At 36.9% G+C, this 118226-nt stretch overlaps 11 protein-coding genes, 1 non-coding gene and 3 pseudogenes across 25 annotated transcripts; 5 read left to right on the top strand and 10 right to left on the bottom strand.

Moving 5' to 3' along the window:
* Nucleotides 1-2307: 2307 nt before the first annotated feature.
* Nucleotides 2308-10046, top strand: LOC104712028 (endoribonuclease Dicer homolog 3). Of its 7 annotated transcripts, none has more exons than XM_010428819.3 (24): nt 2308-2651; nt 2777-2951; nt 3112-3225; nt 3681-3815; nt 3916-3985; nt 4113-4150; nt 4229-4360; nt 4463-4615; nt 4715-4844; nt 4931-5018; nt 5100-5292; nt 5384-5544; nt 5628-5950; nt 6142-6413; nt 6509-7020; nt 7100-7194; nt 7302-7531; nt 7623-7832; nt 7919-8386; nt 8464-8736; nt 8836-9162; nt 9238-9370; nt 9471-9582; nt 9675-10046. In XM_010428819.3, the coding sequence occupies exons 1-24, from the start codon at nt 2500-2502 to the stop codon at nt 9883-9885; spliced, it is 4707 nt and encodes a 1568-aa protein (XP_010427121.2). In that variant the 5' UTR covers nt 2308-2499; the 3' UTR covers nt 9886-10046. The 7 variants fall into 7 exon arrangements, with proteins under 7 accessions (XP_010427121.2, XP_019084869.2, XP_019084871.2 ...); XM_019229324.2 differs by having other exon boundaries at nt 2327-2651; nt 2780-2951; XM_019229326.2 differs by having other exon boundaries at nt 2331-2679.
* On the bottom strand, nt 9886-12506 carry LOC104712029 (uncharacterized). Its single transcript, XM_010428820.2, has 10 exons — nt 12226-12506; nt 11987-12078; nt 11767-11869; nt 11489-11688; nt 11261-11392; nt 11057-11164; nt 10851-10973; nt 10557-10762; nt 10303-10456; nt 9886-10220 (listed from the first exon to the last, which is right to left on the bottom strand). Exons 1-10 carry the CDS (start codon nt 12425-12427, stop codon nt 10011-10013), a joined length of 1530 nt encoding a protein of 509 aa, XP_010427122.1. The 5' UTR covers nt 12428-12506; the 3' UTR covers nt 9886-10010.
* Nucleotides 12507-25408: 12902 nt separating this feature from the next.
* LOC147938160 (uncharacterized) lies at nt 25409-39054 on the bottom strand (annotated as a pseudogene).
* A 1021-nt stretch (nt 39055-40075) lies between these two features.
* LOC147938159 (putative cysteine protease RDL3 pseudogene) lies at nt 40076-40847 on the bottom strand (annotated as a pseudogene).
* On the bottom strand, nt 40198-41920 carry LOC104712027 (putative cysteine protease RDL3). 2 transcript variants are annotated; one of them, XM_087467513.1, is made up of 4 exons: nt 41301-41920; nt 40972-41210; nt 40710-40847; nt 40198-40598 (listed from the first exon to the last, which is right to left on the bottom strand). In XM_087467513.1, exons 1-2 carry the CDS (start codon nt 41743-41745, stop codon nt 41146-41148), a joined length of 510 nt encoding a protein of 169 aa, XP_087323639.1. In that variant the 5' UTR covers nt 41746-41920; the 3' UTR covers nt 40198-40598; nt 40710-40847; nt 40972-41145. The 2 variants fall into 2 exon arrangements, with proteins under 2 accessions (XP_087323639.1, XP_087323638.1); XM_087467512.1 differs by having other exon boundaries at nt 40720-40847.
* Nucleotides 41921-52265: 10345 nt separating this feature from the next.
* LOC147938158 (uncharacterized) lies at nt 52266-57010 on the top strand. The gene is made up of 5 exons (XM_087465505.1): nt 52266-52811; nt 52917-53358; nt 53539-54042; nt 55345-55606; nt 55654-57010. The coding sequence occupies exons 1-5, from the start codon at nt 52266-52268 to the stop codon at nt 57008-57010; spliced, it is 3111 nt and encodes a 1036-aa protein (XP_087321631.1).
* A 2854-nt stretch (nt 57011-59864) lies between these two features.
* Nucleotides 59865-62466, top strand: LOC104712026 (cysteine-rich receptor-like protein kinase 10). 2 transcript variants are annotated; one of them, XM_010428818.2, is made up of 5 exons: nt 59865-60932; nt 61025-61333; nt 61455-61692; nt 61770-61920; nt 62002-62466. In XM_010428818.2, exons 1-5 carry the CDS (start codon nt 59996-59998, stop codon nt 62308-62310), a joined length of 1944 nt encoding a protein of 647 aa, XP_010427120.1. In that variant the 5' UTR covers nt 59865-59995; the 3' UTR covers nt 62311-62466. The 2 variants fall into 2 exon arrangements, 1 of the variants encoding a protein (XP_010427120.1); XR_015567038.1 differs by having other exon boundaries at nt 59912-60932; nt 61807-61920.
* Nucleotides 62467-64066: 1600 nt separating this feature from the next.
* On the bottom strand, nt 64067-66875 carry LOC104712025 (cysteine-rich receptor-like protein kinase 14). Of its 6 annotated transcripts, none has more exons than XR_015566836.1 (7): nt 65968-66875; nt 65752-65897; nt 65545-65648; nt 65250-65460; nt 64897-65134; nt 64657-64810; nt 64067-64544 (listed from the first exon to the last, which is right to left on the bottom strand). XR_015566836.1 is itself a non-coding variant. In XM_010428817.3 (7 exons), the coding sequence occupies exons 1-7, from the start codon at nt 66797-66799 to the stop codon at nt 64227-64229; spliced, it is 1992 nt and encodes a 663-aa protein (XP_010427119.2). In that variant the 5' UTR covers nt 66800-66875; the 3' UTR covers nt 64067-64226. The 6 variants fall into 6 exon arrangements, 2 of the variants coding, with proteins under 2 accessions (XP_010427119.2, XP_087323171.1); XR_015566837.1 differs by having other exon boundaries at nt 64897-64966; nt 65968-66860; XM_010428817.3 differs by having other exon boundaries at nt 65752-65886.
* Nucleotides 66876-73950: 7075 nt separating this feature from the next.
* On the top strand, nt 73951-74694 carry LOC147938157 (uncharacterized). The gene has a single exon (XM_087465504.1). The coding sequence runs from the start codon at nt 73951-73953 to the stop codon at nt 74692-74694; it is 744 nt and encodes a 247-aa protein (XP_087321630.1).
* A 6977-nt stretch (nt 74695-81671) lies between these two features.
* Nucleotides 81672-83332, bottom strand: LOC104712024 (putative cysteine protease RDL3). The gene is made up of 4 exons (XM_010428816.3): nt 82786-83332; nt 82469-82707; nt 82230-82367; nt 81672-82091 (listed from the first exon to the last, which is right to left on the bottom strand). The coding sequence occupies exons 1-4, from the start codon at nt 83246-83248 to the stop codon at nt 81780-81782; spliced, it is 1152 nt and encodes a 383-aa protein (XP_010427118.2). The 5' UTR covers nt 83249-83332; the 3' UTR covers nt 81672-81779.
* Nucleotides 83333-90477: 7145 nt separating this feature from the next.
* On the bottom strand, nt 90478-91438 carry LOC104712022 (putative inactive ATP-dependent zinc metalloprotease FTSHI 2, chloroplastic). The gene is made up of 4 exons (XM_087465502.1): nt 91376-91438; nt 90993-91094; nt 90746-90910; nt 90478-90617 (listed from the first exon to the last, which is right to left on the bottom strand). Exons 1-4 carry the CDS (start codon nt 91436-91438, stop codon nt 90558-90560), a joined length of 390 nt encoding a protein of 129 aa, XP_087321628.1. The 3' UTR covers nt 90478-90557.
* A 743-nt stretch (nt 91439-92181) lies between these two features.
* Nucleotides 92182-93184, bottom strand: LOC109126518 (small ribosomal subunit protein uS14z/uS14y/uS14x). Its single transcript, XM_019230149.2, has 3 exons — nt 93013-93184; nt 92515-92614; nt 92182-92413 (listed from the first exon to the last, which is right to left on the bottom strand). Exons 1-3 carry the CDS (start codon nt 93072-93074, stop codon nt 92405-92407), a joined length of 171 nt encoding a protein of 56 aa, XP_019085694.1. The 5' UTR covers nt 93075-93184; the 3' UTR covers nt 92182-92404.
* A 349-nt stretch (nt 93185-93533) lies between these two features.
* LOC104712020 (ASI1-immunoprecipitated protein 3-like) lies at nt 93534-96481 on the bottom strand. Its single transcript, XM_010428814.3, has 6 exons — nt 96305-96481; nt 95773-95989; nt 95566-95628; nt 94739-95464; nt 93999-94085; nt 93534-93804 (listed from the first exon to the last, which is right to left on the bottom strand). The coding sequence occupies exons 2-6, from the start codon at nt 95950-95952 to the stop codon at nt 93781-93783; spliced, it is 1080 nt and encodes a 359-aa protein (XP_010427116.1). The 5' UTR covers nt 95953-95989; nt 96305-96481; the 3' UTR covers nt 93534-93780.
* Nucleotides 96482-111988: 15507 nt separating this feature from the next.
* On the bottom strand, nt 111989-116047 carry LOC147938155 (uncharacterized; annotated as a pseudogene).
* Nucleotides 114410-114516, top strand: LOC147938156 (small nucleolar RNA R71). Its single transcript, XR_015567471.1, has one exon. It is a non-coding gene; the product is annotated as a small nucleolar RNA R71 (small nucleolar RNA).
* Nucleotides 116048-118226: the final 2179 nt, after the last annotated feature.

Below are 118226 nucleotides of genomic sequence, written 5' to 3'. Positions count from 1 at the left end.
GACGGTTTGATTTCAACTAATCTAAAATCAAAATCAAACTAAACCAGATTCGTAGCAAAAAAGGCAAAAGAATCTGGTTTAGTTTGATTTTGATTTTATAACAAGTTCACTCTTCCACAGTTTAGCTCTCTCATCCTTTGGTGTGTCAATTATTAAATTCCATAGACCACAAAAGTGAAGTTACTTGTATTATACACAATCGCTAGCAACCGCTATGCGTTTGCGGGAGGTATCGGGAGAACCGATCAACACGTAAAGGTTATAAAACACAACAATATATATAGGGATATATAGGAGAATTCAGCCAAAAAAAACCCAAACTTTACAGAATTTGCCAAAAAAAACATAAATTTCTTATCTAGCCAAATAAACACTCAACTTTTGTTGACTTTCAAATATATTAACAAACTTTTCATTGACTTCCCAAATCAACACACCATTTATTAAGTTAACAGAAAACTTAAACGTCATTAGCAATGCCGTTTACTGCTGGGGTTAAATCATAAGACGTTTTTAAATTCTTAATTTAAAAGTTGAGTGTTTATTTGGCAAGATAAGAATTCATGTTTTTTTTGGCAAATTCTGTAAAGTTTGGGTTTTTTTTGGCTGAATTCTCGATAGATATATATATATCAATTTAGGCCCTGATTGGTGTAAGACTTTTAAGACTTTAAAAAAAATAAAAGCCTTGAAAGCCATTTATTTGCCAATCATACTTTTTTGACTTTAATTTTTTTTTAAAGCTTTGTAAGTCACTTATTTTTTTCCTTCCTTGTTTTCTCATAATTTTCAAAGCGTCAAAACTAGGCTTTAAAATTAAAAAAAAATATAAAATTTTATTCTTTTCTCCCCCATTATATTTAAAAGTTCTCCAAAAGTTTATATATAAATTTTACATAAATTATTTTTACACATTAATTATTCTTATTTTTTTCTCCTTTTTTTAAGATCAATTTTAATAATAATTATTTTTATTTTCATTATCATTTTAATAATAAAAGTAACAGCTTCAGTTTTAAAAATAGGGGCATTCTCAAAAATACCCCTTTTTCCATATCTCTTTTTAAAAATACCCCTTCATGTTGACCATTTTTAAAACTACCCCTCTTTATATACAAAATGACCAAATTACCCTTTTTGAGTGACAGCAAGAATGTACAGTCATCAAAATCGAAAATATTTTCCCGCCAAAAAAATTTCCCGCCAAAATCGAAAATTTTTCCCGAAAAAAATATTTTTTCCCGCCAAAAAAAAAAATTTTCTCGCCAAAATCGAAAAATTTTCCCGCCAAAAATATTGAAATTTATACCTTTTAAAAACCTTGTAAATGCTTTTAAAAAACTTTTAAAAGCGTTTACAAGGTTTTTAAAAGGTTTTTAAACACATTGTAAACGCTTTTAAAAACCTTGTAAATGCTTTTAAAAAGCTTGTAAATGCTTTAAAAGGTTTTTAAACACCTTGTAAACGCTTTTAAAAACTTTTTAAAAGCATTTAAAAGGTGTTTAAAAACCTTTTAAAAATCCTTTTAAAAACCATTTGAAAACCTTTTAAAAACCTTTTAAAAACCTTTTAAAACCTTTTAAAAACCTTTTAAAAATCTTGTAAAAGCGTTTACAAGTTGTTTAAAAAACCTTTTAAAACTCTTTAAAAAATCTTGTAAAAGCCTTTACAAGGTGTTTATAAGGCTTTTATAAGGTAGAAACCTTATAAAACCTTTTAAAAACCTTGTAATTTTTTTTTGGCAGGAAAAATTTTGGCGGGAAAATTTTTTTTTTCGAAATTTTTTATCAAAAGTTTTTTGACAAAAAAATTTTTGGCGGGAAAATTTTTTTGAAAAATTTTTGGCGGGAAAATATGTCGGAAATTTTTTGGCGGGAAAATTTTGTTTTTCTTTTTATTGAATAAAATAATTTTCATCTAAGGGTAAAATGGTCATTAAAAATTAAAAGAGGGCATAAATAAAAATGACCAGAAAAGAGGGTATTTTTGAAAAGGGGTATATCAAAAGGGGCATTTTTAACAAATTCTCTTAAAAATATTTGTTACCAATCAAATTTTAACAATTAAAGTTTCTACAGTCAAATCATCTACAACCAAATTCTCTACAGCGTAAATTTTAAAGTTAAAGTTTTTACAGCCATAAGTAACTGCCGTTACCGATCAGGACCCTAATATCTAAAACTATAAAATCTGTGACAAGAAAATAAAATGGGTCAGGTCCACTGGGCTTTTATTGAGGCGTCTAAATATTTGAAGGAAGAGAAAATCCAAAAATAAAGAATCGGAAAAGGTAAGAATAAAAAAAATAGTTTGACTTAAATTTATTAAATACAGAAACTAATCTCACATTCGAAACTACTATTTTCATAAGTACCAAAACCCAGTGGCACAGGTTCAGAGAAAGAAGAAAGAATCACTTTTTAAAAGCCGAAGCTGATTCAACCCCAAAATTCGAAATTCCTCTCTACCCATTAGTCTTTAAAGTGTGTTCCTTTTTCTATGTTCGTCATGCATTCCTCGTTGGAGCCGGAGATAATGGAGGAAGAAGATTCACAACAAGGAGGCGGTGGAGGAAGCAATTCGCTCAAGAGAAAATTCTCTGAAATCGATGGAGATCAGAATCATGCTCCTATGATGATTGACTCTAATGGGTAGAAGAATCTTCATCTTCCTCTCTTTGTAACTTACTTGATTTTCTTCTTTCAACAAGGCTTTTAGGACAATTCACTTAAAGTTTACTCTTTTTGTTCCTTCTTGTGTTTTGTTTTGTTTGCAGTAGTTATGAGTTGAAGGTGTATGAGGTTGCAATGAACAGGAATGTAATTGCTGTTCTGGGGTCTGGAACTAATAAGTCAGAGATCACTAAGATGCTTATCAAAGCCATGGGTTCTTCTGATACATCCAAAAGATTGATAATTTTCTTGGCCCCTACTGTAAATCTTGTCAAACAGGCAAGTCCTCCTTTTCATTTTAGATGCTTCATTGATGTATGCAAAAGAAAAAGAAAAAAATGTTTCTTTTGGATTTGACCAATTTTAGTCAATGATATTGGTGAATGAATGGCATTGGGAGCTCATTCTTTTCATGTATTATTGTTGTGTATGGTTTTAGCAATGCTGTGAGATTAGAACACATGTGAGTTTGAAGGTTGAAGAGTACTTTGGAGCTAAAGGAGTTGATAAATGGACTTCCCAACGCTGGGAAGAGGAAGTTAGCAAGCACGATGTAAGTTTGTGTTTCTGTTTGGATCTATTTTGCTAGTAATACGCCAACTAGTAGTTTTGATGAAATATGTCACAATTTCATTGTGTGGTTAGTTCAAATTTGGCAGAATGTTGCAATCCACTTTGACCTGCTCATCGTTGTCTCTGATAATGAAAAAATCACAGGCCATGCTAATATTTCGAGTCATTGATATGGTCTTTTAGGTTGATTCTTTGTTTGTTTACTTAAAGCTCATTCCAATTTGTTAATACATTTTGCTACCTAGAGTTCTGGGGTTGGTTCTTCTTCCATTGTTGACTCTTTCACCATCATTTTGTTTTAACTTGTTTGCTCGTTCCTTTGAGATAGATCTGTGACTATATTGACCGCACAGCAATCACATACTTATTTTCTGTTGCCAAACCCAAGTGATCTGTCTATTATCTGCAATGACAATCATGTTTTTTCTGGTTCAGGTTCTGGTTATGACTCCTCAGATATTATTGGATGCCCTTAGAAGTGCATTCCTGAAACTAGAGATGGTATGTCTTATAATAATAGATGAATGCCACCGCACCACTGGCAATCATCCCTATGCCAAGTTAATGAAGGTGTGTGTTTTCTCAGTAGTGATTAAGCTCTATTAGTTTTTCATAAACAGAGTTTCCATAATTTTGCCAACAAACTAGATTCTTTCTTGTTTTCATGAAGGAATTCTATCACGAATCCACTAACAAACCGAAGATGTTTGGATTGACTGCGTCAGACGTCGTTAGAAAAGGTATGTCAAAACCAAAGATTTCTGTAACTAGTTTTAATGTTTCAACCTCATCTAAGTAAAATAAACTCATACTGCAAGAGTTTTGTTAGCCGTCTCTAAAATGTTTACTCTCTCTCTAACTATGCAGATCAGGTATCAGAACTTGAGAGACTGATGGAATCAAAGGTACCTTGTTTTTGCGTAACAAGGAAATAGATAGAGTTTTTCAAATTAATGTTATGAAACATTTTACTTTAAATTCAGATTTTTAATCCTGAAGAGCGGAATGGGGTGGAAAAGTTTGCTACAGCAGTAAAAGAAGGTCCAATATTTTATGACCCACCACCATTCTATAGTTTGGAATTGAAAGAAAAGTTGGAAAGTTCACACCACAAGGTATATATACTATATGCTCGCTGAATATGAGCCAGAACATGACTCTTCCCTATTATGTTTCAGAGTGCTTAAAAAAGATTCTGCTTTTTTCTTTTCCTACAGTTTGATGCTTCTCTTAGAAGGCTTCAAGAGTTGGAAGAGGGCAGTTTTCTCAACATGGAGAACAAGTTTGAGACATATCAAAAGCGATTGTCCATCGACTACAGAGAGATCTTGCATTGCCTTGACAATCTTGGCCTGATTTGCGCGCACTTGGTATTTTTCTAACACATTACTACCAGTTGGTTTCCTTTGGCTAGTACTACCTGCTGTGCTGATTAAAATTTGTTCTTCAACGTCTTGCTTTCGGGATAGGCGGCTGAAGTCTGCTTGGAGAAACTCTCAGATACGAAAGAGGAAAGTGAAACTTATAAAGAATGCTCATTGGTGTGGAAGGAATTTCTTGAGGATATTTTATCCTCGATTGGGGTGTATTTGCAGCAAGGTACTGTATTCTAAGCTCTATATTGGATTAAGGAGTCCACTTCTATTCACCAATTTGATATTTTTTCACTGTGCCTCGTTTGTTAGATTTGCAGCAAAACCATCTGTCAGCAGTAAATTCCGGACATGTATCTCCAAAGTTAAAAGAACTCTTCCATCTAGTGGATTTATTCAGGTAATTTTAATTGTTTTTTTCCAACTCCCAAAACTGCAACAAAAATCTTCATATGTTCTGATGATTTCAAGTTGCTGGCAGAGGGGAAAAATCTCTATATGTTCTTATTTTTGTTGAGAGAATTATAACTGCCGAAGTGATCGAAAGATTCGTGAAGAAAGAAGCCTCTTTAGCTTACTTTAATATTTTGTATTTAATCGGAAACAACTCCTCCACCGATGCATCGGCACAGAAATCACAAATTAAAATCCCTGATCCATTTCATGTTGACAAGGTTAGCATAATCTTCATTACAGTCAGACGTTTAACAGTTTGAAAAATTTGATTTTATTCTGTCTTCTCTGAAAGCTTTTTAATGAGTGCAGGTGAATCTTATATTTATCACTGATGTGGTTGAAGAGGGAACACAGGTTCCAAATTGCTCATGCATGGTTTGTTTTGACCTGCCCAAATCAGAGTGTAGTTACTCGCATTTTCAAAAACATGCCAAACAGAGTAATTCTAAGTCTATCATGTTTCTTGAAAGGTAGGAGGGAATCTCGTTTAATACAAAATGTTTAATCCAGTGCGCTCCTTTGTAGTTCAATTCTGAAATACTAATTATTGTAGGGGGAACCCGAAACAAAGAGACCATCTGGATGACCTTATGCGAAGAGAAGTCCTAATTCAAGATCCAGAAGCTCGAAACTTAAAATCGTGTCCACCTCCAGCGACAAGTGGCCATGGCATGCAAGAGACTAAAGCCATGGTTATTCCAGATTCTAACATAACTGTATCTGAGGAAGCAGCTGCCGTACAAACTGTGATTGATCCTCCTAGCAGAAATGAGCAGTTAGCATGTAAGCAGTTACGTTTGGATAAAAATCTTTTGCAATGCAGTGCCAAAGTGAAGGTTGCCTCTTCTAAAAGTAAATCATCTTCATCATCTGCAGGTATGTTTCATCATTTCCTTAATTCCTCAATAAGTTGGTGTCGGTGATTTTGGTCTTAATTCCTTCATCAGCCGCTGTTGATTCACACACACATACACATCAGACATATGTATATCATATGTCTATGTCTAAGGTCATGGAGCTTGTCTTAATTTGTTTATATATGTATACATCTTTTTTTCTCTTGACAGGTTCGAAAAAACGTAAGGAGTTGCACGGGACAACCTGTGCAAACGAATTGTCAGGGACCTGGGGGGAAAATATTGATGGCGCCATCTTTCAGGCTTATAAGTTTGGCTTCTCTTGTAATATTTCTGGCGAATCATACTCGAGTTTCTCTCTTTTGCTTGAGTCAACCCTCGCTGAAGATGTTGGTAAAGTTGAGATGGACCTTTACTTGGTCAGGAAGCTTGTGAAGGCTTCCGTCTCACCTTGTGGCCAGATACGTTTGACTCAAGAGGAGGTACCCAACGTTGATCCGTAGGATTTATACAGTTTCTTGTTTCATGGTTTGAACAATTGAACTTAATATCTTCTTCTTTGTGGTTTTGGATGCAGATGGTTAAAGCAAAGTGTTTTCAGCAGTTTTTCTTTAATGGCATGTTTGGAAATTTATTTGTTGGATCTAAGTCATCGGGAACAAAGAGAGAATTTTTACTTCAAACTGACACAAGTTCTCTTTGGCACCCTTCCTTTATGTTTCTACTGCTACCAGTTGAAACAAAGGATCTAGCTTCGACTGCAACAATTGATTGGTCAGCTATCAACTCCTGTGCCTCGATAGTTGAGTTCTTGAAGAAAAATTCTCTTCGCGTTAGTGATGGGAACCAGTGCAGCACCTTATCCAGTCAGGAAGTCTTACTCGGCGATAAAACGGAAGAAACGAATCTGATTCATTTTGCCAACGCTTCGTCTGATAAAGATAGTCTCGAAGAACTTGTTGTCATTGCGATTCATACTGGAAGGATATACTCTATAGTTGAAGCAGTAAGGGATTCTTCTGCTATGAGCCCGTTTGAGGGCGACGTCTCATCAGAATATGCTACTTATGCAGAATATTTTAATAAGAAGTAAGTGATATTCTAGCTATGGATGTTCTTTCAATCTACTTATGATAGCTCTCTAGTTAATGTTACTCCCTTGAATCAGGTATGGGATTGTTTTGACGCACCCAAACCAGCCGTTGATAAAGTTGAAGCAGAGTCACCATGCACACAACCTTTTAGTCGACTTCAATGAAGAGAGTAAGTTGATTCTTGAGAATTCCTCGAACACATGGATACGTTGTGTATGTTCTCAGGATATTGTAGTGTACGAGGTCTAAGATGTTTTTTCCAATGTAAATGGACAGTGGTTGTGAAGACAGAACCAAAAGCTGGCAATGTTAGAAAAAAAAAACCAAATATTTATGCGCATTTGCCTCCAGAGCTATTGGTCAGAATTGATGTACCACGTGCTGTGCTAAAATCAATCTACTTGCTGCCCTCAGTGATGCACCGCCTAGAGTCTCTGATGTTGGCCAGTCAGCTTAGGGAAGAGATTGATTGTAGCATCGATAACTTCAGTATATCAAGTACTTCGGTATAGTTTTTGACTCTATCTGTTATTTAGAGATGAAAGTAGAAGATATCTTGATTGTCATTTACCTCTTGCATTGGTTTAATAAATTCAGATTCTTGAAGCACTAACAACACTTACATGCCCCGAACCGTTTTCCATGGAACGGTTGGAACTGCTTGGGGATTCAGTCTTGAAGTATGTTGTGAGCTGTTATCTATTCCTTAAGTATCCTGACAAAGACGAGGGACAACTATCACGGCAGAGGCAATCGATTATATCTAACTCGAATCTTCATCGCGTAGCAACTAATCGCAAACTACAGGTATCTTCTAATATTTTGTAAGTAAATGTCTTATATCAGTCAGAACACTAATGAAGTACCTTTTATATTGGGATTGGTTTTGATAGGGATACATAAGAAACGGCGCTTTTGAACCGCGTCGCTGGACTGCACCTGGTCAGTCATCTCTTTTTCCAGTTCCTTGCAAGTGTGGGGTTGAAACTAGAGAAGTACCATTGGACCCAAAATTCTTCACAGAAAACATGACTATCAAAATAGGGAAGTCTTGCGACAGGGGTCATAGATGGACAGTTTCGAAATCTGTATCAGATTGCGCTGAGGCCTTGATTGGTGCCTATTATGTAAGCGGTGGATTGCCTGCTGCTCTCCATATGATGAAATGGCTTGGTGTTGACGTTAATTTTGACCCGAACCTAGTCGTTGAAGCGATCAATAGAGTTTCTCTACGGTGTTACATCCCTAAAGACAATGAGCTCACAGAGTTGGAGACAAAGATCCAACATGGGTTCTCTGCAAAGTTCCTTTTGAAAGAGGCTATCACTCACTCCTCTGTTCATGAATCCTATTCATACGAGGTATGATGACTTCATCATTTTTAACACCTTGCGTTATTTGGCTAATCTCATGGCTGTTTAATTTGTTCCTCAAACAGAGATTGGAGTTTCTTGGCGATTCTGTACTGGATTTTCTAATCACCCGTCACCTTTTTAACACCTACGAACAAACTGGGCCTGGAGAGATGACCGATCTTCGTTCGGCATGTGTGAATAATGAAAATTTTGCGCAAGTTGCAGTCAAAAATAATCTGCACACCCACCTTCAACGTTGTGCTACGGTTCTTGAGACTCAAATAAACGAGTATCTGATGTCTTTTACAAAGCCAGATGAGACTGGTAGATCAATCCCTTCAATACAGGGCCCTAAGGTAAAAACATAGTTGCATGACTATTTAAAGTTCCTGCCTGAGAGTTTTTAGATTACAAAGAGAACAAATAGGTTGACATGTTTGTCTGCTTTGGTTTAGGCTCTTGGAGACTTGGTGGAGAGTATCGCTGGAGCGTTGCTGATCGATACAAGGCTAGATCTTGATCAAGTGTGGAAAGTATTTGAGCCGTTGCTTTCTCCACTTGTAACTCCAGATAAACTTCAGCTTCCTCCATACCGGGAGCTCAATGAGCTATGCGACTCTCTTGGGTATTTCTTCCGAGTGAAATGTTCTAATGATGGTGTCAAGGCACAAGCTACGATCCAGTTGCAGCTGGACGATGTTCTTCTAACTGGAGATGGATCTGAACAGACAAATAAACTGGCTTTGGGTAAAGCAGCTTCACATCTGCTTACGCAACTTGAGGTATATGTTCTGATGTTTCCACTTGCGTGTGTATTTAATGGTTTAATTTGCTGAAACTTTTTTTTGGTTCTTCAGAAGAGAAACATTTCACGTAAAATTTCGATCGGGGATAATCAAAGTTCCATGGATGTCAATCTTGCTTGCAATCATAGTGGCCGAGAAACTCCTGTTCCAGATTCTAGCGAAATCCAGAGTATAGTGATTCCAGGTGAGAGTTGCATACACTGTTTTCTACCTTAACAGATTCTTCTTTTTCGTCTTCAGTTTCTTCATTTCTTGATTTAATGAGTTTTTTTTTTTTTTTTCAGTTATTGGACCTATAAACATGAAGAAAGGGGGGCCTCGTGGAACTCTACATGAGTTCTGCAAGAAGCATCTCTGGCCAATGCCTACGTTCGACACCTCCGAAGAGAAATCACGGTGAATTCATCATCACTTGTCTCTTATTTTGGTTCGGTGTTTTCCTGAGTATTGACCAATCTTAAACTGATAACTTTCTTGTGTCTGCACAGAACTCCGTTTGAATTCACAGATGGAGATGAGAAGCGAACTAGTTTCAGCAGTTTCATATCGACCATAACATTAAGGATTCCCAATCGTGAGGCTGTGATGTACGCCGGAGAAGCTAGGCCCGACAAGAAGAGTTCCTTCGACTCTGCAGTCGTGGAACTGCTCTATGAGCTCGAGCGCCGCAAGATACTCACCATACAAAAAGTAAACTGATTTTGACTGTTAACAAGTTACTACTGATTCACATTTAGTAAAAAGCGTACTCATCAGGAAATGTCTAGTGTGTCGACTAGTTCCGGATTGTTCTGTATGTAAACCTCTAATGTATCTGTTAATTGTTATGCCTTAATGATAAGCTCGTAGATGTTACTACAGTTGAAGCTACTAACACGTTTAAGCATCTCGAAACCTTTTCGGGATCCGAGAAACTCTATACGTTTGAAAACAGTCTTGCCATCTTTCATCACCGAGTTTGCTGGTCGGAGCTTTTCACTGTGCCTCGAGTTAGTGTGAATTGCCGCTTTGATTTCCTCCTCAGACATGTTTTCCTGCGACAGTACATAAAATCACTAACTACTTTGAAAAATGGTTTCGACAACGCGATCCTGACATATATGAGGACATTTCTACCTGATAGAACGCATAGATGTTTTGGAGAATCTGCTGACATGTAAAACCGGTTTCACTGAAGTACGACCTGGAACAAGGTCCCATCTCACCATACCAATCAATTGGAAGAAGTAACGTAATAAAATGGTTTTTGTATACCAATTCCGTTCTCTCACTGTCATGACATAACAACAAAAACAACATAAGCTTTAATATACCAAAAAGGGTAGCTTGCATACCAAGTTAAATACAGAGATGAAGAATAACATGGGAACCTTTCTGTAAGAAGTCTCATAGACCGAGTAAATGTATCATTGGTTTTCGCATCAAAGAAGGCAGATAAAGACTTTCTTTCGTTATCTTCGTTGTTGCTGAAACTATCTATGATAACACTAGCTGTTGAGGTTGGTTCAGATATTGTCCAGCAAATAGAATCTAAAAGGCTGCTCAGATTTAGCGGTTGGATCAGCGTCTTTCCCATCTGTTTGAAGAACAAAGAAGATAGAGTACGGTTTAGCGATAGCTCGGTTTTCGAAGATGAAATATATGGAAAGAGAATGCAATAATGCCTTTGCGTGGCGATTTGTGACAGCCTTTTTGGCGGATTCCACAATTTTCTGCCTTTCTTTGTGTGTTGTAGTCCTGTTTGTTAACATAGAGTCATCTTCAAGAACACATTCCGTGTGGGATTCCTGTAAGAACGCAACAACGTAAGATTAAAGGACTAGAGACTTCACGGATACTTGTCCAACAGATAATTAGAAGATATACATACCTTCCCCAATTTCTCGAACATTGTCCTAAGATCTTTTGCCAAATCAGCTGACATCCGAACTAGAGTGTGCATTGGTTTCTCTTCCAAACTCTTCTGAAGCCAGAGAGGCTGAAACAGGCGACCATTTTATATAAGAAAACAAATGATAATATGCCATTAATAATGTCTAACAAGATGGAAAACGAGTTCTCTCAATTAGCTTACTGTAACAAGGTTGCTCGAGTGACCAAGATATCTCAGAGCAGAACCAGCTTCACATACAACATGACTTGCATTACATCCAATGAACCATTGATTCATAAGCTTAGCACCTCTTTCAAGAGTTACCTGTGAAACCTGCAAGACTTGGAATGGAGCCGTTGATCATCCACAGACATTGCTACTTGCTACCATCCTTTAAGTCTCATAGGGTGTTGAGAAGTGAGGACTAACCCGGGATCTTGCTTCCTCCGAAATATCGGGATCGATGAAAACAGAACAGCCTGAGAAATCCAAGTCCTTGCTTCCCGTGAAGTCGGTTCCTTGAATGCTTCTATGTACTTTTCCTACTGCGTATACGGATTTTGATCCATCCGCTTTCACCTTAGTCTCTCCTTGATTTTTGACCGCGTAAAAAGACTCACTCAACTTAACTGCAGCCAGATCACAACTAGTATGGTAAACCTTATGATAAAGAATCAACAAACTCGGTTATATATTGACATACTCACCGTTTCTACGGACACTGTCCACAAACCACCCAAGAGTAACAATATGCAAACTCTCTCTTCTCCCATGTTTCAAGGCATGCTCAAACTTGCGACCGTCATAGCTGTAAACTCCTTTTTTTAATGTTAAGGAACTAACACAAAACTACATAAATGTTCATGTTTATATAAAGCTCAAATGATTACTCAAGTTTCTAAAGTAAACATAAAGTCAAAAGGATATCTGAACAACCAAATGTGTACACAGAGAATTCAAAAGAGAACTGTATTCACCACCAAGTCTCTCTGTAGCTTCCTTCACCTGTTTCCTTGCCTCTACATACAACAATTGATACTCAATTCATAAAACTAGCTCAGATTTCACAGATTGGTTTTGGAAATTGGATTCAAAATTTCGGTTCTAGGTAGTAAAAAGTTGAATTACCAAGTATTAATTTATAGAGGTTTTACTATAGCTAGTACCTTTAGAGAGACCAGTTACGCAGATGATTAGACCAGAGAAAGGTCCATCGAATTGAACCGGTGGTTGGGACCGGGATGTGGAAGTGGTGGTCGGAGAAAAAGGCTCCGATATGCGGCTGTCAGGTAGTGAGGGCGTTAACTCCACGCGCAGCTTCGAACACCTCTTGGTATCGATCACTTGTGCTCTTCTTCGGACTTCCATTTTTGTTAGATTTTCTTGAGTAGAAATAATTTGCAGAATCAAAGAAACAAGTTTGAGACGTGGACTTCAAGGAAGAAGAAGAAACTAATAAAAGAATTGTTATAAAATAAGAAACTTAAAGATTATGAGTATCTGTAGAATATAGTAGAGGAGAGCATGATCGGTTCATGTTAGGAAAGTAATCTTTCGTCATTACAATCCAACGACTTCGTTGATATTTTTTATATTTTTTTTTATTGGTATGAACTGATATCTTATATAATACTAGATAAGGATCCGCCCGATATGCGGGTTTTAAATAAAATTAAATTTAACAAAAATATATTAAAATTTGTTGTACATTTTTTATAAGTTTTATTTTTGCTATAATATACTGATTTATATCCATTTACAAATATTTTATTATGTTACCATTGAAAGTGTATTTTTTACTCCTAAATATATTGTATGTTACAAATATATTCTTTACCACGACCTAGAAAATGTATGTATGAACACATTAAGCCAACTATATATGTCTTTTTACTTTCACTTTTACGTAGTTTTTTTAACTACTAAAACTATTGGCTCAAAAAACATTTCGAATAAACATATATTACATAGTATACTAATCAATGATTTATCATCACAATAGTGTATGACCAACTATGGAGAGAACCTTGCGTCCAACCTCCTCCACCATGGAGAGAACTTTGACTCCACCTTCCTCCCTTGAGAAGATAACCTTGCGTCCAACCTCCTCCACCTTTCTTCCTTGGGGAGATAACCTTGCGTCCAACCTCCTCCACCATAGAAAGAACCTCGGCTCTGCCCTCCTCATGTGTGGAGAGAACATGTTCACGTCTTTTAGCTATCTCAAAATGGCTTGCTATGACAACCAATGACACTAAAGACCTTTTTCTAGCGTCACAAAATCTTTTGATAGTAACTAATGTTAAATTTTTTATTGTATTCGTGGAAGTGTCTTTGACACACCATGATGTAGCATTTGTATTTGGCACGCCCTAACTGCCACCTTGCTTAGTGAGCCCCATGTCCACTCCCATTCCACGGGCCCACCTTCCTCAATGGGTCCCACGTCTACTCCTGGCCCACCCATATCCGACGACCGTTTTGTTATGTCCGGAAGACTTTAAATACTTGTTTACCGATCCTACAAATCACCATATGATATTTCCCTGTGTTTTGTCCTCACTCGCACAGTTCTGACAATAACTTCCCGAAAGGTCATCCATCATGAAACGACTCCAGCTCAAGCACGCTTAACTTTGGAGTTCTCTCAGGACCCTTAATCGAAAAGATAAGTGCGCACTTTGGTAACATAGGTGGCCAAATCAATTCTTTTAATTATATCCGCAAACCATGGTGTCACAGTCTCTAAACTCCTATGGATCTATCAACAACAATTTATGTTTTTCCAATCTATCTATCTATGTTTGTTGTAAGCTTGTGTTCGCTTAGCCTATTTTATCTAACCATTAGGTTGATTAACTTCTACTCCGTATCTCCCTTTGGGATTGAATGAATGGTAACAATTATGTTTGCTAAAAAGGGTCTATGACCAACCAATCAAAGAAATTAGAAGAAAATTAATTTGACATAAATAAAAAATAATAGAAAATTATAAGCACGATAATATATGAATCCCAAATAATTCAAAAGTGAGAAGATAAATTAAATAAAGAATCTTAAAATACTAAATTAAAATTTAAAATACATTATTAGAAAAAGAAGACGCATAAATTAAATAAAAAATCTAAAAATACTACATTAAATTTTAAAATACTGTATTAGAAAAAGAAGACACATATATTAATCTTTTTTTTCGGGTCAACATAATAATCTTACCTATTCCAAACTGAAAAAGGAGAAAGTAGGAAAAAATTTTGGTTTTAAAAAAGAAGACAAATTCACTTTTCCATTAAAAAAGTTTTGCCAATATAACAAAGTTGAAAGCAATATTTTTGAATAAATTATTTTGTTTAGATGAAAAGTATGAGACGGTCAATGTTTATATAGAAGTGAGTATTTACAAAATTTAGAATTAATAATTAACTGTATATTTTCCTTAATCCCATTTCTATTCTCTGTAGAATTAATAACTTAAAACTTAAAATAAGTAAATTATGTTATAGTTTCGAATTTTATGAAATATATGTATATATAGATATTATCTTTATTTTCGAAAATTATTTTTTGTAATTTTTTTGATAATTATCTTTTTACATTATTAATATTGTTGAAAACAAAAAATTTTGTTTTTTGTTGTAATCTCAAATTCCTCCTATTAATTCTTAACTTTTAGACATGTCAAAATCTCAGATTGATATAAACTTGACACATGTCAAAATCTTGTTAATGGCTAACTTTGAAAACCCAACTTTATATATATATATATATATAATAAGATGAGAAGGTTTTTTCTAACTTTGCCTGCCAATGCAACACATGGCGTTCTATATTTGTGACATATGTTTTTTTCACTAATCTTAAAGTAAACTTCTTTTTATATACTTCATTTTATTTATATCTTATATGGCATATAGTTTTCTTTTAAAATAAAAGTTTCACATTGTTACAAAAATATATTTCTTCCAACTTTTAGATTAAACTTATCATATACTTCTTAATGAAAGCCTATACCATATAACCTAAAATAAAACTAATGATCAAAATAATTAAAACAAAAACAAGTTATTATACTTTTCAAATAAAAATTGAAGCCAAATTAATTTATAAATATAAAATACGTTCTAATATATTTAGAAAACCACATTGTATTCAATAATCAAATATATGGTATTAAAGACAAAAATCAAATAAAATTACATGTAATTACCCTCATAACTACACTTCTAATTTATTTTAACTTACATCTAAATGTTTTTTTAGTTAACTATATGATTTTTTAGTTAATGTAATTTATATTTAATATTCTATAAGTTACAGTTTGATTGTCTTTAAAACATATGTACTAAAAGAAAATAAAAATAACATAATTGCTTAATCACCCCATGAAATAATAGAAAACTATAGTTTAAAAAAATAATTTTATGGTAATCATACTATTTTTAAAAAAATATTAGAAAATAGAGATAATATATCGAATCTAAAAAACATTAAATTTGACACAATTTTTTTTTCATGAATTTTATTCAAAAGTTATTGCAAGATATATTATAGGATGTTTCACAAAATTTTATGACATGAGCCATATTTTAATATGCATTATTCCAAAAAGTTATATTAAGGGTGATTACAAGATTAGAGAGTAAATACTGGAGCATATGATAAATCGTGAATACACTTATTAATTATTCAAAATAATCATTGGTGATTTTTCTGCTAACTTTTAAAATACATTAAATTTGACACATTTTTATTTTCATGAATTTTATCCAAAATTTAATGCGAGATATAGTATAAGATATTTCAAAAACATTTATGACATGAACCATATTTTAATATGCATTATTGCAAAAAAAAACAAAATTATGAAGGATGATTACAAGATTTGAGAGTAAATACTGGAGCATAGGATAAATCGTGAATACACTTATTAATTGTTCAAAATGATCATTGGTGATTCTTCTGTTACCTTGTAAAACATATTCTCTAGATTCATAATCTCATTAGTATAGTACAAAATTCAGGTTTTAAAAAATTTAGTTTAATGATTGGATGAATTTGAGCCGGTCTGATTTTTTCTCACATATATTCTTTTAAAATCATCAAAATCTGATGGAAAAGTCAACATATATATATATATATATATATATATATATATATATATATTTAAGTTCAAATATAGTTAATTAAAAAAATATTTAGATGTAAGTTAAAATAAATTAGAAATGTAGTTATGTCAGAAAAAAAATTGGAATGTATCTATTGTTGATATCAATTTTTCTGATTTTGTCTACCCTTCCATCTACACCAATTGACATGTTGGAGAGTTCATTTTTTTATAGTTAAAAGAACATAATGAGTAAGAATATAAGACAAGGACCGAGAAATAACCCATCATCATAGAAGTATAACACATTTTAAGCATTCATATAGAGTTTCTCATTCACAAGAAATTTGTTAGGAGGCTAATTGAAGAAAATCAAACCGTAGCAACATATTGTGGAGTCAAAATCAAATATTAAGATTGAGTTAAAAAATATATAAAGTTGTAAAACCACTCACAAAGAGATAAAAAATTATCAGTTATTTTTCTTTACGATTAAGACTAAAACATAATTTTTATTTATTTACTTTCATAGTTACTGAGTTTTGATAATAATTTTCTGGTTATAGGGATCTAGCGAATCATCAGATAACTATTCGGTATAATAATTTCTGAGTTTCGATTCGGTATAGCAGATCACGTTCGTTTGCGCCTTTCGGGTCTCCTTTCGAAGTAAAGGCCTTCGCATTCCTAATCCGTCTCTTTCCACATATACAAACTGAGAGTTCAGTCTCATATAGCATGAGGGGACATGGCTTGGTAATCGATTCAAATTGGACATAGATAATCTTTCAATTTCACATCCATATATTAAAGCTTTGGAAAAGATGTAGGGAAGATAAGATTCTTCTAGAAATATTTGTAAACTATTTTAATTACTCAATTTTCGTTTTGAATGTCTGATATATGACATTCAAAACGAAAATTGAGACTTATAATTAAAGCACAGTTTGAATATTTGAGCATTTTAACCCATGTGTGCTAAGACAATCTCCAATATATATTTTATTTTTTACTCTAAAATAGAGCATAGTTTTTTTTCAATATATCAATCTATTTTATACTCTAAAATAGATAGTATAAAAAAGTAATGTTGCATATAGAGTGATCCTACCATTTAGTCTATTTTAGAGTAAGATATAGAGTATGGTTAGAGCAAATGTTACTTTATAAAAGAGTATTGACTTTAAAATAGAGAGAAGTTGGAAATCCTCTAAGAACCTAACAATTTATCACATAATAACAAAACTTTGAGAGATTTAATTACTTTAATCAAAAATATTTCAAAAATATTTTTGTAAATATAAGATATATCATAATTAATAAAAATAAAATTAAATATATCTCGCGCATCGCACGAGCCTATTTCTAGTTTTTTATATTACCATAATAAATATATTCCTATATTTCAAAATATGAAAATATAGAAACTTGAAAATACAATTTTGAAGAAAATAATTAAATTATTGTAAAAAAAATAAAGTAGAGAGAAATCATATCTTATTATATAAAGCTTGGTTCTCAAAGTTAGTAACTCACCAGATCGTGACACGTGTTAGTTTTAACGATCAGAGATCAAAATTAAAACTCACCAGATCGTGACACGTGTTAGTTTTAACAATTAAATATCCAAATTAGTAACTCATCAGATCGTGACACGTGTCAATTTTAATAATCAGAAATCACATAGTATCAAAGTTAGTAACTCATCCAATCGTAACACGTGTCAATTTTAACGATCAGAAATCACAAATTTCAAGTTTGGTAAAACGATGCATAAAATAATTGTTATCTTATTATATTAAAAACAACTTTGTTAATCCTAAAAGGAAAAGGATTGTAAATACAGTCCTCTATATAAACAAATAGATGATGACATATTTTTCACCAAACAAAATAATTTCGACTAGCTTTGTTTTTCTTGGTAAAATTTTGTTCTTTATTTTTCATTAACCTTTTGTTTGATACATCATTGTTCTTAAACAAGTCTCAAAGGCAATTTGTTTGTTGTCTAATCAAAACAACTATATAAAAAGATTCTTATATATTACCACGTGTTTTTGTCATCGTTTCTTTGAATATTGTTTTGTTTATCACTTTCATAAGCATACTATGCAATCTTTGACTTTGAAGTGTTAACAAAGTTTCTTATGCATAACAACTAAGGTTTTTGGGATTAACAAATTTCTCACGGTGTTATTATTTCTATTAATTTTCAGGACAAGTAGCATAAAAAAAATGAATACACAAATGTAAGATAACAACAGATTATCTAATACTTGATCAACTAAACAGAAAGTGTTCTTATCATCGAACGATAGTACGTCTTACAAGAAAGTGGGAAGCAAGAAATTTTTTAAAAAACAATAAGCTCATTGAAATAAATTTTCTCATAAATAGAAAAGGGATTAAGGAAAATATACAAAAATTTATTAATTCTAAAAAACATAAATACTCACTTCTATATAAACATAGATTGTTTCATATTATTCATCTAACAAAATAATTTATTCAAAAATATTGCTTTCAACTTTGTTCTATTGGTCAAACTTTTTTAATGGGAAGACAAATTTTTCTTATGTTTTAAAACCAAAATATACTCCTACTTTCTACCTTTTCAGTTTGGAATAGGTAAGATTAGTATGTTGACCAAAAAAAAAATGGAGGATTAATTTATGCATCTTCTTTTTCTAATAATGTATTTTAAATTTATTGTAGTAGTTTTAGAATATTTTATTTAATTATCTTTGAATTATTTGAGATTCATATATTACTATGCTTATAATTTTCTATTATTTCATTAATTATGTCAAATTAATTTTCTTCTAATTTTTCAACCTTGATTGGTTGGTCATAGACTTTTTTTTTTGGACAAATATAATTGTTACCATTCGTTTAATCTCAAAAGGAGAGGTCATCAACCTAATGGTTGGATAAAATAGGCTAATCAAACACAAACCTACATAGATAGATTGAAAAAACATAAATCGTTGTTGATAGATCCATAGGAGCTTGGAGACAGAAGCTACATCATTGTGTGTCAAATAAAATTCCATGAATACATTGGAAAGTTTAACATTAGTTACTATCAAAAGATTTTGTGACATTGGAAAAGGATCTTTAGTTTCATTGGTTGCTGGAGTAAGCTACTTTGAGATAGCTAAAAGACGTGAATATGTTCTCTCCACACAGAAGGAGGGCAGAGCCGAGGTTCTCTCTATGGTGGAGGAAGTTGGACGCAAGGTTATCTCCCAAAAGAGGAAGGTGGGAGAGGTTGGACGCAAGGTTATCTCCCCAAGGGAGGAAGGCGGAGCGAAGGGTCTCTCCATGGTGAAGGAAGTTAGACGCAAGGTTCTCCCCATAAGGGAGGAGGGTAGAACCAAAGTTCTTTCCATAAATGTATTGTGATGTAATTTATTTTTTATTCAAAATCTTTTTTGAGCCAACAATTTTAGTGATTAAAGAAACTATGTAAAATTGAATGTAAAGATACATATAATAGTTGACTTAATTTGTTCATATAGACATTTTCTAGGTGGTGGAAAATAATATATTTGTAACATACAGTATACCTAGATGTAAAAATATATTTTTAATGGTAACATACACAAAAGATTTTTATATGGATATAAATCAGTGTATTATAGCAAAAAAAAATTATAAATAATGTATAATAAATTTTATTAAAGTTAATTTTATTTACAAAACTTTAAACCCGCACATCGGGCGGATCCTTATCTAGTATATATATATATATATATATATTTGTTAAAAGCAAAACTGAATATTTTGGATGATATTGTTACCTCTAGTGATAATAAAATTTTAAAATAAAGATATGATTTATTTTAATTCGAAAATAAATTATATTGACATGCATCATGCATACTCTAATCCGGTTACTCGGATTAACAATAATGTCAATATCGATCATGTCGCACTCGCACCTCTGTGTTTGGCCGCTTCTGTTTTTGAACTGTGATAACGTCAAGTCTATCGAACAAGATTAGTGTTGGCAACGACTGTTCAAATTGACTTTTCTTCTTTGATAGTGATCATTCGCTATAAATTTGTTCACTTATATTAGAAAATAATATATATTCTTAATAAAATTATGCTATAGGGAAAACAAGAAAAAACTTGAATGCAAAAATGAGATTACGTACTTATTGTCTTATAATTGTGAATTATCTAGCTAGCTATACAACAACAAAAAGACGTTTAAAGCTAGAAACAAGAGTTAATTAAAAAGGTAATATATATATAAAAAATAATAGTAAAAAGAGGTTTTAATGTTCAAATTAAAAGAAACAAGGCACTATTTATAGAATTCAAATAGCCTATCTCCTACCTCATCAATCATCATTAATGTTTTCCTGAACCTCCATAAGATCGATTTTTTTTTTTGTTGAGAAACTGTTTGTGGATGCAAAATATTACACCTATCAAGAATTTCAAAATAATGTTTCCGCGCTGGTTGTCTTTCAGTTTCGATAATTTTCAAAATAATAATTGTGACTGTGGATGCAAAATATTACTCATCTTATTTTATTCTTAGTGTTTTGTTTTCTTTATATCAAAGGTTATTTGCCATGAGTGCAAGACACATTCTAGGTGTGGGACTTTGAATCTACAACTTTTACTTCATACTTCATACAAATGGTGTGCTGATTTGACAAACTTCGCTGGAAAGAGAAAAAACATGATATATTGATTTATTGATGTACACAGATTTGCATTGCACCTAACAAATTAAAGCACAAGAGATCAATATCTAAAGAATAGTGAACTACTTTGTGTATGCAAACAAAAAGAATAAAAACAAAGTTTTATATAACTTTATCTTTATGATTTACTCATGTACGCAAACAAAAAGAATAAAAATAAATTTTTATATTTTTATATAAATTTATGATTTAAGTTCTATTAACTTTATCTTTAATAGAATTGTTACTTTGTGTCATGTGTAACTATTTTTTTTCAGCCTAAAGTAAACATAATGAATCTACCTTTGTGCTACCCACTAAAAAAATTAGGGGCTCACTTGATCCGATTATATGTAAAAATTTGTTTTAGTTCATGTAAATGATTGAAGCACTAATAACATATATTGTAATTAGTTAGGTGATGACACCTTTTTCCCCAAGTTTGATTATTCCAATTGACAAAGATAATACTTTTGCTTTTAGTTATTTATATATTCGTTTCTCGAATTTCCGGAAAATCACAATATTTTTTGGTGGTTAGTAATACTTTTTAAATTATAAATTAAAAACAATATTCGTCTCAAACCTCTTGCTTGAACTAAGCTCTCATTTTAGCTCTAATGAGATTGTTTTTGACGAGAACAGCTAGGTTCTGTAGAACTCAACTCAACATTTCTTGTCTTTAACGCTTTTAACTCTGCAAAACTTAGCCAGTCCTCTTAAAGAGTTTTTTGCGGTATAATATGAATATCCACCAAATCGTGTGGTTACATCATCAGATGAAGGAGATTATATTGTGTTTACAGTACACGGATTTCCAAAGTAGAAATATAGACATTTTCAAACTTCCAAAGATTTGGTGCATTTCCAACTCTCCTTAACGGTTTGAAAATACATATCTTTTCAATCACTACAAGAAAACAGGCATTTTGCGACTGCATTTATAGTCGATTAGTAGTCGCTTTTTCAGAAATTACGACTACGTTACGACTAATCACTGTTGTCGTAAAACGTTAGTCGGTAAGAAATTCAGTCATAATGTAGTCGGTAAATAGCGACTACTTTACAACTAATCCACGTAGTCGTAAACGTAGTCGTAATGCAGTCGTAAATTTTTACGACTATTTTGTGACTAAGTTACGATTAAGAAAACTGTGAACAGTCGTTGTGTACAGATAGTCGTAAAGTAGTCAGTAAACATTTACGACTATTTGCTGACAGTTTAACGATTAATGCGATGTGAAGGAGATTAGTTTGAGAATAGTTGTGATACAGTCGTTAAATAGTGACTACATGGCTACTACGAGACGACTATTTGACGACTGTGTTGCGACTATGTAAAGATAGATTTAATGACTATTTGAAGATTATAGGGATTAAAAACCAGAATCTTTTCTTTTTTGTTTTGTTTATAACTCGAATTTATAATCAAAGAAAGCCTTAAAATTTGCATTTTTAATTACCAAAAGTTAACCATAATTGTAATTAGTACACCACATAAGCAATAACAAAAAGAGAGAACCATATTTTTGTCACAACCAAAAGAGAGAACTAACACTATGATTCTCTTAAGTGACAAGGAACAACACATCATCCCAAATTGTCAACTTCATTAGAGTAAGAAATAGAGAGAGATAAGTAGCCTAAGAATTAACCTAAGGAGGAAATGCTCTTTATGTAGGAGGGTCGATGGATGCATCACTTGATTCAGACTCATGGAACTCAAGAAAGACCGGATCAAGTTTCTGCATGAACTTTTCCAAGCGATCAATCTTCTTCTGTTGCTCAGCCACAACTTTGGAATGTTCTGCTTCACAAGCAGCAAACTCAGCATCACGTTTTGTCGCATAAGCAACTTGTTCTTCAATGATCCTTTGAGCTTCCTTCATTTGCTCTTGCAATGCTACAAACGATGATGACTGTCCTTGTTGATGATAGCTGTTGCCATTGAGAAGACCCTGAAGATGATCCTTGAGGCTACCAAGCCCAAAAATATTACCTCGTGAATCCTTCTCGGTGGACTGAGAAAAGAAAAGGTGAAACTGTAAATACCTCATATGAAAGTTAAAGACTCTTTAAATATATATTGTGAGAAATGTAACTTTACCTGAAGAAAGATGGCAGTATAATCTTCTCCTGTGAGCTCCTGAACTCGTGAAGGATCTGACTCAATCTCAGATAGCTTAGCTTGTAAGTTTTTCTCATAAGTTGTAAAGATCTTCTCGACCTTGCGATCCACATACCTACCATCTGGCTTTGTATGAGTCTCTTTGAAAACCTCACCGAGACTCACTGGTCTCCCAAGTTTTTCTTGCTGGAATGTTACAAAAACAAAGAAAAGGGTTAAGACATAAGTTTAAGTTGCAAAGGTGTAAGAAAAAAACAAAGTTACTCACCAAGCCTTGTTTGACTTGTTGATAAGATGTTGGCCCAGATAAGTGCATGTGAGGACCGAGACCATTACGGTCTGACATGCGAGCTTTGGAATAGATTCGACTCCTTTCTTGTGCTTCTTCAGTCTCCACTGAGCAACCATTATTTTCCACAGGTCACCCTCGATCCATTTAGGTTGCACTCGACTAATCCTAACGTCGCTAACCATGTTTTTCATCCGTCGTTGGCATATCTCATAGAAATACGCTTGCACTGTTCCTGTTATTAAAGGATCCCAAGTGTGTGTTTTCTATGAAAAAAGGAAAATAGAATTACGTTAGTGAACAACAACTTAATCAAAACATATCTATGAATGAAACCTCAGAACATAAAACTATACCGCAAACTCAAGGAAGTATTTTTCTTGTCTATCCGGAGGCACACATGACCAATTGTAGTATGGACCATCAAATTTGTTTGTAAAAACTCTAGTAATCTTCCGAACCAGTGCTGATCTTGCATCACGAGTAAACCTCACATAACAAAAGAATCAAGTCAGTTCTTTGACAGACATGAAACACTGAAACACGGTTGACAGAAACTAAAACACGGTTGTAAGTCTAACTAATTTACAAACTAGAACACGGTTGTTTCAGAATTTGTTTCACAACTAACTAGAACACGGTTAGTTAAAATCGTTTACTACACACTGAAACAGACATTAAACACATTCAGTCGTTTACTACAATCTGAAGCCAACCAATAACAGACATGAAACACTGAAACACGGTTGACAGAAACTAGAACACGGTTGTAAGTCTAACTAATTTACAAACTAGAACACGGTTGTTTCAGAATTTGTTTCTCAACTAACTAGAACACGGTTAGTTAAAATCGTTTACTACACACTGAAACAGACATTAAACACATTCAGTCGTTTACTACAATCTGAAGCCAACCAATAACAGACATGAATCCCTAAGAGTATTTACTACAATCAGACAACAAAAATCAACCAACTAACTAGAACACGGTTGTAAAATTATGAAAAAGTAGACATACCAAGTCGTGTTAGGCTTCGGTTCCGGAGAGAGGACGGTGGTGAACTTATGACGGTCCGGCACCATAAGTATCGTGTTTAGAGCCCTCAACGTGTCCTCCTGGAGTTCTGGCAAGACTGGATCTGACTCTGCAAAGTTGTGACCTTGAGAAGAAGGATGACTTTGAGCGTGAGAGGCTGCATTTGGAGATCTCGCAGAATCTTCCAATGGATTCGATTGAACCGGTGAATTGTTCATCACTTCGGTTGATGACCGAGATGGATGCTCTACACCAACTCGATTCACAGAGTCTCTAAAAAGGACCTGCGGTGGTGGATAGTTTCTGACTTGCGGTGCCGCAGATGTCGATAGCTGGGGAGAAACGCGGACTTCTTCTTGAGGCGTCGGAGGCGTAGGATTTTCAGCCACCGGAGTGAAGTTGTATTGAGGCGGTAGAGGGTTGAGTCTTCTCACCTTAGACAATGGATTAGAGCCACCGGGTCTGAGAGAAGCGTTGGGGGCAACATTTCTCTTGCGTCCAGGCTTCTTGACAAGAGGCATCTTCAATGTTAGAGAGAAAACGGCGAAGAACGGCGAAGATTAGGGTTTCGATGTTAGAGAGAAAACGGCGAAGAACACAAAGAAGAAGAAAGGTGAGAATGATTAGAGATTAGGTTAACGATTAGGGTTAGGTCGTGTGTGATGGGCCGTTAATGGATTTCGTGTTTAATTAACCCAATAAGCTTCAATATAGTCGCTTATCAGTCCCTAAGTAGTTGGCATATACGCAGACTAATTTTTTTAAAAAGGCTGGGCTTGTTTAAGAAGTCTATAATCTAGTCCATTAACGGATTGGGGTAATTAAACCCAAGTATTTTGAACTTAGTCACTTAATGGTCGCTAATCAGTGGCTTAATTTAATCCTTTTAAATCCATATAATTTAATTTATATATTTTTAAACATAACATTTAATATATTTGGCTTAATTTACATATTTGGCTTAATTTATATATTTGGCTTAATTTATATATTTTTAAACATAACATTTAATATATATTACATATTATTTAGAACACAATTCAGGATATATTACATATTATTTATTGCACAAATTTGACATAAACATAATTAGGAGGATTCTTCATCATCTGGTTCTTCATCATCCGAAGATGATAAATTACACAAGAATTCATCTTCAGGTTCCACATCCTCAACGCCGTAATCTAGATTTATTGGGTGTACTTCCTCTTCCAAATTGTCAAGTACAATATTTTCAATTGTAGTCATCAATACAACATCATCATTTTCGGTTTGCAAAAGAGTCGTCTCTGAACTGTTGACATATTCTCCAGAAATGTTTCCCCTCGGATTCACCTTTAGAACATTGAACCATATTTGCTTCGGTTTTTTTATGTATGAATACGGAATATAACACACTTGTTCTGCTTGAGAGGCTGCATTTGCAAATTATGAAAGTTACATTAGCATATCAACAATAATGTTTTATTTACAGATAAATAAATACACATGTATATATATATATATACTTACCTAGAATAAATGGTTCGTATTTATTGTACTTTCTTGTTGAAAGTACGTCTATGACACCACCATTGCTGATCCGAGTGCCTGTACCGATAACAGGGTCATACCACTTGCAATTAAAAAGTGTGATTCTCAAATTAACCATCCCCTCATATTGAAGCTCTATGATATCAGTTATGGTTCCGTAGAAATCCGCTGCATCAGATTCATCCGTGTAATTTTCACCCTTAGCACATACCCGATAGTTACATGTGCTTCGTCCAGCGCCGTGATTCTCTGTATGAAACAAATAGCCTCTTGTAAAATACATTGGCTATGTTTTGACCTTGTTTAAAGATCCATGCACTATCTCTTGAACCCAAGTAGGAAATAGATTTGTGGCGTTCCAGTAAGTAACCTGCTTATATATGGAAAATCGGTATTTTCATACCCCAGCTAAAGGGGTATGTTGAATTCCTACCCCAATTTTACCAATGAGCAAATCCATACATTAACTTAAATAAAATTCAAATTCACTACTCCAACTTGTAAAACGGTGTTGAATCATACACGAGCCGTAACGGTGTTAATAGACCGTTAACGACTGCTTACGTGGAAGCCACGTAAGAAACAACGTCGTTTTGAAAAACAAAAGAAACAGCTTCTGTGACTCAAAACGACGTCGTTTAACGCTTCTTCTTCCCTTTTTCTTCATTCCCGACTCGAGTTATTTTGCTCCATCCTGACTCTCATTTCTTCTCTTCTTTTCACCCATAAATTGTTGAAAAGAACTAAACTGCTAATTGAATCAAACATCAACTTCACCTAGCTGTCAAAGATGTGACCTTTTAAGACAGATTCGAGCTTAAAAGCTTAAACCAGATTCGATGGTTGAAACTTGAAAAAGACAAAACTTTAACAACCAGTAAAGATTAGACCGTGGAGAAGTGAGGCATTACACAATAGGGAATCAAGCTAACTAATGGGGTTGGGGTTGACTAAAAGATTCCAAATTTCATCGATCTAACGCATTCGATTTTGACTCAACAAAGAGAGTTGCTGAAGATTGTACCTGAAGTTGAGAAACTGGCCAAAGGCCATTAGGGGCCAGAAGTAGAGCGGAGGCGGCCAGGAGAGAAAAGCGATAGAGAAGAGAGAGAAGAGTTTAGCAGCCTTGAGGACGTGAGATACACGCGCCATCATCGTTGATGGGTCTCTTCCTCGGCCACAAAGATTGACCCATGACTGAGGATTCGTCCACAGCCACCAGTAGAACGGAAATGGCAACAGAACTCTGATCCTGGCCACTATTCCCATTTCTTCGCTTTACGTTTGTTTCGTTTCCAACAAAATCTGAGTCTCGTTGGTTGAACTTGAATCAATTGACCAATTGATTCTTCAGCCGTTACGAATTGTGTATATAAAATGCTTCTTCAACCGTTAACGATAATTGTTGCTAATTAAATCAATTGACCAATTGATTTTGATATATGGGTGAAAAGAACAGAAGAAACGAGTGTCGGGATGGAGCAAAATAACTCGAGTCGGGAATGAAGAAAAAGGGAAGAAGAAGCGTTAAACGACGTCGTTTTGAGACAGAGAAGCTGTTTCTTTTGTTTCTCAAAACGACGTCGTTTCTTACGTGGCTTCCACGTAAACAGTTGTTAACGGTTTACTAACACCGTTACGGCTTGTGTATGATTCAACACCGTTTTACAAGTTGGAGTAGTGAATTTGAATTTTATTTAAGTTAATGTATGTATTTGCTCATTAGTAAAGTTGGGGTAGGAATTCAACATACCCCCTTAGCTGGGGTATGAAAATACCAATTTTCCGCATATATATGTATAAGTTATTTTCAATAATTTTAATAAGTATTTATATATAGAGTATTGTTGTCACACACGTATTTTTTAACCCATAAATTATATTCGTCTGCTCTTTTGGCGGAGAGTTCCTTCTCAGGAAGTCCTGGATATTTTGCTGAAAGAAAATCCTCGAACATACTATATATACAAGACAAACACAAATATATGAGAGATCATAGCAGATTATATATAATTTGAGCGATCCCTACTTAATTATATATATACCTCTCAATTGGCTTGAAATAGTCACAATTTCTTAAAACATATGCGTGTGCGCATTGATAGTCTCGGCTTGAGAGCCATGTTTCATGCATTTCCCCACTTGGACGGCCAACGTGAGTAAATATAGAAGGCACTCCATGCACATGATATACAGGGTTTTCACCTTCATCAAATCTTGTTAACATGACCAAATGATTGAAAATTAAATATATATTCACACAATAAATTCAAATCTTGATAGCATTTACCTTGATTTTGTTTGTATGTTCTCGGCAAAGTAGTGCTCTGAGAAGTATGCAATCTCGTCATTGATATATGATTCAACAATTGATCCTGCTGCATACCTTTTGTTCTTTGCTTTTCCTTTCAATTTTTTTAAAAATCTTTCAAAATGATACATCCACCTATATTGGACAGGACCTCCTAATTCAGCTTCGTAAGGGAGATGTATATGCAGGTACTCCATCACATCAAAAAAGGATGGTGGAAAGATCTTTTCCAAGTTGCATAGGATGAGAACTATATTCTGTTTTAGAATTTGAAGGCGACTTGTATGCAAAGTCCTAGAACATAAGTCCCAGAAAAATGCTCCAACCCCTACAAGATATATTCAAACTTCAATATCACATTAAGAATTATATAAGTACTTCATAAATAAATAGAATTTTGATTTATTAATTAACGAGTACCTGATAACGCAAGGTGGACATTCCTGTGTAGCAGTTCTGCAAAGATAAATGGAAGTAACCGTTCCATAAAAACATGGCAATCATGGCTCTTCATGCCAGAAAACTTTCCATTTTCCATATCAACACAACTAGCTAAGTCTGACGAATAACCATCAGGGAATTTAACTGAGTGTTTCACACATTCCAATAAGCTTGTTCTGGCTTCGTCTGTCAATATATATGTCGGGAAAGGTGCTTTACCCCTACTATCTAGATGTAAGTGTGGCCGAAAACAAAACTTCACTAAATCCAATCTTGACATGATGGTATCTTTTGATTTACCCTTCACACGGATAAGAGTATACATGATGTTGTCCAAAAAATTCTTCTATTTATGCATCACATCAATATTATGTCGTAGATTGAGGTCCCTCCAGTATGGCAGCTGCCACAATATGCTTTCTTTGTGCCTGTTGTGTTGCTTCCCATATCCCGGCATCTTCTTTTCATGACCATTTCCACCGACGTCCTTCGTTTTTGGTGGATTCACACCACCCAATCGCTCAGAGTAAATTTGCTCACCGGTCAAAGACTCAGGTGGATACTCTCTCATAGCGTCTTTACCTTTTAAGAAGTCTTTTTTATTCTGCCGAAGAGGATGACCATGAGGAAGAAATCTCCGGTGACAATCAAACCAACATGTCTTCCTTCCATTAGGTAGATAAAAAGACTTTGTATCGTCCATGCAAACTGGACAAGACAATTTACCATGTGTTGTCCATCCAGATAACATGCCATATGCCGGGAAATCGCTGATCGTCCACATCAGCGCTGCTTTTAGATTAATATTTTGACTCAAGGACACATCGTACGCATCAACTCTAGTAGACCACAACTCTTTTAACTCCTCAATAAGAGGTTGGAGAAATATATCAAGACTAGCTCGCGGATGATTTGGCCCTGAATTCAGAATTGTAAGAAACAAATACTCGGTATTCATGCACATACCAGGGGGTAGATTATTGTAACACCCGCAAACCAATTTTTGGTATTTTGGTAAGGGTGTCGATCGACACCCTCTAGTGAGGCATCGATCGACACCAGTTGTGGCCGGTTTGGTCGGTTCAATTTTAATTGTCCGGTTTGGGGAGTTGGTTTAAGGAAAACCCTAGCTCGGGTTTTTAAGAGGGGAGCTCGAGTTTTTCTCCTCTCTTGGCCGTTTTTGTCAAAAACAGAGAGAAAAGGAGTGTTCTTGAGATTGTGAGTGAGATTGTGAGATTTCTTGGCTGTTCTTGAGAGATTGGAGGCTGGGAAGGTGCTAGAAGCTTGCTAGGAGTGAGGGATTCGTCCTTATTGGTCAGAAACTTCCTGCAAAGAGGTGAGTGCATGACCATGGCTTATCTAAGCTAAGATCTCTAGATTCTATGTGATTTGGTGCTTATGTGGTTGTTTCCTTGAGTTCTCTATGATATTTCGTTGCTGTCTGGGCTGGGTTTGGCTTCTGGGAGTGCAAGGAGCGGATTGGAGGAGCTTGGAGGCGAGATCTGGAGTTTCTGATCGAGGGGAAATCGCTGCTCGGCATCGGTGTCGGTCGACACCAGTTGGGGTGTCGGTCGACACCAACGCGAGGACGGCTCGGGACTTTAGCGAGTGTCGAACGATGCCATGTGGAGGTGTCGGTCGATGCAAACTAGGGTTTCCGGGAGTGTCGGGCAGGGTGTCGGTCGACACCAGTTTGGTGTCGGTCGACACCAGTTTGGTGTCGGTCGACACCAGATGTTCAGTATCGATCGACACCATCTGGTGTCGGTCGACACCCCTTGTTCAGTTACGATGGACGTCGCATGCTTTGTATATTGCCTGGTTTGTTTTATTGGTTGTTGTTTGTGGCATGTAGAGATCTTATTGCTTGTGTGTATAGCCCAGTAGATGGGAGGATTGCCTCACTGAGTGTTTATCAAATACTCATGCATCTCAATTGTGTTTGTGGTGCAGGTAAAGGCAAAGTGTGATCGTGGAATCAAGGCAATGAAGAGGAGGATGTTCTAGGGACTCGATTGGATGTTGTCTGGCATTGCTAGGTTGCTAGAGTTGGGTCATTAGAAACATTGCTAGGTTGCTGGTTCCTTGTTTCTTGTTGTTTGGATTGATTATTGTTGATGATTATGGTTATTGGTTTTTATTGGAGTACTATTGGATATTATGTTGGTATTGTTATTTCCGCTGATGTTTGTGATTGTGGTTAGGTGGCTAGTGGGTATGGGACCACTAGTTGTAGTTCTATTTATTATATTATTATTTAAAAAAAAAAAAAAAAGGTCGGTCGTTTCATTTTGGTATCAGAGCCCTTACGGTTCTAGGTTTGGGTTCACTAGGTTTCTGTTGTGATGTTTGGGATTGCATGTCTTGATTGATTATGAGAGTTAGTCAATTGTGTGTGGCATGGAGTCCTAGAACATCCTCTTCGAGCCTTCAATGAGATTCCACGGTGAGTTATTGTTATGTTTCTTTGTGTGGTATTGATTTGTTTTCTGCTTGTTAGCCTCTGTTCTTGGAAGATCAGTGGTTAAGGTGTTTGAGTTGTTGGTCATGGACGGGGACGTGGTCGTGGTCATTGTCGGGCGGGTCCCGAGGCCAGCGAGTGTGTAGTCCAAAGTTCCACGAGGAGGTACGTCAGAGGGTCGCAAACATATCAGGAGGGACCAGAGGGGATTAGCCGGTGAGCGTGCCGGGGGTGCTGGGAACCCAGGTGTGGGGGTTGCAGCAGGTGGAGCCCAGGGTCGAGATGATCGCTTGGCGGATCTGTTGGCGTGCTATTGGAGCGGTTACCGAGAGGGGTACCAGTGTAGGCTCCAGTTGTGCCACATGTGGCGGGGTGCAGTCGAGGGCTGCGGATGTTGAGGACTTTCCAACTTACGTTAAGAGGATGGAGCGGTTGTAGATGACCGGTATGAGATTAGTCTCAAGAGGTATCGGGCCTAGAGAGGCGGATATGTGGACATATGCAGTTGGAGCAGATATTTCTCTGTTTGGTGGTTAATCCAGTTGGATATTATAAGTTGAGTGGGCAGGTGTAACATTGCAATGTTATACTCGGATCACAGGAGGTAGTTGTGTCGAGAGATGTTTATAGTCGTTAAGGATTGTTGCTCCTGAGGGGATGGTGATTCCCCTGAATACCGATAGCTCGAGGGGCTGAGGGCTCCGAGAGTGGCAGAGGGGATGTTGTTCTCCTGAGGGGATGAGTAGTTCCCCTGATACCGAGATCTTGAGGATTGTGGTCCAAGAGTGAGACGGTATAACTCGAAGACGCTGGTCTGAGAGTGAGATCGGTATGACTCAAAGGTTTCGACCTAAGAGTGGAAGAGTTGGGAGCAAGCAATTCCTAGGACGTGAGTATAAACATAACGATTGAATGTAGACCTCGAGAGATTTACGGTGGTTTAATCTTGGATTTTAGGATTATGTTGGCCGTTGGGCCAGGGTTTTATGAACCAGAGCGGTTATGAATGTGTGGGTGTTTTGCCAGGATTGTGAGGCCAGTGGTGCCGGAGTCCCGGGAAGGGGAGTTACAGCAGGATTGATTCAGGAGAGGCATGTTTGCCAGATTCATAAGTTCACGGAAAGCCTTCATGGCAGGATAAACTAATCGTTGCAACGATGTTGGATGAAGTTCATTGGAGATGGACAGGGTTGCTAGATTCAAAGTTTTGGTAAGCTTGTTGGAGGGAATAAGTCAAGTGGCTTGAGTTAGCGGCCTGCAAAGTATTTGAAGCGGTGAATCAGAATATGCGAGCGTATGGTACTTGTTTGTTTTATTACGTTCGTATTGATGATTTGCTGTGGAGAATTGCCAAGCGGAAAGCTATCTTTGGAATAAGCTAACTTGTGGAAGATTCCCTAACTGGCAAGTTACTAGAGGTTTTTGGAGGAACAAGAGAGTTGATATTCAGGTGGGGGCGAGTTGATGTCGGCATACTTGAGTGTTGGTTTAGTTGAGCTGAAGAAGTAACTAGAGGATTTATGGAGCAAGAGATTCATACGTTCTAGTGTATCACCGTGGGGAGCGCCGGTGTTGTTTGTGAAGAAGAAGGATGGGAGTTTCCGGTTGTGTATTGATTATCGGGGTTTGAACCGGGTCACTGTGAAGAACAAGTATCCTCTTCCTAGGATCGATGAGTTGTTGGATCAGTTGAGGGGTGCTACTTGGTTCTCCAAGGTAGATCTGGCGTCGGGTTATCATCAGATACCGATAGATGAGGCAGATGTGAGGAAGACTGCTTTCAGGACGAGATATGGGCACTATGAGTTTGTGGTGATGCCTTTTGGATTGACTAACGCGCCAGCAGCGTTTATGAGATTGATGAACAGTGTGTTTCAGGAGTTTCTGGATGTATCTGTCATCATTTTCATCGACGATATCTTGGTTTATTCCAAGAGTCCTGAAGAGCATGCAGTGCATTTGAGGGCGGTTATGGAGAAGCTGCGGGAGCAGAAGTTGTTTGCCAAGTTGAGCAAGTGTAGTTTCTGGCAGCGTGAGATGGGCTTTCTGGGTCACATTGTTTCTGCAGAGGGGGTTTCTGTAGATCCAGAGAAGATTCAGGCTATCAGAGATTGGCCTAGACCGCAGAATGCCACAGAGATCAGAAGTTTTCTTGGGTTGGCAGGTTATTACAGGAGATTTGTGCAGGGGTTTGCAAGCAGAGCACGTCCTATGACTAAGTTGACAGGGAAGGATGTTCCTTTTGTCTGGTCAGAAGAGTGTGAGGAAGGCTTTGCAAGCCTGAAGGAGATGTTGACTACTGTGCCAGTGTTGGCTTTGCTTGAGCAGGGAGAACCCTATGTGGTTTATACAGATGCATCTAGAGTTGGGTTGGGTTGTGTTCTGATGCAGCATGGGAAGGTGATTGCCTATGCTTCGCGGCAGTTGCGGGTGCATGAAGGCAACTATCCTACTCATGATTTGGAGATGGGTGCTGTAGTTTTTGCCCTGAAGATTTAGAGATCTTATCTTTATGGTGCAAAGGTGCAGGTGTTCACAGATCATAAGAGCCTGAAGTATATATTCACTCAGCCTGAGTTGAATTTGAGGCAGAGGCGGTGGATGGAGCTTGTGGCGGATTATGATTTGGAGATAGCCTATCATCCTGGTAAGGCTAACACGGTTGCAGATGCTCTGAGTCGGAAGAAGGTAGCTTCGGCTCAGGAGCAGGAGATGGAGTCACTGGTAGGGGAGATCAGTGCTTTGAGCTTGTGTGCTGTTTCACAGGAACCGTTGGGTTTGGAAGCAGTAGATAGAGCAGATCTTCTGAGTAGAGTGCGGTTGGCTCAGGAGAAGGATTTGGGGCTGGTGAATGCCTCTAAGGATGTGGACTCAGAGTATCAGGTCTCAGATAATGGTACTATCTTGGTGCACGGTCGTGTGTGTGTGCCCAAGGATGAGGAGTTGAGACAGGAGATTCTGAGAGAGGCTCATGCGAGCAAGTTATCCATTCATCCAGGAGCGACTAAGATGTACCGTGACCTCAAGAGGTACTATCATTGGGTCGGGATGAAGAAGGATGTGGCTAGTTGGGTTTCGAGGTGTGATGTGTGTCAGCTAGTGAAGGCTGAGCATCAGGTTCCTGGCGGGTTACTGAAGAGTTTACCCATTCCTGAGTGGAAGTGGGATATGATCACCATGGATTTTGTGGTGGGTTTGCCAGTGTCACGGACCTTTGATGCTATTTGGGTCATTGTGGACCGGTTGACTAAGTCAGCACATTTTCTGGCCATTAAGAAGACTGATGGAGCAGCGGTCTTGGCTAAGAAGTATGTGAGGGAGATTGTCAGGTTGCATGGGGTGCCAGCGAGCATTGTGTCTGATAGGGACTCTAAGTTCACTTCGGTGTTCTGGAAGGCATTTCAGGCAGAGATGGGCACTAAGGTGCATATGAGTACAGCTTATCATCCCCAGACAGATGGACAGTCTGAGAGGACGATCCAGACGCTGGAGGATTTGCTGAGGATGTGTGTGTTGGATTGGGGTGGCCATTGGGCAGATCATCTGAACCTGGTAGAGTTTGCTTACAACAACAGTTACCAGGGGAGTATCAAGATGGCTCCTTATGAGGCTTTGTATGGGAGACCATGTCGTACACCATTATGCTGGACTCAGGTGGGGGAGAGGAGCATGTTTGGTGCTAGTTTTGTTCAGGAGACCTCAGAGAAGATTCGGGTTCTCAAGCTGAACATGAAGGAGGCTCAGGATAGGCAGAGGAGTTATGCCGATAAGAGGAGGAGAGATCTTGAGTTTCAGGTAGGAGACAGAGTGTACCTCAAGATGGCCATGTTGCGGGGTCCGAACAGGTCATTGTCAGAGACTAAGTTGAGTCCGAGGTATATGGGTCCATTCAGAGTGATTGAGCGGGTTGGACCAGTGGCATATAGATTGGAGTTACCTGAGGTGATGCGTGCATTCCATAAGGTTTTCCATGTGTCTATGTTGCGGAAGTGTCTCCGTGAGGGAGAGGAGGTGTTGGCTAAGATTCCTGAGGATCTTCAGCCTAACATGACTTTGGAGGCGAGACCAGTGAGGGTTCTCGAGAGGAGGATCAAGGAACTTCGGAAGAAGAAGATTCCTTTGATGAGAGTCCTGTGGGACTGTGATGGTGTTGAGGAGCAGACTTGGGAGCCTGAGGCAAGGATGAAGGCAAGGTTCAAGAAGTGGTATGAGAAGCAAGCCGCGACTTGAGCTTGTTTAGCCTGGTCCCATCTGTAATCCGTGGCTGGAGCGGGAATGGAGTATTCCAGCCCATCTCTCTTGTTACTCGGTCGCTTGGGGTGGTTGGTTGTGCGACTCAGTAACAAGATGAGGTGGTGCTTGGGGTACAAAGTTTCCGTGAGGCGGGGTTGTGAAGAGAAGTTTCCAAAAGTGGAAAGTTTCTAAAAATGGAAAGTGCTAAATATGGAAAGTTTTACGGAAGTTAGAATTTGTCCATTTTAGCGGTGGGGAGCCTCGGAGGGGCTTTGTGGCCTTTGTGGCGGACTTTCGAGTCAGGGTGCATGTGTGTGGCGGTCTTTTTAGACAGTGTGTGTGGCCTTAGTGGCGGGCTTTTAGCCAATTGTGTGGCCTTTGTGGCGGGCTTTTAGCCAATTGTTGGCCTTTGTGGCGGGCTGTTTAGCCAGAGTGTCTTTGTGACGGTCCTTCGGGACAGATGGTCTTTGTGACGGTCCTTCGGGACAGATGGTCTTTGTGACGGTCCTTCGGGACAGATGGTCTTTGTGACGGTCCTTCGGGACAGATGGTCTTTGTGACGGTCCTTCGGGACAGATGGTCTTTGTGACGGTCCTTCGGGACAGACGGTCTTTGTGACGGTCATTCGGGACAGATGGTCTTTGTGACGGTCTTTCGGGACGAGTGGCCTTGGTGGCGGTCCTCTTTAGGACATTTGTTTTGGCCTTGGTGGCGGTCCTCGTTAGGACATTTTGATGGCCTTTGTGGCGGCCCTTGTGGCGTGTGTATGATCCTTGTGTGGTCATGAGGTATCCCGGTGAGGGGATATGTGGTTGGTAGGACATTGAGATGTCTCTACGCGAGCCACGGGAAGGAAACCTGGGTAGGGATAGGACTCAGACGTGTTCAGAATCGTTTGCTCGCGACTCTTGGGGGACTTAGGTTCTCCTAGTACTGCTATATTCAGAGACTTTGTGGCTCGGGAGTATGGTTGGTATATCGACTTCGGATGACGATCCGGGGGCGCGCTGTAGGGTGGCAACCCGAGAGACGAGTTTGGGCTTTTCCTTATATATTATGGCATGCGGGCTTAGGCCTGATGAGGAGCCAACATTGGCATGCAGACTTACGTCTGATGATGAGCCGATGAAACTCAGGGTCTAGGCCTATGAGTAAAGGAAAGTCCAAAAAGTCAAGAGCAAATGACGCCTGGAGCGTGAGTCTATCGCCTAGAGGTGACCTTCTGTAGATCAGTCGGAGGAGTGCGGGCCGTGGAGACGGTTGCACGGGAGTCCTTAACTGATGGTTGTGTGAGATTCGAGGACGAATCTAGTTTGGTGGGGGAGAATTGTAACACCCGCAAACCAATTTTTTGGTATTTTGGTAAGGGTGTCGATCGACACCCTCTAGTGAGGCATCGATCGACACCAGTTGTGGCCGGTTTGGTCGGTTCAATTTTAATTGTCCGGTTTGGGGAGTTGGTTTAAGGAAAACCCTAGCTCGGGTTTTTAAGAGGGGAGCTCGAGTTTTTCTCCTCTCTTGGCCGTTTTTGTCAAAAACAGAGAGAAAAGGAGTGTTCTTGAGATTGTGAGTGAGATTGTGAGATTTCTTGGCTGTTCTTGAGAGATTGGAGGCTGGGAAGGTGCTAGAAGCTTGCTAGGAGTGAGGGATTCGTCCTTATTGGTCAGAAACTTCCTGCAAAGAGGTGAGTGCATGACCATGGCTTATCTAAGCTAAGATCTCTAGATTCTATGTGATTTGGTGCTTATGTGGTTGTTTCCTTGAGTTCTCTATGATATTTCGTTGCTGTCTGGGCTGGGTTTGGCTTCTGGGAGTGCAAGGAGCGGATTGGAGGAGCTTGGAGGCGAGATCTGGAGTTTCTGATCGAGGGGAAATCGCTGCTCGGCATCGGTGTCGGTCGACACCAGTTGGGGTGTCGGTCGACACCAACGCGAGGACGGCTCGGGACTTTAGCGAGTGTCGAACGATGCCATGTGGAGGTGTCGGTCGATGCAAACTAGGGTTTCCGGGAGTGTCGGGCAGGGTGTCGGTCGACACCAGTTTGGTGTCGGTCGACACCAGATGTTCAGTATCGATCGACACCATCTGGTGTCGGTCGACACCCCTTGTTCAGTTACGATGGACGTCGCATGCTTTGTATATTGCCTGGTTTGTTTTATTGGTTGTTGTTTGTGGCATGTAGAGATCTTATTGCTTGTGTGTATAGCCCAGTAGATGGGAGGATTGCCTCACTGAGTGTTTATCAAATACTCATGCATCTCAATTGTGTTTGTGGTGCAGGTAAAGGCAAAGTGTGATCGTGGAATCAAGGCAATGAAGAGGAGGATGTTCTAGGGACTCGATTGGATGTTGTCTGGCATTGCTAGGTTGCTAGAGTTGGGTCATTAGAAACATTGCTAGGTTGCTGGTTCCTTGTTTCTTGTTGTTTGGATTGATTATTGTTGATGATTATGGTTATTGGTTTTTATTGGAGTACTATTGGATATTATGTTGGTATTGTTATTTCCGCTGATGTTTGTGATTGTGGTTAGGTGGCTAGTGGGTATGGGACCACTAGTTGTAGTTCTATTTATTATATTATTATTTTTTTTAAAAAAAAAAAGGTCGGTCGTTTCAATTATATGGCGTCAAGATCACAGGCCATAAAGAATGATTTCGAGACATCCCAAATGGATTGAACCCATCGGTACATAATCCAAGATACACGTTACGGGGTTCTTCGGCAAAACGAGGATGTTGTTCTTGAAAATACCTCCACTCCGCTGCATCAGAAGGATGATTCATTTCTCCCTCCTTTGTTTGGTGCTCGGCATGCCATCTCATTGCTGCTGCAGTCTTGTGGCTTTGATACATTCTCTTCAATCTATCAGCAATAGGCAAATACCACATACGACTATATGGTACTTTGGTTCTACGTCGGCCCTCTCGAGGCTTCCATCTTTGTGCACCACAAAACAGACATTTATCTTCCTTTTCGTCATCTTTCCAATATATCATACAATTGTTCATACAAACATCAATTGTATGATATGGGAGGCCTAAATTGCGCATCAATTTTTTGGTCTCATAATGTGAGCCAGTAGCTTGCTTTCCTTCTGGTAAATAATCAGTCAATATTTCACAAACCGAATCCACTAACTTTTCACTCATATTGCCTTATTTTGCATGACTCTAGCAGCTAGGGATAATTGTGAGTGACCTTCATGACAACCATCATATAATGGATTTTTTGCACCTTCTAACAAGTAGTAGAATTTCTTGGAATGGTTAAGTACCGGTTCCTCGACATTCTGATAACTACCATCTTGATGATAATTATCTTGATGATAATTATCATCTAAACGTATGTTATAACGAAATGCATCATTCACCATATCCACATATCTATCTCCTACCACATTACCCCCTTCTTCATTCCCACTTACAAACGTCGGATCTACATAACTCGTTCCTATGCCCATATTAATTTCTTCCCCATGTTTATACCAAACATAATAATCTGGCATAAACCCATAGCAAAAAATATGATTCCAAATTGTACCCCCCGGAAGACGCCTACCGTTTTTGCACTTATCACAAGGGCATTGAAACTTACCACCATTATTTTGTGCTAAACACTGACTATTTGCAAAAGCCATGAACTCCTCTACCCCAGTGCTGAACTCTTCCATGAAATTTCCCGTCACTTCATCAAGCCTCTTATACATCCACTCCCGAAAATGACTATAATTAGAACTTCCCGCCATTATTAAAGATCTCTCACTCTCGTTTTTTTTTTCTCTTTTGATTTTTTCTCACTCTCGTTTTTTTTTTTCTTTTGATTTTTTTTTTCCCACTCTCGTTTTTTTTCTCACTCTCAAATTTTTTTTTCTCACTCTCCATTTGTTTCTTATTAATGCTCTTGCTTGTGGTGTGAATGAAATAAGAAACGAAGGTGTGGTATATATAGAGTATTTTGGCGACTGATTACCGACTGTAAAACGACTGTGATGTGACTCAAACTAACCGTCACAACAAAACAAAGCTTACCAACCCCACAAACGAATAAAACATGTTTCTTTTTGGCCGACATTTTTGCGACTCACCTCAATAGTCGCTTAGTAGTCGCCAAATGGCCGACTAACAAATGTAGTCGTATTTTAGTAGCCAAGTTAATGACTCGCCGCAGTAGTCACCATGTAGTCGTCAAATTAGCTATTGTTTGCTGACAAATTTACTTTCTTGTCTTTCAGTCGTAAAGTAGTCGCTAATTAACGACTACTGAACCAACTACTCATTTCAGTCGGTAAAAAACGACTAACTTACGACTAACTTTTAGCAGTTGTAAAGTAGTAGTTAAACAGTCGCTAAATTTGGCGACCACGAGTTTAGTCGCCAATCGTAGTCGTAAATTTCCTGTTTTCTTGTAGTTAATTAGATGTATATTTGACTGTGACTGAATACGGTTATTATATAACGTACTTAACGGTTCCAAATAGATTTTTGATGTAATCAATAACTACCGCAAATACATCTCTATATTGTCAGCAGAGTAGCTGAGCTATGTCAAGTTATTACAATAAACATGAAGAACCTTAAAATAATCCCGAAAAAAACTCCTTGAGAGGATTGGCTTGCTAATAAATGTTGCAGCAAGATAAAAAGGTTTGGAAGGCAAGAAAGCTAGGATTCTAAAGAACTAAAATGAGAGCTTAGTTCAAAGTGAGAGGTTTGAGAACTGAGACAATCTTGTTTTGTTTGCTTTAAAAAAAAAACTAAGAAGAAACAACTAACAATTCTACTTATACAACTGAAACCATTAAGATCAACTTTAGAAAATAAAGACCATCCCATCGTTATCATTATTATAGACTAACAGAAGCTAAAACTCAAGTACTTGGCAAAAGCAGAAAGAACAAATAAAACGAAGCTCAATGTATGATAGTAGGCGCTGCATCACTAAAAAGGTAACAACACAGACCCTTGTGGATCGAGCTTGAACACCAATAAAGTCTATCTCAAAGCAAGGCCAAACTAATTAACTGAAAAGCAAATAAAAGAAGCAATTTAAACACACTTGGGGACAACAAATCAGATGAAGAATTCCACATGATTGGGTATACAGGCGCCATTGCGACAGAACACTTCTCGGTTGGTTCATGGAAGTTACGTTGGAGCCTAAGGTATCCGCCTTCTCCCCATCCTGGTCCCCATGAATTACGAATAAGCCAGTAGTCTCCTTCATCTGATGATGTTCCATAGCCCACGATTATTACATTATGGTCTCCACCTAAGTTACTACAGGGTCCTTTATACACACCCTGAGGAAAAACACAAGAAAACCAAAACGAAAATATGATCACAAGTTAGTGTTGGGTTTTAAAGATTAAAAAATCAAGCATTTTGGTGCCAGCAATGTCAATTGAAATTACTGATGTGTACTCGCTCATGTTTGCTGCTGATATCATAACAGTAATAGGCTGATGAGCAACATCTTTCTTCAAAGACATCTCATCATTTACAGGAACAACCTCACGACCATTAATGGTAACAACACAAGTGGTAGGCATCTTGATAATGAAAACAGAGATGAAAAAAAGATTAGTTGAAATGCTAAAGACAAATTGGTAGAATCAAGTTACCCAAAATTGAGTCTAAAATAAAAGATCGTCATCTATGTTTGGTTTTACAAACCTCAATGGCCTTGCACGCTGCAGTATCATTGCCAGTGTAAGGATAAACTTCATTTGTTACTATACCATCGTTGCTAACAATGAAGTCAAAAGCCCATACTGCTCCACCTCCAATACATCCAAAGTTGTCGGTCCTGTCACAGTCAAGGAGTTCTTGTTCCGACAAAGATATCAATTATCCGGTTGTGATCTGGTTTATACTTTCCACCGCTCCAGTCGCCGCAAACGCCCAACAGCCTCCTACATGTTTATCAATCGCTAATTATATCTCAACCACACAATGGCAATATAAAATCAAAATAATAATACCAAGAAAATTGAAAATCATACCACAGTCTCCTTGTGTTTTAACTCGTGGAACCACTGCTCCTCTCTTTCTCCAATCCACTTCATCAGGCAAAATATCTCCTTCCCTGTACTGATACATCTCCGCTACATCTGATACGCTCTTCTTTTCCATCTTCCCTCCTAAGTAATTAGATCGAAACTCATCAGCTGTCAGGTCCGAAAACTGGTTCAACCCACGTTGGTAACTGTGGTTCGGATCCGAGTTGTGTTCTTTAATGCGCTTCAAGTTGTCTTTGAAGACTATGAACCGTCTCTCCTTCTCTCTGATACCGTAATAGTTCTTCCCATTCTCCACAAGCCATTGCTCGTACATTGTCCACTTTGCTTCATTCTGATGCAACTCTTTTGCTGTGACGACGCCGAGAGACAAGGAAATTAGTAACACTGAGAGGGTCAAAATAGCTATGGTTATCAAGCTTATCGCCATTGCTCTTTTCGCTTTTCTCTTTCAATTTTGTTTTCTTTTTCCAGTACATGTTTCTGCAAATGTTAAGTCAAAATATGTATAGAATATAACATTTTTTTGTTGTTGGGAGAAGTGGGCGAGAAAAATGTAAAAAGATAGTCGGATAGATGTGTTTCTTTGTACCTCCTGGCTAGCATCATATTTTATTATACTACATCTATACTTCTAAGATTTTTTCACTAACCACTCCAAGTCAATAATTTCTCTCACGGGAAAGCAAACTCAAAAAAGCTTTCCAGATTTTAGCCACCTAGTAAAAATAAGACAACTATACCCTGTAACTGATCAATTAGACTTTAGTTTCATTACCCAACTGATGTGCTGAAATTCTGTTTGATTAAAACTAATTATATGGGGACAAACCAACCGTTGCACTGTTTCAATTTATATTTTTTAAAAATTCTATTACAGTAAAAAGTAACTCGTCGTTGTCGAAAGAAACAATAAACGGCGGAAGCGATTTTGGTTGTCCGATTTGGTGGTCGAACACCGTTTCGAAGAACCCGCAGATTTGAATTAGTTGTGTAGATCTGCAAGAAGTAGAAGAAGAAGTCCAAGAAGAAGGAGACCGAGAAGAATCTGACCGAGAAGAAGAAGAAGAGGAAGAGATTGAAGGTTCGCGACAAAGTAGCTTCATTGGGTATTACATTACCGGAGTAGATTAAGAAGGTAAGTGATTGGATTGATTTTCCCATTTGATTGAAAGGAGATTGCCACCGAAATCCTACATTCGCGAGATCCAAAAATACAATTTGGGGGAATTGTTTTGATTAAAAAGTTTTTGAATTCTCTAAATAATTATGTATTTGGGGCGGGTAAGAAAGTAGAACCGTAATTGTGTACAAATTGGAAATTTGGTAGACATTGGAATTTGGGTTCATAGTTCTTGTGTACGTATAAACTAATATGTACTAAATTGTTCTTCGTAGGTTGGCTCTGGAAGAACAAGAGAATGTTTCTCCAAGGATTTTGGTTTTACCGCGGAGGTTATTTGCTCTTGACCATTACCCTCTCGAAACCAAGATCAATGCGTATTCTAAACCGGAGTATCTTGCTACAATAGCAAAGGTGCTGAATGGAACAACATAAATGGAAAACTTTTTAAAGTCTCCATTTGGGCAGCTTTTTCGCATCCCTGCGAACAAGGCTTCATTCTCAGAGAAGCTTATCCATGGATTAGTTTGCCGTCAGTTGGTGACCAAAAAACGGCATGATATGTGGATTATTTTTGGTGGTCATCCAATAAAGTTTGGATTACAAGAATTTGCTGACAGGTCTGGAATATGGAAAATATCCAAAAAAGAGAGATGTGAACGCAGTGGTTAAAAAGGAAGAAGGATGTAAGACTGTTTGGAAGACACTATTCGGGAAAAAAAGGAACTAACAATTGCCGACTTGGTTCAGATGTTGGAGACTGAAGAGAAGAATATGTGGAAGAAATTTGCTTTGTCGCTGATAATAATAGTCGATGGTGTACTCACATGTGTTACTCAGCCAGTCAAACCTACTTCCAAAACAGTGGAGATGACCAAGAATACCCATGGGGAAGGTTGTTATTTGAACGGACGTTGGAGACTATTACAGAGTTTAATTGTCCTGCAGATCTTGACAGATTAGTGAATAGTTGCAAGCGACGGTCAATAGCTGTTCATGGATTTTCTCTTGCACTCCAACTGCTGGCATTTGAAACTGTCCCATCACTTGCAAAATTAATACCGTCTGACAAAGACGATCAAACATTTACTCAAAGAACGATCCATAATTTGGCTAAACTGCCCCCAATCCGGACAGCAAGCATCTTCGCATGTGAGGCCGCTAAAGAGGTATGTACATGGTTGATATAATACATACACATGTGATAGAAAAGTTTAAGTTATCTAATTGGTGTATATTTTCTTATACATGTATCATTTTATAGGTGGTTATTAGCCGGATGGTCGAATCAGCGGAGCATTGTTCTCATGGATCATTCTCCTGGCGTGATGAGGAGGAAGACCATTAAGTTGAGAACATTGAAAAGCTCATTAATGCTTAATGCTGGCCACAAATGGGATGAGGCAATATGGGAGGGAGGTGATGATGATTGCCCAAAACAGATACGACCTGAAGAGAAAGGTATGTTGACAATTGTATTATGGTTTGAAAGTGATCTTAAAATCTTATGCCAAGCAATATCATTTATGAAGTGATATTCGGTTATTGGTGTTATAGTTACAGGTGGATGTAACAAGAGAAAACAAGGAGAAACATCAACAACTGAAAATAAGAAACCGAAGATATCAACGGCAGCTAATGTGGCAGTGGATGATACTCCCAATAGTGATCAAGCTTTGGAGGATGAGCGATTTGAAAGGTATGCGGTTGAACTCAGTCGGTTCTTCAGGAAGCAAGAAGCACTGCTAAAGGAAATAGATGCAAACATGAAGAGCTTCGTCCATATAGAGATAAGAGCTGCACTATTGGAGGTTAAAGGAAACGGACTATGGGGAACCTTCTGCTGGTACCAAGATGGGTTCAGAGAAGAAGTCAAAGCTACAGGTAAAACAGAAAAAGTGGGAAAAGGTTGAAGTTTCGAAGAATGAGTTCATTAATGGTTAGAAAAAAAGAAGAGAGAAGGTTCCTACCATGGGAGTTGGTGACACTGCTAAGGTTGCTATGACCACTAAAATCAGTGTTGTATGATTTTCACATCTTATATATGTTAAATTTTGTTGTTCTCGTTTGTTTGCACATGATGTTGGAAATGTTGATGGTTTGAAGGATGATAAACATGGTGAACATTCTGTGAGTGATGATGGAGCAGTTGGACCCCAACTAATGGACGACATCAATTTTACTGTTGGTGTTTGTGTTTATGAATAAAGCTTTTGGATATGACCGTCGTCATCAAACATTTTTGTAACCTCCTCTTTCATTTATTTTCTCTATTGTAGGATACAACACATAGTCCTGCTGCTGGGTGGGAAGCCGATGATGACGATTATGACATGCACCAGCCTACTCCGGACGATGGATCTATTGTACGTACACTAATTTTAGTAATTTTGTGTACGTATTATAAAAATATGGATTGTGAAATTCGTATACGTCCCATGTAGCTAATGTACGTACACATATTTTATATGTTATAAGAACGTTCGAGATCATTGTTGCCCAGATGATGTCGGTGGTGAAGATGTGTTTGGTTGTGAGCTATCACCCACTAAATCAGTATCCAATGTAAGTATTTGACATTATATGTTCATTATAATTAGGTGTATTCTTATAACTTGGTACACCTTTGTTTGTGTAGAATTTGCTGCAACTGAATACATCACTAATAAATGAGGAAGCTGATGAGCGGTGTAACAAAATGGTTTCTGATGAAGAAAACATCAGAGCATCTCCATCTGTAAGTTTCTTAAATATTCGATTATTTGTTTATCTCCTGCGATGGTTTACTAAGTATGACCTCTGTACCATCCTCAACAAACATTCGGTACCATATACGTATAACCAACGTTTCATTATTTTGAATAGGTGGATGGGCAAGAACTGCATCAGGAAGGTGAAACAGTGGAGGGGTTTAACACTACCGAAGGACCTGTAGAAAATGAAACTACAGTGAAGCTGAAATCCAAGTAAGTGTTTAAACCATGTGATTTCGAATACTTGGTATACCCACATATAGTTTGTACTTAGTAAGTTTAATGTGTATATATATGAACCAATGTGCGTACATTGTATTAGGCTGAAGGGGACGTAATACATAAGGAATGTGAATCAGTGGTGGGTTGTAACAAAACTGAAGGAACTGTAGAAAATGAAACTACAGTTGAAGCTGAAGTCCAAGTACGTGTCTAATTCCTGATAATTTTGACTATTTGGTATACCAACATATAGTGTGTACTTAGTAAGTTTATTGTGTATATATATATATATATGAATTTATGTACGTACATGGTATTAGGGCGAAGCGAAAGTAATACTTAAGGAAGGTGAATCAGTGGAGGGTTGTAAATAAACTGAAGGACTTGTAGAATATGAAACTATAGTCCAAGTAAGTGTCTAATCCATGTGATTTCTATTATTTGGTATACCCACATGCATTGTGTACTTAGTAAGTTTATTTCATGTGTATGTATATATGTATCTATGTACATACATGATATTAGGGCGAAGCAGAAGCAATACATAAGGAAAGCGATATCGAGGAGGGTTGTAAAGAACCAACATATCTGCTAGATAACAGTCAGGGATGGAAGTGTTTCCCAGTGCAGCACATAAACTGGTGACTCGGTCAGTTATTATTGTCGATGAGTCAGCCTGGGAAGAAACGATGATCATCAACCTACCTGAGAATCTCCCATCCCTTCCCATAGTGATAAAAGCTGGATCTGTTTCATACGACCGATGGAAGTTATTGATCATGGAAATACGAAAAATTCACCAAGTTGATTAAACAGGATGATGTGTAAGTGTTATATATTTTATTCGGATTGCATAATTTGTATCTGTCTACTCATATTAATTTTGTAATTGGTTACCATATTGTTTAGGATACACAACCTCTTTGGATTCCGCAAGGCAGATAACCTCTTCTTCTCCAATATTATATTGCCTAAAGAATGGGTCCAAACTTTGGTAATTATTTTATTTTACGAACACTATTCAGGAAGTTTACACTATACGTATATTTGTGACTGGTGTGATTTAAAACTGAGTTCGGTTTAACTACATCTACAGCACATGGAAATGATGGCCCTAATGCTATGGCAAAAGAACGAACAAGAATTGATAAAACGAAGGAGCATCATTGTTGACTCTGTTCTCTTTTACGAGTTGACGAGAAGGTTCCATGTTTTCTCCAACACCTTGAAGAAAGAGAATTTCGTATGGGACAACATCCTCATTAACATCGTCAATGGAGAATGGATGCACCACGAACCAAGGTTGAAGTGGCTTGAAGATGTTGATGTTGTATATGCTCCAATGAACTGCAAACTAGAGCATTGGGTCGGAGTGGTCATAATCTTAAAACCAGGATTGTATCCATTTATGATCCTTTGCTCATTTTCACCAGAGAGTTTGTTGTCAAGACCCGGATGCAGCCCGTAATTGAGATGATACCGTTCCTACTTCACTCAATAATTGACATCAATTACCCTCTCGCTTCATTTACCTTTTCCAGGGTGAAGCCTTTAGGTCAAAACGAGAGGATGGGAGATTGTGGACCTTTTGCTATGAAGTTTTTAGAACTGTTAAGCATGGGTTATCTGGAGACTGACTGCTTGAGAATCAGCGACAATGATATTGATAATTTCCGTATGAAGTACGCGAAGGACGTCTATGAACATGGGGATTGGGCCGATAGTCTAAATAGCCATTAACCCTTCCTTGTTGTATTACATATTATCACGTCGTTAATTCATATGTGCCGAAACCGTTTGTTAGGATGATTCAAGTTTGTTGACTTAAATTTTATGTTTAATTCCTTCCCTCAAGAACGACCATTATATATATGTTGCCTATGTACGTAGGTTCCAACTATGTACGTACTTAGTGTGCTTTTTCCGAAAGAACTATTACAACATCCACCAAACTACATTTAGTGGTTTGATGTCACCTCTCTATCTTGTCAAGCACTTATATCATTTACCATTTAAATCGAACCACAAATTCCCCAACCACATCAACAACTGAGTCTTATTTAAGATTGAACTATGTACACATAATTCTTATATTCTCATAAGAATGATGAGTAACCCAGATCGTCCTAACGATGTGTTGGCGAAAATAGCTAAGTTGATAGCAGCCAAATACTAGTGGTACCTGCAGTCACTTCTACGTGCTGGAAAAAGAGGCAGAAAAATTGTTTACCATCCTGACGTGTTGAAAGAGGCCAACATCTTGAACCTCTGTAGTGACCCTGATGACATAAAGTTAGCTGGTCGACACAGGAAATTTTTTGAAAGGTGCATTGAAGCCAGAAACCCGACGGCCATATATTTTGAAGGCCTTTGTCTTGAGACACAAGTCGATGATATTGACGGAGCACTAAAGTTATTACATCGTAACATCACATGCCGACGCAACCCTTGCAGCTGCTATGTTGTGCATTTGTAATTGGTGCATAATTATATTGATCTAAATATTTACGTTAGTTTCTATGGGAAAAATATATAAAACTAACACCAATATTCTCACAGACGTATTAGTAATATCCAACTTATATTAACTTTTGCTATTAATATAAGGGAGATTTACATTGAGACACACTTTTTATGAAAGTAAGTTCATTTGACACACTTTATGTTCATGGGACACTTTTTTGCCAACTTTTCCACTGTTCACATAATTTCTAGACTATTTTAATCCTCATCATATAAATTGAGGTATAACTAGAGAGAGAAAAACAGTTGTATTACAGTCCCTCCGACTTTAACTAAAAAATTGATCCAACAGCTAGAAATGAGTGTGGACCACAACATAAGTCTAACTAATAAATGTGAAAAGTAGATTTGAAAGGATTTGTCATAAATAATAAGAACTATTTGATTGAACCTATTAGGGCATGTTTATAGGGAGATCAGTTTAGGATGTTCTTAGAGTATAAATATTGTGAAAATAATGTAAGATCAGTAGTTAAGAACTTTTGTTAAAAAGTTAGTTATTGGGAGAACATGTTTAAGATCTTAATATTTAATAATATAATATTCTTATAGAATTTAAGAATGTTTAATAAATACATAGATTAATGTTTAATAAAAAATTTAAGAATGTTTAATACTATTTAATAATATAATGTTTATTAATATTCTTAAACATATTACAATTATAAAAGTTTATAAAATAACATTTTAATTGCAAACTTATAAAATTTTTACTAAAATTCAAAATACAATGTCATATTTTTATGAAACAAAAAAAAACATTGTAAATAAAATTTTTTAAAAAAAAACAAACAAACATATTACTTAATTAATTAAACAAGACAAACATTTTATTTAATTAATACATAGATTAATGTCCAAATTTATTCCATATATTCTCAACCAATTCGAGAGAGACACTTCACCCAAGATCAGGCCCAAGAACAGTTCTAGAATAAGATCAATGAGCCTGATCTTAAGTCCACTATTCAATTATTTTCATTTTAAAAAGACCTAAGAACACCCCATCTGATCTCCCTATAAACATGGCCTTAGTTAAAATTCAATAGACAAGATTTTCTATCACATTTTCTTTTTCTATTCTTCACTTTTTTTACTCCTACTCTCTTTGTAATCACTTTATTTAATTATTATGACATATTTTTTTGATTTTATTTTTAGTATTCATTATAATTTTATTTTTTCTACATTTTGAGATACATTTTACTATATTTAAAATGAATAATTATAATACATATTATCCAATTATAGTTGAATATTTGTTGATTGTTATGTGGATGCTAAAAATGTCTTATATGTAGATACTTATTTGTGGATACTATACTTATTCTAAAATCAAGTCTACATGGACAATGAGTTATACACTTCCACTAAAAACTGCTTATGTTTTGGTGAAGTAGTCATTGTTAACTATCATAAAATGTTAACCTCATCATATCCCCAAAAAACCTAAGCATGAAATCGTTCATCATATCATATCATAAACTCTAAACCAAAAACCTCTAAGCCCTAAACCCTCAACTTTAAGTTAGGCCAAATTTTTGACTACTTGCATTACATTCTTTATAAATTTTCAAATTCGTTGATGTTTTTCGCGATTATGTGGATGGTTAACATGCATAGATTGATAATTATTTTTGGATGACCAGATAAAAAACAATATGAATACCTAATTAATCAAACAACTTGTGGTTTGGTAGAGTAGTCATGATTAACTATCAATCAATTTTAATCTTTCATGTCCATAAAATCAAGTCCACATGGATGAGTTATACACGTCAACTAAAAACTACTTGTGTTTTGGTGAAGTAGTCATTGTTAACTATCAAACAATTTTAAGCTCATCATATCCCCTAAAATCTAAGCATGAAGCCATTCATTATATCCTATACTAAACCTCAAACCCTAAACCCTAAACCTCTAAACCCTAAATCCTGAACCATCAACCTTAAACGCTAAACCCTAAACCCTAACGTTAAATCCTAAACCGTAAAGTCTAAACCATAAAGCCTAAATCCTAAACTTTAGACCTTAACTTTAGATCATAAACCATAATCATATATTTAATTTCATAACAGTTTTAACAAATGTAGCCAAATCTGAAAAATCTTTTACTAGAAAACATGAAATTGACCTACCCCAACCAGTAAACCTTAAACCTTAAATTATGCCAAATTTTTGACTTCTTGCATTATATTCTTTATAAATTTCCAAATTTATTGATGTTGTTCACTATTATGTGGATGATTAACATGCATAGATGGATACTTATTTTTGGATGATCAGAGAAAAAAACATATGAATGCCTAATTAATTAAAAAATTTGTATCCCCTAAAAACCTAAGCATGAAACTTATACTAAATCCTAAACCCTAAATCCTAATAAACTATAAACATAAATTTAATTCCATAGCAATTTTAACAAATGTAGTCAAATCTAAAGATTTTTTACTAGAAAACATGAAATTGACCTACCCCAACCTTTAAATCCTGAACTTTAAATTAGGCTAAATTTTTGACTTCTTGTATTAGATTATTTATAAAATTTCCAAATTTATTGATGTTGTTCTTAACTGGTGGTAAAGAAAGATTTAAAACTTATATTACTAGTTTTTGTGCTAGAAACACTTTGAAACCGGCGCCTCAATCCTTGGAGCTTAAGAGAAATATTTCATTGAAAAAACTCTCTAACGAAGTGTTAACTAGAATTATACATCTAAACATGTCCACATGTTCATGATTTGTATGACATAATGCACAATTTTGTTTATTTCATCTAGAAATTTTTTTTGCTTTTCTCTAACAAAAATTATATATTTTTGTACCTACACTTTCCAACTAGCAAAAATTATATATTTATTTAAACAATGAAAGAGAGAGAAGATAATGAAAAAGAAACATGTGAATTGGGTAACTAGAAGGTAAGACAGCATGTGTGAGAATGATATCATGGAGGGATGGAGATGAATTGAGCAGTGGCGGATCCAATGTCAAAAACTATGTGGGGCACTAAAGAAGGAATTTGTTAAGGAGAAAGAATAAAATGGAAAACAAGTGCTGATGAGGGGGTTTGAATCCTGCTCCTCAAACACAATTTAAGGCACCCTTCTCCAAATGAGCTAGCAGATACTATATTTTAAGGGCAAGTTCAAAGATTATTAAAAAGGAGTGTGGGGCACGTGCTCCACCCCTTTAGCTGTAGATCCGCCCCTGGAATTGAGTATCTAGAGCTTCCTTTTTTTTTGTGGTGAAGATGTTCATTAGAGAGAGAGAAAGAGAGTGATGAAGATGATGGATCTAAAAATTAAGAAATTATAAAAGAAAAGAAAAAATAAAAGATATTGTGAGGTTTGTTGAACAAAAGATGTGGTTAGGATGATATTTTTGTTTTTTATTGAGTATTATTGTGTGCATAAAAAGAATTGGTTGGGAAAGAGGTGGTTTAGTTAAATGGTGTTTTTGACAATTCAATCTAAGAAGTGTGATATTGTGATATTAAAGTTTCAAAAAGTGTGCTATTGTGATAATAAAGTTTCAAAAAGTGTGCTAGATTACAATATTTCCTTAATATAAGCTTTTTTTTACCAAACAAAAGTGGTTCCATAGTTAACTGTAGTGATATAATAATCAATTTAACGATATTCAAGTCTACAAAGAAGGCTAAGAAGCAATGTATGGGTGAAAGCAAATATATCATTTGGTATTAAGTATTAACCGGTAACAATGTGTAGCCGTGTAGGATATTAAACTAACATGATCGAAATCTATTTCAAGCAACATATTTTAATCAGAGTTTGATGAAGAAAATATTTTGAAATTTCATTTATAAATTGTTAATTGTTTACGAATATAGAAAAATAAAATTTAATATATTTTTTGGTTGTTTATAAAGTTTCTGTTTAGAAAGCAGGGTCAATTTCTTTTTATGTTTAATTTCCTTTATTGGTTTTAAAAATTACATTTGAATGGTTTTGTGTATCTTGTAAAAATTTAATAATATAATATAATTAATTTTTCATGTTAAAAAAGTAAATAATAATTATTTACCAAGATTATATATCCGCAAACTGATTCCGATTTGAAAGTTTCCCTTTTTTGGACTTAGAAAACTCCATCTCATCTAGAGTATTTTATCCTATCAAACAAATATCTTAGTTGAAAAACACCTTTTCTCTGTTTGTTTCCCACCTCGTTATGTCCAAATCCTGTATACTCTGGTTTTTAATATGAGTTATTTTGTGTTTTTCCTTAGTTCTTCAGTTCCATCTTCCGCCGCTGAGTTTTAATTTAGCTTTCAAAGGTCCAATTAATCATCACCCAGATACTGCCATGTCTTCTTCGATAGATACTCTGATCAAAGCTATGTCGCTAGAAGAAGCTGATGAACCCTTCATCTTGCCGGACCTTTCTCAGTTCTCATCGAGAGATACTAATTCAATGAGTCTAATGGGAAGACTTCTTAATCCCGACTGTCAAAACGTCTCGGATATTGTCCTCGATATGCCAAGGAAGTGGCTCATCTATGATCGGGTTAGGGGAGTTGCTCTCTCGAAAGATAAGTTCCAATTCATCTTCAAATATGAACAGGATTTGGAAAAGATTCTCAATTTGGGAGCGCATACGTATAATCAATGGTCTCTTCTGCTACAAAGATGGGTTGAAATGCCTCCACCGAATTATCTTCAATCAACTCCGATTTGGGTACAAATTCGCAATATCCCAGTTAATCACCATACAAAGGAAGCTATTATGGTCTTTGCAGAGTTTGCAGGTCCAGTCACCCAAGTAGAGTATGATCCTTCAATATCTCAAAATAAGGACTTTGTGAGCGTTGAGATTCACTTTGATATTTCGAAATCCCTTCGGCGATCCAAAGTAATAAATCTTCCTTCTGGCGAAGCAATTACAATCCTTTACGACTATGAACGGATCTAGAAGAGATGCTACTTTTGCCAACATCTCACACACGAACGCGAAAAGTGTCCTTTGTTCTTACAAAAGCAAAAAGAACTCAAAGGGAAAGATAAGCTTAACCTTGTTCATGACAGGTCTACGGTTCTATCCTCCCTCAACTTTCCAGATATGAATATGCAAGTCGAATCGGAAATTCCTCCTCCACTCGAAAAGATTAACACTCCAGCCTTGCCTTTTCTACTTGCAGAATCAAATGAAAATCTTCTTGAACCTCTCGACAAGAGTTGTCCAGAAGAAGAAGAAGCAATCTATTATGAGAATCTTTCTTCACCGACCTCCTCACATCCGACTACAAATCACTTACCTGAAGCGGATCATCTTTTTGAGGTCCCAATGGAATCTTCGTACGTATTTCATGTTGTTAACTCTGAAGCGGGTACCTCTGGGACATCAAAGAAAAATTCCAACTACAAAAGGACTTCTTTGAAGCCAACAAGAATTAAACGAGGTACTCTCAAGTCTTATCCCCAAATTCATTTTGAGTTATCTTTAAATTCAGAATCAAAGCTCTCGGGTAAAAGGAAAGCTAGCCTAGAAGGCAATAATAATTACAAAGTGGCTAAAACCACAAATCATAAGATGGTCCCAATGGAGGGACCGTCTGAAATCTAATGAGCCTTCTAAGTAGGATTGGGACGGTCCCAAGACTTGACAATTCCTAGACTCAAGGAAATGCGTAAAGAACATTTCCCTGAGATCTTGTTTCTGATGGAAACTATGAATAGTAGTAATGTGATGATAGATATGCAGGAGTGGTTAGGCTATGATAGAGTGTTTACTATCATCTCTATAGGAAAGAGTGGAGGTTTGGCTTTATTTTGGGAAAACAGTGTAGATATCACCTTTCAGTTCACAGATAAGCATCTTCTAGATTTTCATGTACAGTTTGGTTCTACAGACTTCTTTGTATCGTGTGTATATGGAGATCCCTTGTTTACATCAAGACCTTTAGTTTGGGAGAAACTGATGCGTATTGGTATTACAAGAAAAGAAAGATGGTGTATGTTAGGAGATTTTAATGAAATTCTGAATAATGGAGAGAAATTGGGCGGACCTAGAAGAAGTGAAGCCTCTTTCTTACCTCTTACTGATATGCTAAGAAGTTGTGATATGACTGAATTACCCTCTTATGGTAATAGCTTCACTTGGGGAGGAAGGAGAAATGATTTGTGGTTCCAGATTAAATTGGATAGATGTTTTGGGAATAAAAACTGGTTCCATTTATTTCCAGCTTCTAATCAGAAATTTCTAGAGAAGAGAGGCTCATATCATAGGCCAGTCCTAGTTAAACTCTTGTCCTCAAATAGTCCTTATAGAGGAAATTTCAGATTTGATAAGAGACTGTAAAATAAGCCCCGGGTAAAAGAAGCTATATCCTCAGCTTGGACTATCAACAATTTGTCTTCAGTTTCGGATAAGCTTCGCAGCTGCAAGAAAGCTTTGAGTATCTGGAAAAAGGAAAACTCCTTAAACTCTCTTGATAAGATAAATCAGATACATATAGCTTTGGAACAGGAACAATCATCTGATTATCCTTCCTCTTATCAAGTTCATTGCCTTAAGAATCAGTTGATTGTAGCCCATATAGAGGAAGAAACTTATTGGAGTTAGCAAAATCGTGAGAAATGGCTACAGGAAGGCGACTGTAATACCAAATTTTTTCATGCCTCAGTCCAAACCAATAGATCAAGAAACAGAATTCAAGCTTTGATAGATAGTAAGGGTAACACTCAAAAATCAGAAGCTTCCAAGGGTGAAGTTGTGATTTCTTACTTCAATGAATTATTCAAGTCAACTAATCCACAAAATTTTGACTGGTTATTTCATGACTTCCAATTAAAAGTTACCACTCCTATGAATGAAACCTTAATAAGTCCAGTGACTAGTGGAGAGATAAAGAAAGCAGTATTTTCAATCAACCCTACTAAAGCACCAGGAGCATATGGTATGACAGGTCTCTTTTTCAAAAATATTGGGACATCATAGGCCCCCAGGTTACTTTTGAAGTTCAGAGCTTCTTTCTTAATGGTTCCTTTCCTTCTGAATGGAATTATACTCAGCTTTACCTTATCCCTAAAATCAGGAATTCCAAGTTAATGTCAGGCCTATTAGCTTATGTTCTATCCTTTATAAGATCATATCTAAGATTTTAGCCTCAAGACTGCGCCTATACCAGTTTTAGTATCCCCAGCCCAGTCTGCCTTTGTCTCTAAAAGATTAATCTCTCATAACATATCTTTTGCTCATGAATTGGTACATGCTCTAAGAACTCATCCTTCAATTTCTTCTGAATATATGGCAATAAAATCAGATATGTCCAAAGCTTTTGACAGACTGGAATGAAATTATCTTAGAGGGTTGCTTTTTGCATTAGGATTTCACCAAAAATGGATTCACTGGATTATGTTTTGTGTGTCTACTGTTACATATTCAGTATTGCTAAATGAGCAATCTTTTGGGATAATAACTCCTCATAGAGGTTTGAGACAAGGTGATCCAATATCTCCCTTTCTCTTTGTGCTTTGTACGGAAGGCGTTACACATATGTTGAATAGAGCTGCAAATGCAGGAACAATTCAAGGAATTCAGTTTTCTCCTCAAGGACCCTCTATTCACCATCTTTTATCCTCTTTAATTGTAAAGCTTCTCTTTATCAAGTTGAAGTTCTCCAGAGATTCTTACAATCTTATGGAGAGGTAACCGATCAAAGGATTAATGTGCATAAATCCTCAATAACTTTCAGCTCTAATGTGGATCACCAAACTCAGGAAGCTATTAAGAGGTTAACAGGAATTCATCAGGAAGGAGGAGCTGGTACATACTTAGGTCTTCCAGAGTGTTTTAGCAGTTCTAAAGTCGATATGGTGGATTATATTTTTGACAGACTAAAATCAAGGCTTCCAGGCTGGTTCGAGCGCACCTTATCTCTTGGAGGTAAAGAAATCCTTCTGAAAGCAATAGCAATGGCTCTACCTGTTTATGCAATGAAGTGTTTCAAGCTGCCTATAACTACTTGTGAAAAAATCACCTCTGCAATGTCTAATTTTTGGTGGAATTCATTGGAACACAAGAGAAAGATACACTGGATAAGTTGGGAGAAGTTATGCTTAACAAAAGAGCAAGGAGGGATAGGATTCAAGGATTTGCAAGCTTTTAATCAAGCATTATTATCTAAACAAGCATGGAGGATTATCCAATACCCTAACAGCCTTTTTGCTCAAGTCATGAAAAGCAGATACTTTGTCAACAATGAATTTTTATCGGCAGTAATGGGCTATCGTCCTTCTTATATCTGGAGAAGTGTTATACATGGTAGAGTACTTCTGTTGAAAGGAATCAAAAGAATGATTGGTAATGGTCATAATACTTATGTCTGGGCAGATCCATGGCTCTTTGATGAAAGAAGAAGAATTCCCTTAATGAAAAATATTTTCACTAATTTGGACTTGAAGGTAACTGATCTAATTGACTTCTCTCTCAAAAACTGGAACCGAGAAGTATTAGAGGAATTGTTCTATCCAAGAGATGTGAGTCTTATCTTATCAAGCAAACCAGTGATATCAAGATCTGATTTTTGGAGTTGGCATTATACTAAAAGTGGAGATTACTCAGTCAAAATAGGGTATGCTCTAGCTTGTCAATCGAATAAGCAAGAATTGATCTCTGAAGCTGAAGCACGACCCTCGCTCAATGACTTAAAATCTCAGGTGTTGTCAATTCAATCTTCTCCAAAAATTAAAAATTTTATATGGCGAGCATTAAACAGAGCAATAGCGGTTGCAGACATGTTAGAAAGCAGAGGTCTGAGTAAAGACATAAGATGTCAATTTTGTGGACTTGAAAGAGAATCCACCAAACATGTTCTATTCTCCTGCTCTATTGCTAGGCAAGTTTGGGCCCTATTGGAATTCCCTTCCCCTGAAGGAGGCTTTGATATCGACTCTGAATACACGAACTTATCCTACTTACTATCTATAGAAAAGAATCAGAATACCCCTCTCTATATCAGAAGGAGATTTCCTTGGATACTCTGGTATCTCTGGAAACATAGGAATGACTTCTTTTTTGAAGGAAAATCAAAGGATCTAATGGCAAAATAAGAGAGGAAACAACTTTGTGGTTTAATGCTCAAGGTATTGAAGATCGTTATGCTAGTTCTAAAGTGTTTGACAGAGGGAAAGATCGGATAGACTGGATCAATCCACCTAAGTCCTGGTTTAAATGGAATATAGGGATGGCCTGGTGTAAACATACAAGAATAGGTGGATTTTCCTGGGTTGTAAGGGATTGGACAGGCAACGTTAAGCTTCATAGTCGACGGTCATTCTCTAACATTCCAAGCTTGTTGGATTCTAAATTTCACAGTATTCTATGGACTATAGACAGCATGGCGAGTCACAAAATTAATCAAGTAATCTTCTCTGGTGAAGCATTTGAAGTGATCAATGCAGTTAACTATCCTCAAGAATGGCCAGCATTTCAATTTCAAGCTTCGGAACTAAGAAGAAGTCTCTGTTTTATAAAGAACTGGAAAATGGAGATTGCACCATCTCACTCCAATAAAGGTGCTTCCTTTATTGCTCATAGTGTACTACAAAATAATTTTTTTCAGTCCTATGTAGCTTTGGGTGCTCCTAAGTGGCTTAAACCTCTTTTTGATTTAGAAGGGAGGATTCACTGATAAGTCGGTCTAAGGGTTCGAGGATTTTGGCTTTTGTTTGCATTATACTCGTAAGTATTTAGATTTTCACTAAGGGAAGAGGTTCGATTGACAGTTCTTTGTCTTATCTGTAGAAATTTTACTATCGATAGTTGACTTTCTCTTTTTCTCTCTTCAATTATCTTCTTTTCTTCTTATCTCGTTTATTCCAACCTTTTTGTTTCAACTGCAGTTGATTTTTACTTCTTGAACCTGCAGTTTGGATAGGATTTGTAGTTTTTAAAGGTTTTTCATACCCTTTACTTCTCGTTTCTTAACCCTCTTTTGCCTCACTATATAAAGAACCTTTCCAGAGTTTTTAAAAACTCATCGTCCTCCCTTAAACACATAAAGAGAAGAAAAAAAAGAGTCTAATGGAGAAAGAATTGTGGGACGACCTTCAGTACTTAGCTTTAGGACGAGATGACCCAGAACTTTTAATTCCAAACTCAGATTATAAAGAAGTTTTAGCTAGCAATAGGTTAAGTTTGATTGCCAGACCACTTAATCCAGTGGACCAGAACTTATTTGAAGTAGCTGACAATCTCCCAACAGCTTCGGGTCTCTCATCGTCTGTTCATGGTCGAGTCTTGGATGATCGTTTTATCCAGTTTTGTTTCCAATCTGAAAGAGACTTGGAATCAGTCCTACGACGTCAAGCATGGAGTTTTAATAGATGGTTTGTTGCACTGCAAAGATGGGATGACCTACCAAGATTGGACTTCTTAACATCCATAGATCTTTGGGTTCAGATACGAGGGGTTTCGTTACCTTACATTTCTGCCAAAACTTTTTGCAGGATAGCTAGATCCTTAGGAGACTTTGTGGAGTTAGACTTTGAAGAATCAGTTACAAACCAAGTTTCATATATCAGAGTGAAAATTAAGGTTTCTATAACTGATCGTTTCAGGTTCTTTAGAAGGGTGAGGTTTCAATTGGATGATAGAGCTATGCTTGGGTTTCAGTATGAGAAGATGGAAAAAATATGTACTAACTGCTGCAGAATTATGCATCCATCTTCAAGGTGTTCTTTTGAACCGATCAATCCCAATCCTTTCAACAATCACCGTAATCGGGAACAACAAAGACTAGATGAAGAGTTTGAAGCAGCAGAACCGGGCCCTATTTCACAACCATCAAGCCCAGTCGCTCAAGTTCCGGTCATCAACAAGGTGATACAACAGAACCAGAAAGCTCAACCTAAAAGGAATTCAGGTCCCTACTTTGCTTTAGCTTTTCCTTATTTTGAACTCTCGGGTAAAGAAGAATCGACAGGATCGAACTCAGATGGAGGTAAACGTCCCAAAGTCCAAACTAAATTTGAAACAAGAGAATGTTCAAAAAGAAGAATGGACATTAATCCTAAAAAAGAACTACCTATGAAGAAACGTTCAAGCTTACCAGATCATGGAAGAGAGGTTAATCATGAACCTCCTAACCCCCTTTAATCACTCTACCAAGTTCTGTCAAGATAATTTTTTTTGGTGTAATTAGTTCACACCCAGTTTAGGCATGATGGGCCGTTAGGTACTAATTTTTGATGAAGCGCATAGCAATGATCTCGAAGAATGCAGGCTATGCTTTGACAAGTTGGATGACAATTATTAAATTAGATTCTCCTTACCTTTCTTTTGTTTAAGCAGAATGTCATCTAAGCTCTGTAATTTTAGTTTAAACTTCCTGGCTCTTAGGCTTTATTAATAAGAGTTCCTTTATGTAAGAAAAAAAAAAACAAGATTATATATCCGCTTTAAGACTCGATTAAAGAGTATAACGTAGATTTAATTTTTTTTCATGAAAGTTATAAAAAATACCTAAAAACCCTCAACTGTAAATTTTGTGACCAAATATAACCCAAATTTCCATCGAAAAAATCCTCAAAAGTACTAAAAATAGAGATTTACAAAATCAAAAAATCAAATTCGTTTGTTTTGAGAATATATGGAGATATCATGAAATCAAAAAGATTTTTTTTTTTTACCTATATCAGCATATATCTATTTCGAAAGGTTTTTTTAAAATTTAAGAGAAATCAATAAAATTTATGAATCATTGATCAACGTGCGAACGATAAACCAAATATGATTATTTATATATTGAAAACAAAAAACAAAAATCTCAAATCCAAAAGAGAGATCGAGAATCTTGAAAAATAATTGAACTAAAGAATTGACGACTCCAAACTCAAATAATTGCAAGAAAAGTTGACTTTGACTTTTCTTTTCTTGGGTAAACGACTCCATAGTCCATAGACCATAGTACTACTTTCTTGAAAATTATAACTCTCTAATTGATCACATGTTGTTAGGATATATCTCTCTAACACATTCACAAACCTCAACTACAAGAGAAAGAAACAAAAAAAAAAAAAAAAAAAAACAAAGCAATGTCAAATTACCCTGTTTTCATTTTCTTTAACTTACTCTTAACCATCTTCCACGCCTCAGGACAAGATCCTCCTTACATCGGTCACTTCTGTGGGAACAGAGCAAACTTCACAAGAAACAGCACTTACTTCTCCAACCTCAAATCACTCTTATCTACTCTCTCTTCCCCAAACGCTTCTTACGCCACAGGTTTCCAAAGCGCCACCGTCGGGAGTGGTTCCGACACTGTCACAGGCCTTTTCCTTTGCCGTGGTGACATCATCCCCGAAATCTGCAGCGACAATGCTCTCTACGCCGTTGACGACGCTCTCACCCGTTGTCCTGACCAGAAAGAGGCCACGATTTGGTATAACCCTTGTACACTTAGATACTCGGACCGGAACATCCTCTCTACGTTGGCGACTAGTCCTGGCGTTCTTTTGACCAACACCAACAACGTAACGGCCGACCTACGAGACCGGCTCGGAGATGTTCTCAACTCAACCATGAACGAGGCGGCGATGATCGCCGTGAATAGTTCTCGTAAGTTTGGGCTAAGGAGAGCGGATTTAACACTGTCCGAGAGATTCTACGGGATGGTTCAGTGCACGCCTGATCTGACTAGTGATGAGTGTAACGTTTGTCTTCAACGAGCCATTGATGGATTGCCTCGTGAGCAAGTTGGTGGAAGGAATCTTCTTCCGAGTTGTAACGTAAGGTACGAGCTTTACCCATTCTACTCAGAAACCTTAGCTCCACCACCGCCGCCAATATCAGATACGGCCTCTCGTAACACACCGTTGGCACAACCGCAATCAAGAAGTTATAGAAACTCGACTTCTTTAATCATCACCATTCTTGTGCCAATTGTTGTTGCTTTAGTGCTTTTCGTAGCTGTTCAATGTTACTTCTTAAAGAGATCAAAGAGAAGCTATGACGGCTCTGCTTCTGATGACGGTAATACTAGAGTTTCAAGCACGACCAAAATTTTATATTTGTAACTAGAATAATGTTTTACAGGAAAAATGTTGTTGTGTATGGGTGCGCAGGGTCTCTACAGTTTGATTTTAAGACGATTGAAGCAGCGACAAACAAATTCTCTGACAGTAACAGGCTCGGTCAAGGAGGATTTGGGGATGTTTATGAGGGTATGTTACCGAATGGAACAGAAGTTGCTGTAAAGAGACTATCAAAATCATCAGAACAAGGAGTGGATGAGTTCAAGAACGAAGCTACTCTTGTAGCAAAGCTTCAGCATAGGAATCTCGTACGGCTTCTCGGGTTTTGTGTCGAAGGAGAAGAGAAGATACTCGTCTACGAGTTTGTCCCAAACAAAAGCCTTGACTATTTCCTCTTTGGTTGGTTTGCTTGATCACTTTATTTTAGTCTCTTAGTTCATTTTATTATAGACAAAAGCTAAAGGTTAATTGGTCACATTAGATATATACTAATTAATTTTGTGTGTATGGATTGGTGCAGATCCTTCAAAGCGAAGTGAGTTGAGCTGGAAAACGAGACACAGTATTATTGGAGGGATTGCTCGAGGAGTTCTTTATCTTCATCAAGATTCACGGCTCACGATCATACATCGTGACCTTAAAGCTAGTAACATCCTCTTGGATGCCGATATGAACCCCAAAATTGCAGATTTTGGGATGGCAAGGATTTTTGGGATGGACCAAACCCAGTCTAACACAAGCAGAATCGTTGGAACCTTGTGAGTGATGATTTGTGTCGCTTATTAATTATCCTTGTTATATATCATGGTTTATAAAAGTATAACTAATTTTGCAGTGGTTACATGTCTCCGGAATATGCAATGCATGGACAGTTCTCTGTGAAGTCTGATGTCTATAGCTTTGGAATTATAGTTCTTGAGATAATAACCGGCAAGAGGAATAACAACTTCAACCAAACTGATGGTGATTCCGACTTGGCCTCATATGTGAGAAACCATCAACTTATATTAATCAAGTCTATTGCATAATGTTGCTAAATAACATTGTGGGGTTAATCATATATGTAGTCATGGAGAATTTGGAAAGAAGGAGTTGCTGAAGAATTGGCGGATCCAGCAATAAGGGAGAGTTGTGAAAAAGATGAAGTCATAAGATGCATCCATATCGGCCTATTATGTGTTCAAGAAGATCCTGCGGATCGTCCAACAATGGGAACCATCGTAATGATGCTTTGTAGTAGAACAATGAGCTTACCAATTCCTCACCAACCAGGATATAGCTTTCCTAATCAAGATGAATCAGAAACCACCAATGCAGCATATGTCTCAGAGTCTAATATTTATGACTCATCCATCACAATTACTCTTCCTCGTTGAATATTCATGTTTGGGATTTAATATAGCTAGGGATAACATTGTATACTCTTAATTTACTACCCTTACGTCTTGGTGTTTGACTATAACGCTGTCCACAAAGTTCTGGATGCATGATGAAACATTATCTATTATATATTGAACTGGATATGTTATCAAGTCTAGATGTTGATGTGTTAGACTTGGACTTTTTCAAATTGGTTTTTTTCTTTTTGTCGTCTCGTCTCATACAGATATCTCTCGAAAATAGTTTATACTAGGATTTAGCCCGTAGTAAACCACGGGTCTATTTCTTTTATTTTTTGTTTGTTTTATAAATCAATAACCTTGTGTATTGTGAAGAAATGAACACTTAAATATTTATAACGAATAGATCAAAATTTAAGTTATATGTATGTATTAGTTTTTTTAGTGTAAGTTATCTTCTAAACCTTATGGGGGATGTATTCAACTTGACATTTTAAGTGATTTGTGTGAAACTTATAAATACTATGTTATTCAATCATATATTTTAAAAAGTCTATTAAAATCCACTGTTATTGAACTGATGATTTAAAAATCTACTTTAAAATCCACTGTTATTCAAAATAGTTTGTGGATTTAGATTTTAATGATTTTTTAGATTCTGGAGGATTTAGGTGGGATTTGTTTAGTTAAAAATAGAGAAATCTAAATCTCATGGTTTTAGGTGGGATTTGAAAGAATTTTACAATTAATCATATCAACTTCCCTAAAATCATTCAAAATTCCAAATTTTCTAAATCCCATCAAACTTTCTAAAATCATGGTTTCAATACACCCCCCTATATGTTTTATATAATTGTATTTAACTGTTAATTATAGGATTTAACCCACAGTTTACCGCAAAATAATTTGTTCTCTACATTATCATAAATTACTCAATTTAATATATCTAATATTCTAATATTGATAATGTTAGCAAAATAATGAAATGATAAATTATCTGTGTAACACCAAATTAATAATAATTAAATTTATATTCATATTGATCCAAATCATTCGTTCAATATAATTTCATTGCGTGTTATTTAATTTTTAATTGTAAATATTTATTATATATTAAAATAAATAAAATGTAAAATAATATATATCTGGAAATACTTGTTTGGTTACAAAAATCCTAAAACAATTTTTAAAATATATATTTGTTTATAAAAATTCAAATCACATCATATGCTGAAAAAAATCTAAAATTTTATTAACTTTATATATTAAATAGTAATTCAAATAATTAAATATAAGATTAAATAAAATTGAAAGGAGAATTCTATTTTAATATAACATATTGCTTTAAATTAGATAGATAGATTTTAGGAAATTAATATTATCAAATAAAGAAATGATTGTGTTTGGTTGAAAAGATTGTAGAGAATTTAGTTGAGAGTTGTTTGAATACAAAGATAAAAGAGGATGGCATAAAAATGTACTTAAAAATTGTTAAGATAGAATTTTTTCTATAATAAATGATCAAATTTACGGCAGCCAAATCAGATTCCTACAATTATTAACGGTTGGTGCTTTCACAGACGGCCCCATAGTTGACAGTTCTACATGCATCAAGAAAGATTATGGTAGAAAGTTTTACAAGCACCACATTCACGGTTGACAATTCTAACCTTATAAGAAGGACCACGGCGAATGAGTCTCCAAGAATTTGCAATAATTCGTATTATCTGAGGACAGAACCTAATACCTAATGTAGAAAAAGTAATTAGCCTTTAGTCAACTACTAGACTAATGAGGACAACTTATCTTTAGTGTGATTAATAAGATAACATTGAATCCCCTTCAATAGGAATCGTGCTTGGGTTAAGTGGCAAGATCGGATCTGCATCTTGAGTTGAAAAATGTTTAAAAAAAAAAAAAATGGAAGAAGAGAGCTAATTTGTGAACGTTGATCAACGAGGATATATATCAGTAATGGTTGCATTATCCACAGAACAAGAGTTGCTTGATCCTTCACCGATAGATTCTTGATTTCGATTAGTAGGATTGCTGCGTAAGAAAAATCCTGGCTGTCGAGGCACCGGTAAACACATTGTGTTACTATCAAGCATAAGGATGATTGTTGACAAATTGGGACGGTGTGCAGGGTCTTCTTGAACACATAACAGACCAATGTGTATGCATCTAATGGCTTGATGCCTCGGATAATTAGCTTCCAATGACTCATCCACTAGTTCTAGTGCTGAATCATTTCTCCAAAGTGTCCAAGCCTGAGATTGTGATCACATATGTATTAATTAAGTGACATATATATATATATATATATATATATATATATATTTCAACTTTCTTAAAGCAAACTTGATTTTATATATAACTTACATATGTGACCAAATTGTCAATGCCACCTTCACTCCTTCTGAAGCTGCTATTCCTCTTTCCACTTATTATCTCAAGGACTAAGACTCCAAAGCTATATACGTCGGATTTCACGGAGAAATGTCCACGCATTGCATACTCTGGAGGCATGTAACCACTGGAAAACAAGATAAAAACCAAAATTTAAAGCAAAGATAAGTAGTGAATTATGTATACTATGAATCTGATTCAGTAGAGCTCTACTATGTCCCAACGATCCGTCTCGTGTTGGCTTGAGTTTGATCTATTCGGAAGATCCTTGCCATGCCAAAATCTGCAATTTTCGGGTTCATATCAGAATCCAAGAGAACATTACTGGCTTTGAGGTCTCGATGTATAATGGTGAGACGTGAATCTTGATGAAGATAAAGAATCCCTCGACAAATCCCTCCAATAATTTTGAATCTTTTATCCCAATCCAACTGATGTTGCTTTGTTGGATCTTAAAAAAATAATAAAAAAAGCACAAGCACAAGCACAAAACAATACTCAAGACTGTGAACATCACCAAAATAATTTAAGATTATAACAGAAGTTTTTGGCTACTTGCAACTTACCAAACAAGAAGTAATCAAGACTTTTGTTGGGCACAAACTCGTAAACGAGTAATTTCTCTTCTCCTTCCACGCAAAATCCTAGGAGCCTAACAAGATTCCGGTGCTGAAGCTTGGCTACAAGAACAGCCTCGTTCTTAAACTCTTCATCGCCTTGTCCTGATGTTTTAGACAACCTCTTCACAGCCAGTTCTGTTCCGTCTGGAAACATGCCCTATCACCAGTAATTAGCTAAGGTTAAGTACTTAACAATCTATAACCTGATCAATCTAGTTGATTCCATGAAAGAATTTTTCACCTTGTAAACTTCACCAAATCCACCTCGACCAATCTTGTTACTCTCGGAAAACTTATTTGTAGCAGCTTCAATCGTCTTAAAGTCAAATCGAAGTGAGCTTGAAGCTGTGACATTTTAACAAACACAAGTATATTATTTAAGAGCCTCTTTTTCGGAAAAAAACGAAACGGGAATCACCAATGATATGATGAACAACACAAAACTCACTTCCATGTTCAGTTCCTCTATGTAACTTTCCCCTCCTCCAAAAACAAAACCAAAGAAGTAGCAGAACCAGGACAACAAAGACAAACGATACAGTGACAATAACCGCAACTTTCCCAGTCGAATTCGTTGTTTTAGCTGCGCAAACCCTAATTAAATCATCAGTTGTTACACAAAAGCAAAAACAGCATCACAAAATGTCTTAAACTAAGTTCTTACCTGTATCTGTCTTATTAACCGGTGGAGATGAAGACGGAGGAAACAGAGTGTTTCTACCAAAAGCTCCAGAGAACGGATAAAGATCCCACCGGAAGTAACAGTTGGGCCGAGAGACAACACCTCCTTGCTTCCCAAGGCAACATGACTGGTACTCGCTTAAGCTTCGAAGAAGACAGGTCTTACAATCATCTGAAGATATGTCCGAAGTACACTGCATCAATGCATACACAACTTGGGAATTCCCCAAAGCTTTTGAATCAGCCGCATACGAATCAGAAGTTGCTGTTCCTATCATATGGTCAACGAGTTTAGTCAAATTCAAACCCTTGAATTCTCTCGAGTTGTTCACAACTAACGACGGCTCCAAATCCAAAGATCCAACAAAGGAACGGTTGGAGTAGCGGACGAAACAGAGCGTTTCGTTATCGCCACGCCACCAAAAAGCTTCTGTGTGATTACGACAGCTCTGTAACAACCCATCTGACGCAGCCTTGACGCAAACAGAACAGAGGTTGGAGTCAGAGCCAGGGATGCACATCCCTAGAGCATAAGATTTCTCCGGATCTTGACCAACAGAGGACGCGTAGAAGCCGTCTTGAGATGAGACTGTAGTGGGAAGAGAGGTGAGGATGAGTCGATGGTTAATACCGTAAAGGCTCTCTGGTCTGAAGTAACCAGTTTCCAAACATGTTTGAGCACAGACAACACCAACGATCATTAGGTTGATGAAAACCCATATGGTTGATGATGAATCTTCAACTATCTTCTTGCTCGTATTCTCTGAAAATATGTATCCATGGAACCAGTTGAATTTTTGGGGTCTCATCCTCATCTCACATCCTCGTTACAGAATTTGAGAAAAAGTCACAAATAATGAAGAAGAAGACAGATAATAATAAATTTTGATTGACAAAAAAAAGAAAAATAATCTATATAATAATAACAAAGCGAATAAATGCAATAAACAGTTGTGTTTTTTTAATCGTACCTTTTGGATATTTTCTGAAAAGTCGTGATAGATTATTAAAACGGTTATTTATGAAAAGTTACAACTGTTCACTGTAAAGTTGTGTTGATTGGAACTGTTTTTCATTTTTTTTTTCATGACATAAAATCAACTAAAATTTCAATCTCAACGGTTTATACATTTTTCTAAATTATTTTCTAGCAATCATTCTTTTAAAAATCAAGAAATTCCTCTAATTCTTTCTTTAACAAAATTTTTTTGGAATGATGAATCTATCTCGAATAAATGTCACCAAAGGTTGTGTTTTTTCAATCGTACCTTTTGGATAATCTTCCAAAAAATCTATAGAAATTTTAAATTATGTGTTTAACAAAAAGTTGCGATTGTTCATTGTAACAATTTTTTTGTAAAGTTGCAACTGTTCATTGTAGAGTTGTGTCTATTCGAATATTCGTATCTTTTGATATCTATATATTTGTCTCTTTGAACTGTTTTTATTTTTTTTGTCATGACACAAAATAATATAAAATTTTAATCTCAATGGTTTTTACAGCTCTCTAAATTATTCTCTAGCGTTCGTTCTTTTAAAAATAAGAAATTCCTCCAATTCTTAATATAATAAAAGACTTTTGGAAAAATAAATCTAATTTACAATTTTTAGTTAATTTTTTATATAAAAAATTAATAAAAGTACCTATATATAATAGCAATCAGAATAAATGCCACCAAAAGTTGTGTTATTTCAATCGTACTTTTTGGATAATTTCCAAAAAAAACTATAGAAAATTTAAATTTTCTGTTTTACACAAAGTTGCGATTGTTCATTGTAACATTTTTTTGTAAAGTTGCAACTGTTCATTGTAGAGTTGTGTCTATTCGAATATTCGTATCTTTTGAATCTATATATTTTTCTGTTTGAACTGTTTTTATTTTTTTTGCCATGACACAAAATAATATAAAATTTCATTCTCAACGGTTTTACAGCTCTCTAAATTATTCTCTAGCATTCATTCTTTTAAAAGTAAGAAATTCTTCCAATTCTTGATTTAACAAAAGATTTTTGGAATGATGAATCTAATTTACAACTTTTTGTTAATTTTTATATATAAAAAATTAATGAAATTACCTATATATAATAGTAATCCGAGTAAATGCCACCAAAAAAAATATGTAGAAAATTTAAATTGTGTGTTTTACACAAAGTTGTGATTGTTCATTGTAACAGTTTTTTTTGTAAAATTGTAACTGTTCATTGTAGAGTTGAGTCTATTCGAATATTCGTATCTTTTGAAATCTATATATATTTGTCTGTTTGAACTGTTTTTATTTTTTTGCCATGACACCAAATAATATAAAATTTCAATCTCAATGGTTTTTACAGCTCTCTAAATTATTCTCTAGCATTTTTTAAAAAGTAAAGAGATTCCTCCAATTCTTGATTTAACAAAATATTTTTGGAAAGATGAATCTAATTTACAACTTTTAGTTAATTTTATACCTAGAGTCTTTTTCCAAGAGTTACATGGATTATATAATGAGCTTTTGGATTTGATTATTGAATATGGTAATAAAGATGTCTTCTATTTAAAAGCAGTTTATATGAGTTTGTAGGTATAATCAAATGCAGACACAACAGTTGCGACTTTTTGTAGTACCTTTTCGTAAAAAAATGTTTTTATTTGTTTTTTTTAATTCAAACGGTTGTATTTGTTCATTGTAGACTTGTGTCTTTTCACTATATTTTATTTATATTTTTTCATTACAACTTTTCGTTCTAATAGGTGTGTCTATTTAAATAGTCATACTTTTAAACTCTCTTTATATTTGTCTCTTCATCACTAACTAACAAGTTCGTTGAAACACATTTTCCATTTTATGTTGAGTCTAGATAATTGAATATATTCTATAATCTAAATAAAATTTTAGAAATGATTATAGCAATAAAGAAATTTTATACAACTTAATATTGAATTTACTGTTGTGTTTATTTATCTTAACTTTCCGTTAAAAAAATATTTTAATATTTAAAAATAATAATAACAATATGAATAAATGAGAACAACAGTTGCAACTTTTCGTAGTTCTTTTTTGTAAAAAAATTGGTTTTATTTGTTCTTTTTAAAAACCTTAAACAGTTGTATTTGTTCATTGTAGAGTTGTGTCTTTTCACTATATTTAATTCATATTTTTTCATCACAACTTTTCGTTTTAATAGGTGTATCTATTTAAATAGTCATATCTTTTGAACTCTCTATATATTTGTCTTTTCATCCATAACTAACAAATCATTGTTCACTGAAACAAATTTTTCATTTTATGTTAAATCTAAATAATTTGAATATTAATATCTAATATTCAATGTTATTCTGTTCTATCATCTAACTAAAATTTTAAAAATGATTATAGTTATTTAATAGAAAAATACATTACTCATTATAACCATTAGTTCAATATTTTCAGTACGGATCACTTTGTCATAATGATGTTTTTTAATTGTAGCTCTTTACCATAATTCTTCACAAAAATATTTTATATTTATAATACTATAAACAATATGTTTTGCAAAGTTGCGTCTATTCTACATAATATTTTTTGTTATAAGTTTTCATTTTGATAATTGTGTTTTTAGTAACAGTTTATGTACTCAAACTATTCTATTACATTCAAATAATTTCATAATGTATAATTTTAACTTTAAAATTTGAATTACTTTTTTCTAAAATACTTCTCCCGCTACATCGTGAAGGGTCTGAGTCTTAGTAATAATAATAATAATACATTTTAAGAGTAATTAGTTTATAGCCTCCATTACAGACTGTGTGTTGATCATGGTTTTATTCGTCCACATGTGTCGTTGTAACAAAAATAAAAAACGCTGACGAAATATCCGCTCTCAATCATGTTACAATGATATCGGCAACCAGTTATTTATATACTACTATCGTCATAACTACAACTTTTCTAATAAAGAGCAAGAACACATCTCACTAATTTTCATATCTCAAATTTTATAATTTTGTAAATTCTATATTTTTTAGTATTCAACTAATTAATATCTTAACTTATTTCAATATAAATATAGCATATGCTATTATGTTTATAAAAAGTTCAACATATGTGTATATGATATATATATATATATATATATATATTATTTTTGTTTTAAAATAGGATGAAATATTTAACTTTTCTATCACTCAAATTGTTTTTGTTCTTAATTTTGTTTTCAGGATATTATTACTGCATAGATATTCTTCCTATATTTTAAACATCATGATGTCTAGTTTTATTTTCAATTTTACTTGTCATCTTAAAATATGTAGTGTATTCCCTATTCTTCTTTTATATTTGTATTTATTTTAAATTAAATAATTTACATGAAATTATTATTTAACTAATTTTCAATTTCTGTTCACTTATTATTATTCTATCAATTATCAGTATATAGTTAATTATAACTTATATTTTTATGTGTTTATATTATTTTATTAGAAAACAGTATATTAATTTATTGTGACAATACTTGACTTCATTCCTAGGGGTGAACCTTTTTGTTAACCTCCTCATTCATAAACTATTGAAAATATGTCAAGTAATACTAAATATAAATAAATTCTTTACTTCAAACCAAAATCTGAAAAAAAAACAAAATAAATTTGAAAAAAACAGAATTATGTGAAGTGACTTTAGTGCAGTGGCCAAAGGTAAGTCCTTAATGCACAAGACACCATCATACCCAGGATCGAGTCCTAGTCTCTACGAATGTAGGGATTAGGTTAATAGGCTGGCTTGTTGTGGCCTAATGGTTGACAAAAAAAACAGAATTATTAAACAAAATAAATATTAAAATCATATTATATTTATATATAAATTAAAAATTAAATAAATATACATATTAAAAAAATCTTAAAAATATTAATTTATTTTAACCCAAACCAACACATAATTTCGTTTAATTATAAAATATAAACTCTAATTATCATTTGTAAACCTAAACCGACATATAAACTCATTTAATATTATAAAACATAAACTCTAATTCTTATTTGTAAAACCAAACCAACATATAAACTCATTTAGTATTATAAAATATAAACTTTAATGTCATTTATAAACCCAAATCGACTCATACTCATTTAATTGTATACCGAAATCCTCAATTATAATCTCAAACCAACATATAATCTCTTTTACTTGTAAAATATAAACTTTAAATTCTTATTTATAAACTCAAACTAACAGGGCATCGGCGACGGCGATTGACAAAAATCTAGCGACGGCGATGGCGATTGGCAACGAGATCTAGTCTGGCGATGTCTGTAGTTGTGGATGGAGGACGGGGAGAGGGTCTCTCACGTTTTCCTGTGGGTATCTGGCTTTGGAGATGGACCGGAAGTTCATCTCCAGGAGTGTGTGGATCTGTCGTCACAAGGAACGTGACGGTGGTTTCTGATTCAGTTTGGTGTCCTCGATTTGGTTCTATGGGCAGCGACCGGGAGGCTGGGGGAATCCGCTTTATGATTCAGGAGACTTCCGTTGGATTCTCCTCTCTGGGTTGGGATCTGCTCGGTAAACAAATTAATTTCGCTGCTGAAGATATCAAGGAGAGGATCCGATTGGTCGATGGCTATGGGGTTTTAAATCGATTTCCTTTAAGGCTCGGGGTTTATGGGATCCTTCATGATTTGTCTTCAGTGATAGTTTCCGGATGTATATTGATTCAATTTATGATTGTGGATTTCTCGGGTGGCCTGATATCGTTGGTTCGAGATTGGATTGGCTCTTCTTTCTGGTTAGTGATCGAGGGTATCAAAGAGATATTATACTGGTATGTGATTTATGGAAACTTTGGTTGCTCTTCCTTAGGATTTTTCGATTCAGAGATCTTTACATATTCTATCGTAGTGTTGGGATCGAATATTGTCATGATTTGCATATCCTGCGTCTTCATTTACGGATATTGGGTGGTCATGAGTTTATTTATATGGGCATTTGTGTTACGATGGTGTATATTTTTCTCATTTCTTTGCAGTCGGATTGTCTCTGAGTTTTCTGGTCTGACTGGTTGTTTTCTTTTCTCCTTCAGCTTTCTTCTATCGCTGCGGTTTCTCTGCTCTTTGTCTACTATGGCTCAATTGGCACTCAACAAAGGGCAAGGCCTCGTTGCTGGGCACTGAAACAGTGAAGGTCTCCAACACTGTTCTGGTTCAAAGGATACAACAGTTCTCTCTGACTCTGATTGGGAGGCTGATGAATTCTTCTATCCAAAGGATGGAGTCCGTAGTGGCCAATCTCCCTAAGATATGGAAGTTGGAGGATAAGGGGGTGGGAGCAGACTTGGGAAAAATCATTTTTCAGTTCAACTTTGATGAGGAGGCTGATCTTCAAGCGGTGCTGCAGAATGGTCCTTATCACTTTGACGGTTGGATGGTGTCCTTGGTTAAGTGGGAGCCAATTATCTCTTCCACTTATCCCTCGGCTATCAATTTCTGAGTGAAGGTTTCTGGGATTCCTATTCATCTATGGGAGATGGCTACTTTACAAGCTATTGGCAAGAAGATTGGTATTCTCCGTGAGATTGATGAGGAGTCTGGGAGCATCTGCGTAATGGTTAACGGTTTCAATCCTCTCTCATTTCAGTTGGTTGTGCCTTTTAATACTGGAGATGAGATTGTCGTTTCTCTGGATTATGAGAAACTTTCAGGCTATTGTGATCATTGTTCTCGCCTAACACATGAGGAGAGGGTTTGTCCAGAGTTACAAAAGGTGATGGGTGATCATGTTGGGGATAATCAACATGATAAGAAGGGAGGTTAGCATCAATAACTTATGGCTAAACAAGGGACTTCTCATAGTGATGGTGGCTGGGAGAGGCCGAGGAAGTTTGCGAAAAGAGCTCTTGACTTTCACAAGCAGGAGTCGGGTATTGGGGCCGGTGATTTTGGTGGCTACAGTTCTCACCGGTAGGAGAAACATCAGGCTCCGGTGTGGGATCAAAGGAGGCAATTTGGTGCGGAGACTAGTGAATCCGAGGGTAAGAGAGGGTTTCAGTCTGTTGGTGGGGAGTTTCGTGGTCATGGTGCTGCCTTTCATCTTAATAGAAAGGGTGGTGGTCCGGTGTGGCCTAAGCCGTTGTATAAGGCTAAGAACACTAGTAGTGAGAGGAGGGACCAGGATATTGACTCTGTGGTTACGGAGGCTGCAACGTTGAGTGGTTCTACAATAGATATGGATATGGGGGTTCTCATCAGGCAGGGGATGGTAAAGCTTTGGTGGTTTCAGACTTTAATGAAGAAACAGATGATCTGCTTGAGGTGGGGGAATATCCGGATGGTGATCCCATGGTGAAAGTGGATTCTTAGACAGGTAAGGGGGAAGATATTCTAGTGAATCAAGGTGTTGCGGATGATACTATACAAGGTACTTCTCCTTCCCCCCATTTGATTTGGTTTTGGGAGCTGTTAGTAATGCTTTGGGTGATGTAAATTTAGGGAAAAAGAGGTTTATGCTACAAAAGGTGTTAGTAGATCTAAGAGAGTTGCATTGCATTTGGCTTCTCCTAGGAAACGTTTACTTGCTAAAGCTCTGTCTAAATCTACAGGTGAAGGAAATAAACACAAGGTGGTGGGGAAACAGGGGAACAACACAATGAGTGGTAAACCATCAGGAGGTGGACGCCAAGTCAAGAAAGGGACGGTGGGTCTCCCGAAACCACCGGCTCAAATGTGAAGGTTCTAAGTTGGAACTGTCAAGACATAAAGGCTGACCTGACAGAGGAGTATTTGGGAGATTTATGGAAGAAGCATCGACCAAACATCTTATTTTTATCAGAAACAAAAAAATGTTTTTCTTATTTACAGAAATTTCAAAATAAGTTTTGTTATAATAAATTGTATACCGTTGATCCTCGTGGGTCTAGTGGTGGTTTAGCTTTATTTTATAAGGATGAATTAAAACTTTCGATTCTTTATGAGAGTGACCACATTATTGACACTCAAGTATTTTTTGGGCAACAAATGATTTTTCTATCTTTTGTGTATGGTGATCTTGTTCCCCAACATAGACAGAAAGTATGGGACAAATTAGTGGATATTGGTTCTTTTCGTATTGATCCCTGGTTAATGATCGGCGACTTTTACGAACTTGTGGGGAATCATGAGAAAACGGGTGGTGCTTTGCAACCAACATCTTCCTTTGTGCCCTTTCAATCAATGTTTTGGCATTGTGGCATGTTAGAACTCCCTTGTTATGGAGAACAGTTATCCTGGAGAGGGAATCGCTGTAATAATCAGGTGGTTCGTTGTCGTTTAGATCGCGCGTTAGGTAATGAGGATTGGCACTCCATTTTCCCACGTTCACAGGTTGATTATTTGGAGATGATTGGCTCTGATCACTCTCCAATTTTGGCTACGTGTCTAAAATCAGTTTTCCGACGAAATAGGCAGTTTTGGTTTGATAAACGTTGGTTAGGGAAGGATGGATTAATAGGGGCGGTCGAGTCAGGGTGGAATCGTACAAACAATTTCCGAACACCGGTCTTTGTGGATAAATTAAAGAATTGTCGGAATTCAATTTCTTGGTGGCGTAAAAATAATATTTCTACCGGGCCCTCACTTATTTCTTCCCTGAAGGCGGCTCTGCAGGAGGCAAAAATGGATGAGACGATTTCTCAGGCGGAAATACGAAGTATTGAGAGTAAATTAAAAGAGGCTTATCGTGATGAGGAATTGTATTGGCAGCAGGAAAGTAGGAAATTCTAGTTACAAGTTGGTGATAAGAATACAAAATTTTTCCATGCTTCTACCAAGCAGCGGAGGGTGAGAAATAGGATTGATGGTTTATTCGGTCCTGATAACATTTGGGAGGAATCCACCTCGGGTATGGAGAATATTGCTTCAAAGTATTTGAGGCTCTTTTCACGAGATCGGATGTGAAGGGTATTTCCGAGATGATTCAGGAGATTGCTCCCATCATTACAAATATGATGAATATCCTGAGATATTTCTGAATCGGAAGTTCGGAAAGCTCTGTTCGCCATGCATCCAGAGAAGACACCAGGACCTGATGGTATGACGGCTCTGTTTTCTCAACGGTTTTGGTCCTCACTAAAAGAGGATTTGGTAGCTCTGGTTAAAGAGTTTTATTGCATGGGTTGTTTTGATCCACGCTTAAATGAGACAAATATTTGTCTTATTCCAAAGAATGAGAGACCTCAGCGAATGGCGGAGTTTCAGCCGATTAGTCTTTGTAATGTGAGTTACAAGATTATTTCTAAAGTCCTGTGTTTTCGGTTGAAAAGGTTTTTGCCGTCTCTTGTCTCAGAAACCCAATCGGCGTTTGTCTCTGGTCGATTAATAACATATAATATTCTAGTTGCCCAGGAAATGTTTCATGGGTTAAATACTAATCAACGGTGCAGATCATATTTTCTATTTTTTAAAACGGATATGAGTAAAGCATATGACCGTGTTGAATGGGATTTTTTGGAAGCGGTCATGGTTCGGCTGGGTTTTGATAAAAAAATGGATTTCTTGGATTATGTGGTGTGTCTCCTCTGTCTCGTATAGAGTCCTTCTTAATGGTCAACCTCATGGTTCTGTTTTACCAAAGAGGGGTTTGCGCCAGGGGGACCCTCTTTCCCCGTATTTGTTTATACTTTGCACAGAGATGTTGATCGCCAATATTAAAAAGGCTGAACGGGAGAATAAGATTACGGGTATCACTCTGGCTCGGGACTGTCCCACCATTTCGCATTTGCTGTTTGCGGATGATAGCCGGTTCTTCTGTAAAGCCGAGGTGACGGAAAGTCAAACTGTTATGGAGATAATAGGCAATTATGGTAGAGCTTCAGGGCAAGAGGTTAATCTAGCAAAGTCTTCCATCATGTTTGGCAAGAGTGTTCCGCCTGATATTAGAATTTAGTTAAACTCTGTTATTGGTATTTCTATGGAAGGCAGTATGGGTTCTTATTTGGGTATTCCTGAGAATCTACAGGGCTCGAGAACTAAGGTTTTCAGCTATGTTAATGATCGTCGTGAAGATCGTGTGAATGGTTGGTCTGCGAAATATTTAACGAAAGGGGACAAGGAAGTTATGATTAAATTAGTCGCATTGGCCCTCCCAACCCATGTTATGTCATGCTATAAACTGCCGCAGGAGCTGACTTCTAAGTTAACAAGTGCTATTGCATGGTTCTGGTGGAAGTCTAATGATAAAGCAAAGGGACTACATTGGGTAGCTTGGGACAAATTGTGTAAGGATAAATGTGACGGAGGGTTGGGCTTCTGTGCTCTAGAGCAGTTTAATGATGCGATGCTTGCTAAACAGTATTGGCGATTAATTCACTACCCAACGTCCGTAATGGCTAGGGTAATGCGAGGTTGATATTTTAGGAATAAACATCCCCTAATGGCCAAAAAACCTTACTCCCCCTCTTTTGCTTGGCAGAGTATTTACTCAACAAAAGGTTTGGTGGAACATGGGGCAAGAGTGGTGATAGGCTCTGGCTGTAATACTTCTGTATGGAGAGACCCTTGGATACCGGATAACCCACCAAGGCCAGCTTCTGTTCGTGGGAAGGTGTTACACCCTAATTTAATGGTTAATCATTTAATTAACCCAATCACTAAGGAATTGCATTTGCCTATTCTCGAGGAGTTCATGGATCCGGAGGAAATTCCGATATTTTGAGTATGACGGTCAGCAAGTCCTTTAAACCGGATATGTTAATTTGGCATTACACAAAATCCGGGAAATATTCGCTCAAATCGGGTTATCGGCTTGCACGATATTTAATAAAGGAAGTTGAGTATGGACCATCGTGTATGGCCCTTTGAGCACAAGCCTGGAAACTTGAAGTTTCCCCAACGGTTCAAAATTTCTTCTAGCAGATTGCTTCCGGTTCTCTGCCAGTGTTGGAAAGGATTGCTCATCAGGGTGTGCGGTGCGATACCATCTGCAAGTGATGAGATTCTGTGGTTGAGACTTTTAATCATGCTCTCTTTGAGTGTCCTCACTCGCATAGGATTTGGGAGTTGTCTCGGTATTGCTACTTCCTGATGGATTCCCCTATGGATCAGTGTATTCGAATTTAGATTTTATTTTCTGGTGGACGTCTTCTCATACGGGAGTTTCGGGCATTTGTTATCGCCTACCTTGGATTTTATGGTCAATTTGGAAGGCTAGGAATAAAAAAGTTTTTGAGGGATCGGAGGCTGAGCCAATTGATGTTATTGATCAGGCTACTAATGATAAATTACTATGGGAGGAGGCTAAAGCCATCTCCATGAGAGTCAAGGATCCTCCGGACCCTTCAGATATCACGCCACCCTCTTCCCGTTGTCAGATTGATGGATGTTGGAAGGGGTCGGATTGTTTTATGGGGTTGGGTTGGTGGTATTGCAATGGTGAGGACTCGACATTACTTTTGGGAGCACGTTGCGTTAGACGAAGCCTTTCACCCCTTCATTCGGAGTTACAAGCACTGATTTGGGCGATGGAGTCTCTACAGAATGCTGGTATTATCTGCCAAGCTTATGAGACGGATTGTGCGGAGTTAGTGGTGATGGTGCAGGATCCAGATGAGTGGCCCGGTTTCTCCAATCTTCTAGATGATTTCAGCCACTTCAGATCTTCTCTCCCCGCCTTCACTTTGACCATGATCCAGCGTATGTCAAATGTAAGGGCCGACTGTCTTGCTCGTTCCTCGAGATCTTTAGTTTCAGAAATATCTTTTGTAAACTCTTTTCCTCCGGTTTGGGCAACCAATCGTGGAGTTATTTTCTAATTTTATGTTTGGTTGACAAAAAAAAAAAAAATCTCAAACTAACATATAATTTCGATTATTTAAAAATTAAGATTATAATCTTCTTATAAAAATTCAAACCAATATTTGAACCATTTAATAAAAAGTATAAATTTTGTTTTCTTAATTTATTTTGGTTTCTGATTTCAATTTTGATTTATTTTTTAAATATAATATTATATGGTATTTTTTCATTGATTTATGAAAGGGGAGGTGAATAAAAGGATTCACTCATAGAGGTGAACCCAAATATTTTCCTACAATAATCTATAGTATATTAAATATGGAAATTTCACCGAAAGAGAAAACACGATAATCACATTAACGGATAACTGAAAACAAAATCATGTCATCAATTAAACTTAATTAAATAAAATTAATTAATATTATCGTTGAAACTGAAAAAAAAAATGACACAAATCAAAAAAAAATTTGGGAAACCACGTGACAATTTCTAAAAGAGAAAAGTGTTAACTATGCCATGAACAGTAGATAACTTTCTTGCCTATGCCATTTTACATAACTCGTTCTCCCGCCTGCCATATAGTGATCGAAAAAGACCCTTTTGCCCTCAATTGAGGGAGCTCGTGATTGAAGCGTCAGGCTAGGGAGAAAAAATTAAAAATAAAAACAATTTTTATTGAAGTGACTTAAAGTTGTAAGACCAGTTAATTACTGCATCGGGGAATGCAGCCCTTCGGCGATTCATTGAACCAATGTTCTCTCTTTCTTAGTTACTGTTTGTTCTCTTCTCAAAAATCATTTTATTTTGCTTCTCATCAAATAAAAGAGAGAACACTGCTGCGACTTTTAACCTTCTCTCATTTTTTGACGGTGGCCATACTATTCTGTGAGCCGCTGAAGTATTATAATCTCAAACGGATGAATTTCATCTTTCAGACCCAACTACGGGCCAATCCTCCACCTTTCGCTCCGGCGACCGCGACAGCGGAAGCCCCAGAAACTCGTGCCAAAGTTAAGGACCCCGACGATTGGTATGATTTTGTACTTAATTGCCCTAAATTCTAGTTATTTTGTGTTGCTGTGAGTTTTGACCTTACTTTCAATCGTTTCAGTGGTCCATTCCAGATACCTGATGCCGGAATTAGTGAGGAAGATCTTACCGACACCACCGGACGCAGGTAACTCTGTTGGGCAACCACCCTCCTCTTCCTCTGTGTTTTGTTTTTTTTGTTGTTCGTTACGTTTTAAACCGCTTTGATAGACATGAATTGCCTGTGAAGTTTTATGTAGACTTTATTGCATAAGGATGTTTTTTTGTCCATCTAGTCTGTTTAAATTCTTAAGATTTAGGTAGACTATATTGGTTATAGATTTTGTGTCCACCAAGTTAGTCTACCAGTTGTTCTCCATCTATATTGTGTCTCCTCTTCCTCTGTGTTTTGTTGTTTTTGTTGTTCGTTATGTTGTATACCGCTTTGATAGACATGATTTGCTTGTGAAGTTTTAGGTAGACTTTATTGCGTAAGGCTGTTTTTTTGTCCATCTAGACTGTTTAACTTCTTAAGCTTTAGGTAGACTATGTTGGTGGACACATTTTGTCTCCACCAAGTTAGTCTACCAGTTGTTGTCCATCTATATTGTGTCGGTTATATATTTTGTGTCCACCAAGTTAGTCTACCAGTTGTTCTCCATCTATATTGTGTCTCCTCTTCCTCTGTGTTTTGTTTTTTTTGTTGTTCGTTACGTTGAATACCTCTTTGATAGACATGATTTGCTTGTCAAGTTTTAGGTAGACTTTATTGCGTAAGGCTGCTTTTTTTTCCATCTAGACTGTTTAACTTCTTAAGCTTTAGGTAGACTATGTTGGTGGACACATTTTGTCTCCATCAATTTAGTCTACCAGTTGTTGTCCATCTATATTGTGTCTCCTTCCAACTTTTAAAGAAATGTGTAACGGATGCTGAGTCTGTGAATGACTCCTCAATTCTTGTCCCGACAGGTGTGATGAAGATGCTGGCACTGGTAATCCTGTTCCTCCCCATTACAGGCCTGATGAAGACTCATCTACGAATCTGCCCTACTCGGAGGACACGAACCAACAAGGAAGGTAATTATTCCAATCATTTTTCTTTTGCATTCAATGTACATGTCTACCCAAACATTTGTCTATCAATCCTGCATTTAATGATGGACCAGGATCCGCCATCAATGTATATGTCCACCCAATCATTTGTCTATCAAAGCGTATTTGGGTTCATAACTAAGACCATACATCATTCTCCCCATTGCAGGTCGTGCGAGGTCGTTGAGGCTGCTAATATTTAGCCATCTTCTTATTGCAATTCCCCCAACGAAGCAGCCCCTTCTGGTATCGGTGCTCCATTGATGGACCACAGTCCGAATTCAATGTATATGTCTATCCACCATTGTCTATCAAACAGTATTTAGGTTAATTGTCGTTGATTCCATACAACCTTCAGCATCTATTGCTGAGCATGGGTTGTTATCCGATGCATCCTCATACAAACATAAATGATCTGTAGACATATATTGTGACAGCATTCATCTGGTCGTCCGTATTATTTATGTTTCTCCAGGTTGAAAGCCAGTGATTAGGAATCTTGCTTACCTTTCAAAATACACGATCTTTTTGTAATTTTTTTTTGTATGAAACCATGTGTTTCAGCCTTCAGTTATGGATTACATACAACATTACTCTTGATACAAGAATTGAATTAAATTTAGGCAATGCATGCTTGCTTATTTATGACAACTTCTTCGTTTCAAAGTTTTGTCTACCATCGACGGACATATTATCTTCAGCTACTGCAGACACCATGTTCTGCCCAGATTTTTGTCCATACATTATCGACAATTCGAGATGTCCATCTTTATCATCATTACCCACATTGTTCTCTTTCCCGATAGACAACATGTTTTGTTCTTCTTCTACTGACAATTCGAGATGTCCATCTTCATCATCATTACCCACATTGTTCTCTTTTCCGATAGACAACATGCTTTGTCCTTCTTCTACTGATATCACCTTATTTTTGTTGATTACAAATACAGCCCCCACCCTCTTCATTCTTTGATTTAAACTGCTCAAACTCAACTTCACTTCCAACTGAAACAGGGGGCATCTTACCTTTTGTGAAGGCAATTGTTTCTCCTGGGTGCCAGAAGCTTAGCTCTATATTGCTTTCCTCAGGTTTTACCCTCAACAGCTCTACTATCTTCTCCATCACCCCTGCAAACGTTGTCTATCTGCCGATAGACAAAAATCTGGCCATTTGCCCGCGACGGACAACAAACTTCCACACCCCCATGTCTGAACATGGCCACTCACCCATAAGCAGACACACTCTCCCGTCCATCTGCATCAACATTCAACACATTTAATTCTCACAACAACATTCTCTCCCACCAACAACATTCTCTAGCAACAGACCAAAATAAATGTGAAAATACATGTTTCATTGTCTGAAACCATATTAAATGTGAAGATATACTTCCCCTTCTCCGACCATAATTTACTCCATAATTAATTGTGGACACAAAATAGCATTATCTCTAACCTTTTTCTTCATTAACTACAATTAATTAATTTTTTTTACCCCATAAACAACTATAGGTTGCGACGCCGCTGCCTTTAATGCCAGTCCCATCTTATTAATGTCGACAAGCCCTTCAAATTTTTCTTTCTCTTTGAATTCTCCCTGTGTACATTTCTCAGATAATATGATAGGGCTAATTTAGTCTTATTACATCTTTTCCTTATGTGCGGAAATGGCATTTTTCAGAAGAGAAAACAAAAGTGGCATTTTAGACAAGTTTTTGGGAAAAACTGGCATTTCTGGCCAAAATCCCTTTCTAAAAGTTTGATTTTGTAGAAATATTATTTGATGATATAATTATAAAGATTAAAGCAAATAGAAAGTACGATGGAAAGTGGAAAGTGGAACCTAATTAACAAATAAGAAGACCAAGTTTCATTATTTGTGGAAGTGGAAAATAGAAATAAAAGAAAAGAAGGGATCTCGATGAACCTTTTTGTGGGCTTTCGATAAAACTATATCAAACCAATAAGGCCAAACCAATTAACTGAAAAACAAATAAAAAAACCAATCTGAACACACTGGGAGACAGCAAATTAAATGACGAGTTCGACTTGACTGGGTATACAGGCGTTAGTGTGATTCCACATATCCCCATTGAATTTTGGATGTTACTACGTAGGAGCTTAAAGTATCCGTTTTCTCCCCAAGTTGATCCGAATGAGTTACGTATAAGCCAGTAGTCTTGACCAGTTGTTGAGTTTGTTCCATACCCCACGACTAGCACATTGTGGTTTATCAACGTCGTATCACAAGGTCCTGCAAACACACCCTGAGGAAGAATTCACAAGACAAAAAACAAAAACAAAAACAAAATTTCATCAACAACCTTGTGTAGCGATGCATGTTTAGCGTCAATTTAATTAAAACAAAAACGTTTAATTTTGGTGGTAGTGTCGATTAGGATTACATGTGTGTAGCGATGCATGTTTCTAGCGTCAATTCCAACAGCTATAGGTTGATTAGCAACAGCTTTCTTCAAAGACATCTCATCATGTATAGGAACACCCTCATAACTATCAATGGTAACTTTACGAGTGGTAATCATCTGCATGCATGATGAAAGAACACATATAAGTGACCATAATAAAACCTATACCAACAAAAAAAAAAAAAAAAAGATGAACATTTATATTTGGTTTTACATACCTCAATGGCCTTGCACGTGGCATTGTTTATGCCAGAATAAGGGTAATCTTCATCTGTTACTATACCACCTTTTTCCTTAATGAACATAAAAGCGTATGCTGCGTCACCTCCATCACATCGGTCATTGGCGTCTGTGGCGCAGTCGATGAGTTGTTGTTCCGACAAAGATATCAACTCACCAGTTGTGATCTGGTTTATACTTTCCACTGCTCCTGCTGCCGAAAACGCCCAACAACCTCCTGTATATTTATCAGCCGCCAATGTCAACAGCAATCGCAATCGGATATCAAATAATTGTAAGAAAAATGAAAATATACCACAGTTGCTAAATTGATATTGATTTTTGACTCGTTCAACAACTGCTCCTCTCTCCCTCCAATCGACTTCATCAGGCAAACTATCTCCTTCCTCGTACCGATATCTATTGGTTGTATCCCATTCCCAGTCCAACGATAGGCTTGTCTTTTTTGTCTTGCCCCCCAAGTAAATATCTTGAAACTCATCATCTGTCAGATCCGCAAACTGGTTTAACCCAAGTTCGTAAGTCAGGTTCGGAACCGAATTGTGTTTTTCGATGAGCTCCAAGTTGTCTTTGAAGACCATGAACCGTCTCTCCTTCTCTCCAAGACCGTTATAGTTCTTCCCATTCTCCACAAGCCATTGCTCGAACATCTCTGCTTCATTCCGCTGTGATTTTGTTGCTGTTATGCCGCCGAAAGACAATGAAATTATTAACACCAAGAGGGTCAAAAGAGCTAGGTTTATAAAACTTATAGCCATTGCTCTTCTGCTTTTCTCTTTCTTGTTTTTTTCTTTTGTGTTTCACTTGATATTTCTGGAACTGTTAAGTCAAAAGTATTTATAGAATGGAAACTTTTGGTCGTTGAGAGAAGTGGAAATATATAAAACAACCCGAGCTAGAAGTGGAGAGCGAGAGGTTGGATAGCATTTCCTCGTATTCGCGTGCTCTAACGTGTCATCAAATATTATTATTATTAGAACACATAATTGGCACGATATAACTTAGAATCCATATCAACACATTAACGAATAACATTATCAATTGAGAAACATCATTCATAAATAATCTTTTGTTTATGTTATCGTTATGTTATATGTGAAAAATTAAATGATAATTTTATATATGTTCTGCGCCAGTGCCAATCCGCTCATGATTTGATCGGTAGATTATCAAATCAAAGGTCTTGGGTTTGTGTTGGGTGGATCGTCATCAAGTTGAATGGATTCTCGTCTCCTATTTCCACTCCATGCAGAAATAGATGCCCTAACTTGGGCGATATGGAATGTGCTATTCGTTTTGAAATATATTGTGTCGAAATTTTAGAGGTCATTGATGCCGTGAACAATTGGCCTAACTTTTACCACGAAATTAGAAACTTTTAATGTGTTTTTTAATCTTCTTCTTCTATTTTTTTTTTTCAATTTAAATTACTCCTCATATATTACCTAACCATACATCAAAAATATTGTCCAAAATCGCCATGGTCATTTGTCATATCCAACAAAATCATTAAGGAACTCTCAGTTACCTATAACTGTGATTGTGACAGTCATTTTAGTACTATTTCGCTCGATACACCGAACGACCTTCACTGCTCTAATTATGCTCCACAAGGCCATCTGCATTGTAATTTTGATTTCCAAAGCTAAACCACAAGGAGTAGAGATATGAGGATGTGACGGATCTCATCAGTGGGATACGCAACGTCAAGACCCTTATCTTGACTTCTTCTGATGTCGAGGTCAGTTTCAGTTTATGATCTCCTGTCATCTTTTGGTTAGAAACAGTAAAACATTCTTTCTTTGTGTGTGTATGTTTCTGGCGATTTTGTTATGTTTGCAATGGTGGATTACTAGTGCTCAATAACCTCGGTGATTTAGTAGTGTTCTCGGGTAAAAAAAGCGAGATTGGAAAGAGCTTCTACCACTTCTACTAGAGCGTTCTGCCGTTCTCCAAGCCTTAAAACTCTAGTTCTCTCGGTATGTAGCATGAACGAACAGAGAAACTAAGGGTGTATTTGTTCTGAATATACTTTTCTCATTAAATCTTTTGTGGAGTTTTACAACACTATTTATATACAAGAGTTATAGAACTCTAGACTTTTGGGGGACAACCTTATCTTTAATTACCAGCTGTCTTGATAGAGATTGATGAGCTTTTGAATTTGTTACCGTTCCTCTGACTTGCAGGTCTGATCCTTTGTTGTGCAGGTCTGTTCCGTCTGGTGCGTTGTTGTGTCGCTCTGCTCCTCTGTTTTGCAGGGTTGTATTGTCGACGAAGACTTTGTCTTCTTCTGTTGACTTAGGTTGAGATTATCTTGTTGGGCTTGGGCTGTATCTCCATTCTTTCTGTCAAGGCCCATATCCTCTCTTACACCCTCCCTCAAACTTGGCGTGGGTGAGACGCTAGATGCAGACACGCCGAGTTTGCCACAAAGATCAAAGAACGAAGGGCGTGGGAGAGGTTTTGTAAAGATGTCTGCGAGTTGCAGGGTCACCGGGATATGGTGCGTTTCAATGAGACCAAGAGCTACTCTTTCCCGATAAAGTGAAAATCCTTGTCAAAGTGTTTAGTGCGATTGTGTAAAGCCGGGTTGGCAGAGAGGTAGACCGCAGACAGGTTGTCACAGAAGACTCGGGTGGGTTGATACTGAGAAACGCCAATATCACGTAGGAGGGAGGAAATCCACATGAGTTCCCAAGCTACCACAGATAAAGCTCGATACTCTGACTCAGTGGAGGAGTTGGAGACAGTTTTCTGACGTTTTGCAGACCACGAAATTAAAGTTGAGCCAAGCAAGATGCAAAATCCCGATGTGGATCGCCGTGTATCCTTGCAGCCAGCATAGTCACTATCACAGAATGCAGAGAGGACCGGATTATTTTGTCGTCGGATTGGAAGACCCATGTTGATGGTTCCTTTCACATACCTGAGAATCCGCTTGAGTAGACTGAAGTCAGAGTTAGTAGGACTATGCATCCTTTGGCATATAAAATTTACTGCATATTGAAGATCCGGTCGAGTAATTGTCAAATATTGCAGTTTGCCTGCTAGACTCCTGAAGTAGGTTGGTTCAGCAAATGGCGTACTGTCGAGGTTCTCCAGCTGTTGTGGAAGTGGAGTGGGCATGGGATTACAATCCGACATGCCAGCTTGAAACAGAATTTTTGAGGCATAACCTGTTTGCTGCAGAAGCAGGCCATCTGATAGATTCTGAAACTGTATGCCAAGAAAATAGCTAGGTGGACCAAGATCCTTCATTGAAAAACGAGTGCTAAGAGCAGTGAGGAGTTGGTCAAGCAGAGATGGATCATTCCCGGTGAGGAGTATGTCATCGACGTATAGCAGGAGCACCAAGGTCTTCTGGTGTTGATTGCACACAAACAAAGAGGGGTCTGATGTGCTGCATTCAAAGCCAAAGTCGAGCAAGAAGTTGCTGAATGTATCGAACCATGCCCTCGGAGCCTGTTTTAAGCCATAAAGGGCTTTAGTGAGACGACATACGTGATTTGGTTTGTCTGGATCGACAAAACCCGAAGGCTGATACATGAACACTGGTTCCTGCAATTCACCGTGTAGAAATGCAGTCGATACGTCAAGTTGCTTGATAGGCCAAGAATGAGCAACTGCCGTATCAAGAACTAAACGTATTGTTGCAGTCCTTACAACAGGACTAAAGGTTTCAAGATAGTCCACTCCCTCTTCTTGATCAAAGCCCTTGGCGACAAGACGAGCTTTTAACTTGTCAACTGTGCCATCAGGTTTGAGCTTCGTTGTGAAAACCCACTTGGAGGACAAGATATTCATGTCTGCAGTTGGTTCGGTAAGAGACCAGGTTCTCAACATATGAATTCGGTTTATCTCCTCCATGACTGCATTGTTCCAACCCGGATGCTTCATGGCCATGGTAATATTTTTCGGTTCAGCTGCAGTGTGTTTGGAGGCAAGAAGAGCATAACGTTTGTTCGGTTTTTGAATCCCATCCTTGGATCTGGTTGTCATGGGATGAAGATTGTTTGTGATCTCTGGTACGGTGATTGTACATGGAGGAGGATCACCATGTGTAGTGATTACAGAGTCTGTCTCTGTATTTATGTCAGAGGAATGGGGAGATGGCGACTCTGTTTCTACAGTGGAATCTTCATCAAGGTTATGATCATGGTTCAGCACTTCTTCTTCTGGATCGATTTGTGACATTGTCGTGACAGGATTGGGAATCGGTGGAGTGGTAGAATCTCCCGGTGGCATGGAGGACGATTGCAGACTGTGTGAAGGCACCGGGGAGGAGTGTGTGTACATTTGTTGCCAAGCCTGGAGAAGGGGTGTTGTATACGGTGGAGAGAGCTGCTGAAACTTTTCTTTAAATGCAAAGTGGCCCTCATCAAATATGACATGCCTGGATATATAAACTTTACCGGTGGGAGGATATAGGCAACGATAGCCTTTATATTGGCTATGATAACCAAGAAACACACATTGCAGTGATCTCGGATCAAATTTGTTCTAAGATAGAGGCCTCAGACATGGATAGCAAGCAGAACCGAAGAATCGGAGGAAGGAATAGTCAACTTTGTCTTGATGAAGCATTGCATAAGGACTGACATCATTTAGTACCGAGGAAGGTAGGATGTTGATGATGTAGTTGGCCGTAAAAAATGCTTCTACCCAATATTTCAAAGGTGTGTGACTATGAAATAGCATAGACAGGCCGAGCTCTACCAAATGTCGATGCTTCCTCTCTGCAAGACCGTTTTGTTGTGGGGTATAGGGACATGAGATTTGATGATGAATCCCATGCTCTTGAAGATGCTTCATGAAATTATTACTTGTAAACTCTCCACCCCCATCACTTTGAAAGATTCGTATTTTTGCATTCAAATGATTCTCAACCAGCTTTTGAAATGCAATAAACACTGAGTAGAAATCTGACTTTAAATGTAATGGATAGAACCATGAGAATCTTGAATAATCATCAACAAATACCACATAATATTTGAACCCTTGGTTTGACACAACCGGTGAGGGTTCCCAAAGATCACAGTGGATCCTATCTAAAGGTTTTAAACTGCGAGAAGTAGAAGAAAAAAACTGAAGCTTGGTGCTCTTTCCCATCTGGCAAGGCTCACAAATGGGAGATGTTCTGTTCTTATTAATTTGAATTTCCTTGCAGGCTTGAAGATGCTGCAGAGATCTTGAGTTTGAGTGTCCTAGACGATGATGCCATGTTTCTAAGCTTGCTGCACATTGTCGATTTGAATAACAAGCCACAATCTCTTGATTCTGCAGCACATAGAGTCCTTCTTTACGAGGACCCTTGAACACCACCTTCTGAGTGTTTAAATCGATGATGTATAGATTATTAGAATCAAGGAAAACACCATAGGGATAATCATCGCATAACTTGGAGACAGAAAGCAGAGATTTCTTTATGTCAGGACATACTAACACTTCATTAATGGGAATAGTACCTTTGGAGGAAGATATGGTGGTGGAACTAACATGTGTTATGGGAAGGTAGGCTCCATCCCCAACCATTACCGTATCATTGCCTTCGTAACTGGTGACACCTTGAAGACCAGAGGTAGAGGATGTTATGTGGGCTGTTGCAGCGGAGTCTGGATGCCACTCTCGACCATTTTCCTCAGAGACCCGGAGAGAGGCAAAAGCTTGTGTTGGGAAATCACTTTGGTAATTGTTGTCAAATCTGTTGTAGTATTTGAGGGCAGTGTGACCAATGCGACCACAGATTTGGCAGACAGGTCGCTCTCCTTGAACTTGAGAGGAGGACTGGTGTTGAGTAAATCCACGACCTCTTATTGTATAGCCTCCTCTGCCTCTGTTCTGACCAAAGCGACCACCACGGCTTTTGTGATGTGGAGCAAACTGAGGGGCACACGGATTCGTCTTCTCTGTCATGAGGGCAAGGTGAGGGGTGACAGTGTCTGTATCCTCATATGACTGTAGTTTGCAGTCGAATCCTTGAACTTCTGAGATTACGTCGTTGAAGGTAGGAGCTGGTAGTTTGCTCCATGAGCTCTGGATGACCGTAGCAATGGGGTCATATTCCCTTCCGAGCCCATTGAGGAAACCAAAGATCTTCATAGATTCGTCTACAGGCTTCCCAATGGAGCTGAGAGAGTCACAAATGGTTTTGAATTCTCTGCAGTAAGTAGAGAAAGTTTTTCCTTTCTTGGTAAAAAGTTGCAGGTTGCGACGGAGAGAAAATTCTCTTGCCACGCTGCTTTTGTTGAAATTTTCAGCAAGCGAGACCCAGATTTGACGAGAGGTTTCGAGGCTGTGAACATGACCAAGAACCTCTTCGGAGAGGGTTCCAAACAGCCAAGACCGGACTAGTTGGTCCGTACAGAACCAAGCCTCATACTGAGGATTGGGGACTTCGGTGGTGACATCACCGTTTGTAACACGTTGGGTCTGAGCTGGGACCGAGACAGCTCCATTGACGAACCCGATGAGTTTCTGACAGGACAGTAGAGACTCGAACTGTGTCTTCCATAGTAGATAGTTGTTGTCGTTGAGTTTGAGCGTGACTGAGCTCGAGACATGGACGTTGTCGGGAAAGGGGTATGTGGTTGCCATTGAAATGCCTGTGAGAGCTTAAAATGGCTCTGATACCATGAACGAACAGAGAAACTAAGGGTGTATTTGTTCTGAATATACTTTTCTCATTAAATCTTTTGTAGAGTTTTACAACACTATTTATATACAAGAGTTATAGAACAATCTAGACTTTTGGGGGAAAACCTTATCTTTAACTACCAGCTGTCTTGATAGGGATTGATGAGCTTTTGAATTTGTTACCGTTCCTCTGACTTGCAGGTCTGATCCTTTGTTGTGCAGGTCTGTTCCGTCTGGTGCGTTGTTGTGTCGCTCTGCTCCTCTTTTTTGCAGGGTTGTATTGTCGATGAAGACTTTGTCTTCTTCTGTTGACTTAGGTTAAGATTATCTTGTTGGGCTTGGGCTGTATCTCCATTCTTTCTGTCAAGGCCCATATCCTCTCTTACATAGCAAACCCTGAACAAATCTTACTTGATGTATACAGTGCCGTGCTCAGAGATTTATAGGCTTTAATTTGGGAAAAAAAACTTATATAAATATGTTCTATGGTTAATAATATAGTCGATAAAAAAGAAGAATCCCAAAATATATTTGAGACCAAGATCTACAGCCAAACAAAGAAAATTGGAGTAATGTGGCCTATATATGTTTAATATTTTCCTAACAAAAATATATATGTTGTTATCTCTACTCTCTAGAACTATTATTTTTTGTTAGGAAAATATTTTTCATTAAATTAAGAACCAGAAAAAAAGTTCCAACAAAGTTTTCACGAGTCAAAAGTGCTTATCTTTGCAAGCAAATCTGTCTAAGATTTGACTAACCATAGATTAAAATTAAAAGAAATTGTGTGATACAAGGTGGCTAAGAGCAAGATTATTGGGGGGTTCATATAAGGGGAGTTCTTAAATTTTTTATGAATTAATTGTGTACTGTTTGGAATATAAGAATCCATGATCTCTTAGATAAAATTTTCTTTTTATTGGTAGGTTCTTATTTTGGGTCTCTTATTTTTGAAAATATTGTTTTTAAAAATTTTAAAATTTTAAATAGAATAGAAGTGGTATAAATGTATAAACATTTAAGATTTTATAAAATTAAAAAAATATTCCATTTTTATTAATTTTCAAACATACAAAACATAATAAAACATTAATACATATTTGTGTAGCTTGAAGCAAATCATCTGTTGTTAACTACATTAGAGTTACAGAGAATATACGATTACTTGCTGGTATCAAAAATAAATTCAACTTATTATTAGCCTAAGCTGCTTCTCTAGCACAACGTCCAAGAGCTTAATCAAATTCACTCACACCATATTACCATTGGTACACTATCCTAACATTCCAAACCAAACCCATCCAAAAGTAAAAGCAGATACAATTCGAACTAAAAATATTGATCACACCTCTGTTCTTCCATCACGCATCATATTAATTGCTGCTATCTCAACGATATTGGCAAGCTCTGCTCCAACCATGCCATCTGTCATGCTAGCAACTGCCATATAGTCCAAATCTTCAGCCATTGGCTTCTTACGAGCATGGACTTAAAACAGCAACACCAAAACAAAGATATAGCTTTGAACCGAAGGACAAACTCTATATTGCGGAAGAACTTTGCAAATTTACAAGTTTAAGAATACAAAACCACATACACCAAGACCAAGTCATTACCTGCAGAATCTCCATCCGTCCAATAAGACCAGGTATAGGGATAAAAAATTTGCGGTCAAACCTTCCAGGCCTCACAAGCGCAGGATCTAGAATGTCTGGTCTGTTTGTGGAAGCGATGGTAATGACCTCTCCTCTTCCTTCAAAACCATCTAAAGAAACAAGGAGCTGTAACACACAACAAAACGAATAAATTTTTCATCCCTTAAAAACCGAAGAAGACTATTACACAATCTAAAATGTTTGGAACCTGATTAAGAGTGGCATCCCTTTCTTGTCCTCCAGAACCCTTTATTAACCCACGCTCCCTTCCAACAGCATCTAATTCATCAATGAAGACCATAGATGGAGCCTGCAAAGAGACCACCTGAACATTAGTATCTAGAAAAAGACTGAATCCACACTATACAATGAGAATCATCAGAAAATCAACCCAGAGGTGTTGCTTTACTATATGATAAATGAAACTGAAGGTGAAACAATATCAAATAAAATGATCAATTTGGAACACATGCACAACAAAAACCCTAATTTTCCAACAAACATCATATAACCCTCAATTCGGATCCAAAATAAAAAAAACCCTAATCATAAAACAATTTCCGATTCAAACAATTGTACTAAGAAACATACCTTTCTGATTCCAATTGATTCAATCTCTCTACCAATTAAATCGACTCCATATTCAATCCGCATCAATCTCCAACTGTTAGTCGATTCTTTCTTCGGAGATTGGCTTCCAAATCACCGTTGCTACTTATCTCTTTCTCTCCAGTCCCTTCGAATCCATACCCTTCCTCTGATTCCAGGTCATTCGATTCAAAGCCTTCAAGCTTCAGATTCCATATTCATCAATCGTAATCGTCGATTAATCGCAACCGAGAGAAAGAGAGGAAAAAAAGAAATAAATCGACGAAATGTTTTTTTTTTCTCTTTTGTATTATTATTTAGACCAATATAATGGCGACACGTATCGCCCTTTAGACCACGATTCCATCTCTTATATAAGAGGAGATCTTACTTTTTTTTTTTTTCAATTCTGATTAATTTTTTTTACCCAAAAACCTAAGAACTCTATCATGATCTCCCTGATAAATAAGGTCTAAAAGCTGGATACTATAAAGTTATCCCATGGACTTTGTCAAGTTCTTCGTTTGACTTCACAAGCTTGATAATTAAAGGTTTTGACAAATGACAATCTTAGGGATTAATAAGCATACGGAAAAAAAAAAAAAAACACAAAACAAAACCAAAAAGAACTTCAAACAACTCGCAAAGATGTGTTAGAATATGTTGTTTCTTTCTGTTCTAATTTGGTGAATCAGACTGAGAGCAAGAGAGCAATTTTAAGGCTAATCATAATTAGTGTCTTTTATCAGTTTATGATGTTTAGACAAGTCTTATAAACAGAAACTGATCTCACAGTAATGCAAAATATAAATCAAAACCAAAATATGACTTGATAAAAAAGAAAGAAGAAAAAAACAAGAATAACTAAAACATCATTACTCCAAATTTTACATAAAGCTTTAATTAGAGACAAATGGCAACAAATTGAAAATAACAATAAATGCAACAACAACAACAACTTGAAAGGGTCTTTCAAAGGCAATTCATGTTTGTCTATTATACGCATCAATCAAAGAAGTGAGGCGCCTCTCATTAACGGTACTGCAAAAACAAGAAAACGAAATCAGAATGAACAATCATCATGTTAATGAAAGGAGATGCAAATCAGTAGTATATACATTCTCATAAGTTGAATCTACTACCTTGATGAATCCAATCTCCTTAGCATTGCTGCGGAAGCACTGTCTACAGCAGTTCAATCCATACTTCCTGATCAGCCCGTGGGAGTTCCCGCACACACGGCTTCAAAAATACACACACACAATCATTTGCAAAATTACAAAGTCAGAATCTTTTCAAATGCCAAATATAACACATAAGCTAATCTCACATAATCCAAATATAACAATCTCATAACACATAAGCTAATCTCCTAGTTAAAAAAGCCAAATGTAACAATCTCTCTCACAGACAAAGCTAATCTCAAATTCTCACAAACTCAAATCACAATTAGAGCAAAAACATAAAATGCGACTTAACAGTTGAGCTATACTATTTCACTACAATGAATCAATAGAGGAAACTGAAACCAAAACTAATCCAATCTGATCAGATTCATCAACAGATAAAGACAAAAATCTTGCGTTGGTTCTATACATGTAAGAAGCAAGCGAATCGGCGAGGGAGGAAGATGAATTTACCAGGTACGGGATCCAGGGCCGTACTTCTTTGGATGAGAGTTCCAGACATTGGAGTGACCCATCTCGCCGATTTGATCACAGAGGAAGAAAGAACGGCGACGAGAGAGAGAGAGAGAGACTTTTGTAAAAAAAAAACCCTATAAATTTTTATCAATACCCCGGGAGTATTATTATACTAAAGGGCTTTTGGTTTTAGGCCCAATATGAGCCTTCTCTTTTCTTTTTTCTTTTTTTGATTTATTCGATCCATTATAAGCAAAGAAGACTTGATTATAGTCAGGCTTAGTTCCTTTTAATTATTATAGTCCATTAAACCTGTTAAGCATGACATTTCCTTGATTCAGTGGTTGGACCCATGGTTTATTAATGCTATATTAAGTTCTATATATCCTTGTATTTTTTTTAAAGACGCTAAACATTAAAAGTTTTAACATGTACTACTTATATATATATATATATATATATATATATATATATATATATATATATATATATATATTTTTTTTTTTTAAATGAGAGAATTGCACCCAAAACAAATTATTTGTACCTATAATTCAATAAAATACATGCCAGCACATGTAACCTGTTTAAACTTTCATACTTGAATTTTTAAAATAATAGGTCTTGAAAAAAGAAGTTATGATCTGCAACATATCTTGAAAGGATATTGTAGGGGAAAATAAAATAACTCTGTCTACCGATTAAAAAGAAGAAGAAGAAGAAAATCTTTAAGCCCAACACTTTTGGAGGTGAATCCGATCCAGCATCTTACTCCAGTTCTTCAAAATCAGCCTATGTTTCAACAAAAGTTATATATATATATATATAAAAAATATAAAGAAAAATATAAAAAAAGCGCATCTCAGCAATTTAACATGTCAAAATCACATAAGATGTAATTAACAATAAACATTGAAATTCTGGTTCAGTGGTATTGCTATAACAGTAACATTCCATATTTACTAAAAGAAATTTGGGTATATTACCAGTTCCAGCTCATAGCATTTCATCTTTATAACCTGTTCAGGTTTTAATCCGCCCCTGAGAAGTCTTCTAGCTAATACTGGTGAGTTCTACAAAACAAACAATAAGATATCACAATTAAACATTCAAATACAAAAGTAAAATAACTAAAGAAAATAGAAGCTAACTTCAATGGTTGGTACACAATTTGTAATGTTCTCCAATATGTATTTATAAAGAATATTAGTATAGAACTTAGCTGGATCATGTAATATTATGTAACTATACTTACATACGGTGTATATATCATGTATGATTAAAACCCATATTATTTCATGTTATACAAAGCATATATAAAGTACCAAATAACACATTTTGTAAACACAAGATTAAACTTTCAAATGACATTTTTCTGTAACGGAGGGAGTAATTTTTTTGTATAATATTTTACATATGCATAAATGAATAATTTCTTCCAATGATTATATCTTTTCTTTGAAAAAAAATTATTGAGAAATTCCTTGTAACAATTACATATATATTTATACGGTGTACGATGTTCTATTGTACCTTATAGCTTATTCTAAAACATTTTCTCATCCTTAATTCGTTAGATCAACTTCCAATAGAACCACATTTTATATTTTTGAATGAAATAACTGCCAAAGCCTAGGACTTCCGTCAACACATATGCATGCCAAAACAAATCATGAAAACAATTGTAAAAAAAAATGAAGGAGAGAAAGAACTAAGTTAAACTAACCTTGAGTTGCTCAACCAGAAGCTCCAACTTATAATTATACTTTGGTATATCTTCTCCAAAAGAATCATATAAAGCTTGCTCAAGAGCAAATACCACCACAACAACATTATCTGGTGACATAAAGTCAACATCGCCAGCTTGCTTCTCCTTACTTGCACAACATATGTGCTGAAGTAGTGCTTCCAAAAGCTCAGTCATTTTCTTGTCACGATCAAAATCACTGGATGGTAATGATTCTACCTTCTCAGAGACCTCATCAGCATTGTTTCCAGAACTCTCTATCTCAGTTTTGGAGACACATCTTTTCCTAACTGATCTTTTACGCCTCGAAATCTTAGTCATTTGGAATTCCTTATTGTCAAGGAGATAAGCAATCCTCGAAATTGTATTTGCCACGAGAATATTAATCTCAGCCTTTTGATGCAGATTAAAGCCTTTATCAGAAAACTTCCTCAACTTCTTGTTGATACTATCATAAACCTTTTTCACGATGAAGTCGGGATGCTCAGTATAATTTGAAATTTGCTTATCATCTGGCACAAAATACACAAGACAATCGTGCTTCACAGATTCAGCAAACACTTCATCACGATAGAAACTGAAGAAAATCTCCCCTGAGTCTTTAGATTCCCACTTTCCAACTTGTTTTATTTCAATATCTTCTCGACGGTAAAACCATTGCACCTCCAACTTCACAAGTCCATCTATTTCTTTTACATAAATATCCTGTCCAACAAACAATTGAAAAAAATCATATTTAATTGTTGATTATGATTTGATTAACCTAAAAGTATATATATGAAAAACAATTCCATATTTCGTAGTACCTTGATGATCGCAACATAGTTGTTTTGGTTAGAGATTTCCGGAACCAAAAGCACTGTATCTTCCTACCAAAATTAAGAAAAAAGCCTAATGTAAATGGGTATTACAAGAATTACACATATAGAACAGAAAAGTTTCATTAAAATAGTCTTATCACACAAATTGTTTTTTTTTTTTAACTCAAAATCTTATAACAAAATAAAACTCACCAGTCCATATCGTTTGCCATGAAACTCGAATGTCTCATAATGACATTTCTTCTTTTCTTTGCCACCAGTACGTTTAATCACTTCCCCAATTGGCTTTGCACATTCCCACTCTCTCCATTCTAACTTAGCTTTCTTCTTCACTTGCTTATCCTCACTCTTCTCCCTCGTTATCTGATCCATCTCTGTTTCTTTCGAGCTAAAAATCGAATCCCTTAACCTGGACAATGAAACATCGTATTTATTTCTTCTAGGATAACATCTCACTGGTTTACAAATTTCTCATGCCACTCATAATGAAATTTGAACTTTTTCTAGGACTTTGGATATCATATTACAGATTCGTTTTTCACCCAACAGTTATCGAATCATATAACAAATATTAACAAAACATGATTACTAATGTCAGAACAATTAATAAAACGAAAGATGATCTACGAGTGGAAGAAAATTATAAATCCAAAACCTATTAATCTTTGCATAAGGTGTAGGTATATGGTAACCATATATAACATAGATTCACTCAAATGTGTACCTGATTCTTATTCCATCGGACCAATGTTTGGATATGTCTTAGCTTCGATTACCAAATAGATAGCCAAACCTCAGGACTAATGGTTTTTGTAATGCTTTTATGAGTCTTTTTCTTTTAATCCAGGCTCAACAATCTTCTCTCTACGGGATTATATACAAGTTTTCATCATCAAAAGACAATACATATAAGGAATTAGGTCACACAATAAACGTGGTCTATTTTTTTCACTTTTAATAAATACTTAAAAGAAGAAAGATATAAGGAGGTACAAAAGGAAATGAAGAATAAGAAAAATATATTTTTACAGGGAGTCAACAACTCATTTTTTTGTTTACTAAATTTTATGTGATCTGTCATTTATCATTTTTGCAAGTGCAATGTACGTATTTGGTTTATGTGAACTGCCAAAAGTAGGTTAAAATCTCCGAAAAAATTAAATAAGACTTTAATTCTATTTTATATCTTTCAATAATTAGATATTTACGAAAATACCATCTTCAAAAGAAAAAAAAAATCTCTGCCAAAGGCGATAGCGACGGCAACATTAGGGTTCTAAGTTTTATGAATCAAAGTGGTTCGGATTTGGTTAGGGATTTTTCTTGGTGTCGATTGGATGGTCTGAGGGTTTGTTGGGTGATGTAAGATGCGGATTAGGGAAATGTAGGAGGTGGATTTCGGAGGGGTCTCGGGTTTGGTTCTTTAGCCCATGCTCAATTTCTTTCTCGAAGATAAAGGTGGGTATGATGGGCGAAGCTTGGTATTTGGTGGAAATACGATGGAGGTGGTTCTTGGGAGGATCGTGGTAGGGATCTGTCGCAATACTAATTCTTTAATTGAAGATCACAATGGGTCTGTTGGGTGTTGACAAGGAAAATAGGAGAACCGAATCTCGAGATTGCTCAGGAGACCCAGAACTGTCGCCGGAGAAGCACATTAATGGCACACCATCATCAAACAAGTACCTTCCCATCCCAACAACCACTCTACCAGCGACGAAAACCACCACCATGGGATCCCTTTGTCCGCTCAAAACCAAATACCCCTTTGTCACCCAGTAAAAAGGCAGACTGGAACTCTCCAACCCATCCTGAAGATTTTTGGAGTTCCCTCGCCAGTTCAACCCCAAGGAGTTATTGCATATCGGCTCAGATTTGGCAAGTCATTAAGACGATAATTAGGATGCGTCTTGTTTTGATAGGGTGGTTATTCACTTTCCATGGCAGGATCAGTCTTGCTCTGCACGATGGAAATTTTATCTTTTGATTCACCAAAATATTTGGCATATTTGGGGGGAGGAAAGTTTTCGTCTTCTATGGGTTCAATTATGGGAGAAGTGAGTGTATTTAAAGGGGATGTCCGAGAAGAGCTTTATTCATTCTAGCTTCTTTTCGTGGTTGCTTCTTACAGTTTTGCAATTACTTTTGTCTTTTTACGACTTTCTGCGGGTATTGCATGGTTCTTGTTGATCTCCATGTCTCAAAGTCACTTACTGGAAAGTAGTTTCACCGGGGTTGTGATGTCAAGGAAGGTTCCTCTACGTAAGATCAAGATCCGACAGTTTGATAACTCAGCACTGATTGTGTGTTACTCTACGACCATAATAGATCGATGCCACAATCCTCGTCAACAGGACATGAAGTCTATATTGTTTATGTTCCCCCGGATTTGGCATTTGGAAGAGAAGGTTACTACTGGTGCGAATTTGGGTATAGGAAAATTTCAGTTTGACTTTGATACTGAGGAAGATATTGTTGAGGTGTTGAAGATGGAGCCGTTTCACTTTGATAACTGGATGATTTCTCTGGTCTGGTGGAAGCCATCGATGGATCCCTCTTATCCTTCTACCTTGAAGTTCTGGATAAGGATATTGGGGATTCCTTTGCAGTTCTGGGCAGACCCTAATTTTCGCGATATTGGGGCAGCTTTGGGACAAGTGGAGGTTGTGGACATTGATGGTGGCAGAGTGCAGGTGACAATGGATGCTCTCTCACTGCTGTGTTTGGAGAAAGAGATAGAGTTCTCTGGTGGTGAGATCACTATGGTGAAGCTTCACTTTGAGCGTTAGTTTGGGGTCTACAAGCTTTTTTCTAGTCTCTGTCATGAGGCGAGTGATAACCCTCTAATTTACATGTTTTTAGCATCCTTTTTTGTCCATATTTTGCATTGTTTATACCCTTACCTTAGCATTTTTAGGTCATTAACTGTAGAAATTCACTTTTAGGTCATTTAGGGTGTTGCATTCTTGCATTTGCATACTTTGGATGAAAACAGGTGCTTAAGAGCCTAAAATGGGGAAAAACAAGGACAAACCCAAACATGTTCCGAAGGAGCCATCGAGCTGGAAGAACAGTCCGAACCCCAACACGATCGAGGAGGATCCGAGAGCAGGAAGAACAACCCGAAGATCTACCCGAGGAGTAACCCGACCTCATCCTCGTGCACCCCATCGAGTAGACCCTCGGGCAGGACTAGGAAGCTAGGTGAAAGGGGTTTCCATATATAAACCCCTCCTCTTCTTCCTCGTAAACGAGCACGCCGCAGACCCTCAAACCAGAGAGCGAGAGCTTTTGAGAGAGAACTGAGCGACTCAAAACACTTTTCACTTTTTGTTAGGATTTATTTCATATATTTTTATCATTTCTTTAGATTTCTACTTTGTACTCTTTATTTTCTACTCTATCTTTGAATAAAATGCAATTTTCGTTCATATGTGCTTTTATGTTTCTTGCAATGATTTCTGAGTAGTGTAGTAAAGTTTCTAGGGATGGGATAGATGATTTTGTGTTCTTGATCAGTTAGGATGTCTTAGATTGATTGTTTTTGATTTATAAATTCCCTTCTAGATTGGTGTTCTTAATGCTGTCAATAAACCGAGAGGGTGAGATTAGATCTAGGGTGTTTTACCACCGAGAGGTGTAGATGAAATGCTTGAATCAACCAATGCTAGAGGTTTACTCACATAGCCTAAGAGATTAGATGAGTAAGGGGTTTACTGACAATAATGAATCGGTTCTTATTGCCTGCTTGGTCATGTTTCTCCAACGAGAGTTGGGTAGGGGAGTGATCAAGGTTGATTGTTTCTATCACGAGAGTGTTTAACAAGATTTTAGAGATTCATTGTCTAGGGAATATTTGCTTGAGGCTTGTAAGACATCTGTATTGGTCAGGAACACTTAGGAGTCGATTACCCCATCCTTAGAAGCTTTCGTATCTTAATTGTTTGCGTTTTTATTAATCACTCGATCCCTTACCCGAACAGGTACATGATAACCTGCTTCGAGTAACCCCTCGAGTTGTTCATACTTCATTTGTTAACTCGATCACCCCACCCAATCCTGTACTCGAATGATTGCATCGAGTGGTTAGGTCGTGTGGTTACTTGTTTATATTATTTTCTTTTATTATTTTAGAATTGTTAGACAAACCCCCATTTTTGCTTGGCTTGACTTGCATTGTTCTGATTGCATCCTTCCTAATAGCATAAACAACCATTTGGATTGATAACCCTTTGTACTACAACTGCATAGAGAATTGATACCCCGGTTGAAAATCCTGTTATCAGCGATTCATTGCCCTACTCTTGTGATTCCTAAGACTGAGGAGGTGCAGCGACTTACTGAGGTGCGAGAGGAGGACACACCAGCTCTCAGTTACCGTGGAGCAGTGAATAGTGATAAGAGTCGAAGGCAAGGGTCTGATGGTAAGCTCAAGGGGAACTCTACAGGTCATGATGGTCGGGAAGCGCCTAGGGAGGGTAAACAACGTGGGTCAAGTGGTCAAAATCAGGGTGCAGGAAGGTCTCGTCCAACAGGTCATATTGGAGAGGTTCCTACTCAGTCTCGTTTCACTAGCTATGCTCAGTATAATGGGCATCGGGTTTGAAGGGGATTGATTCTGATGGTCCGAAGCAAAGGACAGCTTCAAGGAGCTCTCAGTCAGAGCAAAGAAACCAAAGAAGGTTAGGAAAGTATTGTTCACTGAATCTGATTCTGGTTCTATTCAGGATCCTACTTTGGTTGTGGATGATGTTATTGCACAGGGGAAAGAATTGGAACAAGGAGAGGCGGCTGCGGATACTGTCTTTCATGATGGGGTCATGGTGTAGACGGCTGTATGGGTCTTACTTGGCGCTAGTAAAGCATTAGGGGAGCTTATTATTGCTTCACAAGGGGCTGAGCAGGTTTTGGTATAATATTATTATTAAAACTTTAATATAGTTATAATGGTGTAATATGTTTTAAACACCAATATAGTTTCAGTTATATTATATTGTGGAACAAATGATAAAGTTTAAAAATCAAATTTTAGAGGGGGTATTGGTTTGGAATTTAAAGAGAATTTTAATGACTTTAAAAGTTATGTAAAATATGTTGTTATTCAATCAAGACTTTTTAAAACTCTCTTAAAATTTGGTGTTATTAGTTGTGGATTTGTAAAAAGTTATCTAAAATCTTCATAAATCTAGTGTTATTGGATTAAGAGTTTTATCAAGTCATTAAAAGTTTTATGTTATTCAAAACAAACAAAAGAATCTTGGATTGTTAATGAATTTAATTATTATGTTATTAGTTTATGATTCTATAGTATTTTCTTCATAAGAAAAGTCATTGAAACACTCTCATAAAATAGAGAGATTGTGAATCATAGTCCATGACTTTTTGTTTTTCTTTCGTAAAAAATGAAGAAATAATAAACTGGGTTTTCAACGTGGGTCTTCCTAATTATCTTCCATCATATCTCCACCCATCTCAACCAAACTCATATACCCAGCAAAAAAAAAAAACAGATTTACAATTATTTAGCAATGATCGAAAGCTAAAGTATCAAAACAAAGCAAAACAGAGCAAAACAGAACAAGAAAATTATAAAACTCAATGAACCATCACGTCCAATTCCTTCACCACCACCACCACCGAGCAAGATCAATGAACCATTACGTCTGATTCCTCCACCACCACCAAGGAAGAACCATGGCCCGTCACGTCAGATTCCTTCAACACCATCGAGCAAGAACCAACGTTTATGATAATGAAAAAAATTTCTAGTAATAAAACAATGTTCTGGAGATTTTAACCTCCCACCATGTCCTCCTCCGAGTCTCTTTCTCTCTTTCTCTTTATATTTTTTATCTATTTTTTGACAAAAGCGTTGTATAAACAAGAGAATATTGTGCAATATTTTTTGAGAAAGTTTGCAAGATTTTATGAAAGATTTTACAAGATTAGGAAAACAAATCAGCAAGATTTTAAAAAAATTTCTAAACAATCTCTTAAAATCCTTCATTTTATACTTTCTATGATTTTATTCAAAGTCATTAAAATTCTCCTTAAATCCCAAACCAATACCCCCTCTAACTATTTAGAGGTGTCAAACCTTATTTAATCCATCTTATCATATAATTAATCTTAACATTTACATTTAACCAAGGATCATAATTCATTCCATCATATAACTCATAATATTTAACCTGCCGCATGCTATAATATTGATATAACTGTTTTAAGAAAATCAAATTAGTGTATTTACAATTTTTAAAAAATTAATCAGTTAAATACTTATCATATTCATTAAAAATATCAAGTTAAAGCACTTTTCAATGTTCCAAATTAAAATATTTTAAAATTATTTATTATATAAAATTATGAATTTGAACAAAAAATGTATGAAATTAACTATATATATTCAACTTCTGACCCGTTATTCAGTCAAAATTTATCTTTAAAAGAAATTTATCACCTAGTCGGAATTTTTGACTCCCTACAATTTTTTTTAGATTGAACAATTAATATTCGTTTTTAAAGATTCAAATTATGGTCTATGCGGTCTAAAATTTGATTTATTTTATTATTGAAATGATCCGACCCATTATTTTTTAGTATAATAACTCTCTAGTGATCTCATAGTCACTAACATCCTAACCCAAATAGAACACAAACACCGGAAATAACCAACAACATCAAACCGGCAATTATCCAATAACAAATAAACTAATAACCAATCCATCAAAAACTGTAATAAACTATCCAACAGTCATTAAACATTAAACCAACAACCTAGCAACATTCTAACGAGGAGGCTCTAGCAAGCTAACAGAATCCAGACAACACATCAACGAGCCACTAGAACATCCTCCTCTTCATCGCCTTGATTCCATGATCACACTTTGCCTTTACCTGCACTACAAACACAAATGAGATGCGTGAGTATTATCAGAAACACTCAGTGTGGCGATCCTCCCATCTATTGGGCTATACACACTAGCGAAAAGACAAACACAATCAATACAACAAAGAAACAAGCAAACTCGGCAACTCTGAACACATGCGCCGTCAATGCGGCCTTGCGTCGACCGACGCACTCCTTACATCGACCGATGCAACGCCCATGCGTCGACCGATGCACTCCATGAATCGATCGATGCAACTACCATCGTCTCCATCAAATCCCTACTTGCGTCGACCGATGCACACCTTGCATCAATCAATGCAGTCGTGTGAAGCATCACGGAATATGAACTGCTCCGACTCATCTTGGCTCCGTGATGCCGATAACATCCTCCAAAGGCCACAAAACTCACGACAAATACTCACACACAAGCACATAAGCAATCAACACATAAAATCACATAAAACACACACAAGTAATTGCTTAGATCAGCCATGGTCACACACTCACATTTGAAAATGACGAATCTGATCTAAAACCCACGAAAATAGCCTCCTAGCAACCTCCTCTCAGGTCCTCAGCCCCAGATCTCCACTCACAGGGAAAGATCTCTCCATAAACGGCTTAGAACTCAACAAGACTCCAAAAACTCTTTCAAATATTTTTCTCTCTTTCTTTTTCTCTCTGGAAAGAAAAAGTGGCTAAACTCTCTAAAACGTCGAGTGTTTCCCTTATATACCTGACCTTAGGGTTTTCCCAAACCAAAAACGTAACAACATGTGCGTTCAACTTAAGTCGTCTTGCAAAATTGAACCTTGCATCGATTGATGCATACCCAAAACAGGATTCCGGTTCACGTGCATTACAATTATATGGATGAATGATTTATTTCACAAAAACATAATCATATAAAAGTGAGAGGTGAAGTATAATGATTATTACAAAGTTACAAACTAATATGGTAGGTTAGATATCAAATCTTATATGTTCATTTTGATTGACTGTGTTTAAAAAAAAAAAAAAAACTGCATAAATTATTATTTGATATTTTTGTTCTTTGAAATCTATATATGTAATGAAACTTTATGTAATTAACTACCCTTTATAAGGTTTACTAAAACTTGTACTTCCCAAATTATATTAAATAAAAGTAGAAGCTATAAGCTCCTTAAGGCGTCCACATAGGATTTTAAACAACCTATCGGGATTTGACATATCACTCATTAACATTTTCTAAATTTTCAGAATTTTCTATATTAAGAATTATTTTAAACAACCAATCAGGATTTGACATATCATTCATTAACATTTTCTAAATTTCCAGAACTTTTATTTTATGGAAATAAAAGAATTATGTACAACATCCCACATTGGCTAGAAATCTTTTATACAATGGTTCATAATCAGTATAAATAAGATTAATATGCTTCCAACAACGAATGAGTAGGAAAACTTGATTTATCAGGCGTCCAAATTTAAAAATTCTATTCGGTTTGATCAAATTTTTTATTTGATAAAACTAAAACATTAAAAATTTCGAAAAAAATATTATAATATTTTAAATTTTAAAGTTTAAATATTATAAATATTGAAACTTTTAAAAGTTCTTAGCTTTTAAAAATATATTAAATATTATAATTTTAAAATTTTAATAGTTTAAAATATTATAAACATTGAAACTTTTTAAAAGGTTCAAATATTATATTTCAAAACCTTCTAAAAGTTTAAAATATTATAAATATTGAAACTTCTAAAAGTCTTAGCTTTAAAAAGGTTTCAAAATATTATAATTTATAAATTTTGAAATTTCTTAGCTTCTAAAAGGTTTTAAGAGAATTATAATTTATAAATTTTAAAAGTTTAAAATATTATAAATATTAAAAATTTTAAAAGGTTCAAATATTAAAAATATTCAAACTTCATAGAGTGTTTTAAAATATTACAATTACTTAACCTCCATAGAAATTTTAAAATATTATATCTATAGTAATAAAAAGCTGAAGCTATAAACTCCTAAAGGTGTCTATAGAGGATTTAAAACAACCAATAAGAATTAGATATTTCACTAATTAACATTTATGGAAATATAGTAGTAATCTATATTATTAAGATTTTTTAGAAAAAATAAGAAAAAAGTAAAATATATAGAAATAAAAGAGATATGTACAACGTCCCACATCGTCTAGAAAATTTTAGACAAAGGCTGAGAACAATTATAAATAAAACTAATATGTTTTTAACTATAAATTAGCAGGAAGCTTGATTTATCAGGTTTCCAAATTTAAAAGTCTTATTTAATTTATTTTAGCAAATTAATTTTTTTTTAAATATTATAAATATTTAAACTTTATAGAATGTTTAAAATTATTATAAATACTTCCATAAAAATTTTAAAATATTATAACTATTTAAACTCTATAAAAAGTTAAAGTGTCATTAATATTTAACTCTAAGAAAATGTTACAAATATTTAAACTACATCTAAAGTTTAAAATATTTTAAATATTTAATCTCTATTAAAATTTTAAAAGTTTAAGAATTACTAAATATTATATATCAAAAATTTTAATATCTTGAAAATATCCTACTTATATCCGTTTGTGCTTTATATCTCTTATAAGCTGTAAAACATGTTTTTTGTGTATCACTTTACAAATGATTTGATATTCTTGCAATAAAATTTTTATTTTTAAGTATAAGAAAGAAAGATTGACGTCGCAAGACCTTGATTTGATGTTGTTTGAGTTTAAAGAAGAAGGATCGACGAAAATCACAAATATTGTTTTAATTATACATATGTTCATATTACTTTTTCTGCAAGTAAAGATTTTGGTTTGAGACGTTTCAATATGTGTGGATTCAAAACCGAAGAAGTATATGGATGAAATTATCAATAATTGGGTGTATGTGTTGACTATGCTTGCCTTCATGAATTGCACAAATTTTATGAGAAAATAAATGATTTTGGTCTTGGAGTTTGATGGATTAACAAGTTGTGTGGTAGTCTAAAAAAAAAGGGTTTTCAGTGGAAGAATGTGAAGAAGTTGACGAGGAAGAAGAAGAAAAAGAGTATAACGAAGAACCGGATGGTAAAAGTAACGATGACAATTACCATAAAATTTGACAATGAAAATGACAAGAAAGAATATGAAGAATAAGAAAACATTGAATAAAAAATATGAAACCATAGGTGGTAGCGATTAATTAAATATGAAAAACGAGATAAATTTATGATTATAAAATTGTTTCATTTTTCTGGTGGTCAAAGAAATGGTTTAGGATATGTGAGGTCACCAGTCTGATCCGCATCGGTAACATCCGTGAACCGAAATCCCGGTTTGGGAGTTGCATCGGTCGATGCAAATGTTGCATCGGTCGATGCAAGGTTGAGTCTCTGCGTTTTGACTTAAGTCAAACGCTGCGTTTTGGGTAAAGGAAACCCTTAAGTCGTTTTTGTCTCATTAGTCGTGGGGAGCCTTTTTAGAGAGAAACGAAAAGAGAGAAAATGTTATTGAGAGTTCTTGGTGATTTCTTAGAGTTTGGAGGCGTTTCTGTAGAGATCTGAGGCTTAGGACGTTGTAGGAGCTTCCTAGGAGCGTGTTCTTGGTTGTTTGAGGTTCAGATTCTTCTGTGGCAAAGGTAAGTGCATGACCATGGCTTATCTAAGCTAGAGATCTCTCTGATTTGCTTGTTATGTGTTGTTAGGCTGGTTAGATTGTTATTTGGGACGTTAGGAAGCTTTCTTGTGGCTTGGGATCGAGTTTTCGTGGTTGCAGGAACGAAGATCCGGCGAGAAGCTTCGGAGGAAAACGATGCTCGGCATTGCATCGGTCGATGCACTTTGTGCGTCGGTCGATGCAGATGTGAGGACGGCGCGTAAACTCAAGGGTTTTCGTGTTATGTCGAGTATGCGTTGGTCGATGCATATCTTGCATCAGTCGATGCATATCTTGCATCGATCGATGCAAGTTAACCTTGCATCGTTCGACGCAGATCTTGCGTCGGTCGACGCAACCTCCATCTGGTGTCGGTCGATGCATGTTGGTATCGGTCGATGCAGAGTCCTGGTTTGTTATTGTTGATTGTTGAATGTTGTTTGATGGTTAGAGATGTCTCTATTGCTTGTGTGTATAGCCCAGTAGATGGGAGGATTGCCTTACTGAGTGTTTATAAAATACTCATGCATTGCAATATGTGTTTGTGGTGCAGGTAAAGGCAAAGTGTGATCGTGGAATCAAGGCAATGAAGAGGAGGATGTTCTAGGGACTCGATTTGATGTTGTCTGGCTTGCTAGGTTGCTAGAGTTGAGTCATTAGAACATCGCTAGGTTGCTGGTTCTATGATTTCTTCTATTTGATTATTGGATATTGTTGAGGTTATGATTATTGGTTATTATTGGATTATTATTTGGATATTGATTGGTATTGATTATTCCGCTGTTGGTTGTGATTGTGGTTAGGTGGCTAGTGGGTATGGGACCACTAGTTGCAGATTATTTATTATATTATTATTTATTATTTATTATTTAAAAAAAAAAAAAAGGTCGGTCGTTTCATTTTGGTATCAGAGCCCTTATGGTTCTAGGTTTGGGTTCACTAGGTTTCTGTTGTAGATGTTTGAGATTTGCATGCTTTGATTGATTATGTGAGTTAGTCAATTTTGTGTGGCATGGAGTCCTAGAACATCCTCTTCGAGCCGAATGCGTGATTCCACGGTGAGTTTATGTTTCTGTGTTATAATAGAAATTGTTTGCTTAGCCTTCTGTTCATGGTAGTGCAGATGGTTAGAGATGAGGCTGTGGCTAGTCGAGGTTGTGGACGCGGACGTGGTCGTGGGCGCGGACGTGGTCGTGGTAGGGGCAGAATCCCAGTGGTTAGTGAGACCGAGGACCAGAGTGTGACAGCTGAGGGTGTTGGCGAGTCGCAGGGTGTTCCGGGGGATTTCGTGAGTGTGGCAGGAGGGGCGGTGTTGATGCTCTAGTGGCCGGTGATGCTAGGGTCCCGGGTGTGGGGGTCCCAGCGGGTGGAGTCCTTGGTACTGACTTTGCGGCTATGCTAGCAGAGGTGTTAGCGCGGTGGTACCGGCGCAGGCTCAGGTAGTGCCACCAGTGGTGGCGGAGGAGCGGCAGCCAGTGGCTGCGGATGTGGGAGTCCATTCTCGTTATCTCAGCATGCTGACAGAGATGGGCCGTATTCGTACTGAGCAGTTTTCAGGAGGTGTAGATCCTACTGCGGCGGATGCATGGAGGGCGAGTGTTGAACGTAACTTCCATACTCTGAGATGCCCTGAGGAGTTTTTGGTGGACATAGGGGTCCATCATTTGGTTGGTGATGCTCAGATATGGTGGAGATCAGTGGCTACTAGGATGGTACAGAGGGAGATGACTTGGACTGACTTCGTCTTGGAGTTCAACCGCAAGTATTTTGCTAGAGAGGCATTAGACCGGTTGGAGGTGTAGTTCCTTCAGTTATCTCAGGGGACGCGGTCAGTGCGGTTGAGGGCTCTACGTGATGATTTGAGAGTTCACTGTAGAGGGCGGAGTTATGCTACGCGTGCAGAGCTGGTTGAGACTGCAGCAGAGATTGAGGAGGATATCTGGGCACAGTTAGTGGCGGTAGCTTCTGCAGTTCAGCCTAGTAAGGCTCAGCAGCAGGGTGGTTCTAGCAGGGGCGGAAGGCATGCTCAGGGAACCAAGAGGAGGTGGGAGACTATGCAAAAGCCGAGTGGTGCGAGTTGCTTCGGTTGTGGGAGCAAGGATCACAGGGTTGCTAGTTGTCCCAAGAGGAGTGCTCCGACGACAGGGCCTCGGGTATGTTATCATTGTAGGGAGACGGGGCACATCAGGCCTTTTTGTCCCAAGTTGCAGCCGGCAGCAGTGGCAGCGTTGCAGTAGGTGCAGCCTGGAGGTCAGCAGGTGGCACGGATTGAGCAGACGCCACGTGCTTACACGACAGCAGAGCCTGGTGGAACCAGTGCCGGGGCGATCACAGGTATAATTTCTGGTACTTAAGCTTTGTGAATTTCTAGTAGGTTCAGATTTTATGTTTTCCTGTGATAAAGCGTTAGGTTCTCAACACATGAGGTTTGTGTAGGGACCTTGTTGGTGGGCGGGTTTAAGTCCCATGTTATGTTTGATTCTGGAGCTTCTCATAGCTTCATTACTCCGCAGTGTGCGGAGTGTGCGGGGATCAGCGGGGATCCTGGAGAGCGTGCAGGAGTTGTCAGGGTTGCGGGAGGTGAGTTCATGAGAGTGATTGGACGAGCTAGAGGAATTGATATTCAGATCGCAGGGGAGTCGTGGCCAGCGGATTTGCTTATCAGTCCAGTAGAGCTATATGATGTTATTCTCGGGATGGATTGGTTGCATCGGCATAGGGTGCATTTGTGATGTAGTAACTTTCAGTATCAATTATTATCAATCCACAATTTGCACAAATCAACACACCAAGAATACACAAAATGCTTAATCTATTCTTAATCAAGAAAAAGTTCCTTATGTCACTACTTAACTAATCAAAATCACTCAAATAAAGTAAACTAGACAATGCAAACTCAAGGCAAACAAACTCAAATAGCAAATTTACTGAAAATCAAGAATTGACAAGAGAACCTTGGGCAAGGTAATTGACTTAGGAGATAGCTAATCAATCCTAGATGTCTAAGTAACAATCAAGATCAATCCTATGGCTAGAACACTAATGCAAATCAATTCATTTCCATGATAGAGATCCTATGCTAGTCAAATGATAATCAACAATTTCCAAATGTAATCACAAGACAAGCATGCATTAAGAACAAGTTCAAATACTACTAAGCACCCTAATCATCAATTTCCATTGGCTAGGAATGCAAAGCTCTTAAAAAGTTTGGTTCAAGAATTTCATCAAACACCTTGTGGGCATGGAAATCCTAAAGTCTAGATTTAAGCTTGATCAAGGCTATCTAGCAATATTATCACTAATCAAGATAGGAAATGCATAAAATAAACCCTAGACATCAAAGATCACCATCTATCTCCCTAATCTACCAAGCCCAAAGTTCTTAAAAGAGCTACTCACTAATTATCATGATCACACAAAGGAAAGAGGTTTGTCTTTGTGAAATCATAATGAAAGCTTGTAGATTAAGAGATTAGAAAGACAAATTGCTATTAAAACTGGAAAATCCACCAAAGATTCAACAAAACCAAGTATGGAAATGCTTAAGAACCCTAGGTGGCTGATTAACAAAAACTAATACAAGAGATAAATGATAAGATAAGATATAAGTCTCCACAATTAGGGTTGGAGTATTTATAGGAAAACATAAACTAAACCGGAACAAACCGGATTAAAATTAAACAATTCAGAGAAAACCGGAACAAACCAGGTTTTGGTCTCAAAAAGGCACACGATCGACCACTTGATCGACCATTTGGTCGATTGGTCCTCCTTCGTGATCGACCATTTGGTCGATCGGTTGGTCGATCGATTAAGTCTCCGAAGTCTCGCACCTTGAAGTCTGAAGTCTCGCATGCGTCTCAATCGATATTTGGTCGATTGCTCAATCGATCGTTCTGGTCTCCGAAGTCTCGGCTCGCGTCACGATCGACCACTTGGTCGATTGCAATGGTCGATCGTTTTGGTCTCCTGAAGTCTCGGCTCGCGTCACGATCGACCACTTGATCGATTGCAATGGTCGTTCGTTTTTTCCTACGTCCAGTCCGAGAAGTCCGAGAGTGTTTTGATCGACCAAATGGTCGATTGGTTGCTCGATTACTTGAAGTCCACGAATCCGTCAATGTGTTGATCGACCATTTGGTCGATCGGCTGGTCGATTGTTCGGCTTCCTTGTCCTCATTTCATTTTCTTGCAAATCCTTGACTTATTTGGCTCCAAAGCTTGCTTTCCTTGCATATCTCCATTCCAATACCTGAAATACCAACTTGATGCACAATGCAGCCTAAACAACCTAAATGCTCATGAATATGCACAAAACAATGAAGAATTAAGCTTTAAAAACTCATAAAAACACAAGATATCAACTCCCCCAAACTTATACTTTGCTAGTCCTCTAGCAAAAACCAAGTGAAAAACAAGGAAGAGAGGATTAAAGATGGGACTCAGAACCACAAAGCATGAGACAAAGGATTCAAACCAAAGTCCTAAGATGTAGTTCAATGGTGCTAAGATCAATCAAAGTCCTTACAAATATTTTTCTATGCTTAAAACAATGCATCACTCTAGTTCATCTTCTATCTATAGGCAAAGACTTGCAATTCTATTGAACATCTCTTTCACATTCATTAAAGTGTTTGGTGTGATCTTGCAAATGGAAAATAAATCAAGCTCAATTGGTTTAAGGGAAAGGCTGTTTATAAAGTGGTTGGATATTGGTGTTTTTTGGGTGGTTAACTCTCAAACAAAGAGGAAGGCTAGACAGTCATGAAATCTATCTAAGACCAAGAATAATTTGGGCATACAAAGCTTAGCTCTTGATGTTCTACCCACCTAAAAGCTTTTCTACCCCTTATTCTCATCTTTCTTATCTTACTTTTAAACCCAAAAACTCAACCTTATTCAACTGAACCCCTTTTTTTCTTCTTTACTTATGGTCTTATACCTTTATTTTTATTGAATCTCTAAGGCTGTTATTGCTTTAAACACTAGCTCATTTTCTTTCTTATTCATTTTTTTGCTATACTCCCAATCTTGTTTGATTTTTCTTTACTCTTTTCATTTTGATTCTAGGAGACTATAACAATACTTTCTATCCTTTTTCTTTGAGACTTAGAGCTTATAATTAACTTAACCTTAGAGATTTTTCTTTTCTTTTGACCAAGTAAACCTTTATTTCCCTTCTTATTCTCTCTTGTTCCCAAACTTGAACCCAAATCAACATTCTAACCACCTATTTCTTTCAAAACAGTCCTATTAGCTAGCTATAAAGATTCCAAGCCTAGCTAAAACAAGAGCCAGTTCTTTGTCATTCTTAATACTCTCAAGATTTCACAACCTATAGCATTATCAAGAAGAGGCCTCACTCAACAAATCAATACAAGGCTTGAGAGAAAAGGTTGGGGTTCAAAGGTGTGGCAAGAGATTGGGTTAAACAAAAATAGAGTGGCAAATAGAGATAGTTAACCCAAATGAAAGTTCCATGAGCAAGCATTCATAGTCCATATGCAAGATAATTTTAAGATCAAATTAAAGTCCAAATAATATAGAGATGTAACAATTATCAAGCAAGCTTTACACTAGATGAAAATGCTTTCAAGTGACACAATGCTTTTAAGCTTAGATTCTTCTTTTTTTGCAATGATTAAACAAGCACCAATGAACTATAAATGAGGGCTTTGGGTTCAATCCTAAAACTCAACCTTTACAAGGCAATTTCATCATCATCCCCAAATGCAAATGCATACTAACTGCTTCTAGACTCAATCCTAAACACAAGAATGAATATGAAAAGCTAAATGCATTTTTTTTTGTTTTTTTTTTTTTTTTAAATTTCAAATTTTTTTGATTTTTTCTCAAAACATAGCTATTAACAAATGCATCACACAAAACATGAAAATCAAAACAGAACACAATGTTAGATGGCTAGTCTCTCCTCCAAACTTAATTCACACAGTCCCTGTGTGAGAAAAGTCCAAGAGAAAGACTAATAAATAAAGAAAACAAGACTCAAATGATATATACAATGGGAAGTGAGGACCATAGCTTGGCCCTAGTTGTGAACTTTAGTGGATGGAGTGATAGGTGGAGCTTTAGTGCTCCCTTGAGATCTTGTTGAATTGGTGGAAGGAGATTGGAGGTTGAAAGTAATGTCACTTGAGAGAAGTTCATGAAGCTTATCCTTGTCATAATGATAGTTGGGAGCTAGCTTGGCTTTGACACTTGCAAAGGGTGAAGAAGAACCTTTGTGCTTCACTTTGTACTCTATTGCTCCATCAACAAGCCCCAAGGGATGCAAACACAAAGTCATAGGAGAAGAAACAATGGTGGGAAGGTGGTTTTGTTTCTTCTTCCTCTTCTTCTTGTCAACAACTTTATGTGCTTGACCCAAATCCCCTTCTCTTGAATCTCCTTTGAGGTCATCAAATAAAAAGTCTAAACACTCACCATCCAAAATGTCCTCATCAAGCTTTGTAGTCTCTTTAATCCCCACTTTATCAACTTGGAGCTCTTGATGTTGATCATTCAAGTCTCTATGCTCTTCCTTAGTTGCCACTTCTTCACTAGTGATTGTTCCACAAAACATTGTAGAGGAAGGCTTGATAGGATATGATAGGTTGGGGTTCACATGAATAAGAGTTACTCTCTTATTTGGGAAATCAATTCTTGCACCCACAGTGTTGAGAAATGGAGTTCCTAGTATGAGAGGGAGCTTGCTGGTTTCTTTCATCTTAACTACCATGAAGTCTGTTGGAACTGTGCATTCACCAACCTTGAGTGGATAGTTCTCAATCAAACCAAGTGGAGATTTTGAGGAGGCATCTCCAAATGTGATGGAAGAAGAGGGTTGCTTCATATCTTTGATCCCAAGACTCTTTACCATCTCAAGTGACATCACATTAACACTAGCTCCTGAATCACACAAGGCATCATCAAGTTGTAAAGCACCAAGTGAGCAAGGTATAGTGAATCTGCCTGGATCTTCAAGCTTGGAAAGTGTTTTTGGACTTGGTTGTTCTTCACTTGGTGAATCAAAAATTCCCATGATCTCTTCCACCTTCTCTCTGTTTGCTAGAATATCTTTGATGAACCCTATATGGCTAGGAACTTGAGACAAGCTATCCACATGAGGCAAAGGTGCTCCAACTCTATTCATATTAGCTTTGAAACTTTCTTTTTAGCCTTTGTAAGAACCCTTTGGGGAAATGGAATTGGAGGACTATAAAGAGGAAGAGCAACACTTGGTTCATCTTTCTTTTCAACCTCCTTGGCAACTATCTCCTTACTCCTTGATCCCTTCTCAGATTTCTCAACTTTAGCAACCACCAAACTCTCAGCAGCATAACCATATAGGAGAGCAGAGATCTCTTCAATAGACCTTTCATTCTCATCAGCATGGCTATCCATTTTTTATTTTTCGAAACTCATACTAATAACCCTGTTCACTTCTTCCTTGAAGATGGCATTGCAAAACGCCTTTGGGTTTTGTTCTGATTTTCCGGGTAGAGAACCCATTTGTTTTGTTGAAGAGGAAGAAGCTTGTCCCTGGACTTGTGTTTGCAACCTTTCAAACTTAGCATTTAACTCACCATAGACATTGTCAACCTTGTTGTGTATGGCTTTCATTTGTGTAGCAAGTTCAATGGTTCCTCTTCCTTGTCCTTCTAGGAGTTGTCTAAGTAGAGCATTTGTGTCATCTACTTGACCTTGAGGATGTGGTGCAGTCAGTTGTTGTTGAGGTTGGGAATAGCTTTGAGGATTGGCTTGGTAGTTTCCTTGAGGTTGAGGCTGATAGTTGGGTTGGGAAGGGAAACCAGGTGGTTTTTGGGGTGGATAAGACTGATCTTGTGGGTTCTCCACATTGGTGCTGCGGTAAGAGAGGTTAGGGTGGTTACGGTAATTAGGATTGAACTTGTTATAGCCTTGGTCACCAACATAATTGACCTCTTCTTGTCTCTCAACACAAGCTTCCATACCTTCTTGATAAAGTTCACATTCATTGACAAAGTGGACTAGCTTTTGAGTGGCAAGAAGCATCTTATCCATCTTTTCATTCAATGCTTTGATCTCCTTACGGTGATGCTCATTCATATCAGAATGATCTCTTGTAGTTCGATCATAATCCTCCCCATAGTTACCATCACTTTGAGCAAGATTCTCCACCAAAGTCATACCAATATCAACATCTTGGCCAAGGAAGTTTCCATTACTTGCTGTGTCAAGCAACATTCTTATCTTTGGTAGCACTCCTCTGTACAATGTGCTAAGAAGAGACTCCTTGGAGAAACCATGATGAGGGCATTGCATAGTATAACCCTTGAATCTCTCCCATGCTTCACAAAAACTCTCATTTCCCTTTTGAGCAAAGCTTGATATCTCATTTCTCAACCTTGTTGTTCTTGTAGTTGAGAAGAACTTGGAGAGGAAGGCTCTCTTGCATTGATCCCACGAGGTAATGGATCCCACTGGTAGGTTCTTCTCCTAAGTCCTAGCTCTATCTCCAAGGGAAAACGGAAAGATGCGGAGTTTGAATGCATCTTCCGAGATTCCATTGATTTTCACTGTCCCACACATCATATCAAACTGATCCAAGTGATCAAGAGGGTCTTCCATAGGCAGACCATGGAACTTTGAGCTTTGCACCATGTTGATAAGGCTTGACTTGATTTCGTAGTTGTTATTCTCAACAGCTGGTGCTCTAATTCCTTGGCGGTTCTTTTCAATGTTCGGTTGATCAAAGGCTCCAATGACTCGAGGTTGTCTTGGAGGATGGATAGGAGCTTGGTTTTGGTTGGGCTGCTCATTTCCATTATGAGAAGCGGCTGGAGGAGGGTTGTTCTCCATGGCTTGGCGGGCTAAATGGCGGTTCTCTCATTCAAGTAAGTGAATGTCGTCCACAGGCTGAAACAAGTTGGCTAGGCCGTGGCTTCTCAAGTTCATACAACCTGAAAATCAAAGACAAACCACCAATGCAACCCAAGCAACAAACAGTGTAAAGTAAATGAATAGTCTCAAGCAAAGATGAAATCCTAATGGTCAATTAGAATGCAAACGGGCAACGGCGCCAAATTGATGTAGTAACTTTCAGTATCAATTATTATCAATCCACAATTTGCACCAATCAACACACCAAGAATACACAAAATGCTTAATCTATTCTTAATCAAGAAAAAGTTCCTTATGTCACTACTTAACTAATCAAAATCACTCAAATAAAGTAAACTAGACAATGCAAACTCAAGGCAAACAAACTCAAATAGCAAATTTACTGAAAATCAAGAATTGACAAGAGAACCTTGGGCAAGGTAATTGACTTAGGAGATAGCTAATCAATCCTAGATGTCTAAGTAACAATCAAGATCAATCCTATGGCTAGAACACTAATGCAAATCAATTCATTTCCATGATAGAGATCCTATGCTAGTCAAATGATAATCAACAATTTCCAAAGGTAATCACAAGACAAGCATGCATTAAGAACAAGTTCAAATACCACTAAGCATCCTAATCATCAATTTCCATCGGTTAGGAATGCAAAGCTCTTAAAAAGTTTGGTTCAGGAATTTCATCAAACACCTTGTGGGCATGGAAATCCTAAAATCTAGATTTAAGCTTGATCAAGGCTATCTAGCAATATTATCACTAATCAAGATAGGAAATGCATAAAATAAACCCTAGACATCAAAGATCAACCATCTATCTCCCTAATCTACCAAGCCCAAAGTTCTTAAAAGATCTACTCACTAATTATTATGATCACACAAAGGAAAGAGGTTTGTCTTTGTGAAATCATAATGAAAGCTTGTAGATTAAGAGATTAGAAAGACAAATTGCTATTAAAACTGGAAAATCCACCAAAGGTTCAACAAAACCAAGTATGGAAATGCTTAAGAACCCTAGGTGGCTGCTTAACAAAAACTAATACAAGAGATAAATGATAAGATAAGAGATAAGTCTCCACAATTAGGGTTGGAGTATTTATAGGAAAACATAAACTAAACCGGAACAAACCGGATTAAAATTAAACAATTCAGAGAGAACCGGAACAAACCGGGTTTTGGTCTCAAAAAGGCACACGATCGACCACTTGATCGACCATTTGGTCGATTGGTCCTCCTTCGTGATCGACCATTTGGTCGATCGGTTGGTCGATCGCTCAAGTCTTCGAAGTCTCGCACCTTGAAGTCTGAAATCTCGCATGCGTCTCAATCGATCATTTGGTCGATTGCTCGATCGATCGTTCTGGTCTCCGAAGTCTCGGCTCGCGTCATGATCGACCACTTGGTTGATTGCAATGGTCGATCGTTTTGGTCTCCAAAGTCTCGGCTCGCGTCACGATCGACCACTTGATCGTTTGCAATGGTCGATCGGTTTGTCCTCTGTCCAGTCCGAGAAGTCTGAGAGTGTTTTGATCGACCAAATGGTCGATTGGTTGCTCGATTACTTGAAGTCCGCGAATCCGTCAATGTGTTGATCGACCATTTGGTCGATCGGCTGGTCGATTGTTCGGATTCCTTGTCCTCATTTCATTTTCTTGCAAATCCTTGACTTATTTGGCTCCAAAGCTTGCTTTCCTTGCATATCTTCATTCCAATACCTGAAATACCAACTTGATGCACAATGCAGCCTAAACAACCTAAATGCTCATGAATATGCACAAAACAATGAAGAATTAAGCTTTAAAAACTCATAAAAACACAAGATATCAATTTGGAATTCCATCGGGGTGGGGTGGAGTTTGAGCGTTCAGGAGGGAAGTTGGTTTTTCAGGGTATTAGACCAACTTCGGGGAGTCTCGTGATCTCAGCCATTCAGGCTGGGAAGATGATCAAGAAGGGCCGTGAGGCTTATCTGGTTACTATATCTATGCCAGAGTCAGTGGGGAAGTCTACGGTTAGTGGTATTCCAGTAGTGGAAGAGTTTGAGGATGTGTTTCAGTCTTTGCAGGGATTACCACCATCTCGTTCTGATCCTTTTACCACTGAACTGGAACCGGGGACGATGCCGTTATCCAAGGCTCCTTATAGGATGGCTCCAGCAGAGATGGCAGAGCTGAAAAAGCATCTAGAGGATTTGTTGAGTAAGGGATTCATTCGTCCTAGTGTATCACCGTGGGGAGCGCCGGTGTTATTTGTCAAGAAGAAGGATGGGAGTTTCAGGTTGTGCATTGATTATCGGGGTTTGAACCGGGTCACTGTGAAGAACAAGTACCCTCTTCCTAGGATCGATGAGTTGTTGGATCAGTTGAGGGGTGCTACTTGGTTCTCTAAGGTAGATCTGGCGTCGGGTTATCATCAAATACCGATAGATGAGGCAGATGTGAGGAAGACTGCTTTCAGGACTAGGTATGGGCATTATGAGTTTGTGGTAATGCCTTTCGGGTTGACCAACGCACCAGCAGCGTTTATGAGATTGATGAACAGCGTGTTTCAGGAGTTTCTGGATGTGTCTGTCATCATTTTCATCGACGATATCCTGGTTTATTCTAAGAGTCCTGAGGAGCATGCAGTGCATTTGAGGGCAGTTATGGAGAAGCTGCGGGAGCAGAAGTTGTTTGCCAAGTTGAGCAAGTGTAGTTTTTGGCAGCGTGAGATGGGCTTTCTGGGCCACATTGTTTCTGCAGAAGGGATTTCTGTAGATCCAGAGAAGATTCAGGCTATCAGAGATTGGCCTAGACCGCAGAATGCCACAGAGATCATGAGTTTTCTTGGGTTGGCAGGATACTATAGGAGGTTTGTGCAGGGGTTTGTAAGCAGAGCACGTCCTATGAGTAAGTTGACAGGGAAGGATGTTCCTTTTGTCTAGTCAGAAGAGTGTGAGGAAGGCTTTGCAAGCCTGAAGGAGATGTTGACTACTGCGCCAGTGTTGGCTTTGCCTGAGTAGGGAGAACCCTATGTTGTTTATACAGATGCATCTAGAGTTGGTTTTGGGTGTGTTCTGATGCAGCATGGGAAGGTGATTGCCTATGCTTCGCGGCAGTTGCGGGTGCATGAAGGCAACTATCCTACTCATGATTTGGAGATGGGTGCTGTAGTTTTTGCCCTGAAGATTTAGAGATCTTATCTTTATGATGCAAAGGTACAGGTGTTTACAGACCATAA

The sequence above is a fragment of the Camelina sativa genome, chromosome 9, assembly GCF_030686135.1.
Source record: "Camelina sativa cultivar CO46 ecotype springtype chromosome 9, ASM3068613v1".
Taxonomy (NCBI): domain Eukaryota; kingdom Viridiplantae; phylum Streptophyta; class Magnoliopsida; order Brassicales; family Brassicaceae; genus Camelina; species Camelina sativa.
This window is presented reverse-complemented; position numbering and strand designations above follow the sequence as displayed.

Excerpts from the sequence above, each read along its gene's own strand:
- LOC104712029 (XM_010428820.2), bottom strand. The coding sequence starts at position 12,427 with ATGGAAGTCCGAAGAAGAGCACAAGTGATCGATACCAAGAGGTGTTCG. Across the intron at positions 11,165-11,260 it reads ACTCGAGCAACCTTGTTACA|CCTCTCTGGCTTCAGAAGAG; the intron begins GTAAGCTAATTG and ends CGCCTGTTTCAG. Across the intron at positions 10,763-10,850 it reads TCACAAATCGCCACGCAAAG|ATGGGAAAGACGCTGATCCA; the intron begins GCATTATTGCAT and ends TTCTTCAAACAG.
- LOC104712020 (XM_010428814.3), bottom strand. The coding sequence starts at position 95,952 with ATGGATCAGATAACGAGGGAGAAGAGTGAGGATAAGCAAGTGAAGAAG. Across the intron at positions 94,086-94,738 it reads TTCTGGTTGAGCAACTCAAG|AACTCACCAGTATTAGCTAG; the intron begins GTTAGTTTAACT and ends TTTGTTTTGTAG. Across the intron at positions 93,805-93,998 it reads AATGCTATGAGCTGGAACTG|GCTGATTTTGAAGAACTGGA; the intron begins GTAATATACCCA and ends GTTGAAACATAG.
- LOC104712024 (XM_010428816.3), bottom strand. The coding sequence starts at position 83,248 with ATGGCTATAAGTTTTATAAACCTAGCTCTTTTGACCCTCTTGGTGTTA. Across the intron at positions 82,708-82,785 it reads ATATCAATTTAGCAACTGTG|GAGGTTGTTGGGCGTTTTCG; the intron begins GTATATTTTCAT and ends ATAAATATACAG. Across the intron at positions 82,092-82,229 it reads ACATGCATCGCTACACACAT|GGTGTGTTTGCAGGACCTTG; the intron begins GTAATCCTAATC and ends ATTCTTCCTCAG.
- LOC104712028 (XM_010428819.3), top strand. The coding sequence starts at position 2,500 with ATGTTCGTCATGCATTCCTCGTTGGAGCCGGAGATAATGGAGGAAGAA. Across the intron at positions 2,952-3,111 it reads CTGTAAATCTTGTCAAACAG|CAATGCTGTGAGATTAGAAC; the intron begins GCAAGTCCTCCT and ends GTATGGTTTTAG. Across the intron at positions 8,387-8,463 it reads ATGAATCCTATTCATACGAG|AGATTGGAGTTTCTTGGCGA; the intron begins GTATGATGACTT and ends TTCCTCAAACAG.
- LOC109126518 (XM_019230149.2), bottom strand. The coding sequence starts at position 93,074 with ATGGGTCACTCCAATGTCTGGAACTCTCATCCAAAGAAGTACGGCCCT. Across the intron at positions 92,615-93,012 it reads GGCCCTGGATCCCGTACCTG|CCGTGTGTGCGGGAACTCCC; the intron begins GTAAATTCATCT and ends GTATTTTTGAAG.
- LOC104712025 (XM_010428817.3), bottom strand. The coding sequence starts at position 66,799 with ATGAGGATGAGACCCCAAAAATTCAACTGGTTCCATGGATACATATTT. Across the intron at positions 65,461-65,544 it reads GATTTGGTGAAGTTTACAAG|GGCATGTTTCCAGACGGAAC; the intron begins GTGAAAAATTCT and ends TACTGGTGATAG. Across the intron at positions 64,811-64,896 it reads AGACGGATCGTTGGGACATA|TGGTTACATGCCTCCAGAGT; the intron begins GTAGAGCTCTAC and ends CTTGTTTTCCAG.
- LOC104712022 (XM_087465502.1), bottom strand. The coding sequence starts at position 91,438 with ATGCGGATTGAATATGGAGTCGATTTAATTGGTAGAGAGATTGAATCA. Across the intron at positions 90,911-90,992 it reads GGGATGCCACTCTTAATCAG|CTCCTTGTTTCTTTAGATGG; the intron begins GTTCCAAACATT and ends TGTGTGTTACAG. Across the intron at positions 90,618-90,745 it reads GACGGATGGAGATTCTGCAG|TCCATGCTCGTAAGAAGCCA; the intron begins GTAATGACTTGG and ends TGCTGTTTTAAG.
- LOC104712027 (XM_087467513.1), bottom strand. The coding sequence starts at position 41,745 with ATGGCGATAAGCTTGATAACCATAGCTATTTTGACCCTCTCAGTGTTA. Across the intron at positions 41,211-41,300 it reads TAAAACACAAGGAGACTGTG|GAGGCTGTTGGGCGTTTGCG; the intron begins GTATGATTTTCA and ends ATAAACATGTAG.
- LOC104712026 (XM_010428818.2), top strand. The coding sequence starts at position 59,996 with ATGTCAAATTACCCTGTTTTCATTTTCTTTAACTTACTCTTAACCATC. Across the intron at positions 61,334-61,454 it reads CCTTGACTATTTCCTCTTTG|ATCCTTCAAAGCGAAGTGAG; the intron begins GTTGGTTTGCTT and ends GGATTGGTGCAG. Across the intron at positions 61,693-61,769 it reads AGCAGAATCGTTGGAACCTT|TGGTTACATGTCTCCGGAAT; the intron begins GTGAGTGATGAT and ends CTAATTTTGCAG.
- LOC147938157 (XM_087465504.1), top strand. The coding sequence starts at position 73,951 with ATGATTTTTCTATCTTTTGTGTATGGTGATCTTGTTCCCCAACATAGA.
- LOC147938158 (XM_087465505.1), top strand. The coding sequence starts at position 52,266 with ATGTCTTCTTCGATAGATACTCTGATCAAAGCTATGTCGCTAGAAGAA. Across the intron at positions 52,812-52,916 it reads AATCCCTTCGGCGATCCAAA|TGTCCTTTGTTCTTACAAAA; the intron begins GTAATAAATCTT and ends GAACGCGAAAAG. Across the intron at positions 54,043-55,344 it reads GACTGAATTACCCTCTTATG|TATTGCTAAATGAGCAATCT; the intron begins GTAATAGCTTCA and ends TTACATATTCAG.